General features: G+C 44.3%; 1 protein-coding gene across 2 annotated transcripts; it reads left to right on the top strand.

Annotated features, from left to right (window-relative positions):
- The first annotated feature begins 16,024 nt into the window (after window positions 1-16,024).
- LOC141161911 (probable hydrolase PNKD) lies at window positions 16,025-102,191 on the top strand. Of its 2 annotated transcripts, none has more exons than XM_073647422.1 (9): window positions 16,025-16,212; window positions 43,837-43,952; window positions 56,899-57,011; window positions 71,114-71,172; window positions 82,746-82,838; window positions 86,087-86,250; window positions 91,369-91,455; window positions 95,010-95,125; window positions 97,660-102,191. In XM_073647422.1, the coding sequence occupies exons 1-9, from the start codon at window positions 16,067-16,069 to the stop codon at window positions 97,831-97,833; spliced, it is 1,068 nt and encodes a 355-aa protein (XP_073503523.1). In that variant the 5' UTR covers window positions 16,025-16,066; the 3' UTR covers window positions 97,834-102,191. The 2 variants fall into 2 exon arrangements, with proteins under 2 accessions (XP_073503523.1, XP_073503524.1); XM_073647423.1 differs by lacking the exon at window positions 16,025-16,212 and adding an exon at window positions 22,376-22,527.
- The last annotated feature ends 34,049 nt before the right edge of the window (window positions 102,192-136,240 follow it).

Below are 136,240 nucleotides of genomic sequence, written 5' to 3'. Positions count from 1 at the left end.
AGGACCAGGTCGCCGCCACGGAGACTACAAACCCCAGAGACCCGGCTCCGGGTAACCCACACACGTTGCACACACGGCTCAGGGGGCGCGTCAACTTTGGCGTAGTCGGCAGGATTCAAACCAACCCGCCACAGACGGGTATTGCGTGCCTGAAAGAGACTTTGCACTTGCCTGAGTGAAGTTCCCCGCCATCCGGAGCTGTCTCCCGCCATCCGGAGCCGTTTCCCGCCATCTTCGGTCATCTCCCGCCATCTTCAGTCGTTTCCCGCCATCGGATGCCATCTTCGGGACGCCGCACGGGAACAAGAGGGGCGTGGACGTCAAAAACGCGCGAAGTCCGAAGCCCCGCCCCACGCGCTGACGCCGCTCAAGGTCCTGGAAGGAGCCCAGCGAGCGCTGACGTCAGCAGCGCGCGACGCCAGATCCTCAACGCAGACCATCGTCAGCGGAGCCGCGGCCTACAGAAGAGGATCGCCGGAAGGTTCGCATATAAGACAATAACCATTTAACCCATCCCTTTATGGAGGCACTTTTCTCTTTTAACAAATATTACAAGACTTTCTTCACACATATAAAATATTATAAAACTCTTTTAGCAGCATATAAAACTTTTCAGTATAAAACATTCTTAAGTAAAACATATTCTTGGGTACTGGCCGCGGTGCAACTTGCGACCAGGTGTTCATTCTTCTTAAAGGTGCAACAGTCCAGCAAATTCGTCCTGAGGTAGACGTTGCAGTCTTTTTATAAAACCAGTAGGGGGCGCTTTAGGTAGCGCAACTATTTACAGGATGGCCGCTCTCAGTCCTCGGCCAGGTAGGGAAGGGGATGGCTGTTCTCAGTCCCCAGCCAGATTAGGGAAAAGGGATAGCTGTTCTCAGTCCCCAGCCAGATAAGGGATATAGGGGGTAACTTTCTGTGTCAGTCCCAATGGGGACCACACTTTCAGTGGAAACAGTCCCACAACAGTTCTTTATACCCAGACGGGTAACTATATACAGTCACACTTTACCGTTTACTGGTAACAGTGTCCTCCTGATGCTCCTTGCTCCTCGTAATCTTCAGGCCCGTCCGGGTCCTCTTGGTACTCGGGTTCGGTGTGCTGGCTGTACAGGTCAGTCCCAAGGGGTGGTGGTTTCGGGATCGGGGGCGCACGCGGTTGGGAGGCGCCTGGGAAGTTCAGGCCTTGCGACCGGGCCTGGAGAGGGCCGCTGTTGATGACGCCCGGGATCGGCGGCTCCACCATGGGGCCCGGGAGCAGGCTGACGCTGGCAGCGTCCGGGACAGGGAGACTCCTCTTACCTGCTCCCGCGACCGCTCCTGTGTCACGCGTCTTCTCCTGGCGCTGGTCGGGGCCCGCGACGGCTGGGGCACTGCCGATGCTGGGCAGCTTAGCCTGCTGCCGGTCCGCCATCTTGCTCTCCGTTCCTGATGTCTTCCTCCCCCCTGGTTAACCGTGGCCTACCTTCCGGCGATCCTCTTCTGTAGGCCGCGGCTCCGCTGACGATGGTCTGCGTTGAGGACCTGGCGTCGCGCGCTGCTGACGTCAGCGCTCGCTGGGCTCCTTCCAGGACCTTGAGCGGCGTCAGCGCGTGGGGCGGGGCTTCGGACTTCGCGCGTTTTTGACGTCTACGCCCCTCTTCTTCCCGCACGGCGTCCCGAAGATGGCGTCCGATGGCGGGAAAACGGCTGAAGATGGCGGGAAACGACTGAAGATGGCGGGAGATGACCGAAGATGGCGGGAAACGGCTCCGGATGGCGGGAGACAGCTCCGGATGGCGGGGAACTTCACTCAGGCAAGTGCAAAGTCTCTTTCAGGCACGCAATACCCGTCTGTGGCGGGTTGGTTTGAATCCTGCCGACTACGCCAAAGTTGACGCGCCCCCTGGGCCGTGTGTGCAACGTGTGTGGGTTACCTGGAGCCGGGTCTCTGGGAATTGTAGTCTCCGTGGCGGCGACCTGGTCCTGTGGCTCAGGGTGGTCAAACCAGTGGCAGTCTTGTATAAGTTTTAAGTTAATTGTCCCACTACGCCACCCGTGGATTGCAGTCAGGGTGTACCGCTGCTGCGAGGCAGTCCGCTGAGGCTGGTGTGATGTGCGCAGCAAAGGATGGGATAACTCCCCACGGGAAGAGTATAGCCTCAGGGCAGAGAATGTGGATGATGGGAGTGATGGTGCACGGGCGTCCCAGCACTAGTAGTGCTGTATGCGGTGAGAAAGCACAGAGACAAGGTGTTGCAGTTCAGGTTCTTTACTCACAGTTCTCATCCAGGTCACTTGTGCGCAGGTAGGACCGCCCGAGCCGTGCTGCGTCCACCAGGCAAGGGGCTCGACCAACCCCCAAGTGATTCCAGAGTGTGGCACAGGACTCCCTTCTGTCCTTTCGTCAGCCGTGCCCCACCAGCGACACTACTCCTGTCCAGCTGCCTCGGATCTTCTCCGGGGAGGACTGGGTGCCCACTTCCCTGACCCTATGTGGTGTGCCTTTCTAGTAGGTGTAGTGAGAGGTCGCACCAGTAAATGGTCACAACCGCCGGTTCTTGGTTAAGGATTAGTCACCTCCACCAACTTGGGATCCGGTACCCTGTTCTGCCAACCCGTCACCCGTAATCTCCTGGGTCCTTAGGGTTCCTTCTGCCTTCGTGTCTCTGGGCCTCTCTTGGTGTTCTGTTCCTTTCTGTTTCTGTTCCTTTCTGTTTCTGTTCCTTTCTTCTGGCTCTGGCCTTCACTCTAGGCCTGCCTCGTGGAGCTGGGCCCAAACTGAGCCACAGCTCCCCATCAGCCCTCCTGGCTGAACTCCTTCTTCTCTTCCAGTGCTGGCTGGGCCTCACAGGCTAGGCCTGCCTCCGGAGCAGAGCTCCACAGAGGCCCTGCTCTGTCACTTCCTCTCTCAGACTGAACACTGATCTAAGATGGCGCCCACCTTATATACTCCCTCTCTGTGTATGACTTGCAACCAATGGGCTCCTTCCTATGCCCAGAGACCTTCCCCTTCTGCTCCTACATCACCAGGTTTTCCTCCCCCCTCCCCACTCCAGCCAGGGACATAGTCGGTCGTGCCTGCATTACTGTACTAATGGGAGCACCGTTGAGCTGTCCCCCGGAAATGGGGTGTGTGTGATGCATGCAGCTTACTGAGCCCTGGTCCACACTCTATCCTCACCCGGGAGTGGAATATCACACCTCTGGTTGAGGTGCAATACCCCTGTAGCGGCCGAACCCTCGGGGCGCTACACATGTCCGTGTCCGCGGGTGATCCGCATATGCACAGAGACGCATAGTGGGCATGGGATTTCTTGAAATCCCACCCACTATGCTATAACATCTGTCCAATCCGCAGTGGTTACTGATCGTGTTCACGTACCCTAAAACATTTCCACGTACTGTATACATATTTTGTTGCTATATGGTCCCCTGTTGTGTAAAAATTTGTATTTTATTCATAAGAAATTAGGCTTGTAATTACACTGGTGGACGTATCAGTGCACTTGCAGTCCTTGGCGCCTCTTCACTTGTCTGTGCCGGCACCACTCTCTGCTGCTTGTTTGATGTAACGCTATGCCGGCATCCCTGCATGATCCCCCACCCTTCTCCCAGTAGGGACGCTGACATACATTGGGTACGGAAAGTATTCAGACCCCTTTAAACTTTTCACTCTGTGTTTCATTGCAGCCATTTGGTAAATTCTAAAAAGTTAATTTTTTTGCAAATTTATTAAAAAAGAAAAACTGAAATATCCCATGGTCATAAGTATTCAGACCCTTTGCTCAGTAGTGAGTAGAAGCCCCTTTTGAGCTAGCACAGCCATGAGTCTTCTTGGGAATGATGCAACAAGTTTTTCACACCTGGATTTGGGGATTTTCTGCCATTCTTCCTTGCAGATCCTCTCCAGTTCCGTCAGGTTGGATGGTGAACGTTGGTGGGCTGCCATTTTCAGGTCTCTCCAGTGATGCTCAATTGGGTTTAGGTCAGGGCTCTGGCTGGGCCAGTCACGAATGGTCACAGAGTTGTTTTGAAGCCACTCCTTTGTTATTTTAGCTGTGTGCTTAGGGTCATTGTCTTGTTGGAAGGTGAACCTTCGGCCAAGTCTGAGGTCCAGAGCACTCTGGAAGAGGTTTTCCTCCAGGATATCTCTGTACTTGGCCGCATTCATGTTTCCTTCAATTACAACCAGTCGTCCTGTTCCTGCAGCTGAAAAACACCCCATAGCATGATGCTGCCACCACCATGTTTCACTGTTGGGATTGTATTGGGCAGGGGATGAGCAGTGCCTGGTTTTCTCCACACATGCCACTTAGAATTATCACCAAAAAGTTCTATCTTCATCTCATCAGACCGGAGAATCTCACAGTCTGGGAGTCCTTCATGTGTTTTTGAGCAAACTCTATGCAGGCTTTCATATGTCTTGCACTGAGGAGAGGCTTCCGTCGGGCCACTCTACCATAAAGGCCCAAATGGTGGAGGGCTGCAGTGATAGTTGACTTTGTGGAACTTTCTCCCATCTCCCTACTGCATCTCTGGAGCTCAGCCACAGTGATCTTGGGGTTCTTCTTTACCTTTCTCACCAAGCCTCTTCTCCCACGATTGCTCAGTTTGGCTGGACGGCCAGGTCTAGGAAGACTTCTGGTGGTCCAAAACTTCTTCCATTTAAGGATTATGGAGTCCACTGTGCTCTTAGGAGCCTTGAGTAATGCAGAAATTCTTTTGTAACCTTGGCCAGATCTATGCCTTACCACAATTCTGTCTCTGAGCTCCTTGGGCAGTTCCTTGAGCTCATGATTCTCATTTGGTCTGACATGCACTGTGAGCTGTGAGGTCTTATATAGACAGGTGTGCGCCTTTCCAAATCAAGTCCTATCAGTTTAATTAAACACAGCTGGACTCCAATGAAGGATTAGAGCCATCTCAAGGAGGATCACAAGGAAATGGACAGTATGTGACTTAAATATGAGTGTCTGAGCAAAGGGTCTGAATACTTATGACCATGTGATATTTCAGTTTTTCTTTTTTAATAAATTTGCAAAAATTTCTACATTTATGTTTTTTTTTCAGTCAAGATGGGGTGCAGAGTGGACTTTAATGAGAAAAAAATGAACTTTTTAGAATTTACCAAATGGCTGCAATGAAACAAAGAGTGAAAAATTTAAAGGGGTCTGAATACTTTCTGTACTCACTGTAGCTACGTCCCTCCTAGGTAAGCCAGCCCGGTGGCACAGTAGGTCCACGATCCACATGTCCGTGACATTTGACAGTGAAGAAAGAGTCTTGGCTACATCTTGTCTTCTCTGCTTTCCACTTGCAAACAAGCAGCAGAGGGCGGCAATGGTGGGAGACCAAAGCGGAGCCGAGCATTGCGTGCACTGATGCGCCCACCAGAGCACTTAAGAGCCGAATTTGCTTTAGAATAAAAACAGGGCAAAATAGACATATGTAGAAATGTTTTATACCCTCCTATCCTGCACTGCTTTTGTAAGAGAGATGTTACTGACAGATTTCCTTTAAGAAAGTACTTGGGGAGCATAATTATTTTATAAGGGGTCGCAGGACAACATTACTTGGGAAGAGGAAACTTAGAGGATTATTTATTAAGGAAGCAATGAAGCATTACTTCTTTAAATGGGGCACTACTACGTTATAAGTGGGCACTCCGGGCATTATTACTTTATAAGGATCCCCTCGCAGCATTATTACTTTGAAGGATATCATTTTATTTTCCGGAGTGCCCCTTTATAAGGGAACGCACAGTGGTCTCTATGATTTATTTGCATACAATGTGGCTCACACTATCAGCTGGATGTGACTCTAAGGTAAGAAAGGTTGGTGGACACCAAATTAATAGAATCGGATCCCTGCGCTACAGAGTAATAGCCCAGCAAAAAGTTTAGTGACAACCTCTGAATAAAAAGTTCAGGTCACATTTATATAATTGTTTTTATATTTTGTTTGCATTATTTTATATAAATAAATTGGTTTTATTTCATTTTTTTTCCCAGCAGTTGCAATTAGTCGTCATTCCCTACAGTGTCCACCAGGGTGCGCTCCTGAGACACCATAGTAGCAAACAATCGACTCAGAAGGAGCCACAAAAACTTCTGAGACACCAAGAAAGCAACGAAATAAAGTGTCCAGACGAAACACAAACCGCTCTTGTGACTGCAACATGTTTATTCGCGGAGAGAGCAATGTGGTATAAGAGCAACATAATATGTAATAAATGTCACATTGTATTTCTCATTGTAGAATATTTAACAATCATCAACAAAAAGAAGAATAAACTTTATTGTCTCGTAGGAAAAATTTCATGACTGTGTGCATCCGACTGAAGCTCAGGAGAAGTTTATTAGTAGGATTCCTTAAAGGGAACCTATTAGGACAATTTTACTCCTGATTCTCGCACTCTGGATGTGCAGGTCGCAGAATAGCAATAAAAATGATACCTGTTTTGTAGTAATCTGATGCGCCGGTGCTGAGAAATCAAGCGTTGAAGATGCATGCAAATTAGCCTGGAAGTGCACTGTGGGCGTATAATGTGCCCAGAGTGCACTGACACGCCCCCTGCACTTCCTGCCTAATGTGCATGTGGTTTTACCACTATTTCCCAGTGCTGGCACATTGGATTATTACTAAACTATTATTTTTATTGTTGTACCTTGGCCTGTACAGCCATAGTGCAGGTGTCAGAAGTAATATTGTCCTAGCAGAAAAAGCAGTAGGCAGCCACCATATAGAGCGTCCTCTGGACAAAGTGTAGGGCGGTCTTGAGTCTAATCCCTCCAAGCTTCCATGTGAATACTACTGGCTAGAACCTTGGCACAAGCGCAGTGGAAGCAGCCTGGTCTTAGCTATGGCTCCACATCCATAGCTCCCAACCGTCCCGTCATGGCACAGCTGTGCTCCCGGCTTATACTCATCTCTGACGTTTTCTTTGCTCTGTAGCTCTGCTCCTTCCTTGGGGGCAGGGCTGCTTATATTTTCTCAGTGCAGAAATTAAATTATGCATTCACCTCCTCTCCCATCACCGAGGACTCAAACACACATCACAGTGTACATACCAATCACAGGCTGCAGCTCTAACCGCTGAGCTACTGCCCATAATGAGCCCTAAAGCAGAGTATACATCTCCATAGAAATACATTGCATATAACAATGTTTTTTTTACGTTCCCTTTATCTGAAGTTAAGAGAAATATTTATTTTGTTCCTATAGGGCTAGGGGCCCGCGGTTTGGACGCAGCTCACCAGCGCTGCATCCACAACGCTGCATTCTATACTACAAGCACAGTGGATGGATTTATAGAAATCTCCTGCCCACTGTGCTTCTATTTGACGCTGTGTAAACTCACCGACGGCGCTGCTTTACGAGCCACAGCATGTCAATTACTATTGCGGAGATTACAGAAATTTCCACAATAGAATGTAATTAGATGCGATAAATCCACATTGTTCAGTGAACACAGGTGGATTTACCTGCGTAATTGGACGCAGCGACAATAATCTGAGTCCAAAGCGCTGCTGTTCCTGATCGTGGGAATGTAGCCTAAAAGTAGTAAAAATAATAAGCAATTGCAAAGCTTTTTTTCATGGGTCTATCCAGGTCTTCAACCCACAACCTTCATATTACAGATAGATGGGAGCTTTATTGTGCTGAGCCACAAGCTCTAGTGACATAATAAGGAGAATTTTGAGTACTTGATCTGTACTGCAGGATCTGACTATAGGCTGAATGTACTGATAGAAATACATTGCTTGGTACAATGTATGTATTTTAATCTACAGGAAGAATAAGAGATTTTTTCATCTTATAAAGTTACTAAAAAAAATAATAATGAAAAACACTTCATAATGAAAAAAATGTTGTAATGTTTAATGCATTTATTTTTAAATAATGAACATCTGAAATCAGAAAATAACTCGGACATATTTGGTGTGCCTGTAATCGTAGCAACCCGCACAACACAGGGATCAGATTATTTATGAGGATTGGTAAATGAAAAAAAATGGCGTATTTTATATTTTTCTCTATATAACCCATAAAAAATGTAAAAAAAAACCCCAGCCCTGTAACGCTGAGGCCGTGTTCACACGTATCATAAATGCTGCGTTCTTTCTGCTGCTTTTTTTCTGCAGGTGTCCGCACCACACTTCTCTGATTATTGTGTGTTTGCTGGGTTTCTTTTATGCGTTTTCCCCCTTACTTGATGCGATTTTGGGGTCAGATATGAAGCAGAGTTTTTAACGCTTTTTTAATAGTACAGAAAGGCTTTGATTCTGCACAAACAGTATTTTATATTATTTAGAAGTTAGTATTTATCTATATTCCTGTCTCTCCAGCTGTTTTTACAGGTGTTCTTCCTTTCCCTTTTCTTTCCTTGCCTTTCCCGTTCCTTTTCTTCCCCTCCTACCTCTTAAATGTTTTATATTTAAGATATCTTATATGTGTATCGTAACATCTTTCCTTGCCTAGCCTGTACACACCAATCTTTTTCATGTTCCTTCTATCCCTTTAATTTTTTCTTTTTCTTTTTTTCCTATTTTCCTTAATAAACTATATTTTTCCTTCCCTCTCCTCATCCTTAACCCTTTCCACCGTTTATTTTACCTACATTCTTCATCCCTTTAAATTTCGCTTTTTTTGCATTTATTTTGTTCTTGTTTGCTTCTACAGTACAGACCAAAAGTTTGGACACACCTTCTCATTTAAAGATTTTTCTGTATTTTCATGACTTTGAAAATTGTACATTCACACTGAAGGCATCAAAACTATGAATTACCACATGTGGAATTATATACTCAACAAAAAAGTGTGAAACAACTGAAAATATGTCTTATATTCTAGGTTCTTCAAAGTAGCCACCTTTTGCTTTGATGACTGCTTTGCACACTCTTGGCATTCTCTTGATGAGCTTCAAGAGGTAGTCACCGGAAATGGTCTTCCAACAATCTTGAAGGAGTTCCCAGAGATGCTTAGCACTTGTTGGCCCTTTTGCCTTCACTCTGCGGTCCAACCCCCTTCTTCTATATTACTGTGTATTTATGTCGTCCCCCTTTTTCTATATGGCTATGTATTTATAATATGTCTCCTCCCTTTTTTTCTTTACCCCATTTATGTAAAAAATCCTTAATAAAAACGACTTTAGCAAAAAAGGCGCCCGCTGCGCTCCCAAGGAGGCGGCTGATCTGTGCAGTTTTGGTGCTTTTTTTCTCTCTTATCTTCTCTGACTGTGAATGAAGGAACAATATATAATTCTCAGGTCCAACTAGAGATGAGCAGCACGCACAGATGATGTCGCGCTGCCCCGAGTGATCAAAAGCTGCCAGGGACTCCAGATGGTTAGAGATTCGCGGCCTCCTGTCCAGCCGCCAGGTAGCACTGATCTGGACGCTGGACCAGAGACCCATGAATCCATTGTTTCATCTCTAGTCCCAACTGTCCTGGATACAGCAGACAGTCCCGGATTTGGAAGAGATTAATGCTTTCTTTTCTGGGGAGACTTGTTCTATTGGTGCCACATGGGGGATTGCATGCAAAGCATCGTGACGTGACGCCGCTCATGGGACTACATTCTATGGAAGGAACAGCTGAACATGTGTCCTAGACTACAAAACTCTGAGTTACATACAGGAGTTGAAAAGTGTCCTGATCTAGTGCTGCTCACACAGCTGGAGGTAACAATGTTACAATGTATCAATGAGGTTAGGGCTCTTTCACACGTCCATGTGTCCAGTACAAGTGTGACAGTTTCCACACGTACTGGAAACACTGACACATGTAGACCCATTCGAATGAATGGGTCTGAGCACATGTCAGTGTGTGTCCGTGGGAAAAACACGGTGACACGTCCACTTTTTACCCGCTGCACGGGCCACAAAACGCCCTGCACTGATGATACACGGATGACATCAGTATCACGCGTATCGGCACCTGGGAATCAGCAGAACAATTAGCCCTGTTCCCAAGTGCCGGGTGCTTCAGGCATCTGTCATCATTGTCCCCTGCTAGAGCTGCGATCAGCACCAGCAGGGGACAATGATGAGAGTAGTATTCTGCTTCCGCTGTCTCCAACTGTAAAAATAAGAATAAAATAAAAAAATCCTTATTCTCAGCTGCCCAAAGATGTCCCCCACTGTGATCCATCTGACTGCTCACGCCGAGGAGCTGGGGAGAATGAACGGTGTCCTGTCACTCACTGAGCTCAGCACAGCTCCAGGGCCTGCTCGCTGGAGTGAGTCATTCTCCCCGGCTTCTCGGCGTGAGTAGTCAGATGGATCACAGCGGGGGACATCTTTGGACAGGTGAATGTAAGGATTTTTTAATTTTATTATTATTTTTACACCAGGACACAATGGGAGCAGAATACTACTCTCAACATTGTCCCTTGCTCACGCTGATCGGAGCGCCGGCAGGGGACAATGATGAGGTCAGCACCTGGCACTTGGGAACAGCACTAACTGTACACTGACTCCCAGGTGTCGGTACGTGTGATCCTAGTGCGACACATGAATGCCACATGTTTGCCACACAGGTGCACACGGACACGGATATCTCCAAAACTGGTTTTTCCAGTACTGGAAATATCAGGACGTGGGAAAGAGCCTTTACACCAGGAATATCTCAGTCTTCAGATCTGTTAGGACTTGTTCCCATGGTCAGCTTTTGGTGAATTTTTGATGTTGGAAATTTTCGGTACCATTTCTGCCCCATTAAGTAAAATAGATTACTTTTTTTTCAAAAATATGCAGCGTAAAAAAACTCACTAAAAACTCATAGTGAGCACGCAGCCTTAAAACCAGTCAGAAAGGCAATGGTGAATCTTTAGTATCTGTTATAACTCTGCAATGTATCTGGGAACAGACCGTCAGAGCTGTCATGGCTGCATCAGGAACAGACGCAATGATGATGATGTGAACAGAGTCTTACCACAACTGATACATAGTAACAATATAACGCTGACACTATTTACCTTATGAGGCAAAAAGAGAAGAAATGAGAGACGTTTGGGCACCGATCCATCAAGCAGCGTTCTCCAGTTTTCTTATATAAACTGCCTGAAATGTTGCAAAGTTTTGTGTGAACTCCTGGGCTTGCATAAAGCCGCAGCATTACTGTGTTGTCCCCTGTGTGTGAATGAAGTCTGATAAAGGAACCAACAAATAGGTGAATCACATAGAAAAAACAAACATCCTGCAATGATGACGATGACCAGACGGCCGACATTCCTGGGAACACGATGCTGGAATTCATGGTCGCTTCTCCTTGGAAATCACAATTCCATAAATACTGTGTGTCGTGTCAGTGTGTCAGTCCATGAATCCTGATGTATCACTTTACAGACAGACATGACGGCGCATGAATTTGCAGTAAATCCTGGACTTATCATGCATGCTCATAATGTCATTAAGCTGAGAATTTCATATATACGGTGGGTGACGTAGAAAGGTTTTGAGAAATTATCTGTAAATGGCATTGCTACGAGGCATCAGAGGACACTGGGACTGATAGTAAATTAGCGGGCACAGTGGATGGCACTGCTATAGAGATACAGTGCATGGCATTATATTAGAGGATATTGTGGATGGCACTGCTATGGGGACACTATGTATGGCATTATATTAGAGGATATTGTGGATGGCACTGCTATGGGGACACTATGTATGGCATTATATTAGAGGGTATTGTGGATGGCACTGCTATGGGGACACTATGTATGGCATTATATTAGAGGATATTGTGGATGGTACTGCTATGGGGACACTATGTATAGCATTATATTTGAGGGTATTGTGGATGGCACTGCTATAGAGATACAGTGCATGGCATTATATTAGAGGATATTGTGGATGGCACTATGTATGGCATTATATTAGAGGATATTGTGGATGGCACTGCTATGGGGACACTATGTATAGCATTATATTTGAGGGTATTGTGGATGGCACTGCTATAGAGATACAGTGCATGGCATTATATTAGAGGATATTGTGGATGGCACTGCTATGGGGACACTATGTACGGCATTATATTAGAGGGTATTGTGGATGGCACTGCTATGGGGACACTATGTATGGCATTATATTAGAGGATATTGTGGATGGCACTGCTATGGGGACACTATGTATGGCATTATATTAGAGGGTATTGTGGATGGCACTGCTATGGGGACACTATGTATGACATTATATTAGAGGATATTGTGGATGGCACTGCTATGGGGACACTATGTAAGGCATTGTATTAGAGGATATTGTGGATGGCACTGCTATGGGGACACTACGTATGGCATTATATTAGAGGATATTGTGGATGGCACTGCTATGGGGACACTATGTATGGCATTATATTAGAGGATATTGTGGATGGCACTGCTATGGGGACACTATGTATAGCATTATATTTGAGGGTATTGTGGATGGCACTGCTATAGAGATACAGTGCATGGCATTGTATTAGAGGATATTGTGGATGGCACTATGTATGGCATTATATTAGAGGATATTGTGGATGGCACTGCTATGGGGACACTATGTATAGCATTATATTTGAGGGTATTGTGGATGGCACTGCTATGGGGACACTATGTATAGCATTATATTTGAGGGTATTGTGGATGGCACTGCTATGGGGACACTATGTATAGCATTATATTTGAGGGTATTGTGGATGGCACTGCTATAGAGATACAGTGCATGGCATTATATTAGAGGATATTGTGGATGGCACTGCTATGGGGACACTATGTAAGGCATTATATTAGAGGATATTGTGGATGGCACTGCTATGGGGACACTATGTATGGCATTATATTTGAGGGTATTGTGGATGGCACTGCTATGGGGACACTATGTATAGCATTATATTTGAGGGTATTGTGGATGGCACTGCTATGGGGACACTATGTATGGCATTATATTTGAGGGTATTGTGGATGGCACTGCTATGGGGACACTATGTATGGCATTATATTTGAGGGTATTGTGGATGGCACTGCTATGGGGACACTATGTATGGCATTATATTTGAGGGTATTGTGGATGGCACTGCTATGGGGACACTATGTATGGCATTATATTTGAGGCTATTGTGGATGGCACTGCTATGGGGACACTATGTATGGCATTATATTTGAGGCTATTGTGGATGGCACTGCTATGGGGACACTATGTATGGCATTATATTTGAGGGTATTGTGGATGGTATTGTTATTTGGACCCTTTGGATGACGATATATTAGAAGGTACTATGGACTGAAGAACTCTAGAGAGGGGCAAAAGCGCGCACAATAGGGCAGTAAGTCTCAAAAGAAGAGCACAGAGGGGTTGTTGCGCTCCCCTGGTTGTGTGTGCATGTGAAGGCACAACACCTGTGATAGTGTGAATATCCGCGGCTGCCGCCCGTGTCTGCAGGCGATATCTTCCAGATGTGTATTTACCAGAATGCAGAGGATCACGTTAGGAGGGCTGCGCTGCGGGAAATGAGCCTTGGAGCTTCAGATAACGTTTTTATTAGTACCAACGCATTTCGGCACCTTTCTCAAGATCAGTAATACAGATGACTGTTTTTTTTACTTTGAGAAAGGCACCGAAAGGCGTTAGTACTAACAAAAACTTTATCTGAAGCTCCAAGTCTCCTCGGTTCCCGCAGCGCAGCCCTCCTAACGTGATCCTCTGCATTCTGGTAAAGGCACTATGGATGGCACTGTTACAGGGATGCTGTGGCTGGAACTCTATTAGTGGGTACTGTGGATGGCTATTTTGTGGGGAAACTGTGGATGACACTGTTATATGGACTATGTGGAAGACACTATATTAGAGGACACTGTGGAGGACACTATATTAGAGGATATTCGGGATGGTATTGTTATATGGACCCTTTGGTTGGTGCTGTATTAAAGGGCACTGTGGAGGACACTATATTAGAGTACTCTGTGGAAGACACTATATTAGAGGACACTGTGGAGGACACTATATTAGAGGATATTGGGGATGGTATTGTTATATGGACCCTTTGGATGGTGCTGTATTAAAGGGCACTGTGCATTACATAATATTAGAGGGCACTGTAGATGGTTATGTTATGGGGACCCTATTTATAACCTTTCATTTGTGGGTACTGTGGATACACTGTTATATGGACACTTTGGGTGGTGCTACATTAAAGGGTATTGTAGATGGTGCAGCTGTATAGATGCGTGCCCCACAATAGAAATTATACCTTTTTTTGCAAAGATCTGATGTACAGTACCACTGACAAGTAACCTAGTGCAGAAGCCATATGCAAATCAGTCAGGAAGTACAGTGGGGGCGTGTCAGTGAACTGTGACTACTTCTTTCAAGTGCATTGACACGCCCCCTGTGCACTTCCTGTCTCATTTACATACAGTTTCTGCACTAGATTTCTCGCCACTGGCACAACAGAACTCTGCAAAAAAAAGGTATCATTTTTATTCATAGGAATTCATTAATTGTACCATGCACTAATATTACAGTATTGTAGTTTATGGTACAAACGAAAAATATATATAAATAAATATACATAATATATTTTCCCCAAAACGTAAATATCTGCTGAAGACCCCCGTGCTTGTCATGACGATACTCCAGTGGAAGCCTTGTAGCCTGTAGCTGGCATTCATAGCAGACAGTGATTTTCCCTATACATAGTAGTACTGTAGTATTGCTGTGTATAGTAGAAGCAATCAGGCGATCGCAGCTTCAAGTCCCCTAAAGGGACTAACAAATACAGTTAAAAGTAAAAAACAAATGTTTTTAAAAATATGAAAAAAATAAATAAAAAAATATATATAAAAATTCAACTCTCAAAAAATCCCCAAAAAACAATTACAGAGTTGCGCTTTTTCACTATTTTGCTCCACTTTGAATTTTTTTCCCCACTTTCCACTACATCATATGATAAAATAAATGGTGTCATTCAAAAGTGCAACTTGTCCTGCAAAAAAAATATGCCCTCGTATGACCATGTGGACGGAACATAAAAAAAGAGAATAAGGCAGGAATAATGATTATTCCTTGCAAATGTCTATACAATTCTTGACCACTAGAGGACGCTATTGTCAAGCCATTCACACAGTAGCAGTGTCCTGAGAGACGAGCGTTAGTTGGGTTGCGGTTTTGCTTGTTTATTTTTAGTGCATGTAAAATATTAATATTAGAGATAACAAAAATAATAAAAGTATCAATAATGAAGATATAATAATAATAATAACAATAATAAAATACAATAGTAACCTTAATAGTCACAATAATATTAGTGTATTTCATAATGATAAAAATAATAATAATAATAATAGAAATAATAAATAATAATAATGAATAATAATAACAATACAAAATTAACCTTAATAATAATTAACAATAATATTAGTGTATTTGATGATAATAATAATTGCAATAATAAATAATACAATGAATAATAGCAAAAGTAAATTCTAAATAATAATTACTAATAATAATAACAACAATACAATAGTAACCTTAATAATAATTATTGATAGTATTAGTGTATTTGTTGATGATGATGATCAGAATAAATGATATTTATAATAATAGCAGCATAAATAATAATTATTAATAATAGTTCATTTGATAATGATAATAATAAATAATATAAATAATAATTAATTAATATTAACAATAAGTGATAATAATTACTGCTAATAATAATAATACAATGGTAACCTTAATAATAATGAACAATAATATAAGTGTATTTGATGACGATGATGTTAATAATAACAAATAATAAATAATGAATGATATTACTAATAATAACCTTAATAATATTTGTGTATTTGATGATAATGCTAATAATAATAATAATAAATGATAATAATAACAACAATACAATAGTGACCTTAAGAATAATTAAGAATAATATTAGTGTATTTGATGGTAATAATAATATTATTAATTATTATTATTTTATTAATAACCCCGTCATTACCGCCTTTGTCCTCTGGAGGCCGCTCTCTCCAGCCATCCAGCAGCGGTGAGCCTGGAGCTGAGGGCGTGGCTATGCAGATGAGCGGAGTGGGCGTGCCGCACCTGGTGTGATGCCGGCGCTGCTCCTGGCCGCGGCCGCCGTCTGCTGCTGCTGCTGCTGTTGCTGCGGGCTGGTTCTGCTCCTCCGCCGGCTCCGGGGCCGCTGCTTCCCGCTGTCACTGATGGCCCGCACCGAGAAGCCGTTCTTCAGGATCGCGTGAGTGCGGGGATGCGTTTATCGGTTCGTGTCTTTGGCCCCAATGTCGCCGCCGTCCATCAGGTCGCAGGGACGCTGCTGACAGCGACAAAAACAGCGCGATCCCTTCATCATCAGAATAGGAAAATCTCAGGACCGATCAGCTGCTTCATGTAGAACAATGATTCCGCAAATTGGGGCTCATTCATTATTTTGGGTCATTGTCCTTCTCCAATACCGCGATCATGTGATGGTGCGGTACCGCACACAGGATCCATCGCATGATTACCAATGGGTAGAGATGTGCAGCAAGCCAGCGTTCACACATTACCTATTTTTGCAGTTTTTTTTAATGCATGAAACAGTGCGGTTTTGATGCGTTTTTTATATACTCAATTGAATGGGTGAAAATTTGAAAATATTGAGAGCATTACAGACATTATTATAATTGATTGGCAGCTGTTAGAAAAAAACCTTGCATCGGTGCTCAAAGTGCGTAAGAAAAAAAAATAACCATGTGAATGGGATTTTTAGAAAGCTTATTTATTTTGCTGCTACTGTGAAACGCTACAGTTTTTTTTTTTTTTTTTATAGCGAAATGTAGCAAAAACGCCGCATGTGAACAAGCCCGAACAAGTTGCAGTCGCTGCACGGATTTTTTTTTTGTGTGTTTTTGTTGTCTTGATTATTTTTAGATTCTGATTTTGTAGCAAGAAAATAAATCGGTCAGACGCACGATCATTAGGTGCGAGCTTGCACTGTGACCCCAAGATCTTCATGTCACGTGACCAAAGTGGCCGCAGAATGTCACCGTGTGCCCGCAGGGTCGCGATTATATCGCATCCCGTCATTGTGCGGAGGGATGAGACAGGAGACGCTTCCTTAGGACTTGGATCATGCGTGAAATGTTGGGTAATTGCTTGTTTTCTTGTCGGACTGAGGCACAATGCTCTGCGTGAAGATGGTGAAATGCAAGCAGCAATAAAGAGCAATGCTCTGCAGATTATTTGTAAACCGTCCTGTGATGGGAAGAGTGATGGTCTGCAGAACTAAGTGTAGGCTGGTGCGATGCTCAGCTCATTGCATTCCAGTTATGCTGCACGATATATCACTGTGCGATGCTCTGCAGATTACATTCCAGTAACGCTGCGCCATATATCACAGTGCGATGCTCTGCAGATTACTTTCCAGTAACGCTGCGCCATATATCACGGTGCGATGCTCTGCAGATTACATTCCAGTAACGCTGCGCCATATATCACGGTGCGATGCTCTGCAGATTACATTCCAGTAACGCTGCGCCATATATCACGGTGTGATGCTCTGCAGATTACATTCCAGTAACGCTGCGCCATATATCACGGTGCGATGCTCTGCAGATTACATTCCAGTAATGCTGCGCCATATATCACGGTGCGATGCTCTGCAGATTACATTCCAGTAACGCTGCGCCATATATCACGGTGCGATGCTCTGCAGATTACATTCCAGTAACGCTGCGCCATATATCACGGTGCGATGCTCTGCAGATTACATTCCAGTAATGCTGCGCCATATATCACGGTGCGATGCTCTGCAGATTACATTCCAGTAACGCTGCGCCATGTATCACGGTGCGATGCTCTGCAGATTACTTTCCAGTAACACTGCGCCATGTATCACGGTGCGATGCTCTGCAGATTACATTCCAGTAACACTGCGCCATATATCACGGTGCGATGCTCTGCAGATTACATTCCAGTAATAATGAGCCATATATCACGGTGCGATGCTCTGCAGATTACATTCCAGTAATAATGAGCCATATATCACGGTGCGATGCTCTGCAGATTACATTCCAGTAATGAGCCATATATCACGGTGCGATGCTCTGCAGATTGCATTGCAGTAATGCCGAGCTATAGATCATGGAGCGATGTTCTGCAGATTGCATTCCAATAATGCCGAGCTAGGTACGGTGCTCTACATTTATAGAAAGTAATGTTCTGCAGATACAGTGATGCTTTGCTCTACTTGGAGATGTGAGGAGGTGCAATGTTCTCGAGATTGATAATATGCTGTGCTAAGGTGCACCAAATTGTACTTTGCAATGTTCTGCAGATCCTGAAATATGCTGCCTATTCTCCCTTGGAAATGCTCGTACAAGTACCTATCAATGTGCTATATTATGGTAGCAGCTCTATGCAATGTGCTGCAGAATATCCTGTACCAGCAGTCTGTGGCCGTGCTGCACGATGCCCAGTAGATCTCTGTGGGTGTCTGCTCGGGTTGCAATGTTCTGCAGAACCCTCAGTAATGTGACCCACCAATGTCTTAATGTCTTATCAGATGACTAGGTCTGTTCTCCTCTGCAGGCTTTTGCCTTGGGCAGCAGAGCAAAGAGTTAATGTGAACTGAAAGTGTCTTGTGAGGCTGGAAGGGAGCGATGATCTGCACAGAGCCTGCATTGTGGTGGTCACACAGTCTGGACAGTGGTCACATCGTGACGTGAAACCACAGCAATGTGCAGAGACTGAGCCCCCCACATTGTGTAATTGCAGTGGTGACCACTGGAACTCGCACGTGACCCCACACTGACCACAGGGTATCAAAGGTTCCCCATAGTTCAAATCTCTGTCCTGATTGTTACAGTAAGTCAGTCTGTGCATTCTACAGAGAATTCTAGGCCTGATGGAATTGTAACAACCCCCCAGCTGTGAGAAGGATTGTATAAGTACAAGTTATGACTGAGTGACAGCAAGCGGAGATCTCGTGTCACAGGGCACCTGTACTAAAGCTCTTGATGTTTTGGATCTCCAAATCTAAATTACCACATTTATGTGTTATAATTAGTACAGGATAAGTAATGTATGTAGTGAGTTACATCCTGTATTATACTCCAGAGCTGCACTCACTATTCTGCTGGTGCAGTCACTGTGTACATACATTACATTACTGATCCTGAGTTATATCCTGTATTATACTCCAGAGCTGCACTCACTATTCTGCTGGTGCAGTCACTGTGTACATACATTACATTACTGATCCTGAGTTACATCCTGTATTATACTCCAGAGCTGCAGTCACTATTCTGCTGGTGCAGTCACTGTGTACATACATTACATTACTGATCCTGAGTTACATCCTGTATTATACTCCAGAGCTGCAGTCACTATACTGCTGGTGCAGTCACTGTGTACATACATTACATTACTGATCCTGAGTTACATCCTGTATTATATTCCAGAGCTGCACTCACTATTCTGCTGGTGCAGTCACTGTATACATACATTACTGATCCTGAGTTACATCCTGTATTATACTCCAGAGCTGCACTCACTATTCTGCTGGTGCAGACACTGTGTACATATATTACATTACTGATCCTGTACTGATCCTGAGTTACATCCTGTATTATACTCCAGAGCTGCACTCACTATTCTGCTGGTGCAGTCACTGTGTACATACATTACATTACTGATCCTGAGTTATATCCTGTATTATACTCCAGAGCTGCACTCACTATTCTGCTGGTGCAGTCACTGTGTATATACATTACAGCTGGATGTTATTGATGACAGATGCTTTATTGTGTTTTCTACCCCATAGTAAACTCCAGATAGTTTTATTGTGATAGTTGTTCTTTCCTGTGGCGTAAACCGGGTTAACCAGTGAAGGATCGTGTTACGGCAGATGAACCTGCACAGGACTCCTGAGGCTCCAGTGTTAATGATCAATCAGTGCAGTGATGAGAGGTTTTGTCAGCAGCCACTGCAGAGTTATGTTCTCACCTCTCATGACTTAGCTGTGATGTGAGGCAGGAGCTGATCCCAGAACCTCAGCACGGGTCTCAATGGCATGGCGTTCGTAGGCCAATGAAGCAATATATGCTTTACTGCAGCCCCTCTGTTTCCCCCCAGTATATAACATCTCCCCTCTCGTCCCTTCCCTAGTGTATAACCTCTGTCCCACCCGCCATGCCTCCTTTACTACCATGTGACAGAGCGGCCGGTGGTGCGGAGCTCCCTGATACAGCACGGTCTTGTAATAGGAGCCACCGGGGTAACAAGTCCGTCCATGACCTTTCTTCATCCTGAATCTTCCCCCATCACCTGTGAGTGATATTGAGAAGTGGAGTGAACCGCAGCAACTCAGCCACGAAGTGGAGACCCCGTAACATTACAGAATGGGGGGCCAAGTGCTGAGGAGAGAGGGCAGAAAAAGTCAGCACCGCTCTGCTGACCCCATAACTGCAGAGTCCAAACCTCCTCTGGTATCGGCACAAACACTGCGCCCCCGCTGGGAGGTTCATGGCCGAGCAGCTGCATGCAGCCGTACATCACCAAGCACAATGCCGAGCGTCAGATGGAGTGGTGTAAAGCCGCCAACACTGGACTGGAGGAGACGTGTTCTGTGCAGTGACGGATCGCACTTCTCTATCTGCGGCTGATGGAGGAGTCTGGTGATTCCAGGAGGATGTTACCCCCTGACTGCATTGTGCCGCTGTACAGATGGTGGAATAATATGACTGGTCGCACAGAGCCCAGACCTCACTGCCATTAGACACCTATAATGGAGATTGTGAGCCCGTCGCCCCTACATCAGGGTCTGACCCCACAAATGCTCTTCTGGGTGAAGGGGCAGAAATCCCCACAGACTCCTCCAAAATCTTAGTCTATGTGCCCACGATGCAGAAATGAAGCAGAAAATTTCTGGTTCGTTTCTGTATCTCCTTGCCCGGAAAAACGCGTGTGGAATTTGGCGCGCTTTTTTTGCGCGTTTTGCACATGCGGAATTGCCTTGTGTTTTCTTATGCATTATAGATGGCAATTCCGCATGCGTGAACGCACAAATAATGGACATTAAAAACGCTGCGGAAAAATCCGCAGCATGGGCATTGAAAGTGCGGAATTCCATTGGAGACCATGGGGGAAGGATTACCAAGCGTTTCCCAAGCGTTTACGCAGCAAAAACGCTTGAAAACGCATCGTGGGCACGGCCCCTTATAGATATTCTTCCCAGGAGAGCTGTTATATCTGCAGAGGGGCGACTCCATGTTAATGTCTGTAGATGTAGGATGGGAGGTCAGAAAAGCTCCTGGAGGAGGAAATGCTGGGGGCACATACTTTCCTCTGTATATTAGAAATTGGCAGAAGTTCTAATCTATAATAATCAGGTTTTATTTAGATTTTGCTCTTTCCTGTCATTGGATTGTTAAACTGAGCGCCTCCTGATTCTGAACAGTTTTTTTTTTTATCTGTACCCCTCAGCTCCAAAGTTATGCCCCCCGCTAACAATGGTCCTAATTTTCCTACCACCCAACTGGGTGTAAACTGCAATAATTCAGCCGACAATCCCAGACAGAATGGCGCTGCCTTGTATGCTGCAGTAACTGGATGGACGCTGTGCCCAGCGGATGTGTTGGGGGCGCTCCTGGCGGGGGTCTTAATTGTCCTGAATTCTGCATTTTAATTGTTGGTAATTTGTAAATCTCCACGTAGTTCTTTGCTCGGGGACTGGATTGCAGTTTTATTTCTGATTGAAAGCATAAATGCAATGACCTAGAAGCGCTGAACAAGGGTCTCTGCTCCCGCCGAGGTCTCAGGGACGCGGCTTTGCTTTTGGCTTCTTTCTGCAGCTTGTAAGGACAGGACAAGCTTATATCAGATAAAGGCGTCCAGAGATCTGCAGTCTCTACATAGGACAGTTTGCTTCTGTCTGGTGGTTTACGTCTTTTTTGCTGTATGGAGCAGTGCAGTCAGGATCCAGTAAGACTTGTGTACCCCTCGGTTACTTTCTTACAGCAGAGTCCTGGGTCATGGATGCACTGTAAGGCCTCCATCACAATCTTCCTAACACGTCAGGACTTTTTCACCATTTACTTTTAACGGTAGAAAAAAAAAAAGTTTGTGAACAAAGAGCCTAACCTTTCTGCACGGGAGCTGCGTACTCAAAACGTTAATCAATGGTAATCAAGTCACTTTGCCACGTTGCTTCATGTTACATTGGTTCATGTTCCCTTTGGTACAGGATAGCGAAGATCTGCAACCAGCAAGAGCTAAACCAGATGGTGAGAGATCAGATTGTGAGCTCCTAGGACCAGTGTTCTTGCAGCTTTTTCTTTCTTTTGTTAGGACAGCATCTTTTCTTTATGTGTGTCACACTGTGTCCATTCAGCGATTGCACAGTACAAGGTGCGCTTGTGCAAACAGGAAACTGTCAAGAATAATGTCAGCCGAGGAGGCGGTGTGGTGTCTGGCCGGCTCAGGACAGGAGCCCGGATACCTAGTTTAATGTATTATGACATTTGTGGGCAGTAAGAAGATCATAAAATCTGTAAGAAGGAAGAAAATCCAGGTTGGTAGGAAACTCTTCTTAAAGGAGCAGGTGTGTCGTCTGCTGACCCCTGAGGTTAGGGCACTGACGTCTGACTCTTCGGAGCTCCTACAATGCAACCGATGAAGCTTTGACCTGAATATTCGAGTTGAGCAAAAAACATTTGCAGACCCCTGATCTAGAGGCCACGTCCGTAGTCCATGACTGTCCGACCTGTCACCTGCCGGCATCCCAGGCACCACTTCTGCCTCTCGTAGAGACGTCATTGTTGTGCCACGAAGCACTGAGACATTTTTGCAGGTAGGAGGAGGTTCAGGGCTTTGGTCTGACAACCACAGACTACCTACGTGGCCTTTGGAACAGAGTCCTGTTAATCTTTTTTGCTAAACTGCAAGAGAAGAGCCAAAATCCTGAGGGCTCCACGGTGATTCGATTGGTAATTTTTTTTCTTGTTGAAATTTTTTTTTTTTTTTTTTTAAATATATCAGTAGAATTGAATTAAAACGGAAGATGAGTAAGGACTGAGATTCAGTCTGAAACATGTAGGAAAAGCTCACATTAATTTTTATCTACAATACTGGGAACGTTCTGTTTTAATTAAATTCTGCTAATAATTTTTTGAATTTTTTTTTTTTATCCAGAAAATGGCAGGATATCCTTACCTTTTTCCTATTGGGACCACTGAGCAGGAGTAGCTTTTCACCCAAGGGTTCGCTGGCTACTTCAATGTTTGGGAGAGCTGGATCACTCTCTTAAACATGAGCTGATCACAGCTGCAGCTTGTTACAATGTGTCCTCTGGACTAAGCAACAACTGCAGCACAAATCTCCCTTGTGATTCCTATACTCTGATGCATTGTAGCAAACCTTTCGCTTTGTGAATAGGAGGGGAGATAGTGGGGATTTTCAACTTCTACCTGTTGTCAGTGATTGGTAAAATTCCTGTTTCCAAGCGAAGAGGCAAAGTACATTAGAAAGTTGCACAACTTTAGATTCTGCTTTATGTACAGAACACCAGGAACTTCCTTCTTAAGGAACAGATTTTCTTTGATCAGTTATAAGCTGAATCTTGGGGGGTTTCCGAGATCTGAGTGGATTTAAAAAAACACGTGACTGTGTTTACTGCTACTGAAGCTGATGCAAAGGCTGAAAAAAATAAATCAATTCAGAAATTAACCTAGGGTGCCGGTTTTACGCTGTAGATTTCATCCCTTTGCAGTGCATGGGGTGGAATCTGCAGCAAAAGCCGCCCATGCAGATCTATAATGGGGTCCATCACATTCTGCTGTGGTTTTACATCAACAACAACAGAATATTAAAAGGGGCTCACTTGTCTTCTTAAATGCATAAAATTGCAAAGTGCTTCTGAAAACCAGCAACTTTGCAACTTGCCTCTTATTAAAAATCGTTTCCATTCTCAAGAACAGAGGGATTTTTTAATTCTGTAGATTTTGTTGCCTAGGTTACCGACCACTCCTACAGTCTTATCAGCAGTGGATGGGCTCCTAGGCAAAAAGCACTGCACTTAAAAATTATGCTCTGAAGCTGGCCAGATCACTGGATACAACCATCATCAGCGCTCCTCCAGGGCTGCAGAGACAAAACTATCTCTGCCTGCAGCATGGGGGAGCGCACAGTTTGTATCCGAAGCGCAACTATTTCTATTGTCATAAAATGGCTCCTTTAAGGGGTTCTCAGGATCCTTGATATTGATGGGTCACCAACATCAGCACGATGGGGGTCCGATTCTTGGCATTCCACACTGGTCATCTGAATGAAGGGATCACGGTACAGGGGCTCAGGCCTATTCACGTAAATGGACGTACACCCCTTTCTGGCTAAGCCAATCCACTTCTTGTAAAGCAGTGCCTCCCCCATGGCCAACATTGGTGCAGATTTACTGACGTGATTTTTACACAGTTTAAACTTAGTCTAATAATGAGTGTCTTATGGTGGATGATAACTCTGGCACATCCTGAGACTCTGGTCTGTGTTTACACCACGCTGTAGTTGACTGACTTTGCACCAACATTTTGGTGTGTAATGTTGCATCTCGTCACGCTCCCTTCCCATGAAACTTTGCCCCTTTGTCAGGTAAGATGCAAAGATCCTTCAGGTCAGGATATCCGAGGTAGGGTCGAGCATTGCAGCCTTAACATGGACCGTAAAATACAGGCCCAAAAATTGCCCCCAAAATGCTGATGTCTACACTGCACCGATCCGTGCACCCATGTGAGCTGCACGTGACCAGGGCAGGTTGTCATCCGTTGGAAGTAAAGGGTTAAGCTTCTATTCCCTGATATCAAGCTGAGATCTATAATAGGAGGCAGTGATACTTTTCATTCTTTGTTGATAAATGTCGCTTCTTTTACAGTAGTTCTTGTGCCAGGTTGTGTATGTTGGGAGCTGCAGACGCGGGTGGAGCGCTGGGAGAATTAGGTCAGATGTGTACATGGCAGGTTGAGACATATTGGCGCTAATCATTACACATGGACATGATCTCTATTGTTGCTTCAGTGGAGAGGATATGATGGTGCTCGCGTGCCAAGCTGGCATTATAGAAGAATTCCACCCTCATTAAGTGGCACACAAATGGATCAGTTACCTTTTTAAAGGGAAATTCCCATCTTACGGAGTTACTTCTTGTGCACTGAAGGTGCCGACTGCTGAGTCCGAACAATCCCGAGAAGGAGCTGCAGAACGCCCCACTAGAATGGGGCTACGGCTGCGCACGCGCCACCGCTTCATCCATTGTCCATGGGACTGTCGGAAATGGCTGAGTGCAACGATTGGCTTTCTCTGGTATTCCAGTAAACAAATGGAGTGGTGGTCCCAGTGATCGGACCCCCAGTGACCATATGGTACTGATGAGAATCTGCGCAGAACTTGGCAATCATCGCCGCTGCCGTAGGCAGTGATTGGGGGATGGTGCACAAAGTGGCTGCTCAATTACACTCCTTCTGGCCACGGTCTTGTAGCCAAGGAGATCATAAGTCACCTGTTCTGACGATCAGTGGGATCCACATTGATGCAGCAATTGGCATCAGTCCAATGGAAAATGCATAGTTTTTAAAGCCTTTCATTGCCCCTTTTCCCTCCAATCCAGTTAGGTCTTCTTGTCAAGGATCCATTTGCCCCGAACGGGAGACGTTTTGGTAAAAATGTGCTGTCAACCATTTAGATATACCAGCAGAGAACCAATGGGTGGGTCGTCTGCGCTGCTGATGGAGATCCGAAAGAATGGTCCAGGATACAAAGTAGACTTAATGCAGTATTATCGACGCATTTCAAAGTCTTCAGATTTCTCCATCAAGATTTAACCACATAATAATATTCATTGTAACTAGACTATATCCGATAACTCATCTCTTCAGATCAAAGTTAGAGGCTGCGTTTGCACATAAAGTGCTAATTCTGCTGGAACACGGCCCCAATCTGTGAGCACCGTCTTCATATAGACAGGAGTAGGTGGAGCGCGGCTTGGTGGTGTCGCCTCCTGTGATGCCTCAGCTCAGCCTGCAGTACTACGGTAATTGCTATTGGGCTGAGAACCCCTTTAATGCAGCTGTGCTTGGTTGTGGGGGAGGGAATTATGTCTGACCGGGTTTTGCCGTCTTTTCATATTTCATTAATGAGTAGGAGTTATATATTTTATAGAAAATACGTCCGAGCGATGAGTCAACACATTCTATGGTGACGGATGAAAGGTGAATGTCCAGATTCCTGCGCTGCCGAGCTCGTCACTACATGACTGTAACTGAGCAACGCGAGACCAGGTCCCATCCATCATGGCTGCAATCAAAGTGATTAATAATTACAGGAAAACATGTTCATAACTGCTCACAATTACATCTGCGTGAACTGTTCAGGGACTTGTGAATACTCGACTTTACGTCCCTTGGACTGATTTGGAATTAAGACCTGATATTCAGAAATTGCTATTTCCAAAGGAAATGAGCAAAAATCCAGAATGCTGCTCTGGATGTGACTATGTGACTAGTTTTATTGCCCCCTATGTCCAAAATTAGAACTACCATAATACTGCTCCCTATGTACAAGAATATAACTACTATAATACTGCTCCCTATGTACAAGAATATAACTACTATAATACTGCTCCCTATGTACAAGAATATAACTACTATAATACTGCCCCTATGTACAAGAATATAACTACTATAATACTGCTCCCTATGTACAAGAATATAACTACTATAATACTGCTCCTATGTACAAGAATATGACTACTATAATACTGCTCCTATGTACAAGAATATAACTACTATAATACTGCTCCTATGTACAAGAATATAACTACTATAATACTGCTCCTATGTACAAGAACATAAATACTATAATACTGCCCCTTATGTACAAGAATATAACTACTATAATACTGCTCCTATGTACAAGAATATAACTACTATAATACTGCTTCTATGTACAAGAATATAACTACTATAATACTGCCCCCTATGTACAAGAATATAACTACTATAATACTGCTCCTATGTAGAAGAATATAACTACTATAATACTGCTCCTATGTAAAAGAATATAACTACTATAATACTGCTCCTATATACAAGAATATAACTACTATAATACTGCTCCTATGTACAAGAATATAACTACTATAATACTGCTCCTATGTAGAAGAATATAACTACTATAATACTGCTCCTATGTACAGGAATCTAACTACTATAATACTGCCCCTATGTACAAGAATATAACTACTATAATACTGCCCCTATGTACAAGAATATAACTACTATAATACTGCCCCCTATGTACAAGAATATAACTACTATAATACTGCTCCTTATGTACAAGAATATAACTACTATAATACTGCTCCTTATGTACAAGAATATAACTACTATAATACTGCTCCTTATGTACAAGAATATAACTACTATAACACTGCACCCTATGTACAAGAATATAACTACTATAATACTACTCCTTATGTACAAGAATATAACTACTATAATACTACTCCTTATGTACAAGAATATAACTACTATAATACTGCCCCCTATGTACAAGAATATAGCTACTATAATACTGCTCCTTATGTACAAGAATATAACTACTATAATACTGCCCCCTATGTACAAGAATATAACTGCTATAATACCGCTCATATGTACAAAAATATAACTACTATAATACTGCTCCTTATGTACAAGAATATGACTACTATAATGCTACTCCATGTACAAGAATATAACTACTATAATACTGTCCCCTTTGTACAAGAATATACTATATACTGCCCATATTCTCGTAGATACAGTACAGACCAAAAGTTTGGACACACCTTCTCATTTAAAGATTTTTCTGTATTTTCTTGACTATGAAAATTGTACATTCACACTGAAGGCATCAAAACTATGAATTACCACATGTGGAATTATATACTTAACAAAGAAGTGTGAAACAACTGAAAATATGTCTTATATTCTAGGTTCTTCAAAGTAGCCACCTTTTGCTTTGATGACTGCTTTGCACACTCTTGGCATTCTCTTGATGAGCTTCAAGAGGTAGTCACCGGAAATGGTTTTCACTTCACAGGTATGCCCTGTTAGGTTTAATAAGTGGGATTTCTTGCCTTATAAATGGGGTTGGGACCATCAGTTGTGTTGTGCAGAAGTCTGGTGGATACACAGCTGATAGTCCTACTGAATAGACTGTTAGCTGCTTTTTTCTTGCCATAATACAAATTCTAAGTAAAGAAAAACGAGTGGCCATCATTACTTTAAGAAATGAAGGTCAGTCAGTGCGAAAAATTGGGCAAACTTTGAAAGTGTCCCCAAGTGCAGTTGCAAAAACCATCAAGCGCTACAAAGAAACTGGCTCACATGAGGACCGCCCCAGGAAAGGAAGACCAAGAGTCACCTCTGCTTCTGAGGATAAGTTTATCCGAGTCACCAGCCTCAGAAATCGCAGGTTAACAGCAGCTCAGATTAGAGACCAGGTCAATGCCACACAGAGTTCTAGCAGCAGACACATCTCTACAACAACTGTTAAGAGGAGACTTTGTGCAGCAGGCCTTCATAGTAAAATAGCTGCTAGGAAACCACTGCTAAGGACAGGCAACAAGCAGAAGAGACTTGTTTGGGATAAAGAACACAAGGAATGGACATTAGACCAGTGGAAATCTGTGCTTTGGTCTGATGAGTCCAAATTTGAGATCTTTGGTTCCAACCACCGGGTCTTTGTGCGACGCAGAAAAGGTGAACGGATGGACTCTACATGCCTGGTTCCCACCGTGAAGCATGGAGGAGGAGGTGTGATGGTGTGGGGGTGCTTTGCTGGTGACACTGTTGGGGATTTATTCAAAATTGAAGGCATACTGAACCAGCATGGCTACCACAGCATCTTGCGGCGGCATGCTATTCCATCCGGTTTGCGTTTAGTTGGACCATCATTTATTTTTCAACAGGACAATGACCCCAAACACACCTCCAGGCTGTGTAAGGGCTATTTGACCAAGAAGGAGAGTGATGGGGGGGCTACGCCAGATGACCTGGCCTCCACAGTCACCAGACCTGAACCCAATCGAGATGGTTTGGGGTGAGCTGGACCGCAGAGTGAAGGCAAAAGGGCCAACAAGTGCTAAGCATCTCTGGGAGCTCCTTCAAGATTGTTGGAAAACCATTTCCGGTGACTACCTCTTGAAGCTCATCAAGAGAATGCCAAGAGTGTGCAAAGCAGTCATCAAAGCAAAAGGTGGCTACTTTGAAGAACCTAGAATATAAGACATATTTTCAGTTGTTTCACACTTTTTTGTTAAGTATATAATTCCACATGTGTTAATTCATAGTTTTGATGCCTTCAGTGTGAATGTACAATTTTCATAGTCATGAAAATACAGAAAAATCTTTAAACGAGAAGGTGTGTCCAAACTTTTGGTCTGTACTGTAAGTAAAATATTTTCTTTTCTGACCTCTTTCATCATGAGACATTATGTGGGGCTTTTTTGCACATGATTGAGGTTGTCATCTGGATTTGTCCGATAAAACCCAGTGAATATACGGTGCACGGCTGACATTAGCAAGAACAACAAGCCGTGTATTGGTACTTGATGGAAAAATTATCTGATTGGTACAAAAATGTTTCATATCTCACATGAGGATGGTTCTCCGGCAGCGATTCTGCGCTTATCTATATAGTGAGGAAGGGGGAAGCACAGAGGTCAAGTACAGAGGGACCCCGCTGTGTGGCCGGGAACAATCTGAGGATATGGCCCTTAAAGAGTTCCTGTCGTCTAGATAAGAACACAACAGGTGGATTTTACTTGGGTTTACGTGATCTGAACAAAGCAAGACCGTGTATAAATAAATAAAAGACCAAAGACTATTTGTATGAAACCTTCCTCTTCATCACTGCCGTCGCCACTGCTTGAGTTTGCATGTGACATTTTGCTTTCATCATCTGGAAACTCAGTCCATTAACAGAAGCCTCTCTGTTCAGCACTCAATGCTGCTTGGGTTTGCAAACCCGTTGATCTTCTGTACTCCATTCACATCCAAAGCTGCAAATTCACTGTAATGCCTGCCCTTAAATCAGAGCTGCACTTACTATTCTGCTAATTATTTGAGCACAGCTCTGAAGTATAATACAGGATGTAACTCCGGATCAGTACAGGATCAGTAATGTGATATATGTACACAGTGACTGCACCAGAAGAATAGTGAGTGCAGCTCTAGAGTATAATACAGGATGTAACTCAGGATTAGTAATGTAATGTATGTACACAGTGACTGCACCAGCAGAATAGTGAGTTCAGCTCTAGAGTATAATACAGGATGTAACTCAGGATCAGCAATGTAATGTATGTACACAGTGACTGCACCAGCAGAATAGTGAGTGCAGCTCTGGAGTATAATACAGGATGTAACTCAGGATCAGTAATGTAATGTATGTACACAGTGACTGCACAAGCAGAATAGTGAGTGCAGCTCTGGAGTATAATACAGGATGTAACTCAGGATCAGTACAGGATCAGTAATGTAATGTATGTACACAGTGACTGCAACTGGCAGAATAGTGAGTGCAGCTCTGGAGTATAATACAGGATGTAACTCAGGATCAGTACAGGATTAATGTACAATGTTGCTAATATACATGAATGGAGGACTTTACTCTTAGTAATGGCCATTTTCTGACAGCAGTAATTGGTTATATCTGCCTTATGGACAGATCTTTTGCTTTGTGTGTTCCTGTTTATTTGCATCCTGGTTTTCTTGTATCAGACACATTAGATAAATGTTTAATCTTAGGTTATAAATGTTAATGTAGCACAAATTTGTATTAAGAAATACAGAAATTTAGAATTATTGACTAGTTTTTTTTTCATGGCCATTTCAGTAGTCACAGGCTTGTTTGCTGGACGTCAGTTTTTCTGATTGACCACTGGTCACAAGACGCTTTTGTCTGATTCTTTAGTATCGGCCTCGCTCCGCTTATAATGGCGCCTATGATTCAATTCATCAGCGTTATTTTTTTATCTGCAGAGCGGCATCTCCCTTCCCCCGATCATTAAACGCACCCGCAGAGGTCACGGGCCGGATGAAGCAGCAGATTGATCTGTCATCGGCCTGATCAGATGCTTTTCTGTGCCAAGCGCGGTTTAATTCCAGGCTGGTGGAGCCGGCGCGCTGAGACCTGCTGCATGGCGAACAATGTTTCTTTCTGCTGTTGCCCACGTGTGGATCCTTTGAGCCTGGCAGGTACCTTGTAAAGCTGGGTCACCAGCCGTGTGCCATGCCGCGACCACACTGAACAGGAAGGTCTCCGAGTCTCCTGCGCACGAGGCGGAGAGCACCTGTGTATGCGGACGCCTCCGATACCCGGCCTCTTATTGTTTTGGCCCAGAAGCGATTATATCATTTGTTTTTCCTGCACTGAACAAACCAGCGATTAGCAGAGCGGCCGAGGGCAGAGGTTAATTCCTGCAATACAGTAAAACTCTTCCTCTTACTATTGTGAATGGCTTCTGCCTCCGCCTCGGCAGGTGTGCGCTGGAGCACAGGCAAAAATAGTCATAGAGCGACCAAAATACCCACCGACGCCTTTATATTGAGCTACGGGTTCTTATTAAATGCAGCCCAAAGCCAGGAGTTTGTGTTTTTTAGACGCCGTTCTCACTGCAACTATTTTTTTTCAGATGTCGCAGAGAATGGAAAGTAAGCGGAGGGGTTTGGGGTCGTAAGATGGTTCGGGCAATTCTGATGGCTGTAGCATCAAACAAGTCCACCGCGTGGATTGGACAGTAGAGCCCAGGTCATTGGATACGACTTGTTTGCCATTCATTGACAGCATGCAGAGAAATTGAAAACGGGGAATTAAAACACAAAGGCCCCGCTTTATCAAGACTGCCCATTTTGCACACCAGTCGTGTTCGGTGCGCTGGAGTAAGATGCCCCGGAGGTGTGTGCCTGTGCTTGAATCTTTCACCTCTGTAAGAAATGTTATTCCAGCCAAGGGCAAGAGTTCATGTCTGTCATAATTTACACCACTTTTATAGTGTCAGTTATGGTGGGCTTGCCAGCCGTGCCTCCGCCACGCACCCATGTGACGATGCTCGCCCACTTTCCAAAGACTTTGGCTGGGACTAGAATCAAAAAAGCCAAATGTCACAAAATGCAAATGTGCACAAAAAAAGTTGCAACACTTTTAACAATTCTTCATCTTGTTTTGAGTCGGAACCAAAGTATTAATAGAAAGTTGCAAAATTTTTCAGTATTTAGTCTCTAATCTTTGATTGCATAAATTCAGAAATCCCCTTTAGCTAGGTTGTGTATTTGGGGCCATTTTTATGTTCAGATTTCTGAGCTGAAATCCGCAGCGTTTCTGCATCTGAAATCTAGACTTGTTTTATTCTTGTGGGGTTTTTTTTGCCCGGGCGAATTCTGCACCAAAAAATGCAATAGAAATTTTGGATTCTAAAACATGCAACAACAGCGATTTTCTGCACACAAAAAAAAAACCAAAAACACGTCCGTAAGAAAAAAGTAATACTTTCCATCGGAATCTGTGCCCCTCCTCTGCACGGCTGCTCCATTGGATAAAACGTGATCAAGTCGTGATCACCAGTTACCGTCGCCTGATCCTACAGTCTATAGTGGTCGGGATATCCTCACGTCCTGGCCGGTGTACACTATCGGAGCCAGGCGCAGATTCCAGGGAATTGTTTCTTTCTTTTATAATGATCCTTTCCCTCTTTAATAACAAGTGTCGGGATTCCCGCTGGACACTTGTGCATTTGTTCCATCCTTTTGGTCACCTTTTCGCTGTTCGCTCCCCCCCATCTGCTTATCTTCCTTTCCCATGTTCGCTCTGTTGGTTTTAGCTGAAGTTAATTATGAGCTCATCATTCTCAGGACATGTAGGACAATGAATTCCCGATAAAAACTGCTGCACAGGACCCAAAGAAAATAAAGCTGAGTGTTTTCTGGGACAGGGGAGAAGACCTCTGCAGCTGAGGTTAGATGTGATTCTTCTCCTCCAACCTTCTGGCTCAGGTCATGAGAACGCAAAACATTGCAGATCAGTTTAGTGTAAAATCATGTGACCATTTAAACCCTGCCCCCGCAGTGCCCCAGAAGACCCCAAGCAGCATTATTATGCCGATCCTATGGCACATACACATATCCAGGGCAGCAGCATGTAGAAGTGTTGTAAGGTCGTATGTTGTATACATAGACTCTGAGTAATCATTTGCGTTTTTTCATTCAGCCACTTTATATTGTCTTGTGCTATTTGTTTACTGTTTTTTGCAACAAATTCTTCAGAATGGTGCACGTGGTTCCTGAATATGGTGCAAAGGCAAAAATATTCTGTCTTGTTGTTTTTTTTTTGTTTTTTTTTTTAGAGCAAAAAGTTGCACCTTCCACTAAATATCACAGAAGTTGCTTTAAGATTACAGGCATAAATAAAATCTCTTTAGGGGGAGGGGACGACTGGAGTACATTTTGCTCAAACAATTATGCGACTTTTAAAGAGTCACAATTGATGATTCGGCCTAAAACCTCTAGAAACTCCAAAACCCGTCCACCACTGTTGAACATAAAAAAAAAAAAAAAAAAAACACAGGCAGATGTATATAAAGTAGATGCAAAGTAAAAGAATTAGGAGTGAATCAAAAACCGGTGAAAAACGCCAAAATGGGCCAGATTCATTATTGCACTTGCGCCTCCCCCACCCTCCATCAGCACACACACATATACATAGAGCACTTCCATACAGATATATGTATACACAGAGCACCTACATACAGGCATATGCATGGACTGAGCACCTTCATAGAGACATAGTGTAATGGCCCCCACACAGCCCTTCACTCTGTGTAATTTCTTGCATATAGTATAATGGCTCCCCATAGTTCTCCATATAGTATAATGCACTCCCCATAGACCTCTGTGTAGTATAATGCACTCCCCATAGACCTCTGTGTAGTATAATGCACTCCCCGTAGACCTCCGTGTAGTATAATGCACTCCCCGTAGACCTCTGTGTAGTATAATGCACTCCCCGTAGACCTCTGTGTAGTATAATGCACTCCCCGTAGACCTCCGTGTAGTATAATGCACTCCCCGTAGACCTCCGTGTAGTATAATGCACTCCCCGTAGACCTCCGTGTAGTATAATGCACTCCCCCGTAGGCCTCCGTGTAGTATAATGCACTCCCCCGTAGGCCTCCGTGTAGTATAATGCACTCCCCCGTAGGCCTCCGTGTAGTATAATGCACTCCCCCGTAGGCCTCCGTGTAGTATAATGCACTCCCCCGTAGGCCTCCGTGTAGTATAATGCACTCCCCCGTAGGCCTCCGTGTAGTATAATGCACTCCCCCGTAGGCCTCCGTGTAGTATAATGCACTCCCCCGTAGGCCTCCGTGTAGTATAATGCACTCCCCCGTAGGCCTCCGTGTAGTATAATGCACTCCCCCGTAGGCCTCCGTGTAGTATAATGCACTCCCCCGTAGGCCTCCGTGTAGTATAATGCACTCCCCCGTAGGCCTCCGTGTAGTATAATGCACTCCCCCGTAGGCCTCCGTGTAGTATAATGCACTCCCCCGTAGGCCTCCGTGTAGTATAATGCACTCCCCCGTAGGCCTCCGTGTAGTATAATGCACTCCCCCGTAGGCCTCCGTGTAGTATAATGCACTCCCCCGTAGGCCTCCGTGTAGTATAATGCACTCCCCCGTAGGCCTCCGTGTAGTATAATGCACTCCTCCGTAGGCCTCCGTGTAGTATAATGCACTCCTCCGTGTAGTATAATGCACTCCCTCGTAGGCCTCCGTGTAGTATAATGCACTCCTCTGTGTAGTATAATGCACTCCTCTGTGTAGTATAATGCACTCCTCTGTGTAGTATAATGCACTCCTCTGTGTAGTATAATGCACTCCTCTGTGTAGTATAATGCACTCCTCTGTGTAGTATAATGCACTCCTCTGTGTAGTATAGTGCACTCCTCTGTGTAGTATAATGCACTCCTCTGTGTAGTATAATGCACTCCTCTGTGTAGTATAATGCACTCCTCTGTGTAGTATAATGCACTCCTCCGTGTAGTATAATGCACTCCCCCGTAGGCCTCCGTGTAGTATAATGCACGCCTCCGTGTAGTATAATGCACTCCTCCGTGTAGTATAATGCACTCCCGAGTAGGCCTCCTTGTAGTATAATGCACTCCCCCGTAGGCCTCCGTGTAGTATAATGCACTCCTCCGTGTAGTATAATGCACTCCACCGTGTAGTATAATGCACTCCACCGTGTAGCATAATGCACTCCCCATAGTCCATGGTCACCATCACGTAGTCACCGATTTTAAAAATATTAATACAATTCTCCTCTCTCCCCGTCTGCTCCGGTCTCTGCAGCGCGTCTCCTCTGCAGCGCGTCTCCTCTGCAGCGCGTCTCCTCTGCAGCTCCACTGCCCGGCACAGCGTGACATGATGAAGTGACTTCACTGCGCCCGCTGGCTGAGGCGTCAGACGCCGAGAGAGAGCGATGGGGGAGGAAGCGGATGGCTTCCCTCCTCCATCATTGCTTTGCTGTGTGATGCCAGGAAAAAAAATGTACGCTACTTTGTGAATGAGATTTTAAAAACCTAGTTCATTTTGCTGTGTAAGGCCTCATTCACACACCAGTATTTTTGATCCGTATTTGTACGCCAAATCAGGAGTGTCTCCAAAACACAGAACAGGTATCAATCTTTCAACTATAGTTTAGTTTGTCTCTGTAAGTTCCACTCCTCGTTTTGTGGCATACAAACACTGCTGCAAAATACTGACGTGTGAATGGGGCCTAAAATACAGTTTGTGCCTGAAAAAGTTGCGAGGAAAAAACGAATCAAAAACGCGAATTAACCTCATCACATTTGCATTTTTTCCTTCTATCTCCTATTCCGCTGGCTGATAATGAGATGTAATCTGCGCGGTTATATAACATCTGTTACGGCCGAGCGGTAGGAGGATTTGGCAGTCTCGCGCGCCCCTCCCGCTTCGATTTCTTTCTAATTCCATTTGTGCCAGCAGATTTCGATGCCTATTCGCTCCTGCTGTATTTGTTCCAAAAATGTGTTCCATTTATCTAAATGGGGTTTGTTTCCGTGGGAGGTGGGAATAAAACAAAGGTTCATATTGGATGTAGATTGTAGACGGTGATGGAGATGATGTTGTCCTTGGTCAGGATCTTGAATGATAAAGACTGGTCCCAGTGCACCAGGGCTGCGGATGTCTGTGTGTCCTGGACGCATGGACCCCCTTCTATCCCATGCACTGTTGGAGGATATGTATAGGTGCTCCCTCTGTAGTTGGCGACTCTGCGGAGCGCTGTAGGGGTTAATGGCTGGTGAAAGCAGATTACCGGCATATGTGGTGTGCGGGAATGAATAAGCGCTGGGTCTGTGCGATAAGGCGTTATCTCTCCGCTCCTCTCACTCGCTGATAATGACTTTAAGTTCATTGCAGAAATCGTTTATGGCAGAACGTACCCAAAGCTCCATAAATATATGAAACCGGAGGGCGCCACAGACTGTAAAAACGCCAAACCCCTTGTGACCCCTGCGATTCCTGGGTGAATATGCACGAAATGTCCAAGCAAAAGGTCGAGGACCCCAATGTTGGCCTATGAGCATAAACGGAGCAGAGACTCTTCAAATTCTCCTCTAAATCTCAAAACTCCTGAAATACTTCCAGTTTCTGCTCCGAAAATCAGAAAAAAATACTTTTTTTCTTTTCCAGGCAGAATAAATTAACAGTGCGGTGCTCACGTTCCTCCTTATATCGATTTTATAGACCAGACTTTTGTGCAGCTACCTAGCACGCAATATGTGGACGTGACCGGTCCGATATATTCATCAGCCAGTAGAACTTGCCCTAAATACTGCAAGAATCCTAAAATTTACCTATAGATCTGTGCAGCTCGTATAACAACCCCTATCAAGGTCAGGGGGTCCCAAACACAACATTGCTTGTTGCCCCTTTCCCCTTTTTTGTAGATTGGCAACAGTGATCAATTTTGGACTCTTGACTGCACTGATACATTGTACCAAACCTCAGCTGTGTGAGTTGGGACTGGATCTGCAAGGGTTTTCAGTCCCAAATGTTAGTTCAGTTCATCCACAGCAAACAGAGATGTCAGACACGATGAGGACGGAAGCACAAAGCAGCTTAGAAAGTCGTCCTTTACGTGCTGGACGCTCCCGTATGTGAAGGCTTTTCAGTTGTGACCCCCATCATCCTCTCCTCCCCGGTCACCTGGGATCTGTGCCCACTGCTGCTATTTTCAGAGCTGGCACTGCGACCCTCTTTTGTGATGGCGACTGTTTATTACCAGCTTCTTCCATTGCAATCAGTCCGTCCTGAGATGGAGCGATACGGCTCATTGTGTTCTGCCGCTGGCTCCGCACCCGGCTCATTACTTTGCTTGGTTTATGGAGGTTTAGCTCAACATGCCCAGGTCTGAGCGTCCGGATGTGTGCAGGGCGGTGATAAGTGTGGATGTATACAATGTGCCATCGATTGTCGGAAGGAGACGGATGAAACGCTTCAATCCCCGGCGTGGAATCTTTTCTGACATTAAAGTGGCTCTCTCTCTGCCTATGTGGATTTTAGAAAAATCTAATTTATAGTGCAGGCCAAGTTAGAAAATAGTTATGTGTGAATACTGCCAAAGCTGCGTCACCATCTACAGCTATCCACAAGGTGCCAGTCCACATTTGGAGGGGTTCTGCTATGGCCACCCTGGGGTGGTCATGACTTTGTCTTTATACTCTAGTCACATCACAAGCGCCAGTCTAAATTCTCTTTGTTTGTGTTATGTCTTAAGTCTCGCTTCTCATTGTAGTCCTCTGCAGTTTACACACACATTGTCGTGCTGCGGTGCTTTGTAGATGTGGAGTCCACACCACAAACTGGAATGCACAATGATCTAGAAAAGCTTCTAGACTTGGGCCATGTGCCCACATGCAAGAACGTGGCATTTTTTTCTTCCTCTGCGGGTTTCATGTGTATTTATATATCACACTCACTTTGCATGAAGTGTTTAAACATAAGAGATTTTGCACACACGAAAAAAAAACACCACAGCCGGAAAAATGCAGCTTTTGCTCTGTTTGGAAGCCTAGCCGAGGGGTATGTTCACACATTAGAAAAATGAAGGAAATCTGCAATCGAAAAATCTGCAACACGATACCGTGCTAGGTGAGTTAATGAGATTTCAACAAATGTCATCTACACCGAAATGTCTGAAAATTCTTTGCAAGTAAAATCCACATGTAATAGAGATGGAAAAATCAGCTTATATGTAATCCTAAACGGTGGCTTTGTGCACAATTTTTTTTTTGCAGAGTTTTCATAGCAGAATCTGAACAGAATCTCAATGTTTTTGAGGAGGATCTGAAGCGTTTCCACTCAGTCCACCTTTGTACATCATGGAAATATTGCACCATTGAACCAGCCCAGAAATTTGCTTGTTGGATGGAGATTTTACCTACTGAATTACAGTGGATGAAATTCTTAGGGCTTGTTCACACACTGCTTTTTTTTGCCACTTTCTTTCCATGTTTTTTCTGTGTTTTACAGAACCAGCAAAGTGAATGAGATTCCTCAAATCTCGTGCTCACGCTGCTTATTTTTTCCTTGCAGATTTGATGCAGTTTAATATCTGCAGAATGTCAGGTCTTTCAGCATTTTTCACCCATCTAAATGAATAGGGAAAATGTACCCAAAAATGCAGCAGTTTTCCTGCCAACGCTCCAGCTGACCTTTCTGTGGTAAATACTGAATGTGTGCACGTACACCAAGGAAGCTCAAGATCCGCACCAGATGAAATGAAGGATTTCATTACTGATCTCACTGAAGTCAAGTTTACAAGTGGAGCCATAATTAGGAGGCTCCATAGTCTGCGTCCTTGGTAACATTAAACCTGCCATATGTCTGATTGCAGTATGCTTCTAGTTTTGCATTAACTGTGAAAACCGCTGAATGTGGAAGAATATTTCCAGCTCAGATTGTACTGCTTGTATGGGGGATGGGGGTAGATGCCTCACACCGACATGAAGCTATACAGTGCTGGTCAAAAGTATTGGCACCCTTGCAATTCTGTCAGATAATACTCAGTTTCTTCCTGATTGCAATCACAAATTCTTTGGTATTATTCTCTTCATTTAATTTGTCTTCAATGAAAAAAACACAAAAAGAATTGTCCTAAAGCCAAATTGGATATAATTTCACACCAAACCTAAAAAAGGGGGTGGACAAAAGTATTGGCGCCCTTTGAAAAATCATGTGATGCTTCTCTAATTCGTGTAATTAACAGCACCTGTAACTTACCTGTGGCACCTAACAGGTGTTGGCAATAACTAAATCACACTTGCAGCCAGTTAACATGGATTAAAGTTGACTCAACCTCTGTCCTCTGTCCTTGTGTGTACCACATTGAGCATGGAGAAAAGAAAGAAGACCAAAGAACTGTCTGAGGACTTGAGAAACCAAATTGTGAGGAAGCATGAGCAATCTCAAGGCTACAAGTCCATCTCCAAAGACCTGAATGTTCCTGTGTCTTCCGTGCGCAGTGTCATCAAGAAGTGTAAAGCCCATGGCACTGTGGCTAACCTCCCTAGATGTGGACGGAAAAGAAAAATTGCCGAGAGATTTCAACGCAAGATTGTGCGGATGGTGGATAAAGAACCTCGACTAAAAGCCAAACAAGTTCAAGCTGCCCTGCAGTTCGAGGGTACAACATTGTCAACCCGTACTATCCGTCTGCGTCTGAATGAAAAGGGACTGTATGGTAGGATACCCAGGAAGACCCCACTTCTTACCCCGAGACATAAAAAAGCCTGGCTGGAGTTTGCCAAAACTTGCATGAGAAAGCCTAAAACGTTTTGGAAGAATGTTCTCTAGTCAGATGAGACAAAAGTAGAGCTTTTTGGGAAAAAGCATCAACATAGAGTGTACAGGAAAAAAAAGAGGCATTCAAAGAAAAGAACACGGTCCCTACAGTCAAACATGGCGGAGGTTCCCTGATGTTTTGGGGTTGCTTTGCTGCCTCTGGCACTGGGCTGCTTGACCGTGTGCATGGTTGTATGAAGTCTGAGGACTACCAACAAATTTTGCAGCATAATGTAGGGCCCAGTGTGAGAAAGCTGGGTCTCCCTCAGAGGTCATGGGTCTTCTAGCAGGACAATGACCCAAAACACACTTCCAAAAGCACTATAAAATGGTTTGAGAGAAAGCACTGGAGACTTCTAAGGTGGCCAGCAATGAGTCCAGACCTGAATCCCATAGAACACCTGTGGAGAGATCTCAGAATGGCAGTTTGGAGAAGGCACCCTTCAAATGTCAGGGACCTGGAGCAGTTTGCCAAAGAAGAATGGTCTACAATTCCAGCAGAGCATTGTAAGAAACTCACTGATGGTTACCGGAAGAGGTTGTTCGCAGTTATTTTGGCTAAAGGTTGTGCAACCAAGTATTAGGCTGAGGGTGCCAATACTTTTGTCCGGCCCTTTTTTGGAGTTTTGTGTGAAATGATCAATGATTTGATTTTTGCTTCATTCTCTTTTGTGTTTTTTCCTTGCAAGCAAATTAAATGAAGAGAATAAGACCAAAGAATTTGTGATTGCAATCATTTTCAGGAAGAAACTGAGTATTATCTGACAGAATTGCAGGGGTGCCAATACTTTTGGCCAGCACTGTATGTGCGGAGTTCTCTTGTTTACCGCGTTTCCCCTTTTGTCGTGCCGCGGCGGGCGGCGTTTCCCCTTTTGTCGTGCCGCGGCGGGCGGCGTTTCCCCTTTTGTCGTGCCGCGGCGGGCGGCGTTTCCCCTTTTGTCGTGCCGCGGCGGGCGGCGTTTCTCCTTTGTCGTGCCGCGGCGGGCGGCATTTCTCCTTTGTCGTGCCGCGGCGGGCTGCGTTTCTCCTTTTGTCGTGCCGCGGCGGGCGGCGTTTCCCCTTTTGTCGTGCCGCGGCGGGCGGCGTTTCCCCTTTTGTCGTGCCGCGGCGGGCGGCGTTTCCCCTTTTGTCGTGCCGCGGCGGGCGGCGTTTCCCCTTTTGTCGTGCCGCGGCGGGCGGTGTTTCCCCTTTGTCGTGCCGCGGCGGGCGGCATTTCTCCTTTGTCGTGCCGCGGCGGGCTGCGTTTCTCCTTCGTCGTGCCGCGGCGGGCGGCGTTTCCCCTGCGGCGGGCGGCGTTTCCCCAGGGTTTCCGCTTTTGCTCACTTCTCATCCTGCTGGGACTTTATTTGCAAAATAGTAATTGAAATTTAATGATAATTAAAGCCTGTGGGGGGCGGAGGAGAGTCCCTGAGATGGCGCGCAGCCAGGCGCCTCAACGCTGATTTCTCCCAGACTTATCCTGCTAATTTCAGAACCACACGTGCCATAAGTTAACTGTTTCTTGACAGTGCATTTTTTTCAAACCCTGAAGTTGTTTAACGCAACACTCCGGGGGGCTATACTGATACACTGTGTTATGCGGAGTGCATAAAAAAGGGGGGTCCCTATGTTTCACCCCCAGGACCTGCCTCAGGCAGAGTAACACAATGTTATCAGTTTTGCCAGCGACTATTGCAGTTTCATTGTTTCAATTCCTCACTGTTTTCAGTGAATGGAAATGCATTCCCTATTAATACATTCTCAGACTGAGCGTTCACATAAGGTGCTGCGTGTGCCTATTCCATGTGCGTTACAATGTGCTCAGCCGCAGGTCTGTATGGCTTGGACAGCTTTTCACCCTCTACGATATTTCCATTCAATCACAGCAACTAGAGATCTTTATGTTCTGCCGTTTTCTATCACAATTTGTGTTTCAATTACTCGTTTCTAATCTTCATAGATACCTGGATCTTTTCTGTAATCGATGTAGAGTAAATTTGTATTCAACTTAAAATGTGTATTTCAGTTCCTCGGTTTTCAAGATCTTGGCTTGATGTCAGTGAATGGAACCATCTTAAAACCGAAACTTTTCACCGCTGATAGTTTGATACAATTGGATAAATGTCTGGACAATCCTCTGAGAGCTGATTAAATCGTTAGCACGAATCACTCTACTGTCCATGTGGTTTGTTAGGGCCTGTGTATACCTTGCAGATTTGTCTTAAATTTGATGTGGGTTTTTTTTCTGTGCAGATTTGATGCTAGCAAAGTGATATAAAAAACGTGGCTATTTTACACTGCAAGTTTCCTGCCAAGAGATGCAGAAATGGTGCATAAATGTTTGTACCTAATACTTGCACTATAAGGGTATGTGCACACTTTAAGCATTTGGTGCCGAAATTTCTGCATCTCTTGGCAGGAAAAATACAAAGGCAAAAACGCGCATTTTTGCTGCGTTTTTGTGCATATTTTTAACCACTTATTATGGATGAAATCTGCAGCTAAAAGAAAGAATTGATGCTGTAGATTTAAATCTGCAAGTCACAAATAAGCAACGTGTGCACGAGACTTCAGGATTCTCATTCACTTTGCTGCATCAAGAAACCCTTCAGGTTTTGTGACATCTGCACTGAAAAAACGCACCGTGTGCACACGTCATCGCATCAGCTTGGAGTCCTGACTGTATCGTGACGGTGCAGCTGAAATCTTGGCCTCGTGAGGAGTCAAATATCCGCATGATTTCCCTGGAAAAAAATGCAAAAAATTATCAGTAGCAAATGAGCCGCGAAATTAGGATTACAAAAAAACGCGCCCACAATGGTGAACAGAGGAAAAAAAATCCCAAAGAAGTAGAAAGTAGACTTCAAAATACACTCCACTCCAAAAGGAAGAATTTGGCTAAAAAAAAATATTTTAAACAGGAAAAACTAGATAAAAATAGGCGCTAATGCAATAATGAATGGGGTAAAAGTTGCAGACGTTTTCATCCCTCCGTACGACACGTGGGGTCCTCTGGGAGTCGTGATTGTGCAGAATGTGGCACATTGTGTGGTTGTGTGGGAACGGCCGCCCGCTGCCCTCTTTGCTTTTCTCCTTCATTGAGTAAAACAATTGAACAATCGCTTACATAACGCATCACATCCCCCGTCACAATGTAACATTGTGCAATGACCGGGGATGGTAAACTGCGGAGTCCCCTTCCCCCCCAGCGCCCCTGGAGAATTATAAAATACAAGACGCATTGGACTCTGCTATACTTACATGTGTCACTGGAGGGAGGGGGTGACAGCTGCAGGACTCGTGCCAATGTAACGCTGCCCATAGAAGTGATGATCTTCTTGTGATACCACGAGTGATTCTCATTTTGTTACATTTGTATCATAAATGATCGATTCTGATCGCCCGTGTGCAGAAATAAACCAATCAACCTTAAAGGGGTTATCCCGTGCCACTTCCCTCCGCATGGAGACATCCGAGGCGCTGTTAACCCGTCGTCCATTATTGGCAGGTATGCGATACCGGACGGCCACCGCACCTGGCAATCAGCTGAAAGTCGCCATATTGGCAGAGCCTCGTGAAAAGTGCCGATAACCCCTTTTAATAAATATTAAATAGCTCAGAACAAGACCCAAATCTCTAATATCCAAGGTTTGCTTGACATAAAGGGAGTAGTCAATTAAGGAAGCAACTTTCTAATCACACAGCTGAAGTTTTGTTACATTTTATCAGTGTAGGATCTGTAGTCCAGGACACTTTGAGGATGTTTCTGTGAATACAGTAACACCTGCACTGACACATTGTGACAAACAGCTGAGCGTGCAGGACCAGGATGGGGGGTTTATTTATGGTCAGTAAGCAGAGATCTTGACCATGAAAGTTGCAGAAGTTTCCTTATGATACACAATGTTCAGACGCCATCTTACATGTGAACTTCTGTCCTTTCAGGTATGGCTTATACACCCGCACCAAACTGGGTTACCTCTTCTACAAGAGGCAGATGAAGAAGGCTCGAGAGCGCTACCCGCAGGGGCACTCGTCCACGCAGGCCATAGTGTTCAGTGGTAAGTGATGTCCGCTACATGCGGTGATGAATGTGCTCGTATCTGGGGGGTCTGTTGTAGCTGCGTGTTCAGACTCGGTCAGATTATGGGATCTCCAGTCAGGTCTAGTTGTGGGACTCTGCCCTCTATCACAAGCGATTGGAGAAAAGAAATGCACATTGTTGTGAGAATAAACCATTCTGTTATTACCCTGTGAGTGGTTTTCTTATACCATTCACAGACCAATGTGGTTCCTGTTGGAAGTTCCCATCATCTGCCCTCGTCTCACAAACATCTTATGAGATTTATGTCTTTCTCAGTAAACTCCCCATAACGCACAGTTTTCTCAAAATAGTTGAACATTGTATATGAGAAGAAAATATTGGACAAAATATGAAATTAGTAAAGAATATTAGTTTATACATAATAAGAGACTAATTAATGCTACATACATTATAGAACTTATAAAAATATTAACCCTTCTATATCAGGACACCGGGCTGTAGTTATACCTATAGGGGTATGGATACAAAAGTAAACCCTTCAGTAGCACAAATCTCTCCTGTCCTGAACATTCGTGACAATGTATCTGTCTGGAGCCCATCATATTCGGGCAGTGCTTTGAGTTACCGTATATTCCGGCGTATAAGACGACTTTTGAAGACTGAAAAATCTTCTGTCTAGTCTGGGGTCGTCTTATACGCCGGTAATGCTTTTGAACTTTCAGAAATTGACATGCGGGGATACTCTGGGGGTGTTAATAAGCTGCCGTGGCCGTATCCCTGCCATGTCGGAGTTAATATAAGGTGGAGGGAGTTAAAATACGGCGGCGGTAGGTCCAGACAGTCAGCGCTTCTGTGCTGAAACTGACACATCGCTGCGTATTCCCAGCTCCGGACACAGCGCAGGGCTTCTGTGCCGACAGCTTTCACTTGTCACAGAAGCGCTGCGCTGTGTCCGGAGCAGGGAAGTTCGCATCGCTTCTGTGACAATATATGAAAAGCCGGCAATTCAGCAGCGGCATAAGCCGGCACCCGACAATTTAGAATAGAAAGAATAGAGCATCACACATAGATTAGATAGATAGAAACATGTCAGTCACATATATATGAAGTACAGTGACAGTGTTGCTTACTGTACTTGTCATTTAGTGTAAAAGATTTATTAAAACAAATATTAGTGTTTTCATGCACCGTCTCTTTAAAAAAGCCGGCCGGCAATTCAGCATCTGTACCCGACAATTTATAACAGAAAGATAGAGCATCACACATAGATTAGATAGATAGAAACATGTCAGTCACATATATATGAAGTACAGTGACAGTGCTGGTTACTGTACTTGTCATCTAGTGTTAAAATAACGGATTTATTTAAAAAAAAATTGGCGTGGGGTTCCCCTTAATTTTAGTCTCTAGTGGAGGTTAAGCAGACGGCTGGGGCAGATGTTTGAAGCCTGGGAAGGGGGTAATACCCACGGAGCTTCCCAGGCTACTAATATCAGCCCCCAGCTGAATACATAGCCTTTACTAGCTATTAAAATGGGGGACCCCCCAAAAAAAATGACGTGGGGTCCCCCCTAATTTAATAGCTAGCAAAGGCTAGGCAGACAGCTGGGGGCTGATATTAATAGCCCAGGAAGGGAGCCATGAATATTGGCCCCCTCCCAGGCTAGAAACACCAGCCGTCAGCTGCCCCAGAAATGGCGCATCCATAGGATGCGCCAATTCTGGCACTTAGCCTCGCTCTTCCACGCTGCCCTGGTGCGGTGGCAGGGGGTAATAGGGCTGGGGTTGATGTCCGCTTATAATGCCAGCTGACATCAAGCCCAGGTTAGTAATGGAGAGGCGTCTATAAGACACCCCCATTACTAACCCCATAGTAAAAGTTAAAAAAAACACAAACACCCAGAAAAAAGTCCTTTAATTGAAATAAACACACAATTCTTTATTGTTCTAAATTAAACCATACTTACCATCACGCCCATTCCAGCTGAAGCCAACGATCTCCTGCAATAAAAGTAAAATAATAAAGCAACCTCATCCTTACCTTTCCATGGTTCCCAGGACAGCTTCAGCTCTGCTACATCGAGATGACAGGCTGGACCGCAGCAGAACGCCGCCATCCAGCCTGTCATCCCGCACACACTGAGAAGCGCAGGCATGCTTGCGCTCCTCAGTGTCTCGCTGTGACGGCATAAAGATGAGCCGACAATGAACTCAGCTCACCTCCTGGACGTCCGTCACTGACAGCGTGGGAAACTTCTACTGCGCATGCGGGAAGCAGGAGAATTTTCCCACGCTGTCAGTGACGTGCATGAGGTGAGCCGAGTTCATTGGACATGATCTCGGCTCATCTGGATGCCGTCACAGTCAGACACTGAGGAGCACAAGCATGCCTGCGCTTCTCAGTGTCTGCGGGATGACAGGCTGGATGGCAGCGTTCTGCTGCGGTCCAGCCTGTCATGTGAATGTAGCAGAGCTGGACCGGTCCTGGGAACCATGGAAAGGTAAGGATGAGGTTGCTTTATTATTTTACTTTTATTACAGGAGATCGTTGGCTTCAGCTGGAATGGGCGTGATGGTAAGTATGGTTTAATTTAGAACATTAAAAAATTGTGTCTTTATTTCAATTAAAGGACTTTATTCTGGGTGTTTGTGTTTTTTTTAATTACTTTACTAGAAATTCATGGTGGTCATGTCTAATATTGGCGTGACCCCATGAATTTCGGGCTTAGGGCCAGCTGATAATGCCAAGCTGGCCCTAACCCCTTTATTACCCAGTGAGCCACCGCACCAGGGCCCTGGATGAGTTGGGTACAGCGCCAGAAGATGGCGCTTCTATGAATGCGCCATTTTCCGGGGTGGCTGCGGACTGCAATTTGCAGCGGGGGGGGGCCAGAAAGCTTGGGCCTCCCTGCGCTGCAGATTCCAGCCCCCAGCTGCCTAGTTGTACCTGGCTGGACACAAAAATAGGGCGAAGCCCCACGTCTTTTTTTTTTTAAATTATTTCATGAAATAATTAAAAAAAAAAAGGGCTTCCCTATATTGTTGTGTCCGGCCAGGTACAAATAGGCAGCTGGTGGTTGGGGGCAGGCCGTTCCTGCCTGCTGTACCTGGCTGGACACAAAAATATGGCGAAGCCCACGTCAACATTTTTGGGAAAAATTAATTACAAAATTAATAATAATTTAGGGACTGCATCTTTATTAACCCCTCAATTGTCATTTAGTGTTAAAATAAAGGATTTTTTAAAAAGAAAATTGGCGTGGGATCCACCATCATTATAGTCTCTAGCGGAGGTTAAGCAGACGGCTGGGGCAGATGTTTGAAGTCTGGGAAGGGGGTAATACCCACGGAGCTTCCCAGGCTACTAATATCAGCCCCCAGCTGAATACCTAGCCTTTACTAGCTATTAGAATGGGGGACCCCCCCAAAAAATGACGTGGGGTCCCCCCTATTTTAATATGTTTATGAGTGACAGTTTTCCTGCTATATACCTGCATGTCATAAGAATTTAAATTAAAAAAGGACCATGTTAAATTCAAATCTGTTTTTTTTTAATTTTTACCGGTGTTTGGTATGCGTTGGAAAAGGGGTAGTCTTATACGGTGAATATATCCTAAACTCTATATTTTAACAGGAAAGTAGGGGGGTCGTCTTATACACCAGGTCGTCTTATACGCCGGAATATACGGTACATTGAAAACATTCATATTAAAGTTCTGCCCCCCTCACACCAGCTGCTGGATGTAAACCAGAGGCTTTGCTAAAGGAGTCACAACGGCGACCAGGAGTTAGTATAGAATCTTTTGGGGCCCTTTAATTTTGGGGATACTTTAAACAGTATTACTGACAGGGCACTGGGGAGAAGTATAACTTTGGGCAATCTTGGCCAGTTTGTTTAGGGGGCACTGTAGCACAGTTACCTTTTGGAGACACTGGGTGGGAGCACTATTACTAATGGGGGCACATTAGCACAGTCACTTTTAGGGTGTGTGCACACGTTCAGGAATTGAAGCAGAAATTTCCTGAGCGGTTTTTGCCTCTCCCTGGCAGAAAAAAACGCATGTGTTTTTGACACTTTTTTATATGCGTTTTTTTAAGCGGTTTTGAGCATCAATGAATGATTTTTTGAGCTAAATAAAGTTATTTGGTGGGATATTGCTGAAGCCCTTGGATTATCATCAGAACTGGGGTGAGTATATTGGTTCACTTAAATGATTAAAGAATGGGTCTGTTGTATTTCAAATAAAGTGTTTACTCTGTGTCTGTGTGTTTCTTTACTTTTTTTGGTCATGAAAAAGTCTGACACCTTGACATCACCAAACAAGAGCTGGGTGTCAGCTAGTCCGATTCACCCAATCTTCATTAGCATTTCTATTCATGTAATTTATGCGACTGCTGTGAGCTGTTTTTTTTAGCCTGGGAAGCTGCCATTAGGCAAACATTTCCCTGGCCATTAAATAACAGCTCACAGCTGGTTCGTTAGCCCCTACGTCCCCCGATCAGCACTCAGCAGCACTTTGGACACAACGTATTTATGTTGCGTCCAAAACGCGGAGTTATAATGCCGCACATTTGTTGTCTGTACATGTGAATCCACCGCATATAATGACACTTCAGTCGGTCAAAATCTGCAGCTGAGACTAGCGTGTCCTCTACAGAAGTTGACATGCTGCGGGTGAGTTTGGGTACGTTGCCACGATCAGGAGCTGCAGCGTCCCGATGTTAAAGCATAGTGGATGGGATTCTAGAAATCCCATGTCCTCTATGCGTGCATCAGAGGCTGTGAATCACTCGTGGACACTGACATGTGGCGTGTCTTTCAGGACCGCAGCATGTCAAATTCTCTTGTGGAGTCGCTAGTCTGCGCAACAGGAATTTGACCACTAGAAAGTATTGAATGCGGTAAATCCGCATGGTTCAGTGAACACATGTGGATTTACCTGCGTTCAATAGAATGCAACGTTTTGGATGCAGCAAAAATTTGTGTCCAAAGCGCTGCTACGTCTTAATTATGAGCACATAGCCTAAAATTAAAAAATAAATAAATAAATTAAAAAAATGGCGTGGGCTCCCGCGTCATTTTTATAACCAGCAGAGGGAAAGCCAACCGCTGGGGGCTGATATTGGTAGACGCGGAAGGGACCATTAGCCAACAATGTTCCCTGGCTATTAATATCAGCCCACAGCTGTTTGTTTAGCCTTTACTGGCTAGATTACAGGGGGGCCCCAGAAAAAAATTGACGTGGGGTCCCCATATAAAATCTAACCAGCAAAAGCTAAACTAGACAGCTGCGGGCTGATATTAATAGCCAGGGAAAGGGCCATGAATACTAGCCCCCTCTGTGGCTATTAATATCACCCCTCAGCAGTCCCAGAAATGGCACATCCATAAGATGCGCCAAATCTGGCGCTTAGCCTCCGATCTTCTCACTGCCCTGTAGCGGTGGCAGTGGGGTAATGGGGTTGGGGTTCACGTCAGCCTTGTATTGGCGGCTGATGTGAAGCCCAGGTTAGTAATGGAGGGTGTCTATAAGACGCCCCCATTACTAACCACATGGTAAAATGGACGGCGCTTTTTAAATAAAAGACACGGCCAGAATAAAGTATTTTGATTAAATAAAACACGGTTCTACAAAATTTTTTTATTACCCTCTCTCCGCGAAGCCCTCGATCTCCTGAAAAAAAAAAACCTTAAAAAATCAAACAACAATATTCCTCATCTGTCCGCCATCAACAACGTAGTCCACGTAACGCCAAGTGTCCCACGACGATCTGTCACACTTCTACAGCAGTGACATCAACAATCACTGATGTCACAGCTGTAGAATACAGCACTCTATACTCACAGGGGTGTAAAATCACCCCGTCAGTGTACATGCTGCAGGAGGTCACTGGGGTTCATCAGCTGATGAGCCCCGGTGAGCTAGAGACCGTGGGAACATTCTTGTGAATGTCCCCACGATCCGCATCAGCTGATCGGTTATGAGACCGATCAGTTGATTACCGGCGTCATCAATCAGCTGATGGTCACGTGACCATCAGCTGATTGCTGCCGGCACTGATCACCTGATGGTCAAAGACTTTATGTAGTTCTGATTTGACACAGTTTTTTCATATAAATAGTGGATAAAAATGGAATTTTACCATTGTTTTTTGGGTTTTGTTTGTACAGTGTTCATTGTATGGTAACAATGACCTGATATTATCCAGATGAGTACAATTACAGCGATATCAAACTTGCTTTATTTTTGTTCTTGTCTCTTTATTTTTATATTTTTCTTTTACTTTTTTTTTGGGGGGGGGGGGGGGGGTTAAAAAAAACTAATTTGTTAAAAAAAAAAAAAAAGTTTTGTCACTATTTTCCAAAACCAGTAATGTTTGTTGCTATGTTGATGGAGCTGCATGAGCGCTTGTTTTTTGCATGGCAAACTGATGGTTTTATTCATACCAGTTTGGAGTATGTATGTCATTTTGATCGCTTTTTATTGTATATTAAAAAAAAAAAAAAAAAAAAAAAAAAAAAACGCATCGTGGGCAGCACAAAGCCTTGCAGGAAAAGTAGTGACTGAAAAACCTCAATACTGGTGTTTGGCGACTTTATTTTTCTTTATGGCACATACTGTTCGGGTGAGCTAATTTTATATTTTGACAGACTGCAATTTTACAGATGCAACAATAACTGTATGTGTATGTATATACTAGATGGTGGCCCGATTCTAATGCATCGGGTATTCTAGAATATCTATGCGGCCGACCGGGCGCAAGCAGCAGAGCGGTGTTTACATTTGGCGCCAAAATCGCTGATTGCTCGAGGCCGGCAACCGCGACCAATCAGCAAAGCGGTGTTAAAATTTGGCGCCTATATCGCAGATTGGTCGCGACCGCCGGCCGTGACCAATCAGCAGAGCGGGGTTTAAATTTGGCCCCAATACTGCTGATTGGTCGCGGTTGCCGGCCATGACCAATCAGCAGAGCGGGGTTTAAATTTGGCCCCAATACTGCTGATTGGTCGCGGTTGCCGGCCATGACCAATCAGCAGAGCGGTGTTTAAATTTGGCGCCAATACTGCTGATTGATCTCGGCCGGCAACCGAGACCAATCAGCGGAGCGGGATTTAAATTTGGTGCCAAAATCGCTGATTGGTCGAGGCCGCCGGTCGATCAGCAGAGCGTTGTTTAAATTTGGCGCCAATCTCGCTGATTGGTCGCGGACGCCAGTCGCGACCAATCATCACAGTAGTGTTTAAATGTGGCGGCAAGATCGGTGATTGGTCGCGGCCGTTATTTAAATGTGGCGCCCAAATCGGTGATTGGCCCCAATACTGCTGATTGGTCATGGCCGGCAACCGCGACCGATCAGCAGAGCGGGGATTCAATTTGGCGCCAATAATGTTGATTAGTCGCGGTTGGCAACCGCGACTAATCAGCAGAGTGGGGTTTAAATTTGGCGCCAATACGGCTGATTGGTCGCGGACGGCGACCGAGACCAATTAGCAGAGCGGGGTTTAAATTTGGCGCCAAAATCGCTGATTGGTCGAGGCCGCCGGCCGATCAGCAGGCGTTGTTTAAATTTGGCGCCAGTCTCGCAGATTGGTCGCGGACGCCAGTCGCGACCAATCATCACAGTAGTGTTTAACTTTAGCGCCAAGGTCACTGATTGGTCGCGCTCTCCGCACGCGACCAATCAGCGAATTGTATTGGTGAGGACCGGGGAGCGGAATCGTATTAGTGAGGACCGGGGAGCGCCGCTGCCTGTGAGGACCGGGGAGCGCCGCTGCCTGTGCGGCTACTTCTGCTGCGAGAAGCCGGGAGATGAGCGACTGCTCGCAGCAGAAGTATCCCGACCCGCAGCGCCACTCCCCGGTCCTCCCTTGACACCCTAGCCGCTGATGTCCCCACAGTAGCCGCATGGTGTTACTAAGGTCCGGACATTTGTGTTAAAAATCGCTGATTGGTCGCTGGCGCTGCCCGCGACCAATCACCGATTTGGGCGCCAAATTGAAATATCGGCCGCGACCAATCACCGATCTTGGCTCCACATTTAAACACCGCTGTGCTGATTGGTCGCGCCCAGCGTCGGCGACCAATCAGTACAGCGGTGTTTAAATGTGGAGCCAAGATCGGTGATTGGTCGCAGCCGATATTTCAATTTGGCGCCCAAATCGGTGATTGGTCGCCGGCAGCGTCCCCGACCAATCAGCACAGTCACAGTAGTGTTTAACTTTTGCGGCAAGATCAGTGATTGGTCGCGGGCCAAGACCGCGACCAATCACCGATTGTGCGGCACATTTAAATAGCGGCTGCGACCAATTGGATGTCAGCGGCGCTCCCCGGTCCTCCCTTCACACCCTAGCCGCATGGATGTCAGCGGTGCTGCCTGTGCGGATACTTCCGCTGCGAGAACCCGGGACATGAGCGGGCGCTCGCAGCAGAAGTATCCGGACCTGCAGCGCCGCTCCCCGGTCCTCCCTTCACACCCTAGCCGCATGGATGTCAGCGGCGCTGCCTGTGCCGATACTTCCGCTGCGAGAACCCGGGACATGAGCGGGCGCTCGCAGCAGAAGTATCCGGACCCGCCGTGCCGCTCCCCTGTCCTCCCTTCACACCCTAGCCGCTGATGTCCCCACAGTATCCGCATGGTGTTACAAAGGTCCGGACATTTGTGTTAAAAATCGCTGATTGGTCGCCGACGCTGGGCGCGACCAATCACCGATTTTGGCGCCACATTTAAATAGCGTCGGCGACCAGTCAGCGATTTTTAACACAAATGTCCGGACCTTTGTAACACCATGCGGATACTGTGGGGACATCAGCGGCTAGGGTGTGAAGGGAGGACCGGGGAGCGGCTCTGCGGGTCCGGATACTTCTGCTGCAGAAGTATCCGCACAGGCAGCGCCGCTGACATCCATGCGGCTAGGGTGTGTAGGGAGGACCGGGGAGCGGCGCTGACATCCATGCGGCTAGGGTGTGAAGGGAGGACTGGGGAGCGGCGCTGACATCCATGCAGCTAGGGTGTGAAGGGAGGACCGGGGAGCACCGCTGACATCCATGCGGCTAGGGTGTGAAGGGAGGACCGGGGAGCGGCGCTGACATCCAATTGGTCGCGGCCGCTATTTAAATGTGCCGCACAAATCGGTGATTGGTCGCGGGCCAAGACCGATCAGTGATCTTGCCGCAAAAGTTAAACACTACTGTGCTGATTGGTCGCGGACGCTGCCCGCGACCAATCACCGATTTGGGCGCCAAATTTAAATATCGTCCGCGACCAATCAGCACAGCGGTGTTTAAATGTGGAGCCAAGATTGGTGATTGGTCGCGGCGGATATTTAAATTTGGCACCCAAATCGGTGATTGGTCGCGGGCAGCATCGGCGACCAATCAGCACAGTAGTGTTTAACTTTTGCGGCAAGATCAGTGATTGGTCGCGGTCTTCGGACCCGACCAATCATCGAATCGTCTTGGTGAGGACCGGGGAGCGGCGCTGCCTGTGCGGGTACTTCCGCAGCGAGAACCCGGGACATGAGCGGGCGCTCGCAGCAGAAGTATCCCGACCCGCAGCGCCGGTCCTCCCTTCCGCATGGAGGTCAGCGACGCCGGCGGTCCTTCCGCTGCTACCGGCCGGGAGATGAGCGCCTCGCGGCGCTCATCTCCCGGCTGAATCGCCGCTGAGCTCCGTCCCGCAGATGAGCCGCTAACGGCCGCTATCTTTTTTTCAGAAATCCCGCGGCGCTGATTGGCCGCTGCCGGACCAATGAGCGACGCGAGATTTCCTGGACAGACAGACAGATAGACAGACAGACGGGATAAGACAGTTATATATATAGATAGATACATATGATGTGTGTGTCTGTGTTGGTCTGTTTTTCTTTAAAAAAAAAAAAAGTAAAAAAAACAAATGTGATCCTTTGATCGCATGTTCTATATACTGCAGTATTATTACTGTATATAGTGTAAATCATGGATTATGTGGCTGCCATGGTAACTCATCGGTACCCAGCGATTGCATTGTGAAGTGCCGATCGGAGCCAGTGTGCGCTCCATTTAAATGTCACTGTTAGAGATTGACAGTGGCATTTAATTGGTCAAACAGCAGCAAATGGAGCAAACTCTGCTTGCTGCTGTTAGTCACAAGATATCTGTATTATGCAATCGTCATCTGAGCAGACACAGCTCCTGAAGCCCCTTTTAAACTTGTGGACCCCAGTGTGGAAATAGTTACAAGTATATGTACTAAGGGATTAAAGCGCTGTCTGACATGATAAAAAGCCAACCCTTTACTGTTATCTGTAACAGCCGGCAAGCGGAGACGGGGACTCCAGCGGCCATAATATTTATTTTTTATTTTATTCTTTTTTTACAGGTTCTATGGTACCCGGGTGCGGAGGAGAGTCTCCTCTCCTCCACACCCGGGTACCATCTGCACATTGAAACGCATGGATTCTGCATGTACAGATGCTGTGATGCGGATTACATGCGTTCCAATGCAAGTCAATGGCGGCGAAAGCGCAGCGCTTCCGCAAAATAATTAGTAGTGCTGCTGATTTTTCCGCAATGATAATCCGCAGCGGAAATTTCCGCAGCATGTTCACAGCACAGCGGATTATCATTGGGGGACATGGCAGACCTTCTACCAAGCGTTTTTTAAGCGTTTCTGCAGCAGAATTGCTGAAAAAACGCATAGTGGGCACACTGCCTAAAATTGTAAAGTGCTGCGGAATATGTTGGCGCTATAAAAATAAAAATTATTCTTATTATCTGTGACAGCCCATAGAATGTAGCCATGCTCTCGGACAACCCATTTCTGAGAAGTTTCACATTCACTCTCTAGAATTGTCCTTTTTTATTTATTTTACTCCCTTATATAGCGACATTAATTCTACAGCTATTTACAGACAACATCTTTTAATTAATTGTTACAAGCAGAGCAAGAATTGAAAAATGCAGAGTCACAATAAGTTGCGAAATTAACTGTAAAATGTATCTCCCTGTGGGTGGCGGTGATTTCTGCAGTTCTGTGTCACACACTGCTGACTGTTATTGAGGTTAATGATTAATCATCTGAGCAGCGATCCCTGGACAGTCTGTAGGCGGAGAACCCGTCGTTTCTGAGGTGGCCACATTGCAGACCTAAGCCCCCAAACACAATAGATGGCTGGTGATTGTTCAGCCGCAGCTCTTTCTCCCGCCTCGTCCAGACAATGGCGCGCTCGGGTCAGCCGAGCCTCGTGTGTTTTCTATCAGACAGCCGCTGTCTGATTCCTCCTCTGGCGGCTTATCGCAGACATGCTCGATGCTCCTCTCCCCTAACATAATCTAACAGGGAAAGAAGGGAGGCCCTCAAACACGTTAGACTATAGGCCTATCCGGCCATTATTGGTGGATTCAGTTGACGACAGTCTATATATGGGGCCTTCAGGCATTCACGGTTACGGGGTACTTGACTGTTCTCTCCATATCGGTTATAGGAAGTTTTGCCCCCAGCAGTTTGCCCCCAGGTACATTTCGCCCCTATCTTTTCGCCCCCAGGAAGATTCGCCCCCGCACATTTCGCCTCCGCACTTTTCGCCCCCAGACCGGGGCAAACTGGGGGAGATATGTGCTGGGGTGAAATGTGCGGGGGCAAAACATCCTGGGGGCAAAATGTACCCGGGGGCGAATTGCTGGGGGTGAAACATCCAATTCCCCTCCGTATCAGCCCTCATCAGAGGCGCCGTCCTCCTAAACATTTCATACCAAATATTTAGTGATAAGAAAATATTTAGAGTAGTTACTGGATGGAAACCATGAGGCGAGATGTAGAGCTGGTGCCCATGAGTTATAAGCCCTCAAGGTGCCCAAATCACACTTTACTTTCACTCTTTTTGGGGCACACACAGCTCTTCTCCTTCCCTGAGCATTTTGACATAACAATTTTTAGATTTTTTTTTTGTCTTACATTTTTCATCTGATTATTTTTGTTGCCATTTGTTCTCAAGGGTTTTTCAGAGTACAGGGTCCAAGAGGATATGTGTAAGATCCTTGGGGTCCCATCACTTTGTTTCTATGCCTATCTCCCCTTTCTTACTACGCCAAGCCTAGAATGTATTGCCGAGGCTAACTCCAGGGAGCAAATCCATTCGATTCTGGAAGTTGCTTTGTGCAGCCTTCATGGTTCTGACTTTTTTATGGCAAGTTCCTCAGATCACTGGCGGACACAGACAGAAAAGGCCCCTGTGCAAGAACAGTATATAGGCCCTTTGCAATCCAATACCTCATCATAATGCAAAATACAATCTGTTTTGGAGGTTTAAATGGATCCCCTTACCTCTTGGGCCCCTGTGTGGTTGCACCAATGATATGTCCGCCCCTGCCTCAAATAATTGAACTGCGTCAATTTGGAGACAAATCCTCACCTTGAAATAATTCCTGATTGATCATTATCCTACTGAAGTAGCCGCTGCCTGAAGGAGGTATTAATTTAGATAGATGGTGCATGTCCCAAGGGTTCTCAGCAGAACATTACCTAGATTATCACGCTGCTGCCGTCTTGTCTTTCTCCCATAGTGCCTCCTGGTGTTCTCTTTACTAGATAAGCAATGAAAACGCAGATATTACCCAGGTTTGAGAAGGAGTGACATCTTGTCATTTGTCCCACGAGGGACCCTCTGGCTTGGTGGCCATCTCCTGTTTCAATGTTTTGCACTTAGAAGAAGTTCTTTTCTTGACATTCAATAAAAACAAACTTGTTATGTATTTCATCTAAATATTTGACAGCTTGAGTAAATATTGTGTCAAGAACATCTATTTGCATCTATCTCTGTTATGAACATCTATTTACATTTTGAAAATTGAAGCACCGTTTGTAAATAAGGGCACGTTCACCGTCCCCATGGCCGTTCCTAATCTACAGTCAAAGTATAAATAAAGCAAGCTCAGTTATCTATCTTTTGTGAACAACATTCCTTTACTTTATTTGTCCTTAAGGTGTTAAAGTGGTGCCCATCCCTGTATTGTCGGATAACTACAGCTACCTGGTCATTGACACTACATCTAACCTGGCAGTGGCTGTGGACCCATCAGACCCCATCGCTGTACAGGTAGGTTTGTGATGAAAACTTGTGTATGTGAGAAGTCTGGTTTACATTCCTGTACATTGGGTTGTATAAAGCTATACTGTGTAGTTCGGATCCGGTTTGTTCATTCAAAGGTTAAAATAGAGAGGTATTGTTTTGTTTTAATTAACAGTATATATTAATTGTATCTTAGTACCTGCAGTCCCTTTTCACTGCATTTTCCTTGCCGTTTGATTTTGTACTTGTGGGTACCTAAATGAAAAGCTGCCCCAATAGCAGCATTCAAGATGCAGTACAAGAGTAGAGTTGTCGTTGTCAGAGGCAGAAATTCCACAGTTAAAGGGGTTGTCCATGACTAAGGTATTGATGAACAATCTTTACTTTAGTTAATCATTATAAAATTGGTGGGAATCGGATACCAGGTGACCCACAGCTGTTGGCAGGTCCTGCAGCGCCCGGAATAAACAGAACTGCTCTGTACATTGTGTAGTGGCCATTCTGCAGCTTAAATCCCAATCCCTTGTATAAGTGTTGATCTGCAACATCATTAGTTACAGCTAATCTGTTCGATCACATGTCTGACAACAGTAGCGCTTGCCTGCTGTCTGTTTCCAAGATCGACCAGTAGAATTTTAAAGCCAGCTTTGAATGGAGAAAATTACATAACTAAAGTCCATACAGAACGGGCGACACAAGTTTTGTGACATTATGTATATTTTTCGGATATCACCAACCCTTCAATTCTGTTGAATATATGTGATATGTTTAGATACCAGGGGATTAATATCAATCATGTTCATCTGGCCGACCTGCACTGCTCTCTGCCCGGTCTCTGATCGAGGTGCGGAGGTTACAGGCAGTGTGCGCACCCAGAAGAGGAGTTTGGGTTGGCTCCAGACAGGGATTTCTCACTAATATCAGTTCAATTCCAGTCTTTAGGGGCTTGGAAAACAATGGAGTTCAAAGCTCAGTGCTTGGAAAATCACACGCCGGGTAACAAAAAGGGAAAGTGAGCAGCTTTGTTTTCAGTAGAGGATTGAAAGAATCTGCATTGTTTCAGTAAATTGCTTTAACCCCTTTTTAGTGCAGAAAAAGATTGATTTAATCCATATTGTACAAATGATAGTATGGATTATTATATATGACACTGTATAATCTCTGCAATCACTGTGACAATGACAACATGTGGTAACCTTGTTTAAGTGAAGGTCAAAATGTGTTACTGAATGTTTCCTGTTGTTTTTTTAGTACTTAAAAGGAAGCAGTTTTAGATTAGACAATGTATTCAGATCATATGTAGAATGCAGAATTATCGCAGTTATATTCTTGTACATAGAAGGCAGTATTATAGTAGTTATATTCTTGTACATAGGCGCAGTATTATAGTAGTTATATTCTTGTATATAGGAGCAGTATTATAGTAGTTATATTCTTGTATATAGGGGCAGTATTATAGTAGTTATATTCTTGTATATAGGAGCAGTATTATAGTAGTTATATTCTTGTACATAGGGGCAGTATTATAGTAGTTATATTCTTGTACATAGGGGCAGTATTATAGTAGTTATATTCTTGTACATAGGGACAGTATTATAGTAGTTATATTCTTGTACATAGGGGGCAGTATTATAGTAGTTATATTCTTGTATATAGGAGCAGTATTATAGTAGTCATATTCTTGTATATAGGAGCAGTATTATAGTAGTTATATTCTTGTATATAGGGGCAGTATTATAGTAGTTATATTCTTGTATATAGGAGCAGTATTATAGTAGTTATATTCTTGTACATAGGGGCAGTATTATAGTAGTTATATTCTTGTACATAGGGGCAGTATTATAGTAGTTATATTCTTGTACATAGGGGGCAGTATTATAGTAGTTATATTCTTGTACATAGGGGGCTGTATTATAGTAGTTATATTCTTGTATATAGGGGCAGTATTACAGTAGTTATATTCTTGTATGTAGGGGCAGTATTATAGTAGTTATATTCTTGTACGTAGGGGCAGTATTATAGCAGTTATATTCTTGTACATAGGGGCAGTATTATAGTAGTTATATTCTTGTACATAGGGGGCAGTATTATAGTAGTTATATTCTTGTACATAGGAGCAGTATTATAGTAGTTATATTCTTGTACATAGGGGGCAGTATTATAGTAGTTATATTCTTATACATAGGAGCAGTATTATAGTAGTTATATTCTTGTACATAGGGAGCAGTATTATAGTAGTTATATTCTTGTATATAGGAGCAGTATTATAGTAGTTATATTCTTGTACATAGGGGCAGTATTATAGTAGTTATATTCTTGTACATAGGAGGCAGTATTATAGTAGTTATATTCTTATACATAGGAGGCAGTATTATAGTAGTTATATTCTTGTACATAGGAGCAGTATTATAGTAGTTATATTCTTGTACATAGGGGGCAGTATTATAGTAGTTATATTCTTATACATAGGGGGCAGTATTATAGTAGTTATATTCTTATACATAGGAGCAGTATTATAGTAGTTATATTCTTGTACATAGGGAGCAGTATTATAGTAGTTATATTCTTGTATATAGGAGCAGTATTATAGTAGTTATATTCTTGTACATAGGGGCAGTATTATAGTAGTTATATTCTTGTACATAGGAGGCAGTATTATAGTAGTTATATTCTTATACATAGGAGGCAGTATTATAGTAGTTATATTCTTGTACATAGGAGCAGTATTATAGTAGTTATATTCTTGTACATAGGGGGCAGTATTATAGTAGTTATATTCTTATACATAGGGGCAGTATTATAGTAGTTATATTCTTGTACATAGGGGGCAGTATTATAGTAGTTATATTCTTGTACATAGGGAGCAGTATTATAGTAGTTATATTCTTGTACATAGGGAGCAGTATTATAGTAGTTATATTCTTGTACATAGGAGCAGTATTATAGTAGTTATATTCTTATACATAGGAGCAGTATTATAGTAGTTATATTCTTGTATATAGGAGCAGTATTATAGTAGTTATATTCTTGCACATGGGGCAGTATTATAGTAGTTATATTCTTGTACATAGGGGGCTGTATTATAGTAGTTATATTCTTGTACATAGGAGCAGTATTATAGTAGTTATATTCTTGTACATAGGAGCAGTATTATAGTAGTTATATTCTTGTACATAGGGGGCAGTATTATAGTAGTTATATTCTTATACATAGGAGCAGTATTATAGTAGTTATATTCTTGTACATAGGAGCAGTATTATAGTAGTTATATTCTTGTACATAGGGGGCAGTATTATAGTAGTTATATTCTTGTACATAGGGGGCAGTATTATAGTAGTTATATTCTTATACATAGGGGCAGTATTATAGTAGTTATATTCTTGTACATAGGGTGCAGTATTATAGTAGTTATATTCTTGTACATAGGGAGCAGTATTATAGTAGTTATATTCTTGTACATAGGAGCAGTATTATAGTAGTTATATTCTTATACATAGGAGCAGTATTATAGTAGTTATATTCTTGTATATAGGAGCAGTATTATAGTAGTTATATTCTTGCACATGGGGCAGTATTATAGTAGTTATATTCTTGTACATAGGAGCAGTATTATAGTAGTTATATTCTTGTACATAGGGGGCAGTATTATAGTAGTTATATTCTTATACATAGGAGCAGTATTATAGTAGTTATATTCTTGTACATAGGAGCAGTATTATAGTAGTTATATTCTTGTACATAGGAGCAGTATTATAGTAGTTATATTCTTGTACATAGAAGCAGTATTATAGTAGTTATATTCTTGTACATAGGGGGCTGTATTATAGTAGTTATATTCTTGTACATAGGAGCAGTATTATAGTAGTTATATTCTTGTACACAGGGGGCAGTATTATAGTAGTTATATTCTTATACATAGGAGTAGTATTATAGTAGTTATATTCTTGTACATAGGAGCAGTATTATAGTAGTTATATTCTTGTACATAGGAGCAGTATTATAGTAGTTATATTCTTGTACATAGAAGCAGTATTATAGTAGTTATATTCTTGTACATAGGGGGCAGTATTATAGTAGTTATATTCTTGTACATAGGAGCAGTATTATAGTAGTTATATTCTTGTACATAGGGCCAGTATTATAGTAGTTATATTCTTGTACATAGGGCCAGTATTATAGTAGTTATATTCTTGTACATAGGGGGCAGTATTATAGTAGTTATATTCTTGTACATAGAAGCAGTATTATAGTAGTTATATTCTTGTACATAGGGAGCAGTATTATAGTAGTTATATTCTTGTACATAGGAGCAGTATTATAGTAGTTATATTCTTATACATAGGAGCAGTATTATAGTAGTTATATTCTTGTATATAGGAGCAGTATTATAGTAGTTATATTCTTGTACATAGGAGCAGTATTATAGTAGTTATATTCTTGTACATAGGGGGCAGTATTATAGTAGTTATATTCTTATACATAGGGGCAGTATTATAGTAGTTATATTCTTGTACATAGGAGCAGTATTATAGTAGTTATATTCTTGTACATAGAAGCAGTATTATAGTAGTTATATTCTTGTACATAGGGAGCAGTATTATAGTAGTTATATTCTTGTATATAGGAGCAGTATTATAGTAGTTATATTCTTGTACATAGGGGCAGTATTATAGTAGTTATATTCTTGTACATAGGAGGCAGTATTATAGTAGTTATATTCTTATACATAGGAGGCAGTATTATAGTAGTTATATTCTTGTACATAGGAGCAGTATTATAGTAGTTATATTCTTGTACATAGGGAGCAGTATTATAGTAGTTATATTCTTGTACATAGGAGCAGTATTATAGTAGTTATATTCTTGTACATAGGGAGCAGTATTATAGTAGTTATATTCTTGTACATAGGAGCAGTATTATAGTAGTTATATTCTTGTACATAGGGGCAGTATTATAGTAGTTATATTCTTGTACATAGGGGGCAGTATTATAGTAGTTATATTCTTGTACATAGGGGCAGTATTATAGTAGTTATATTCTTGTACATAGGAGCAGTATTATAGTAGTTATGTTCTTGTACATAGGGGGCAGTATTATAGTAGTTATATTCTTGTACATAGGGGGCAGTATTATAGTAGTTATATTCTTGTACATAGGGGCAGTATTATAGTAGTTATATTCTTGTACATAGGGGCAGTATTATAGTAGTTATATTCTTGTACATAGGGGGCAGTATTATAGTAGTTATATTCTTGTACATAGGGGCAGTATTATAGTAGTTATATTCTTGTACATAGGAGCAGTATTATAGTAGTTATGTTCTTGTATATAAGAGCAGTATTATAGTAGTTATATTCTTGTACATAGGGGGCAGTATTATAGTAGTTATATTCTTGTACATAGGGACAGTATTATAGTAGTTATATTCTTGTACATAGGGGCAGTATTATAGTAGTTATATTCTTGTATATAAGAGCAGTATTATAGTAGTTATATTCTTGTACATAGGGGGCAGTATTATAGTAGTTATATTCTTGTACATAGGGACAGTATTATAGTAGTTATATTCTTGTACATAGGGACAGTATTATAGTAGTTATATTCTTGTACATAGGGACAGTATTATAGTAGTTATATTCTTGTACATAGGGACAGTATTATAGTAGTTATATTCTTGTACATAGGGGCAGTATTATAGTAGTTATATTCTTGTATATAGGAGCAGTATTATAGTAGTTATATTCTTGTACATAGGGGGCAGTATTATAGTAGTTATATTCTTGTACATAGGGGGCAGTATTATAGTAGTTATATTCTTGTACATAGGAGCAGTATTATAGTAGTTATATTCTTGTACACAGGGGGCAGTATTATAGTAGTTATATTCTTGGACAAAGGGACAGGATTATAGTAATATGTACTTGTGTAATTGATGTGTGTGTGTGTGTGTATGTATATATACTACATAATAGAAGAAACGTTAGATTAACTCACTGTATCGTTAATGGCTTTTACCTCCATTTTCTTTCCACCTCATTAATGCTTTGTAGCAGATGTTGAGGTTCGTGCATTTTGGGTTTATTTCTGACTTTATAAAAGGCGCTTGAGAACCTTTCTGGAAGGAAATTGGCAAGAATCTATCTATAATGCAGGAACACAGATTACACTGGATGATACTTGATGCCATTAATAGTCTTTTTTAGCCGTTCTGTAATGATTTCCCAGAATTCTTTGTTTAAATTGCTCAGAATAAGGATTAAGCAATTCTTATCCGCTTTTCTTCAAGATCAAATGACTCATTGTCCTTCCTAATAAGAAGAACCTGTGAGATTCCAGTTTAACATATATATATATATATATATATATCAGTACAGACCAAAAGTTTGGACACACCTTCTCATTTAAAGATTTTTCTGTATTTTCATGACTATGAAAATTGTACATTCACACTGAAGGCATCAAAACTATGAATTAACACATGTGGAATTATATACTTAACAAAAAAGTGTGAAAGAGCTGAAAATATGTCTTATATTCTAGGTTCTTCAAAGTAGCCCCCTTTTGCTTTGATGACTGCTTTGCACACTCTTGGCATTCTCTTGATGAGCTTCAAGAGGTAGTCACCGGAAATGGTCTTCCAACAATCTTGAAGGAGTTCCCAGAGATGCTTAGCACTTGTTGGCCCTTTTGCTTTCACTCTGCGGTCCAGCTCACCCCAAACCATCTCGATTGGGTTCAGGTCTGGTGACTGTGGAGGCCAGGTCATCTGGCGTAGCCCCCCATCACTCTCCTTCTTGGTTAAATAGCCCTTACACAGCCTGGAGGAGTGATTGGGGTCATTGTCCTGTTGAAAAATAAATGATGGTCCAACTAAGCGCAAACTGGATGGAATAGCATGCCGCTGCAAGATGCTGTGGTAGCCATGCTGGTTCAGTATGCCTTCAATTTTGAATAAATCCCCAACAGTGTCACCAGCAAAGCACCCCCCACACCATCACACCTCCTCCTCCATGCTTCACGGTGGGAACCAGGCATGTAGAGTCCATCCGCTCACCTTTTCTGCGTCGCACAAAGACACGGTGGTTGGAACCAAAGATCTCAAATTTGAACTCATCAGACCAAAGCACAGATTTCCACTGGTCTATTGTCCATTCCTTGTGTTCTTTAGCCCAAACAAGTCTCTTCTGCTTGTTGCCTGTCCTTAGCAGTGGTTTCCTAGCAGCTATTTTACCATGAAGGTCTTCTGCACAAAGTCTCCTCTTAACAATTGTTGTAGAGATGTGACTACTGCTAGAACTCTGTGTGGTATTGACCTGGTCTCTAATCTGAGCTGCTGTTAACCTGCGATTTCTGAGGCTGGTGACTCAGATAAACTTATCCTCAGAAGCAGAGGTGACTCTTGGTCTTCCTTTCCTGGGGCGGTCCTCATGTGAGCCAGTTTCTTTGTAGCGCTTGATGGTTTTTACAGCTGCACTTGGGGACACTTTCAAAGTTTGCCCAATTTTTCGGACTGACTGACCTTCATTACTTAAAGTAATGATGGCCACTCGTTTTTCTTTACTTGGCTTCTTTTTTCTTGCCATAATACAAATTCTAACAGTCTATTCAGTAGGACTATCAGCTGTGTATCCACCTGACTTCTGCACAACACAACTGATGGTCCCAACCCCATTTATAAGGCAAGAAATCCCACTCATTAAACCTGACAGGGCACACCTGTGAAGTGAAAACCATTTCCGGTGACTACCTCTTGAAGCTCATCAAGAGAATGCCAAGAGTGTGCAAAGCAGTCATCAAAGCAAAAGGTGGCTACTTTGAAGAACCTAGAATATAAGACATATTTTCAGTTGTTTCACACTTTTTTGTTAAGTATATAATTCCACATGTGTTAATTCATAGTTTTGATGCCTTCAGTGTGAATGTACAATTTTCATAGGCATGAAAATACCGAAAAATATTTAAATGAGAAGGTGTGTCCAAACTTTTGATCTGTACTATATATATATATATATATATATATATGTATATGTATGTTAAATTGCAATCTCACACTTTTCTTCTTATTAGGAAGAACAGTGAATCATTTGATCTTGAAGAAAAGCGGATAAGATTTACTTTTATTTATTTATACATTTATTTAGAATAGTTGATGTTTTCATGCAGTTAGATAAGTGGCTGCCGATGCTGATTTATCTTTCGGAAACTTAGATTCACAGAGGTTACATTTTGTCCATTCGACATTTGAGACCTAAGGATTAAGCAGAATGGTGGAAGGGGTCTCTAAATGTGCAGGGTGCAGTAATTTAGTACTTGACTAATTAAACATTTACGGAGGGGGAAGAGCCGAAGCTCAAAATAGATGATCCATCGCAAATGGTGTAATAAATAATATAAATTTTATTAACAAAGATACAAATGGGGGCGAAGATACATACATAGAGAACACACAATATTTAAAATGGCGCGCACGATGAAGAAGAAGCCTCCAAAGCAGACATAGTGGGCATAATATTTATGACCACGTAAAATAACATAACATTAGTATGACGAATATCTAATATATGAATGTTACTTCTGGAGGCCTAGTAATACGTGTGAATCAACCATAATCAATCACAAGAGGAGAATAGCCCCTATATCAGAGTTACCTGAGATGCTGTACACGTACGCGTCAACCCCGATGCGCGTTTCGGCAATCAGCCTTTGTCAAAGGCTGATTGCCGAAACGCGCGTCGGGGTTGGCGCATATGTGTACAGCATCTCAGGTAACTCTGATATAGGGGCTATTCTCCTCTTGTGATTGATTATGGTTGATTCACACGTATTACTAGGCCTCCAGAAGTAACATTCATATATTAGATATTCGTCATACTAATGTTATGTTATTTTACGTGGTCATAAATATTATGCCCACTATGTCTGCTTTGGAGGCTTCTTCTTCATCGTGCGCGCCATTTTAAATATTGTGTGTTCTCTATGTATGGATCTTCACCCCCATTTGTATCTTTGTTAATAAAATTTATATTATTTATTACGCCATTATTACGCCATTTGCGATGGATCATCTATTTTGAGCTTCGGCTCTTCCCCCTCCGTATATCTTTATATGATGATCCCTTCATCCAGCAGTTCTTAGGTGGGCAGCTTTTCTGTGATGGAATATAATGTGTACAATAAGGTGATTATACTCACATTGACCAATTCTATCAGGTTTCTCTCTTTAATTAAACATTTGTAGGAAATGGCATCTAGGTTGCAATTACACTTCCAACATTCACAATTCAAGTAGGGACTTCGATGAACGGAGCAGCCGCGGATCTCCTGACCCGAACTCGACAGTCTCATATATGCCTTTAAAGATGTTGGGTCAGCGATCTGTGGCCCCTCCGTCTGCTGCGACACACGGAATATGTCAATGAACCGATTTTTTTTCTACAGTCTCATGTTTTAACCTACAGTCCTTCATATAAGATACGAAACCGATATCGCCTTAAGATACGGTAATTCTTCAATTGCCAGGTAATAGTTCGCTCTGCTACATAGTTAAAAATAGCAATAATAGATTATGTTTAGGAATTCTTTGAACCTTTTATAAAAGTGTTGGTTACTATTGTCTTGCGGATTTACTTTGGAACCATCTGCCGCGGTTCGGAACCCCATAAAGACGCAGTAATAATCATGTGCCGCATCTGTCACCACGCAATGTATTATTGCGGCTCGTGATAATAGGAGTCGATGAAATGTATCATCCTGGATACAATTATCTGGGTATTGTCTCCTGCCGGGAAGAAGGAAGTTGTGATTTTTCTTTTTTCATTTTATTGGAAGTAACCTGTTCCTGTGCTGTGATCTCGGAGCAGTTGAGTGACACCCCGGCTCTGCTGTTATTCTTGGACGGGGAGACGCGGCCTCCTCTCCCAGAATCTTAATCAGTATAAACACAAAGCCTCGGACATCTCCTGCAGGAAGAGGCCCGCCACCGAGCAGCACATAAAAGGCTGCCGAGATGAATGGAGCACCAGACAGGAGGCAGCGATGAAAGAAACACCAGGGCCATAGATGTGCTCCTCCACACTGGATGTCTGAGGAATCGGGGTGGGGACATTATTAAAGGGCTGTGTTCAATCTGTCAATCAAATTGAGCAAGTATGGTTTATGTTCAAGGTCATCTTGAAAAATGAGGCCAAAATATGATGACGTCCTTAAGGAGCCCTCTTCTGTTATTCCTTCTGCCTATTCACCCGATTCTGCTTACAGTGCGGAAAATAAGTATATTTTGCGTATTATAAGACACACTTTTTTTTTTACCCCAAATTTGGGAAGAAAAAGGGGGGTGCGTCTTATAATGCGAACTTACGGTATTTTACCTGGGGGGGTGGCGTCTAATCGGGATCCCAGATACGCAAGGTTGGTGGCAGCTGCGGCAGTAGCGGGGCGATGCTGCGGGCCCCGTCCTCAGTCTTGGCTCACCGCCGACTTCTATGTTCCCTATCCTGTACATGGCATTGCGCTGTGCTTCGGGAAAATGGCCGTCGGAGCATGCGCAGATTGAGATCACGGGAGACGCAACATTGCTGCTGCCGCCACCACCGCCTTGAATCAGCGTCACTTCTTCTGAGGACGGGGCCACAGCATCGCCCGACTCCTGCCTCCGCCACCAATCTCCGGTATGTGTGGCCCCCGCTCCACCACCGCTGCCCCCCAGGTAAAGGGGATTATAAGGTGCACCATTTTATTTAACAAAAAAAACAAAAACGTATTTTCCTATTTTGCACCTCAAAATTTGGGGTGCATCTTATAATCCGCAAAATATGGTATTTGATACACTGCCGATTTTGCACGTTTTCCCACCTACAAAGAATAGAGAGGTCTGTAATTTTTATCGTAGGTCACTTCACCTGTGAGAGACAAAATCTAAAAATAAAATCCAGAAAATCACATTGTATGATTTTTACATAATTATTTCATGCAGTAAAATGCTAATTAATTATTTGATACAATACAAAAACAGAACTTAATATTTGGTGCAGAAACCTTTGTTACAATTACAGAGGTCAGACATTTCCTGTAGTTCTTGACCCGGTTTGCACACACTGCAGCAGGGATTTTGGCCCCCTCCTCCATACAGATCTTCTCCAGATCTTTCAGGTTTCGGGGCTCTCACTGGGCAACATTGAGTTTCAACTTCCTCCAAAGATTTTCTATTGGGTTCAGGTCTGGAGACAGGCTAGGCCACTCCAGGACCTTGAGATGCTTCTTATAGAGCCACTCGTTAGTTGCCCTGGCTGTGTGTTTCAGGTCATTGTCTTGCTGGAAGTCCCAGCCACAACCCATCTTCAATGCTCTTACTGAGGGAAGGAGGTTGTTGGCCAAAATCTTGCGATACATGACTCCATCCATCCACCCTTCAATACGGTGCAGTTTTAAGGGTGTGTATGCTCTTCATCCCTTCCTAACAAAACATTAAGTATATTATGTGAGTATTGACCGAACTTTAATAATGATGTTTTTTATGTACTGTACTTTTAAATTATAAAAATGTGTTTTCCATCTTAAATAGAGAAAGAATAGGAATAAAATAAGGTTAGTTGGGGATTAAGAAATGCAGTAGGGGCACTGCAGTGTAAGAAGTAAGGTAAGTAATGTGTAGTTATTAGGTCCAGGGATTTTCCCAGTTGGGAGGGGGGGGGGTGAAATGATAAATAGGAGGAGTACTTCCTGGTAAAGTTAGTTGGAGATGGGGTTCAGTAGTGATAGTTGCAACATTTAAGTGAGTGCTGGAGAGGAGAGATCTGAGGAGAAGCAGATTGGACCAGGAGCCTGAGAAGTACGAGAAGCACACTGAAGGAGAGGACATAAAGCATGCAGACGGCTGCCACTTTGTTCACTGGTAAATCCCAGCAAATCCAGGGCCTATGGCCAGAATCTGGCATGGAATCGGATGGCTTTTTCACCTCCCTAAGGGAGCCGGACAGGAGGCATGAAAGATGTATCGAAAGGCATTGTAGAGTCTGAGATGACAGAATGCAGGGAGAGCTCAGGATGAACAACAGAACATGTGCTGTACTGATCTGCTATTAAGACTGTGCAAGTGTTAAGTAAACTTGGACTGTTACAAATGAAAATAGTCTGTCCTTGACTGTGTGGTGACGTCCAAATTCGGGACCGTGGAGCCAGCAGAAGCTACAAAAGTGAGTGTGATGCACTACACCCAGACCACACGACAGATGGGACACTATATTCTCTTTGTGGGGAGTCAGGGTGTGGGAGCACAGCAGCAGACCCTCGCCACAACTACCACCTTGTACCCCTCAAACAGTCGTCCTTTCCCCTTTGCAAAAAAGCATCTCCAAAGTATGATGTTTCCCCCATCATGCTTCACGGTTGGGACAGTGTTCTTGGGGTTGTACTCATCCTTCTTCTTCCTCCAAACATGGTGCGTGGAGTTGACACCAAAAAGTTCTATTTTGGTCTCATCTGACCACATGACCTTTTCCCGTGCCGCCTCTGGATCATCCAGATGGTCATTGGTGAACTTCAAACGGGCCTGGACATGTGCTGGCGTGAGCAGGGGGACCTTGCATTCCTTGCTGGATTTTAATCCATGATAGCGTAGCGTGTTACTAACGGTAATGTTCGAGACTGTGGTCTCGGCTCTCTTCAGGTCATTGAGTAGGTCCTTTCTTGTAGTTCTGGGCTGATTCCTGACCTTTCTCAGAATCATCCTTACCCCATTAAGGCGAGATCTTGCATGGAGCCCCAGACCTCCATTTTCTAATAATTGTGCCAACAGTTCTTGCCTATTCACCAAGCTGCTTGCCTATTGTCCTGTAGGCCATCCCAGCCTTGTGCAGGTCTACAATTTTGTCCCTGATGTCCTAAGACAGCTCTTTGGTCTTGGCCATGGTGGAGAGGTTGGAGTGTGATTGAGTGTGTGGACAGGTGTCTTTTTATACAGGTAATTAGTTCAAACAGATGCAATTAATACAGGTAATGAGTGCAGAGTAGGAGGGCTTCTTAAAAAAAAAAACTAACAGGTCTGTGAGAGCCTTAATTCTTGTTGGTTGGTCGGTGGTGATCAGATACTTATTTCATGCAGTAAAATGCAATTTAATTATTTAAAAATCATACAATGTGATTTTTCGGGATTTTTTAGACTTTCTCACAGGTGAAGTGTATACGATAAAAATTACAGACTTCTCCATTCTTTGTAGGTGGGAAAACTTGCAAAATCTGCAATGTATCAAATACTTATTTTTCCCCTTTGCATATTGGTTTCTTGAGTATTTAGGTGATGGGTGTCACCCAACCCTCCTAAATGGCAAATCTTCTCATTAACAGTGTTATCTTCCCCCTTTCTCTTTTTAAAGCTCCAAAATCAACCAAGACCTTGTAACTGTCATTTTAGCTTTCCTGTATGTATACATGAGGAATAAAATGATCTGTGGCCATTTGTATGATTTGTATCTGGCATTTTCACTAGTTTTCCCCTCTGCAGGCTCTATCTCTACTTTTCAGTTGTCTCTGAGCTAGTGAATGGAGACAAGGTGCTATGAGGTCTCCCATATACTGAGACAGAGAAGCAGGAATCCCTCATGTCTGTGTTATGTAATACATAGAGGACAAATTACTGCAGTAATAAGCAGTGTAGCCATGAATCCAGCAAAGTTGCACGATAAAGCAGCCGTATGATCTGTCAGTCTTTCTGCCTCGCTCTTACTCTACTCCTTTATCCTCACTTCTCCCTAAACTAAAGTAGGCAGCTGTAATCTGATCGCTCAGTGAATTTGGCAATCTTTTTCTTTTACAGGATAGATTTTACCTAATTTTAAGAATGAATGATGAGTTGAGAAGGCAGGGAAAAAACAGCTCATAAGTGGAGAAAGAAGCCGATTTATCAGAGATTTATTGCATATTTACTTGTACTATTGATTTATGCTAAGTTTTGTTGACTCGTTTCATATTGATTAGTTACATTTTTAGTTTTTTAGAGGGGCAGGTTTTAGTAGTTTTGTATATTTTCTAGCATGAACATGACATGGCCGCTTTAGTGCCAAACTTAGGGTAGTAATGTACTACTTTCATTAATAATGTAGAAGTCCTGATCATCATTTTGTTTTTTTTTACAGAACTACTTGGACCGAGAGGGCGCGATACTGGAGGCCATCTTGTGTACGCATAAACACTGGTACGAATCATGCAAATCCTGTAAACCTGCAAAGTTGTTATACAATTCTCAGGGTTTTAAGTGTTCTGGAGCTACTTTAGATGCAATGTGAATTTCAACTTAGGAAATCCTTTTTTTTTTTTTTTTTTTTCAATTTTGACGGGGCAGTCATTTCTTGTGCATTACTTCATTTCTTGTGCACCCTCCTCCATTACTTTGAAGTTCCTGGACCCCAATGTGGATTTTCATTTATAATACTCGTGTCATCTTACGTGGCAGGGGGAATTGGGGCCTCCTTGACACTTTGGCCTCGGTACAATAGAGAATATGAATACTCAGCTAAATACAGGTGCCACTAGGGGGAGCTGGTCCTATTAGTAACTGTATGCAGTGAGCTCCCCCTAGAGGTGATTAGCAGCAGCCATGATGTTGCATAAGGGTTTTTTCACATGCCAGTGTTTCCAGTACAAGTGGTGTCAGTTTCCACACGTACCGGAAACACTGACACTCATAGACCTATTCAAATCTGCGCACATGTCAGTGTGTTTCCACGGACCGTGTGTCCATGTGCTCCACATGCTGATATGTCCGTTTTTTTTACACAATGTACGGTCCGCAAAAGTGTCTCACACTGAACACACACAGATGACATCCGTGTGTCATCAGTGTGGCACGTACCGGCTCCTGGGAATCAGTGGTACAGTTCACGCTGTTCCCAAGCGCCGGGTGCTGAACACTGCCCTCATGGTTCTCTGTCGGCGATCAGCACCTGCAGGGACAATGATGAGGGTAGTAGTGTCTGCTCCTGCAGTGTCCACGTGTAAAAATTAGAATAAAATAATAAAATCCTTATACTCACCTGTCCGGAGAGGTCCCTCTCTGTAATCTTCTGACCGCTGACGCCGAGGAGCCGGGGAGAATGACCTACTCGAGCGGGCCCCGGAGCTACGCTCAGTGAGTGACAGCACACTGCTCCTGAGCTCAGCTCCGGGGCCCGCTCGCTGGAGCTGCTCATTCTTCCCGGCTCCTCTGCTGATCGGTCGCATGGATTACAGCTGGGGACAATTAGGACAGTTGAGTATATGGATTTTATTATTTTATTCTTATTTTTACACAGGGACATGGCGGGAGCAGACACTTCTACCCTCATCATTGTCCCTGCTGGTTCTAATCGCAGCGCCAGCAGGGAACCATGATGAGGGCAACGTTCAGCACCCAGTGCTTGGGAACAGCGCTGACTCCCAAGCGCCGGTACGTGTGATCCTGATGCGGCATGCGGTTGCCACACGTGTAACATACACGGGACACGGATATCTCCGGTACCAGAAATATACGGACATGTGAAACCGGCCTAAGGCAGCACTAGGGCACCCTTCATAGGCAGACCGCGGCAGTATTGATTATGGAGGGGGGAGCATTATAGTTATTAGCGGTTTGGTGGTTTTCCTACTTTGCGTTAATATCTGACAAGGAGAGGATAACTGTTCCTTTTTACACCCAGTAGGTCTTGCGTCAGGTGTGGAGATGTGGAGCAGGCTTAAGAGTTGAGCCTGTTCCATGCACAGTGAGTGTCTCCTGCGTTATCCAGCCAACACCTGCCTCTACCAGCAGCGAGCGGAGCTTGATCTGACCACTGCTGTTTAATCACTTTTGACAGCGGCGTTAAAATGGTATTGATTGCTGTGCAAGCTCAGATGCAATCAGTATCATGTCAGCCGTGGGAGTACTTGAGTCCCCCATCGCCGTCATCTTTGTACTCCCATGAACCCCAGCCACCTCATTTGTACTATATGCTGCAATTTTGGAGTATTGCATTATATGATACAATCGATCAAATGATTGTAGGTTCATGTCCATTAGGGGGCTAAAAACAATTTAAAAAAATAAATAAATAAAATAACCTTGTTTTTAAAATAAAAATAAATGAAGTATGAAACTTTGAATTGTCCTCTTATTCCCCATCAGAAAATTAAAGAATTTAAGAAATAAAAAATAAGCATATTGGTATAACCCACATCTGAGATAGTATCCATTAAAATATAAAATAAAAAAATGGGTACAGTAAACACTGTAAAAGGAAAAAAATGAAGATGTTTCAATTGGTGTTCTCTTGTCATCTCACATCCATAAAATGGAATAAAAAACAATCAAATTGTCACGTTTACTATACAAAAAAAAAATTCTACCTTTAAAAAAAAAACTACAGCCCTGCATGCAAAAAACATTCACACAGCTCCATTAATGCGATAATGAAAAAAACAGGGGTCTCAGAAAATTACGACACAAACCATATATTTTTTTCTTTTTTTTACAAAATTCTGAAATTTTTTCCAATACTAAAATCTAAACAAAAAAAATTTAAACAAAAAGACACTGTACAAGTTTGGTATTGCCGTAATTGTGCTGAGATGGAGAATCCTATCGCCAGATCATTTATACCCTCCAGTGATCGCTATAAAAACTAAAACCAAACAAAAAATGGCAGAATTGCAATTTTTTTTTTCCTCTATTTGCAATTTCTGTTTATTTCAGTTCATTATGTGGTAAAGTTAATTGGTTCATTAAAAACGACAACTCGTCCCTCAAAAAATGAGCCCTCATATGGGAATGATTGTGGAAAAATAACAGAGTATGGCTCTTAGAAGAAGGGGAGGAAAAAACAAATGGGAATATTTGCTTGGTAATAAAGGGGTTAATGCATGATCTTGCATTGCTATGGGCTGGCACTGTGCCCAGGAGGCACCACACAGCTGGGAATGGTATTCCTATATGCGCCATATAGTACATTATCCCATGCGTAGTGAATATTTGAGCCACGTGGTGACGCGCAGAAGGATCTGTGCTCCCAGCGATTATTCTGAACCTCGTCCTTGTGCCTCCTCCTACTGACCTCGAATCCTTGAAGGAATTCTGTAGTGATGAACCATGAATCATGTATCCGTGAGCAGCGAGCGCACAGGATATCTTCGTTACAATAAATCTCACTTATTTTGGCGCTTTATGATTCTTCCCGTTCGTGATGTTTTGCTTGTGACGATTTCTGGAACCGGAAAGACCTGTCGATCCGCTTCATTTGCTGCCTCTGATACCATAAATGTAGGGGAAATCCAGTAATTATTTCCCGGCGCATGTAACACTTTACACTGGAATTACGTAGGTTTCCAAAAATGAAGCGTTTACACAACATGAGATTAAAATTGGCCAGATTTAAAGGGCCAGGCAACATAGTATCAGCACTCTGTAATCATACAGCAGCGTTATGATACCATAGGGATCAATGGGGAGAAGGAAACTATTAGATTTTTATTACTCATCTCCTTGAGAAATGCAACTTGATAACGGGGAACAATAGCTGATCCTCCGAATATTGAAATGTCGCCTTTAAGGAATACGTATTCTTCTTTCTACTAAATTGTGATGAACCTGTAGCCGCCATCTTGGTAATGATAAATCATATCCAGGGATGGCCACACTTCAGCAGCCCCCACCCTTGGGACCTTCTGTTAAAACGTCAACTAGATAGTTTCCCCCCATCCAGGCTCCTGTAAGATAAGAAGCCTACTTAACACTTGAATGCTAGGAGCTTCAAAGACTTCGAGAGGAAACACAGCCAGCAGGGGGGGGTGCTTCGTCTATCTGTACCTGACCATTTGTCCCATAGGACTAGTTTCTTTGTCTGTCACAAGCATGGAGGCATAAGATATAGAAACATGAATAGTACACGCATGTTGCGTGGGATGGGCCAATAAAAAAATATCACGGCGTCCCGGAGCCATTGCGCACACAAGCCTCCGCGGTAGACGTTTGTACGTGCTCTGGAAGCCAAGATATAGCGCGGAGCCATTCCTGAGGACCGTATGGTATCATAATTGATATCAAAAGGTCGGTTACGGCGGCCCGAATCCATGGGAACCCCTGGGGGTATCATGAGACCATCCCAGAAGAAGTTATTGGGTTCCATAGAATTTGGGCTTCTGATCGAAGTTAGACCTGAGGGTGGAGACTGAGCCAGCTGACCTCACCAGCAGTGGGCGGGACGGGGCAGGTAAGATAGCAGGACAGACAAGAGACAAGTCAGTTTTTGACCCAAGAGTGGTGTGCTGAACATCTGAGCACCAGCTGAGGCCACCAAGGGGAGGAGCAGTTTGACCATGCGGGGGTAGGCCTCAGCCTGTAACAAAGAACCGTGCCTGCGACCGCAGAATCCTCTCCCTGCGTCACAAGAAAATCAAGAAACCGGTAACTGATATGCTGTGGTGATTCTGTGTGTTGTATTCCATTGTTGTATAGTTTAGCCTGACCTTATACCTGTGTATATTTAGTTGTATATCGTGTATCTAGTGTATTATTATAATCAATTACCTCAAGTAATTGTGGGCCTGCCTTTTATTCTGCATAACGAACGCACGTCCGTGTGAGCTCGGCTCAAGCCAAAAACGCTACCCAGGGTTGGTTCCTGACCCGATATAGGCCCATTCACGGACTGGGCGTATATCTAAAATAGGGACTGGTGGCAGCATACCAACTGGGGATTGGGGAAGGCTGGTAGTGACGGTCGGAGGTTCAGATATATATATTCCTGGCGCGGCCAAGGAAGATATATATACCGCCCTCACTACAGAGGGCCCCGATACCCAGTAGGTTACAGGACAGTCTCCCTGGCGACCGCTTATCCTAGGTGCAGTTCCTTGACTGACCTGAGGCTAAGAGGGCGCTAGCGAGTTGTGCTGTGTAGTGACGTTACGGTTTAGTGACGTTGAAGGGATAACACACTACCGTGTTCCCTGCGCTGGTTGCAGCTTCCTGGCACTACTTTCTCTAGGTGCAGTACCTTGACTGACCTGAGAGGTAAGGGGGCGCCAGAGAGCTGCACCCACCGGCCGGCTTTCATCACATTGGTGGCAGAGCGGTGGGATTGCAGAATAATAGTGTTGTGGGACCCCTACTCCCAGGCACTAAAGACTGCCAGTGGTAACTTCCACTGCTGGAGTCTTAAGGTCAGCCCAACGTTAGACGGTCAGGCTAAAAGTATAACAAGGTGTGTGCAAACTCAGGGTTGCAGCGGTGTCGGTTACCAAGATGGCAGACGGCACCAGGAGCAAGACCCTGCAGGAGTCTAATGCTACGGTCCGTGTGGCAGGAGGGGAGGACATTGTTACTCATGGCGAGGAGGAGTCCAGCCCGGGCACCTCAGGGAGCCAGTCCCCAGTATACGGTCCCGCAGTGGGCTGCCCACCACCTACCCAGCCCAGCCTGTCCAGATCACAAGCCCTTTTACAAGCGGCTATGGCAAGTCTCCAGTCTCATGGCGATGCCGTCTACAAAACCCTCCTGGCAGCATCAGAGAAGGCAGCGGAGGAGGAGCGCGAAGCTGCAGAGCGCCGGGAGGCTGCGGAGCGTGAAGCTGCAGAGCGCCGGGAGGCTGCGGAGCGTGCAGAGCGAGCTGCGGAGCGCCAGCACCAACTGGACCTGGCCCAGCGGGGGCTTCCGCTAGAGCAACCAACCCATCAGGAGACCAAGTCGTCCAAAGTCCGAGCTGAGGACTTCCCTCTACTGGAGAAGGATGGGGACCTGGACTCCTTTCTGGTGGCATTTGAACGGACCTGTCTTCAGCACCATCTGGCCCGGGATCAGTGGGCCAGATACCTGACCCCCCGTTTGAGGGGTAAGTCCCTGGATGCCTTGGGGGACTTACCTGCCGGGGAGGTACAGAACTACGACTGCATCAAGCGGGCCCTGATCCGGCAGTACAACCTCACTCCCGAGTCGTACCGCCAGAAGTTCCGGAGCCTGCTGCGTGGCCCCAAGGACACCTGGACCGATCATATGCGGGCGCTGTTGAGAGCCGCAGAGCACTGGACCTCGGGTCTAGCGCTTACTACCCGCCAGGAGGTCCAGGAACTGTTCGTCACGGAGCAGTTTTTGTGGAACTGCCCAGAGGACCTCCGACAGTTCCTCCGTGACCGAAAACCAACAGGGGCTTCTGCTACAGCCGCCCTGGCAGACGAGTATGCCAATAACAGGGCGCCTGAGCTGAAGAAGTCTGCCAGCAGCACCTGGAGAGGGGGTAAGCCCAGTCATGCCCCTGTTTCCCCGGCCCCTAGAACACAAGGGGTGTATCCCCCTGTTGCCCTCTCCAGGCAAGGACCAGACGTAAGACGTTGTCATCTATGCAACAAACCAGGACACTTTAGGGCTGAGTGTCCCCAGCGCCAAAAGACCCCATCCCAGTCCCAGAGAGCGCCCAATGTTTTGTGTGTGGGAGGGGGTGGTGGTAGGTCCCTGGACAACATCCAACCCGTCACCATAGGCCGTTCTGCGGTCATGGGACTGCGGGACACGGGCGCTGAACGAACACTGGTACGGCCTGAGGTGGTGTCCCCCCAGGACTTGGTACCAGGAAAGACTCTTTCCGTCTCCGGGGTTGGAGGCGTGGAGCCGGCACTTCCCGTTGCCATGGTGTATTTGGACTGGGGTGCCGGAAGGGGGATGCGGGAGGTGGGAGTAACGCCAAATATTCCCGCAAATGTTTTATTAGGGACCGACTTGGGGCGTCTAGTATCGCAGTATGTACCCTCTGAACCCCCAAGTTCGGCCCCCCAAGAGTGTATTGATTTGTCTGCTGCTAATGCCAACCATGTTGTATGTAGTGTGTGTCCTGCTGAGGAGGAGGGAGTGAAACCTGAGGGTAACACCTGCACAGACACAACACAAACAGGGTTAGTGAAAGCAGGTGGGGAGTGTGGGGATGCCCGCAGAGGTGCTCAGCCGGCGTGCCGTGACCTCTTGTCCTCCGGTGAGGGAGGGGGCGGGCAGGATTCTGTAGAGGGAAGCTCAGGGATGGAGAGGGGGGCAGCTACCGGCAGTGTAGGGCTCCCAGGGGTATCCAGGCTGCTGAGTATAGGCCCACTGCAGGGGGAGGAACAGGCCATGGGAGGTGGGGGTGTCCCAAGAGAGGAGCCGCCAGGTAAGACCCCAGGGCAGGAGTTCCCCACATCCGAGATGTCCAAAGGCCTAGGAAGCCTGCCTGATCGGGCGGCTTGGTCAGAAACAGAGGGGAAGCAGGCACTACCCACGGTCACAGCGGTCATAGCCGCTGTCACCAGGAGTGGGAGCGCCGGAGCCCAAGGAGCCTTGCAGAGGTCCGACGGCTTCCCCACTTCTGACCAAGTGTCTGCCGGGTCAGACAGCGGCCAGGTGACATGCCCGGAGGGGCTGACAGAGGATGTGGCAGTTTCGTCGATTCTGGCCACATCAAGTCAGGAATTTCAGGCTGCATTGGAAGCAGACGACAGCCTGAAAGCTCTCAAGGAACAGGCGGCACAGCCTCCCATGGAGTCAGACTGCGAGCGTGTGGTCTGGGACCAGGGACGGCTGTACCGGGTAACGGTCCAGCAGGGTTCACCGGAGGCGTGGCCCAGGGACCGACAGTTAGTGGTACCCTATCCGTTCAGGGCGGAATTGTTGCGGATCGCACACGAGATTCCGATGGCCGGACACCTAGGGATCGCTAAAACCAAGGCCAGGATAGCTCAGCATTTCTACTGGCCTGGGATGGGAGCCGCGGTGGGTGCCTACTGCCGTTCGTGTGACACCTGTCAGAGGGTGGGGAAGGCGGGGCCGCGCCCCAAAGCCCCACTGGTAACTCTGCCAATCATCGAAGAGTCTTTCTCGAGGGTCGCTGTGGATCTTATTGGACCTCTGTCCACTCCCAGCCACTCCGGGAAATGCTTCATACTCACGGTAGTGGACTATGCCACCCGGTACCCGGAAGCGGTAGCTTTGTCGTCCATTCGGGCCGACAAGGTGGCTGCCGCCTTACTGGAGATCTTCTCCAGAGTGGGTTTCCCCCAAGAAATGCTCACCGACCGAGGGACCCAGTTCATGTCGCGGCTGATGGAGTCCCTCTGTAAGCAAATGCAGGTGCAACATCTGGTGGCCAGCCCGTATCACCCACAGACTAATGGCCTGTGTGAGCGGTTCAATGGCACCTTAAAGCAGATGCTTAAGATGTTGGTCGACTCCCACGGGAGAGACTGGGAGCGTTACCTCCCACACCTCCTATTTGCTTACCGGGAGGTTCCGCAGGCCTCAACGGGGTTCTCCCCCTTTGAGCTCCTGTACGGGCGACGGGTACGGGGCCCCCTGGCTCTGGTGAAGGAAGCATGGGAAGGGGATTTGGCCACCCCCGAGGTGTCGGTCATCGAGTATGTCGTGCGCCACCGGGACAGGATGATGGCCTTGGCAAAGCTGGTGCAGGACAATATGGCCCAGGCCCAGGCCGACCAGAAGCGGTGGTACGACCAGAATGCTTGTGAGAGGACCTACCAGGTGGGTCAAAAGGTGTGGGTACTGGTCCCCGTACCACAGAACAAGCTTCAGGCAGCCTGGGAAGGTCCCTACTTCGTGCACCAGAAACTCAATGCCGTCACCTATCTGGTCACCCTGGATCACGCCCGTGGAAGGAGGAAGGCCTTCCACGTGAACATGATGAAGGCTCATCATGAGCGGGAAGCGACTGCCCACCCAGTGTGCAACCTTCCCGAGGAAGGAGAGGTAGAAACCCTCCTGGATCTGCTCACCCAAGCCAAGGCGGGTGGGTCCATCGAGGATGTGGGGGTTGGCCACCAGCTCACGGAGGACCAACGGTCCCAGCTGGGGACCGCCCTGCACCCCTTCCGGGGGCTGTTCAGCAGCCTGCCCGGAAGGACTGAGATGGCTGTCCATGATGTGGACACTGGCGATCACCCGCCGATCCGGCGTTCAGCATATCGGGTCTCTTTCGAGGTGCAGGGAAACATGCGCCAAGAGATAGACGAGATGCTGAAGCTGGGGGTGATCCAGGCATCCAGCAGCGCGTGGGCCTCGCCTGTAGTCCTCGTACCAAAGAAGGACCGAACTACACGGTTCTGCGTGGACTACCGGGGGCTCAACGCTGTAACGGCCACCGATGCGTTCCCCATACCACGCATCGATGACCTGCTCGATCGGATGGCCGGGGCTAAGTACCTGACCATCATGGATCTGAGCCGGGGGTACTGGCAGATTCCTCTGACCCCCGCGGCAAGGGAACGCTCTGCCTTTATCACCCCTTTTGGACTGTACGAGTCCACAGTGATGCCATTCGGCATGAAGAATGCCCCTGCCACTTTTCAGCGGATGGTCAATACGCTGCTTGAGGGACTTGAAGGGTACGCGGCTGCGTACTTGGACGATATTGCAGTCTTCAGTCCCACTTGGGAGGATCACCTAGAGCACCTGCGGCAGGTGCTCGGTCGGATCCACCGGGCAGGCTTGACCATCAAGCCGGAAAAGTGCCAGCTGGGCATGAGTGAGGTCCTCTACCTGGGTCACCGGGTAGGCGGGGGGGTTCTGAAGCCAGAACCTGGGAAAGTGGATGCCATCGCATCCTGGCCCACTCCTAGGACCAAAAAGCAGGTGATGTCCTTCTTGGGGACCGCCGGGTACTATAGGAGGTTCGTCCCTCACTATAGCACCCTGGCCAAGCCCCTGACGGACCTCACCAAGAAGAAGCTGCCCGTCGCAGTCGACTGGACAGTCGCCTGCGAGACAGCTTTCGGGGCACTCAAAGCTGCCCTAAGTAGCTCCCCTGTACTGCAAGCTGCTGACTTCGACCGGCCGTTTGTGGTACAGACCGACGCCAGTGACTTTGGCCTCGGTGCTGTGCTAAGTCAGGTCAACACGACAGGCCAGGAACATCCTGTCTTGTACCTGAGCAGGAAGCTACTGCCCCGGGAGGTGGCTTACTCCACGGTGGAAAAAGAATGCCTGGCAATTGTATGGGCCCTGCAGCGTCTGCAGCCCTACTTGTACGGGAGCCATTTCACCGTGGAGACGGACCACAACCCAATCAGCTGGTTACACACGGTCTCTGGGTCGAATGGCAGGTTGCTACGCTGGAGCCTCGCTCTCCAGCAGTACCACTTCTCCATTCGCCACAGAAGAGGCCGTGACCACGGTAACGCTGACGGGTTATCCCGGCAAGGGGAGGGTGCAGAAGGACGCACGGGGGAACACAGGAATGTGCTACCCCCTCGCGCCCTCGTATAGGGGGAGGTGTGATGAACCTGTAGCCGCCATCTTGGTAATGATAAATCATATCCAGGGATGGCCACACTTCAGCAGCCCCCACCCTTGGGACCTTCTGTTAAAACGTCAACTAGATAGTTTCCCCCCATCCAGGCTCCTGTAAGATAAGAAGCCTACTTAACACTTGAATGCTAGGAGCTTCAAAGACTTCGAGAGGAAACACAGCCAGCAGGGGGGGGTGCTTCGTCTATCTGTACCTGACCATTTGTCCCATAGGACTAGTTTCTTTGTCTGTCACAAGCATGGAGGCATAAGATATAGAAACATGAATAGTACACGCATGTTGCGTGGGATGGGCCAATAAAAAAATATCACGGCGTCCCGGAGCCATTGCGCACACAAGCCTCCGCGGTAGACGTTTGTACGTGCTCTGGAAGCCAAGATATAGCGCGGAGCCATTCCTGAGGACCGTATGGTATCATAATTGATATCAAAAGGTCGGTTACGGCGGCCCGAATCCATGGGAACCCCTGGGGGTATCATGAGACCATCCCAGAAGAAGTTATTGGGTTCCATAGAATTTGGGCTTCTGATCGAAGTTAGACCTGAGGGTGGAGACTGAGCCAGCTGACCTCACCAGCAGTGGGCGGGACGGGGCAGGTAAGATAGCAGGACAGACAAGAGACAAGTCAGTTTTTGACCCAAGAGTGGTGTGCTGAACATCTGAGCACCAGCTGAGGCCACCAAGGGGAGGAGCAGTTTGACCATGCGGGGGTAGGCCTCAGCCTGTAACAAAGAACCGTGCCTGCGACCGCAGAATCCTCTCCCTGCGTCACAAGAAAATCAAGAAACCGGTAACTGATATGCTGTGGTGATTCTGTGTGTTGTATTCCATTGTTGTATAGTTTAGCCTGACCTTATACCTGTGTATATTTAGTTGTATATCGTGTATCTAGTGTATTATTATAATCAATTACCTCAAGTAATTGTGGGCCTGCCTTTTATTCTGCATAACGAACGCACGTCCGTGTGAGCTCGGCTCAAGCCAAAAACGCTACCCAGGGTTGGTTCCTGACCCGATATAGGCCCATTCACGGACTGGGCGTATATCTAAAATAGGGACTGGTGGCAGCATACCAACTGGGGATTGGGGAAGGCTGGTAGTGACGGTCGGAGGTTCAGATATATATATTCCTGGCGCGGCCAAGGAAGATATATATACCGCCCTCACTACAGAGGGCCCCGATACCCAGTAGGTTACAGGACAGTCTCCCTGGCGACCGCTTATCCTAGGTGCAGTTCCTTGACTGACCTGAGGCTAAGAGGGCGCTAGCGAGTTGTGCTGTGTAGTGACGTTACGGTTTAGTGACGTTGAAGGGATAACACACTACCGTGTTCCCTGCGCTGGTTGCAGCTTCCTGGCACTACTTTCTCTAGGTGCAGTACCTTGACTGACCTGAGAGGTAAGGGGGCGCCAGAGAGCTGCACCCACCGGCCGGCTTTCATCACATAAATAATTTGCTCTTTCTTACTTTTTATTTTAGGGATCACAGCGGGGGCAATAAAGCCCTGAAGAAGCTGTACAAGTCCTGCCGAGTGTACGGGAATTCCTGCGATGACATTCCAGAACTAACACAGTACGGATTGTTTTTTTGGAGCTTTTTATGGATATGATAGAATTAGTCAGATCTTTAAAAAAATAAGAGACAATGGATATTAAAGGGATTTTAAAAGGGGTATTCCTATCGTATATAAGGTAGAATTTGCCCTGACTCCATAATGAGTTGGGTTTTCACCTCTGGGACTCCCACCCATCTTGAGATGGGGCCACACTGTACTGCGGCATTATCGGGGTGCCGGAAAGGTAACTGCAGCATAGGTCTGTTCTTCACAGCCATGTGGCCGGGGAGCCAGACAAACAATGAAGCGGCCACACTGTTGCATCAGAGGTCAGACCAACCATCAGAAAGTGGGTTGGGAATAATGATGCTTGCATTCTTCATTTTTTGCGCTCCCGATTTTTTTCTTCCAAGAGTCATAACCTTTTTAATGTTCCCATACATAGCCTTATTAGGGCTTATTTTTTGCAGGGCGAGTTGTAGTTTTGGATGACCCCATTCTTTTTGCCATACAGTGGAGTGAAAAAAGGAAAAAAATGTCAATTATGGGGAAATAATTAAAGAGAAAAAAAAAGCAATTTCACAATTTTTTTTTCCCTTCCCTTACGGCTTTAAGTGTGCAGTAAAAATAACCTGAAAACACAATTCTCCAGGACAGTGCAGTTTTGGCAATACCAAAGGGTTTTTTTTCACTGTTTTACTCAGTTTTTATTACATTTATTTAAGAAAGTGCCGCAACTGAAAACACTAAAATTCTACTATTTTAATTTCTTTATGGTGTGTACGGTAGGGTTAGTTTAATTTTATATTTTGTTGGATTGTTCTTTTATGGATGTGGCGATACCAAATATTCTGCTTCCTTTTTTTATCATTATTACTTTTTTGTTTGGGAAATGCCAGGTGATTATAATCTTATAATAAAAAAAAATCGTAAAAAATATATCCCTGCTTTTTTTACTTAACAGTCTCTGCAGCTAGAGGCGAGTGTTGGCTTTATAACACAGCAGGGGCTTCCATGTATGGCGTGGGATCAGCGCGCGAGATTTTCCATACATTCGCACCCACTTCTGACATTTACATAACACATTGTTAAGGGATTAAAGTGGTGTTCCTGACTTAGGCATCTATCCATAATACATTTAAAAAATACCCGTCAAGAATACACAGCCGGGGGTGGAGGGCTTCACGCAGATCCCACCACTGTCACCACTTTATCAAGGGAACGCAACTCTGCAGCCTCCACTCGTCAGGGCAATTACACAATTGAGTAATGAGTGATGGACGAGGCCACGGCTGCTTCCACTACTAGGCCGGTTATTGGGAAACTCACAGTGAGCATATGGTAAATACACCTCCGATTCCAACACATAATATAAATATATATATATATATATATATATATATATATATATATATATATATATATATATATATATATATATATATATATATATATATAATATGGTATTTATACCCCAGTACGGTCCTTGCCAAATCCACAATAACAAAAGAACTACTAGCTGCCATCACCAATCATTTATTCAGGCCGATTGGACATCGGGTACAGGTTACCTGGCTTCAAGGGTGCGGTTCACAGAGCAAAAAGAACAGATCTATTAAATTGTATATATTTAATCCAGAAAGATAGGCAGTATCTATGAAAAAGATGCAAAATGGGAGCAAAACAATATAGTATATACAATTACGTGGGATAAAAAGGAATAATGAAAGAAAATTACTAAACCTGATGTCACGGAAATGGCTCAGAGCTTAGTTGATGGAAGCACTCCGATTGGAAGATGCAGCTTTCTGTGGTTTTGTCAGTTTTCCAAATACTGACCAATGACCCAAACCCAAATTCTGCTTTTTATTACCTCAAGGCTACGCCCACACACTTCCACTTGATGCGCTCATGTGTGGACTGATTGTGGGATGTGGTGCAGCCCTTCAGAATTTTGAGATCCCCCAACTTACAAGATATCTTCGCCCCTGGACGTTCCAGGCAGTAGATATTGTCGTCATATATTTTTTATTGTGATTTTACCTTGTACATATAGATCAAACATGAGCTGGATGGCATCATCTATCGGACCGTTATTGAGTTAGAGGCATTAGAATGGCCCCACAGTGATGTGAGTGAATGTATAATGTTCGCCCCTTCTCCACAACACCGAAAATACATCTCCCATAAATATCGGATCGATGCAAACCCCAATATTCCTATCTGGACCCCGGAGATGGGCAATTTTTCAGTTTTCCTTTTGAAGAGAAAAAAGGTTACATCTGAAGGAGTTCACTTTTCCTCCTCTCTGCAACTGTCATTTTCCCTAGCAGATATCCCGTTTTAATCACCTGTACACAACAGGAGGTCCCAGCTGCAAAGGGGATGGGGTGTTGGCTCTCTAGCTATAATTAGTCCTACTTCAAGGGAGGTTGGAGTGTCAGCTCTTCTTCAGTTATAAGTAATTTTCGCTTCCTCCCATATGTTCCATGTGAGGGGGACATGTCCCCTCGCTGGAGATGTTATGGATTTTTTAAATTTTTCACTATAACAATACCCCTTTAAATCGTTGTACATCAGAGATATACAGGTTTTTTTTTAAAGGGGGGGTATACAGTAATTAGTCTGTAATCTGCATGATTGAGTGTTGGGGACCATAGTTTCAAATTTGTACATTTACTTGTTACTATAGAACAAGATGGCGTCCATCTTGTTTGCCATTCATCTTTCTCAGTAACAGAAAATCCATCAGAGGCTTAGCTCAGTGTGGTTGCCCATAGTAACCAATCACAGTGCAGGTTTTATATTTCCACAGCAGTTAAAGGCATGTTAGCTGTGCTCTGATTGGTTGCTATGAGGCAACTTTGATAAATCCACTCCACTCTCAATTTTGTATGAAAATGGTTAAAAAAAAAAAAATAAGTGCACCTGAACAGTGTTGGTGTAAAAAATGAACAATTTACCTCGGCAGATTTTAAAAAAAGTGTCTAAAAAGAACTGTCTTTATTGTTCATAGCAACCAATCACAGCGCAGCTTTCATTCTACCAGATCAGAATAAAAAATGAAAGCTGCGCTCTGACTGGTTGCTATGGACAACAGAGACAGGACCCTGACGATAAATGAGGCCTACTGTGTTTTGTAGTAATAAATTTGGGAGGTTGGCGCCAATCTTTGAATCCATGCATCGTGTTCTGTGATTTCTCAGATTGTATTTCCCTTGTGGACGCCGACACATTGTGACTTTTCCCCTATTTTTCCTCCCAGTCCTCTATCTGACAGGGACCAGCTGGCGGTCGGGCGACTGCAGTTTCAGGCGTTCTTCACGCCGGGTCACACCGTGGGTCACATGATTTACGTGCTGGATGGGAAATCTGGAGACGGACCGGACTGTCTGTTCTCTGGGGACCTCCTCTTCCTCGCCGGCTGTGGTAAGCTCAGGCCATAGCATTGTTGTTGCAAAGAGGTTCTGCAGTAGCAGCGGTAGAGTGGTATGAACCTAGCGTGGATGTGGAATGATTTAGTCATAAGAGTAGAACGGAGAGGAGACATGCAGGATGATGACCGCGCTCCTTATTAATGGCGGTTATTGCACATACACAGTCAGCCCTTGATAATGCGGCTCTGGTTTCCTGTACACGGAAGCTTGGCCGCTCTCCAGCGCTTTTCTTCTTCTGCCGTCTTCACCACCATCCATGCCAGCGTAATCTGATTACTGGGTTCGGAGATGCAGAGGAGCGGTAATCCCTCCGTGGCTTTATAATCCAGATTTAGTGTTCTGATTCCAAGTTACATCTTATGCTCTAGTCACTTCCAAAGCTGCAATAAAAAAAAAAAATAAAGGAACTCGGAACTAGTAAAAACATGGCTACTTTTTTTTTTTTTATGTCCGTAGGATGTGTCTCTCCATTGTAGTAAACACAAGCGACATGCATTACCGCAAGCAACCTGAGAACCAGAGTGGTGCTATTTTTGAAGAAAGGCATCCATGTTTTTCTAATTCTAGAAAATGCCTATAACTGGTTAATGATCTATGACATACATTTTTTTATTACTCGTTGCTAAGGAAATATGAAGTCGGCTCAGGAGCTGCGCCTGCACCACAGCAGGCAGATGCCGGATGTGGCACACAGCCGGCATCTGCCCCGTAACTGCAGCAACTGGAGCGCACTCCAATTACTTCATTTTAATAATTCCCTGATATCAGCATTCATATGACGTCTGTGTCGGTACGTGTGCATCAGCTAACGTTGGCTCCCCAGGACACGATCGCAGGGAGCGGATATGTTTTATATAAAAGTTTATATCGCCCCCTTTTTCCCCTTCAAATATAATGTAAATTAATTATTTTTGGTATCATGTCCAAAAAAAGTCATAATGTAAAGTTATTTAAACCTACAATAAACACTGAAAATAAAATTCTGAACCCCAGAATTGCCATTTTTCAATTTCTGCGTACTCCCTCCCATCTAAAAATTCAATCAAAATCCCCAAAATTATATCAATAAAAACATCATCTCAAGGCTCAAAAAATTGGCGCCCACACGGCTCTATTGATGGAAAAATAGAAAAGTTTTGCGTCTGAGAAAATGCTAATTTTTTTTGTTACAAATTTTTTTATTTTTTTTATTTTGATTGACTGGATAGAGATTATTTTCTGTCTTGTATATCACTTTCTTTTATATAAAGCAGTTGTTCAGGGCCCTTCCCTTAGTTTATCCACAATAGGTTCCTGATTATTCATTTTTGGTTGATTCTTTGTAGTTTATCACTGTTCTGTCTGCTGGAATGATAATTGTGCCTCCGTGCGCTGACTTCCTGCTGAGCTTTGGGCAGCAGCCAAATAATCGGAATCTGCATAGCTGCAGTGTAAATCATGGAGGAGAGACCAAACAGCAGCCTGAGTTTCTGATTGATTTTAGACCATGAATATTACCTGGAGAAATGCTTTCCTGCTATTTTTTTATAGTCCGGGATGCGGGGGGCGTTCCTTTGTGAAGTTTCAGCTCGTTCTGATTTATACTAGGCATAAATCCTAATCCCTTCCTTCCCTGGGGCTGAGATTGACGAGGGCTTTAATTCCTCTTGACACTGGCGCAGCTGCTGCTCTCTGGTTATAAAGAAGCCTCTTCTCAACATCGGTTCTTCAGCCATCACTCTGCACTTATAAAGCTAGCCCATCTTAAAGGGGCAGTACCCTTTAAAGTCGCCAGCTACTAATAGAACAGCTGCATTATTAGAGGAGCATTCACACGTGCGGTTCTTGATGCAGTTTTTTGAGCCAAAGTCAGAAGTGGATCATAGTGACTATCTGTAATTACTGCCCCCCCCTTCCCCCGCCCCTCCAAAAAACAACAACAACCTGGATTAATGCATTAACGTGAAGCTATGGGTGGCTGGTACCTGACCTCGGGCTCTTAGAGACACCATGGAGGTCATTTTCTATGTGACGCGTTGCTTTCCTGGAATAACTATAATTCCCAGTGTAATGGTGTCGTCTGCAGTCAGACACCGCGGGCAGCCATTATGCACAGCAGCCCCCCGAAGCGCTGACTGTTCTGTTCCCCGTCATGCACCTGAGTTTTTTTGATCATTTTCATGAAGAGATAATTGGCTGTAGATTTAGTGAAAAAACATGGAATCCACGGCACCATCGATTCATCAGCCTGATGAGACCCGGGGAAGGTCAGGTGGTGGGGGATCAATAAAACCTTCGCTGTAGGATACGAGAACAAAACCCTGACAAATCCGCCATTTCCCGCCGTTGCCATGGAGCTGACCGATCCGTCCTGCTGAGCGCTGACCCAGCTATTGTCAGACCGGAGGGAACGTCTGCCTTCATGATATTATTGCAGAAAATGAAGAAAAGAGCTTCCCTCTATAATAAAAAATAAATAAAATCCCCAGAAGGATCCAGCATAGAGATCAGAAAAATGCAAGTGGGGTGAAATGGTAAAAGACAAAAATGCAAATCTGCCATTTTTAGAGGTTTTTTTTTGTGGAGCTGATTCAGTAAAAATTATCTGACAACATGATCCTCCAGGTCAGAACGATTCCAGCAACACCAAACTTGTATTGTCTTATTTTGGGGTTAAACAAAATTCAGAAATTTATAAGAAAATCTATATATATTTGCGTCGCCATGTTTCGAGAGCCATCATGTTTTATGTTTCCATCAATGGCACTGTGTGGTTGATTTTTGCATGGTGAGCTGTTGTTTTTATTGGTGTCATTTTTGGGTGAAATACGATCTTCTAAACGCGTCTTATTGCATTTTTTGCAAGAGGTGCTAGGACTGAAAAATAGGCAATTCTCGTGTGTGTTTTTTTTTTTGTTTTTACCCTATAGGTTAAATTCCTTTGTTTTCCTAGATCAGACTTTTGCAAAGGTGTGAGATGCCAAATATTTTTATTTTTTCCATTTTTGTTTAACTGTGGAAAAGAGGGGATGATTTAAATATATACAGTCATGGCCCAAAATGTTGGCACCCTTGAAATTGTTCCAGAAAATGAACTATTTCTCCCAGAAAATTATTGCAATGACACATGTTTTGTTATACACATGTTTATTTCCTTTTGTGTGTATTGGAACAACACAAGAAAACAGGAAAAAAGGCAAATTGGACATAATTTCACACACAAAAAACAAAAAATGGGTCGGACAAAATTGTTGGCACTTTTCCAAAATTGTGGGTAAACAATTTTGTTTCAAGCATGTGATGCTCGTTCAAACTCACCTGTGGCAGGTAACAGGTGTGGGCAATATGAAAATCATACCTGAAGCCAGATAAAAATGGGAGAAGTTTACTCAATCTTTGCATTGTGTGTCTAAGCATGGAGAACAGAAAGAGGAGAACTGTCTGAGGACTTGAGAACCAAAATTGTTGAAAAAATATCAACAATCTCAAGGTTACAAGTCCATCTCCAGAGATCTTGATGTTACTTTGTCCACGGTGTACAAAATAATCAAGAAGTTTACAACCCATGGCACTGCAGCTAATCTCCCTGGACGTGGACGACAGAGAAAAATTGATGAAGGGTTGCAACGCAGGATAGTCTGGATGGTGGATAAGCGGCCCCAATCAAGTTCCAAAGAAATTCTAGCTGTCCTGCAGGCTCAGGGGGCATCAGTGTCAGCGAGAACTATCCGTCCACATATGAATAAAATGAAACGCTATGGCAGAAGACCCAGGAGGATTCACTACTGTCACAGAGACTTAAAAAAGCTAGACTGCAGTTTGCCAAAATGTAGGTGAGTAATCCAAAATCCTTCTGGGAAAGCATCTTGTGAACAGATGAGACCAAGATAGAGGTTTTTGGTAAAGCACATCATTCTACTGTTAACCGAAAACAGAATAAGGCCTACAAAGAAAAGAACACAGCACCTAAAGTCAAATATGGTGGAGGTTCTAAGATGTTTTGGGGTGGTTTTGCTGCTTCTGGCACTGGGTGCCTTGACTGTGTGCAAGGCGTCATGAAATCTGAAGATTACCGAAGGATGTTGGGTCGCAATGTAGTGCCCAGTGTTAGAAAGCTGGATTTGGGGTTATTATTGTCCTGCTGGAAGACCCATGACCTAGGATGCTAACATACTTCAAGAAGCCCCCAGAAATGGATGGAAATAAAGCGCTGCAGAGTTCTGAAATGGCAGCAATGAGTCCGGATCTAAATCCCATTGATCACCTGTGGAGAGATCTTAAAATTGCTGTTGGGAGAAGACGTCTTCACATATGAAAGACCTGGAGCAGATTGTAAGAAGAGTCCAAGATTCCAGCTGAGAGGAGGAAGAAGCTGATGGTTATAGGAAGCGATTGATTGCAGTTATTTATTCCAATGGGCGCAACCAAATATTAAGTCGAGGGGGGCAACAATTTTATCGTATTGTAGTATAGAGTAAAAGTCATGGTCTCCCATGAAGCTCAACCTATGTACCAAGATTTCGGCAGCAGGGGGCATTTCAGTGGTTAAAAGGTAGCAATCGGAGCTTGCGACGGTCATTGCTGTTAGGGGCATAACACACCTGTTCTGTGAGAGGCTCCTTTCATACAGTCGCATCTGTCTCCGGACGTTCTATTGTCGGGAAGGGGTTAAAGCACTGGTAAAATTTAAAGCTGCGCTCTGGTTGATGATCTTTTTATACAGTTTTGCTGACAGCCGTAGAACTTCTGGGAAAGTTATGTGGTTACATATATGCCCCAGTTATGTTTATGGAAAGCTGGGTGACGACCCCCTGTGAGCAGCCCACCTCCACATGGCGGGAAGGAGATTTCACCACTGCCAAAATGAATTTTAGCATTTAAAGGGGATGTCCATTATGAAAAAAACTATTGGTTGGTGGAGCTGTAATAAAATAGTGGCTTAGTATTGAGATCGGAAACCTTTCCTTTTAAAATGAAAACGTCTGACATGTCAAAGTATAGTAAAATTCTATTTGACTCTTACTGTTTCTGCCTGACAGCCCCCTTACTTTAATGCATTGGCAGTCTACCAGGTATAATACTGGATATGTTTGTGTGGGTTCAGCCACCTTTTTGTTTTTTGTCTGTTAAGGGAGAATGTTCGAGGGCTCTGCGGGCACCATGCTGGCATCGCTGGACACTGTGGCCTCTCTGAATGACAACACGTTGCTCTGGCCCGGTAGGTTCATCACAGGGTGCCGGAAGAATCTGGATAAACTGCTAGAAAAGCCAAAAACATAACATTGTGCTTTGGCGACATCTAGTGGCCAAAGAATAACATCTCACCTGTTTAAAGAAATATATAACCATCACACCATGAATGAAAATGACAGGGGGAAGTATATTTCATCATAATCCTGAGATACATCCTACTGATCCTGGGGTACATAATTTAATATACTCCAAAGTCGCGCTCACTATTTTTCTGGTGCAGTCACTGTGTACATACATTACATTACTGATCCTGAGTTACATCCTGTATTATACTCCAGAGCTACACTCACTATTCTGCTGGTGCAGTCACTGTGTACATACATTACATTACTGATCCTGAGGTACATCCTGTATTATACTCCAGAGCTGCACTCTCTATTCTGCTGGTGCAGTCACGGTGTACATACATTACATTACTGATCCTGAGTTACATCCTGTATTATTCTCCAGAGCTGCACTCTCTATTCTGCTGCTGCAGTCACTGTGTACATACATTACATTACTGATCCTGTACTGATCCTGAGTTACATCCTGTATTATACTCCAGAGCTGCACTCACTATTCTGCTGGTGCAGTCACTGGGTACATACATTACATTACTGATCATGAGTTACATCCTGTATTATACTCCAGAGCTGTACTCCCTATTCTGCTGGTGCAGTCACTGTGTACATACATTACTGATCCTGTACTGATCCTGAGTTACATCCTGTATTATACTCCAGAGCTGCACTCACTATTCTGCTGGTGCAGTCACTGTGTACATACATTACATTACTGATCCTGAGTTACATCCTGTATTATACTACAGAGCTGCACTCACTATTCTGCTGGTGCAGTCACTGTGTACATGCATTACATTACTGATCCTGAGTTACATCCTGTATTATACTCCAGAGCTGCACTCTCTATTCTGCTGGTGCAGTCACGGTGTACATACATTACATTACTGATCCTGAGTTACATCCTGTATTATTCTCCAGAGCTGCACTCTCTATTCTGCTGGTGCAGTCACTGTGTACATACAGTCATATGAAAAAGTTTGGGCACCCCTATTAATCTTAAGCTTAATGTTTTATAAAAATTGGTGTTTTTGCAACAGCTATTTCAGTTTGATATATGTAATAACTGTTGGACACAGTAATGTTTCTGCCTTGAAATGAGGTTTATTGTGCTAACAGAAAATGTGCAATCTGCATTCAAACAAAATTTGACCGGTGCATAAGTATGGGCACCCTTATCATTTTCTTGTTTAAAATACTCCTGCCTACTTTTTACTGACTTACTAAAGCACTTTTTTTGGTTTTGTAACCTCATTGAGCTTTGAACTTTATAGCCAGGTGTATGCAATCATGAGAAAAGCTACTTAAAGTGGCCACTTGCAAGTTGTTCTCCTGTTTGAATCTCCTCTGAAGAGTGGCATCATGGGCTCCTCAAAACAACTGTCAAATGATCTGAAAACAAAGATTATTCAACATAGTTGTTCAGGGGAAGGATACAAAAAGCTGTCTCAGAGATTTAACCTGTCAGTTTCCACTGTGAGGAACATAGTAAGGAAATGGAAGAACATAGGGACAGTTCTTGTTAAGGCCAGAAGTGTCAGGACAAGAAAAACATCAGAAAGGCAGAGAAGAAGAATGGTGAGATCAGTCAAGGACAATCCTCAGACCACCTCCAGAGAGCTGCAGCATCAACTTGCTGCAGATGGTGTCACTGTGCATCGGTCAACTATACAACGCACTTTGCACAAGGAGAAGCTGTATGGGAGAGTGATGCGAAAGAAGCCGTTTCTGCAAGTACGCACAAACAGTCGGCTGAGGTATGCAAAAGCACATTTGAAGAAGCCAATTTCTTTTTGGAAGAAGGTCCTGTGGACTGATGAAACCAAGATTGAGTTGTTTGGTCATACAAAAAGGCGTTATGCATGGTGGCAAAAAAACACAGCATTCCAAGAAAAACACTTGCTACCCACAGTAAAATTTGGTGGAGGTTCCATCATGCTTTGGGGCTGTGTGGCCAATGCCGGCACCGGGAATCTTGTTAAAGTTGAGGGACGCATGGATTCCACTCAGTATCAGTAGATTCTTGACAATAATGTTCAAGAATCAGTGATAAAGTTGAAGTTACGCAGGGGATGGATCTTTCAGCAAGACAATGATCCAAAACACCGCTCCAAATCTACTCAGGCATTCATGCAGAGGAACAATTACAATGTTCTGGAATGGCCATCCCAGTCCCCAGACCTGAATATCATTGAACATCTGTGGGATCATTTGAAGAGGGCTGTCCATGCTCGGCGACCATCAAACTTAACTGAACTGGAATTGTTTTGTAAAGAGGAATGGTCAAAAATCCCTTCATCCAGGATCCAGGAACTCATTAAAAGCTACAGGAAGCGACTAGAGGCTGTTATTTTTGCAAAAGGAGGATCTACTAAATATTAATGTCACTTTTCTGGTGAGGTGCCCATACTTATGCACCTGTCAAATTTTGTTTGAATGCAGATTGCACATTTTTTGTTAGTACAATAAACCTCATTTCAAGGCAGAAACATTACTGTGTCCAACAGTTATTACATATATCAAACTGAAATAGCTGTTGCAAAAACACCAATTTTTATAAAACATTAAGCTTAAGATTAATAGGGGTGCCCAAACTTTTTCATATGACTGTACATTACATTACTGATCCTGTACTGATCCTGAGTTACTTCCTGTATTATACTCCAGAGCTGCACTCACTATTCTGCTGGTGCAGTCACTGTGTACCTACATTACATTACTGATCCTGAGTTACATCCTGTATTATACTCCAGAGCTGCACTCACTATTCTGCTGGTGCAGTCACTGTGTACATACATTACATTACTGATCCTGTACTGATCCTGAGTTACATCCTGTATTATACTCCAGAGCTGCACTCGCTATTCTGCTGGTGCAGTCACTGTGTACATACATTACTGATCCTGATTACCTCCTGTATTGTACTCCAGAGCTGCACTCACTATTCTGCTGGTGCAGTCACTGTGTACATACATTACATTACTGATCCTGAGTTACATCCTGTATTATACCCCAGAGCTGCACTCACTATTCTGCTGGTGCAGTCTGTGTAAATACATTACATTACTGATCCTGAGTTACATCCTGTATTATACTCCAGAGCTGCACTCACTATTCTGCTGGTGCAGTCACTGTGTACATACATTACATTACTGATAAGTGTTTCCCTGACTTAGTGTAACGGTCCTGAAGCATCTCCTGTGTATCTCGTCCCAGATTAGACGTCTGTGCCTTAGTTGTGTTTTGGATGTCTACAGCTGAGGTTTTGTTACTGTGTGTCCGGTGTAGGCAATCATCCTTGAGCTGGACACATCAGCAGCACAAATCTGTTTCTCTTTTCCATTCAGTGACAGCCAGCTGACATTTATAAAATGGTGAAGCACTAAAAAAACACGAATCTTAACATTTTCTAATCAGAAAAGACAAGTTAAGGATCCTAATGTTTGTCTGCCCGCAGGCCATGAGTACTCAGCGGATAACCTGATGTTTGCGGCAGTGGTGGAGCCTGATAACACCGTGCGGGACAAGAAGTTTCAGTGGGTCGTTCAGCAGCGGCTGGAGAAGAGATGCACGGTGGGTAACAAGGCGTCTAAGTGACAGGCTGACACATAGGGTGATGTTATAGGGACAGTGTATATGTCCTATAGGATGGATGGCTGTATATAGCTCTATACAAGCTGGAGGACTGGAGATTATAGATGGAGTATCATGGCTGCTGGTAGCTTCAGATAAGGGAGGTGCCGAATGATCATGAGCCAACAGTCCCCACTATAGGAAGCTTCCATGTTTTTAGGATCCGAGCAGTTTTGTTTCAGTTCTTCTGAATTCAATCACATTATGTTCTAATCACATCCAGAGCTGCAATCACAATTCTGTCAGCTGCTAACATATAGGACATTTGCCAAAATGTATGGGCAAACTGCAACATTTCTTTTTGTCGCAAATGTTTAAACCAAATATATCAGTGGTTTACGCCATTTAGCACCTCCACCAAAAACTTTAAATTTTCAAGAAAGGGGGACATGGTTAACCTTTTTGGCATGAAGTACAACTTATTTAGAATTGCCTTTCTACAGTAAAGACACCATAAATAGTTGCATGTTCCTGACAGGTCATAGGCGTCTTTGAAAAAGCGTGGACAACATTGTCACCATTTGTAACATGCATAAAAAGTCTAAATGTATTGACATTCCACACATTATTCTGTCTTTATCCAGTATTTGGGACGTGTACCGTCATGTTTCAAAAGTTTCACTGATGCAGCTAACTCCATATTTAACAAATGTTTCACTTTAATGATAAATTTGGAATGTAGTGAATGCAAATAAAAGTTTGGTAAAAGTTACACTATTGATAAATACAGTGGTGTGAAAGTGTGTTTGCTCCTTCCTGACTTCTTATTCTTTTGCATGTTTGTTACTTAAATGTTTTAGATCACAAAACAAATGTAAATATTAGACAAAGATAAAACAAGTAACCACAAAATGCATCTTTTAAATAAAGGTCTTATTATTAAGGGGAAAATAAATCCAAACCTATAGGGCCCTGTGTGAAAAAGTGATTGCCCCCCCTCCATTAAAACCTAAATTAACTGTGGTTTATCACATCTTTGGGAAGCTGAGTTCACTTTCCCTAGCCACACACAGGCCTGATATTTGCCACACCTGTTCTTATTCAAGAAATCACTTAAATAGGACCTGCCTGACAAAGTGAAGTAGACCAAAAGATCCTCAAAAGCTAGACATCATGCTGTGATCCAAAGAAATTCAGGAACAAATGAGAAACAAAGTAATTGAGATCTATCAGTCTGGAAAAGGTGATAAAGACATTTCTAAAGCTTTGGGACTCCAGCGAACCACAGTGAGAGCCATTATCCACAAATGGCGAAAACATGGAACAGTGGTAAACCTTCCCCGGAGTGGCCGGCCAACCAAAATTACCCCAAGAGCGCAGCGACAACTCAGCCAAGAGGTCACAAAAGACCACTCAACCACATCCAAAGAACTGCAGGCCTCACTTGCCTCAGTTAAGGTCAGTGTTCATGACTCCAGCATAAGAAAGAGACTGGGAAAAAATGGCAGAGTTCCAAGACGAAAACCACTGCTGAGCAAAAAGAACATAAAGGCTCATATCAGTTTTGCCAGAAAACATCTTGATGATCACCAAGACTTTTGGGAGTAAGCTCTGTGGACTGACGAGACAAAAGTTGAACTTTTTGGAAGGTGTATGTCCTATTACATCTGACGTAAAAGTAACACAGCATTTCACCATACCAACAGTAAAATATGGTGGCGGTAGTGTGATGGTTTGGGGCTGTTTTGCTGCTTCAGGACCTGGAAGACTTGCTGTGGTAAATGGAACCATGAATTCTGCAGTCTACCAAAAAATCCTGAAGGAGAATGTCCGGACATCTGTTCGTGACCTGAAGCTGAAGCATACATGGGTTATGCAGCAGGACAGGGATCCAAAACACACCAGTAAGTCCACCTCTGAATGGCTTAAGAAAAACAAAATTAAGACTTTGGAGTGGCCTAGTCACAGTCCTGACCTTAATCCGATGAGATGCTGTGGCATGACCTTAAAGGCGGTTCATGCTTGGAAACCCTCCAATGTGGCTGAATTACAACAATTTTGCAAAGATGAGTGTCCAAAATTTCTCCAGAGCGTTGTAAAAGACTCATTGCCAGTCATCGCAAAAGATTGCAGTTGCTGCTAAGGGCCCAACCAGTTATTAGGTTTAATACTTTTTCACACAGGGCCCTGTAGGTTTGGATTTCTTTTTCCCTTAGTAATAAAGACCTTCATTTAAAAATTGCATTTTGTGATTACTTGTGTTATCTTTGTCTAATATTTACATTTGTTTTGTGATCTGAAAAGTGACAAACATGTAAAAGAATAAAAAATCAGGAAGGGGCAAACACTTTTTCACACCACTGTATGTGTAATAATGTCCACAAAGCAATAGGATCTGTGCAGTCTCTGATGCCGTGTGGGATAAAAGCTAGAAGCAGGATAGTTTTTTTAATTCTGCTCTTGACATGAGTGGGAGTAACGAGCTCGGCCCTATCGAGTAAACATTAAATGGTTGGGTTTTTTTTGGCCTCCAGTGTCCGTCCACCCTGGGAGAAGAGAAGGAATACAATCCATTCCTGCGCACTCACTGCAGGGACTTGCACATGGCGCTCGACCTCCAGCGAGGAGTGGACGAGGAGTGGAGTCATTTCCGTTCTCGGGTGCTAGAAGAAGTGCGAAGAAGAAAAGATCTGTTTAAAGGCAGATAGTCGTGTGACCTCTCCGGGAATATGGACCATGTGCTGGAGAATCTGCTGCTGGAGAATCGCCCTCCGGGGCTCAGGTTTTCTGCTGTAGTCCCATCTGTCTGTTCAGCTGGAACCTTTCCTGAGGATTCAGACGAGAGATTTACAGTCACTCATTTACGTGCAAGAAACAAACAAAAAAAAAAAACGCAGAACTTGGAGACTTTTCACTTTTAATGACCCCATAAGTATTATTTTGTTTTTTGGGGGGGTAAACACTAACACTTGGGGGCGTCTCTTCGCTGCGCTTGCATATCTTTAGGGGACTAGGAGTGCACTTATGACAATAAGATGGTTGTGCGCATGGCCCTTTAATTGGCACCGCTGTGCCAGATCAATGCACGGCAGTGCTCACATACCCTCCCAAGTGAGACCGAAGCCACTTCAGGACAGTAATGGAATAATGGAAGCTGTTCCCTTTTATATTGGCTCGATCACAGACACTGGAGTAGCGCCCCCTGGTGGTCACCCCATGAAGTACTGGACTGTATATAGTAAAATTATAGGTACCCCCACATGCCCATTTTTCCTAAATTGACGCTATTCCTAATGAATATCTCCTGTTTGCATTGAATACAATCGATTTCTTTCTGTTATCAGCCATTTCATATCCCCTCTCCATTTGCCGTGTTGTTAAATGCAATGTATTGTCCCCTGTTATCAGCCATTTCATATCCCCTCTCCATTTGCCGTGTTGTTAAATGCAATCTATTGTCCCCTGTTATCAGCCATTGCATACTGGGGAGAGGTCCTGCCAACTCCTACCCCCTGCAATCACTACTTTTATACTACTGATCTCAGCCGCTCCTCCTCACAACGTTTTTGTGTTTTTTACCGTACAAAAGGATACGTCAAATAAACCTCGTATTTATACAGATAAGTTTGCTTTTGCATCGAATATAATGGGAATAACGTATCACAGGACATCAGCCTGACGTACATTTGTGCACATATCGCATGGCGTCAGCCTGACGTACATTTGTGCACATATCGCATGGCGTCAGCCTGACGTACATTTGTGCACATATCGCATGGCGTCAGCCTGACGTACATTTGTGCACATATCACTATGGCATCAGCCTGACGTACATTTGTGCACATGTTCGTGTAGTTTTTACCAGATGCAAAAGACGGTCTGTTGCGTTTTTTTCATGCTTAAAAATTAAATAAATAAATAATGTTTATTTGTTTTCTATAGCATTTTAACCTATGGAACACTGGTTTACATCTAGTTTTTATTTATTTATTTTTAGAAAACAAGATGCATGATCTCCTGACACTCCCCCCTATCCCAAACCAGCGGATTAAAATGCATCAGTTTTGGATCAGTGTTTTATTTTTTTTGCAATATAAAAAATGAGGCTGTTAAAAATTACAAAAATGTGGTGAGAGACTGGCCTTAGAGCGCTGCCATAACTGGGTGACGTCCGGGGCTGCCTGTCAGCCATTACCTTACACTTTTAGTTAAGGAATCCCATAAATGTGAATTGTGAAAGACCCTCAGTATCGGTCACTATCATGTGGACTGTGTTTTAGGTTGTACGATCCCAAGAATGTGCCTCCGTCCTAATGCAAATTAAAGTGTTCAGCAATCGAAAAAAAAAAAAAAAAATGCAATGCTGTTCTGCAGAAGGCTTCTGCCAGTCGCCATTAGGGGGAGCTAGTTGCTTATGTGTTTATATTGCTTCCATTGGGGCAGATTTGCTATGGTGTTTGGGCCAGACTGATGGCACAGATTTATACTGAAACATTTTCATACCAGTCATGGAACTGCCAAATGTATTAATGACTTGTGTCGCTAGAGAAAAGTTTCCAACATGTGAAATAACATGGGCAAAATCTATTGCACAATCTGCAACACTCTGATGACTTTCACGCATCTTTTGCTTGTCACACAATGATACACAGCTGACACCCTGCTGCAATGGCCAGGACCAGACACATCTGATACCAGCTGCTAAACACACTGTCAGATGTCACAGCTCACTATGTAGAGAGCGTCGCTTAGTGGTAGCTGTATAATCTGTGCGTAATGAGCTCCCCCTAGTGGCAACTGTATAAATCTATATGCAGTGTGCTCCCCCCTAGTGGAGACTGTATAAATCGGTGTGCAAAGAGCTCTCTCTAGTGGTGGCTGTATAAATCTGTATGTAGTGAGCTCCCCCCTAGTGGTGGCTGTATAAATCTGTATGTAGTGAGCTCCCCCCTAGTGGTGGCTGTATAAATCTGTATGCAGTGAACTCCCTCTAGTGGTGACTGAATAAATCTGTAGTGAGCTCCCTCTAGTGGTGGCTCTATAAATCTGTATGTAGTGAGCTCCCGCTAGTGGTGACTGTATAAATCTGTATGTAGTGAGCTCCCTCTAGTGGTGGCTGTATAAATCTGTATGTAGTGAGCTCCCGCTAGTGGTGACTGTATAAATCTGTATGTAGTGAGCTCCCCCTAATGGTGGCTGTATAAATCTGTATGCAGTAAGCTCCTCCTAGTGGTGGCTGTATAAATCTGTATGTAGTGAGCTCCCTCTAGTGGTGGCTGTATAAATCTGTATGTAGTGAGCTCCCTCTAGTGGTGACTGTATAAATCTGTATGTAGTGAGCTCCCTCTAGTGGTGACTGTATAAATCTGTATGTAGTGAGCTCCTCCTAGTGGTGGCTGTATAAATCTGTATGTAGTGAGCTCCCTCTAGTAGTGGCTGTATAAATCTGTATGTAGTGAGCTCCCTCTAGTGGTGGCTGTATAAACCTGTATGTAGTGAGCTCCTCCTAGTGGTGGCTGTATAAATCTGTATGTAGTGAGCTCCCTCTAGTGGTGGCTGTATAAACCTGTATGTAGTGAGCTCCTCCTAGTGGTGGCAGTATAAATCTGTATGTAGTGAGCTCCCCCTAGTGGTCGATGTATAAATCTGTATGTAGTGAGCTCCCCCTAGTGGTCGATGTATAAATCTATATGCAGTGAGCTCCCCCTAGTGGTCGATGTATAAATCTATATGCAGTGAGCTCCCCACTGGCTGAATAAATGAGTGCAGGGAGCTCTCTCTCCCCAGTTGTTATTGCAGACAGACAGAATTTTAGAATTGAATTTTATTGAATGTTTTATAGGGAGCGTTCTCCTTCTCTTGTTTATTGGGCCGCTGTGCTGGATCTGGAGACACATTAATGGTCTGATCTTATGGGCCGGGTTTACATATTCTCTAGTGCTCTGATCACACAACACATCAGAAGTCTCCTTCAAATATGATTCTTAAAAGTAGGCATGTATGTAATGAAAAATGGCAGCTCAGACCCCCGAATATGTGCTTCTTCTTGTATATTATTCTTGTAGAGTTGTAGCTTATATACGGTACTGAATCAAATAATTGTATTCCTAGTAAAAGACATTCCCAAAAAGTAACACTAAAATTTCTGATCATCCAGAAACTGTGGACCCTGATAGGAGCCGGATTATCAGATGATCTGGATTTGTTGATTGTTTTGTCATTATATAATAGTTGCAATTTTCTATTCTTCTTCAATATTTTTAAGATCTTCGCTTGCTGTAAGTGAATAGAACTATTATGGTGTAGACTTAACCTAAAGGAGCTTTCAGTCTATGTGCACATGGTCAGGAGCCGCTGCGGGTTGATTGCTGTGTGTTTATGCAGCGTCAAACCCGCAGCATCCAGATGTTACAGCAGTGTGGATGGATTTGTAGAAATCCCATGTCTACTATGTGTCTGCGGATCACCTGCGGAAACTGACATGCGGCGCATCTTTCCAGACCGCAGCATGTCAACTTCTCTTGCGAAGACGCTAGTTTCCACAAGAGAAATTAGATCACTACAATGTATTGAATCCGCATGGTTTAATATCACCTGCTGCGATCAAAGCGCTGCCTGTACGGATTGTGTGCACATACCCTTATAAGACCAGATATCTCTCGTAGCTGAGACTGTTGTTTCGTATTAAGTTTAGACAAATTCAGACTGAATACAACTGTAGCAAACCCTCAGCTGTGGAAAGGATTGAATCAGGACAGGTTTTGTTGCAATACTGTTTTTCATTCACTGACCACAATCAAGGATCTTGATAATGGTGGATTGCACTCAGTCATTACAAAGTTGCAGAACTTTTGGTGTTATGATCATTCATGTTAATTTACATAAAACTGGAGAATCTTTTGTTTTTTTTTCAGGGGATTTTTCTGGTTCTGATGTTTTGATATTTCAGCTCTGAATTGTTGAATTTTCTGGATTATCTTAATGTCACATTTAGCTGATGTGAATTATCATGTGTTTCCCTGTGTGTAAGGTGCTGACCTGAGACTTGTGTGAATAAACAAATTATTGAAATTACTGGTGTTTAATGTGTTGAGTCCTGTCCCCCCCCCCCCCATGTGCATAAGACAAAAGTCTAAATACTAGTGATGTCACAGTGAGAAGAAAAAACACTTTTTTTATGTTTTTATTTAAGCGTCTACTTACTAAAACCACAAGAGGCCGTCTGATTGGATCCAGATAGGTGACGGAACCAGTCAAGTGATCACTCAATGATTGGAAAAGTGCAGGATTATAATTTCTCAGGTAAATGATGAATACTAACAAAAATAATCTCACTGGTATAGTTCACCAAACAACCGTGTCCTCTTTAGCTATTTCCCATCCATAATTCAGCCAAATAAGATAAGGTATTGATGTAAATGCAATACACAGCGTATGGGAAAGGTATATGCTAGTAAGTATATAAAGCAACTCAGCCAACCATATAGAACAACAACAACAATTATTATATAATCATAAGTTGAAAAAATTTCCTCTATCTGATCCTCCATTAATGATGGGTTTGCAGTCTCAACGCAGGCAAGGAGCTGCACTCACTATTCTGCTGGTGCAGTCACTGTGTACATACATTACATTACTGATCCTGAGATACCTCCTGTATTATACTCCAGAGCTGCACTCGCTATTCTGCTGGTGCAGTCACTGTGTACATACATTACATTACTGATCCTGAGTTATATCCTGCATTATACTCCAGAGCTGCACTCGCTATTCTGCTGGTGCAGTCACTGTGTACATACATTACATTACTGATCCTAGTTATATCCTGTATTATGCTCCAGAGCTGCACTCACTATTCTACTGGTGCAGTCACTGTGTACATACATTACATTACTGATCCTGAGTTATATCCTGCATTATACTCCAGAGCTGCACTCAGTATTCTGCTGGTGCAGTCACTGTGTACATACATTACATTACTGATCCTGAGTTACATCCTGTATTATACCCCAGAGCTGCACTCACTATTCTGCTGGTGCAGTCACTGTGTACATACATTACATTACTGATCCTGAGTTACATCCTGTATTATACTCCAGAGCTGCACTCACTATTCTGCTGGTGCAGTCACTGTGTACATACATTACGTTACTGATCCTGAGTTACATCCTGTATTATTCTACGGAGCTGCACTCACTATTCTGCTGGTGCAGTCACTGTGTACATACATTACTGATCCTGAGTTACATCCTGTATTATACTCCAGAGCTGCACTCACTATTCTGCTGGTGCAGTCACTGTGTACATACATTACATTACTGATCCTGAGTTACATCCTGTATTATACTCCAGAGCTGCACTCACTATTCTGCTGGTGCAGTCACTGTGTACATACATTACATTACTGATCCTGAGTTATATCCTGTATTATAAGTCCAGAAAAAGAAAAACTCATGGAAATTGACACAGCCATTAAACATAATGCCTATATTTGACCATATATAATAAAGTAACATATATCCAAGAAAAATAGGGGTGATACACCAATAGATTAAAAATATAGTTTTTATTAATTGAGAATAAAATATATAAGATAGAATATAGGGAAAGGAAAAATATAAACAGTGATACCTCACCCAGTAAAATAACAACTAGCCACAGACAACTTCATGCATGGTACAGAAAACAGAATTAGTCTTACCGTTTATTCCGTTTCTAGGAACCATCCACGACAGCACCATAGGAGGATACTCCCCATACCCTAATAGGGACAGGAAACACGTGAAGAGGTTAAATAGCCCCCCCCCCCCTTACTTCCTGTCTCCAGTGTTTTATAAAGGACAACACCGGCAGGACTGCGTCAATGTTTTTATTTACAAGGAAGAATAATACAACGAACATCAGGGTGGGATTACCCATGCTGTCGTGGATGGGTTCCTAGAAACCGAATTAACGGTAAGGCTAATTCTATGTTCTCTAGTCACCCTCCACGATAGCACCATAGGAAGAATGCCAAAGAATCATTCCTAGGGGGGGGGGAAATGGCCTGGAGCACTTTTCTTCCAAAGGCCAAATCAGTATTGGACATCAAATTTAAGTCTGTAATGTTTCTGAAACGTATGAACTGAGGACCATGGGGCAGCTCTGCAGATCTGCAGTATTGAAGCGTTGGCCCTTTCAGCCCATGAGACCGACACTGCTCTCTAGTGGAATGTGCCTTAAGTTTTTCTGGAGGAACCATGTTTTGGTTTTCATAAGTTCCGACAATCGCCTTTTTGATCCAGTTTGCAATTGTGTTTTTTGCTGCCTTTTTTTCCCCTTGTTCTGACCATAGTATTGTATAAACAAATTCTGGTGACTTCTCCAAGGACTTGTTCTTTGAAGATACTGAACATCCAGAGTATGGAATTCTTTTTCTTTATCATTGGATGGATGAAGGTAATATTATGTCTTGTGACATGTGAAACTCAGAGGCTACTTTGGGTAAAAAAGGTTGGATCAAGGCAAAATATGTCAGTCATCTAAAGTTCTCAGGTAGGGTTCTCTAATTGAGAGGGCTTGAAGCTCACGCATCCTCCTAGCTGTTGTAATGGCCACCAGGAAGGCCATTTTCCAGGATAGCTTATCAATGTCTATATTTTCTATAGGCTCGAAGGGAGGTAATGTGAGACCTTTGAGAACTGTATTCAGATCCCAGGCTGGGACCAAGTTAAGGACCCTGGGTTGAAGGCGAGAGGCTGCGACTATAAATCTTTTCACCCAGCGGTGGTCTGCTAGGTTTTCATCGAAATATGAACTAAGTGCCGCTACCTGGACCTTCAAAGTACTGGTCTTCAGGCCTTTTTCTAGTCCGCTCTGTAACAAATCAAGGATTTGCACTATATTTGGATGCCAAGGATCTGGCGGGTTAGAGCCACACCATGACATGAAGACTTTCCAAATTTTGTTATAGATGGAGCTGGTTACTGGTTTTCTGCTCCATTGCAGTGTTTTAATCATTTTATCTGAAAGACCTTTTGATTTTAGGATACTGGATTCAGAAGCCACGCCGCCAGTTGTAAAGTCTGAGGATCTGGGTGAAATATTGGACCTTGATGTAGAAGGTTGTTGGTCGGTGGAAGAGTTAGAGGACCATCTACTTTTAGATTGCTCAGGGCCCCGAACAAGCTTCTTCTGGGCCAGTGTGGAGCTATCAGTATTGTTTTTGGTTTGTCCCTTTTGATCGTCTGCAAGGTTTTTGGTAAGAGAGAAATCGAGGGAAAGTTGTACGCCAATTTGAAATCTCACTGGCATGAAAATGCATCCACCACCAGTCCAGGGTCGTTTGGGTTTACAGAAAATGTTTTTTTTCCACTTTTGTGTTTTGATGAGTGGCGAGTAGGTCTACCTCCGGTAGACCCCATCTTTTTATTAGAAGGAGGAATGTTTCGTTGTATAAGCTCCATTCCCCTGGATGTAATGTTTCCCTGCTGAGGAAATCTGCTTTGATATTGCAGGATCCCTTCAGATGGAATGCTGACAGGGAAAGAACGTGTGGCTCTGCCCATGCAAAGATTCTGCTTGAGATCGTTTTTAGACTCTCCTACCTCGTTCTCCCTTGGTTTAGAAGATGAGCCACCGTGGTTATGTTGTCTGAGTATGCCTTTATGTGGGTACCCTTTAATAGGTCCATTGCTGCTTTTAGAGCCTCGTCCACCGTCTTTAGCTCCCTGAAATTGGAAGAGTGACTGACTATGTCTTGGGACCATGTACCCTGGAATTTGGTGTGGAAAATTACGGCCCCCCATCCTTTTTTGCTGGTGTTTGTTGTGACTGACGATGGGGGAGTCTGATCGTAGGCTGTCCCTCTGGTAGATTTTTTTGGGGTGAGCCACCAGGAGAGAGAGGCTTTTACCTGTCCTGATAAGCGAATGGTTTTGTTTAGGGATCCCGGAGCACCGTCCTAATACATTAGAATGTGGGATTGCAGAGTTCTTGTGTGGGCCTGAGCCTAGGCTACCGCTGGGATGCAAGAAGTCATCAACCCCAACACCGACCTGGCAAATCGTAAAGATATTTTTCTCTGATCTCTCAGGGTTGTTACTTTGGATCTTATGAGTTTCCTGTTTGTCTTTTGGCAATAGAGACATCTGTTGTTGTGAGTCCAAAATTATTCCCAGGAAGATTCTTTCTCGGGAAGGGTTCAGGTTGGATTTTTTGTGTTCTATCAGCCACCCCAAGGATGTAAGAAGATCCAGGACTTCCTGTATTTGTTTTTTGAGGATTAATTCTGTTTGGCCTAGCAGTAATAGGTCGTCGAGGTAAGGCACTATACAAATGTTTTTGCGTCTGATGGATGCTACTACCTCCGCCATTACCTTGGTAAAAATCCGGGGAGCGAAGAGATGCCGAAAGGTAGGGCGTTGAATTGATAATGCAGAACTCGACTTCCCTGGGTTACTGCAAACCTTGGATACCTTTGATGCGTTGAATGGATAGGAATATGGTAGTAGGCATCCTGAAGGTCTATGGTTGCCATCATGAAGTTCTTACCTATCGGTGGAATGGTCGTCTTTATTGACTCCATTTTGAATCTCTTGTATTTTATGTGCATATTGAGGGGTTTTAGATTTATTTATCATCCAGTGTGTTCCATTGGGTTTCTTTATAAGGAACGCCCGGGAATAGTGTCCCGTTCCCCACTCTGTTTTTGGAACTGCGGACACTACACCTGCAGCGAGAAGATTCTGGAGATTTGACGATAAGACGTTTCTTAACTCTTGAGATGGTAGAGTAGTGGCCCTCAGGATCTGTGGAGGTCTGGAGGAGAACTCGATCTTCACCCTGGACAGATTGCAGCACCCATTGATTTTTTTGTAATATTCTGCCACTGGGAGAGGAATCTGGAAATTCAACCTCCTACTGACCTGGCGTCATTGTTTCCCTTGGCGTTGCCCTTGGGAGAGGAAGATGTTCCTGCCTCTGCCTCCTTTAGGATAACTCCAGCATCCAGTTTTCCCTCTTCACCTATATGAAGGGGCTTGATCTTGTGGGGGACAAAAGGACCGCTTTTTGGTTGTTTTTGGTTCTGGCAATGATTTTTTCTTGTCTGTTGCCATTTCAAACATCTCGTCCAGAGCTGGACCAAACATATATTCCTCTTTGAAGGGGATAGAGCAGAGCTTGATCTTAGAAGCAATATCTCCACTCCACAATTTTAGCCATAGTGCATGTCTTGCTGAGTTTGACAGTACGGAAGATCTGGCTGCCATTCTCATCGATTCTGCGGAAGAATTGGCTAGGAATCCAGTAGCACTGTGCAAAAGAGGTATGGATTCCAGTATCTGTTCCCTTGCCGTACCTGCACTAATATGTTCCTCCAGCTGCTGAAGCCACTTGAACATTCATATTGCTACGCAGGTAGACACCACATTTGCGTTTAATTAAGCCGCTAAGGTTTCCAAGGATTTTTTCAGTAGGCTCTCTGTTTTGCGATCCATGGGATCTCGCAACTAGGAAGAGTCCTTTGAAAGCTAAGGTAGTCTTTTTAGGCACCTTTGCTACCTGGATATCCACTTTGGGCACCTCCGTCCAGCACTTGGATATTTTTTCCTCCAGAGGGAATCTCTCCTTCAACTCCGCTGGTGTGGATAGGCGGTTTTCCAGGAGCTCCCACTCGTCGAGTATTGGCTTCTGTATGTTTTGATGGACTGGGAATACTAATTTTCTTTGTGATCTAAGACTGCCGAACAGTTCATCCTGAACAGTGCTCTGAGCTGTCTCCTCATCTTCTACATCCATGGTGGTTCTTACCGCTGCAAGAAGCCCCCTGGAAGAAGAAAGTGCGAAACGCGCATCGGGGCTTCCGCTTACCCAATTGCCATGACTAACTCAGGTACTACCTCCATACATACCCACATGCATGGCCGCCTGTATATACCTCCGTGCAATAGGACCTTCTGATAATTCCGCTGGGAATAATGCACATATGTCACTTTAGATCCTTAATTTTGGATGAACTAATAGCAATTTACTATATATCCTGGTAATTACCTATGTTGACTTCTATATTTTGCATTTTTACACTGGTGGAATCTCTTATATGTTGTATATTCACATTGGTGGAATATAGTGCCTTACTATTTGTCCATACACTGTGGCTATATCTATCTATATATATATATATATATATATATATATATATATATATATATATATATATATATATATATATATATATATATATATATATTACAGTACAGACCAAAAGTTTGGACACACCTTCTGGGAACTCCTTCAAGATTGTTGGAAGACCATTTCCGGTGACTACCTCTTGAAGCTCATCAAGAGAATGCCAAGAGTGTGCAAAGCAGTCATCAAAGCAAAAGGTGGCTACTTTGAAGAACCTAGAATATAAGACATATTTTCAGTTGTTTCACACTTTTTTGTTAAGTATATAATTCCACATGTGGTAATTCATAGTTTTGATGCCTTCAGAGTGAATGTACAATTTTCATAATCATGAAAATACAGAAAAATCTTTAGAGAAGGTGTGTCCAAACTTTTGGTCTGTACTATATGTATGTATGTATGTATATATATATATTTATTGCTCAAAAAATAAAGGGAACACTTAAGCAACAGAATATAACTCCAAGTAAATCAAACTTCTGTGAAATCAAACTGTCCACTTTGATTGTCAATCAGTGTTGCTTCCTATTTCACATGCTGTAGTGCAAATGGAATAGACAATAGATGGAAATTATTGGCAATTATCAAGACACCCTCAATAAAGGAGTGGTTCTGCAGGTGGGGACCACAGACCACATCTCAGTACCAATGCTTTCTGGCTGATGTTTTGGTCACTTTTGAATGTAGGTTGTGCTTTCACACTCGTGGTAGCATGAGACAGACTCTACAACCCACAGAAGTTGCTCAGGTAGTGCAGCTCATGCAGGATGGCACATCAATGCAAGCTGTGGCAAGAAGGTTTGCTGTGTCTGTCAGCGTAGTGTCCAGAGGATGGAGGCGCTACCAGGAGACAGGCCAGTACACCAGGAGACGTGGAGGGGGCCGTAGGAGGGCAACAACCCAGCAGCAGGACCGCTACCTCTGCCTTTGTGCAAGGAGTAACAGGAGGAGCACTGCCAGAGCCCTGCAAAATGACCTCCAGCAGGCCACAAATGTGCATGTGTCTGCACAAACGGTTAGAAACCGACTCAATGAGGGTGGTATGAGGGCCCGACGTCCACAGATGGGGGTTGTGCTCACAGCCCAACACCGTGCAGGACGCTTGGCATTTGCCACAGAACACCAGGATTGGCAAAGTCGCCACTGGCGCCCTGTGCTCTTCACAGATGAAAGCAGGTTCACACTGAGCACATGTGACAGACGTGACAGAGTCTGGAGACGCCGTGGAGAGCGATCTGCTGCCTGCAACATCCTTCAGCATGACCGGTTTGGCAGTGGGTCAGTAATGGTGTGGGGTGGCATTTCTTTGGAGGGCCGCACAGCCCTCCATGTGCTCGCCAGAGGTAGCCTGACTGCCATTAGGTACCGAGATGAGATCCTCAGACCCCTTATGAGACCATATGCTGGTGCGGTTGGCCCTGGGTTCCTCCTAATGCAGGACAATGCCAGATCTGTTTATGCAGAGGCAGGTAATTACACTTCCCAGGCCAAATCTTCCTCTCTTCAAAGAACAACTGGACAATGGCAGTAGATTTTGTCTCTAATGGTTATATGAATATTGGGGTTTGCATCGATCCAATATTTATTGGAGATAGATTTTCGGCTTCGTAGCAAAGGGACAAACAGGCCGCATTCACTCACATCACTGTACGGCCATTAGAACCCCTCGAACTTAACAGTCCAAGGGACGGTACTATACATGTCGTGTTTCATACCTATAAAAAGATAATCATGACGTCAATATCTACTGCCTGGATCCTTCAGGGGCAAAGACATCCAATGAGTTGGGGATCTCAAAATTTTAACAGACCTAGCACATCCCACAAACCCCCAGATGAGCTCAACAAGGGGAGGTATGTGGGCTTAACCCTGAGCTAATAAAAAAAAAAGCAGTATATTCTTTTTTTAATTAATAATATAAACTATGTCAATTTAAAGGCGAATCCCTATCTTGGTATGCCTTTTTCTATAACCTTAGCTTAGTTTGGGTTGATCCCTTACACATTATTTGGTGGTGCCCTCTCTATGCTTTTTTGGGTTAAGTTTTTCAAGTGTCACACAGTACTATCAATCCAGACTACACTGGAATGAAATGCACCAAGTCACTACTGAATAATCAGCAGGTTACAGGCACAAACATTGCTTTCGCAATAAAGTGTGGACCCTGATGCTGCATGCAGTTATGGGGCATAATGGCAGACCCCTATAAATGACGCTCTGAGTACTTTGGTCAAGGATACAGTACAGACCAAAAGTTTGGACACACCTTCTCATTTAAAGATTTTTTCTGTATTTTCATGACTATGAAAATTGTACATTCACACTGAAGGCATCAAAACTATGAATTACCACATGTGGAATTATATACTTAACAAAAAAGTGTGAAACAACTGAAAATATGTCTTATATTCTAGGTTCTTCAAAGTAGCCACCTTTTGCTTTGATGACTGCTTTGCACACTCTTGGCATTCTCTTGATGAGCTTCAAGAGGTAGTCACCGGAAATGGTCTTCCAACAATCTTGAAGGAGTTCCCAGAGATGCTTAGCACTTGTTGGCCCTTTTGCCTTCACTCTGCGGTCCAGCTCACCCCAAACCATCTCGATTGGGTTCAGGTCTGGTGACTGTGGAGGCCAGGTCATCTGGCGTAGCACCCCATCACTCTCCTTCTTGGTCATATAGCCCTTACACAGCCTGGAGGTGTTTGGGGTCATTGTCCTGTTGAAAAATAAATGATGGTCCAACTAAACGCAAACCGGATGGAATAGCATGCCGCTGCAAGATGCTGTGGTAGCCATGCTGGTTCAGTATGCCTTCAATTTTGAATAAATCTCCAACAGTGTCACCAGCAAAGCACCCCCACACCATCATATCTCCTCCTCCATGCTTCACGGTGGGAACCAGGCATGTAGAGTCCATCCGTTCACCTTTTCTGTGTTGCACAAAGACCCGGTGGTTGGAACCAATGATCTCAAATTTGGACTCATCAGACCAAAGCACAGATTTCCACTGGTCTAATGTCCATTCCTTGTGTTCTTTAGCCCAAATGACGTGCCCCCTGGGCCGTGGGGTACTCGGCAGCCGGGCCTCTGGATGCCGGTGGGGGATATCACGGTGGCTGGCCCGGTCTGTGGCCCAGGGCGGTCAACAAAAAGGGGGATATTTATAGGGGATTTATAATAAGTTCGTGACGCCACCTGTGGAATGCGGCTAACGGGAGCCGCCGCTGCGGAGCAGTCTTCTGGAGCTGGTGTTACGGCAGCAGGGATGGTGTGGCTCTCCACAGGTAGAGCTAGCTCCAGGGCAGTGTAGGGGTAGATGGTGGATGCTGGTGAGAGACGGCAGGACGGTCCTGGAGGAAGACAGACACACGGGGGTAAGCTTCAGTACCTTTACTGGTGGTGATGCAGGCACGGTCCAGGGTACTCCGGGCGACGGGTGCACTTTTGGACTCTCCCCAGTGAGCGGGTGTAGGGCCTCCTGATCCATTGCTTCCTCTGGCTAAGCTTCTGACCTGCCTGGAGCTAGGCCTAGCTTGATTACTGTCTCTCTCTTGCACCTGCTGACCTGGTGGTAGGGCCTTCCCTTGGAGATCACTCTCCCTGGACGCTGGGGCCTCCGTGACTCCTAGCCCTGGTACTGTAGTCAGCGTTTGGTAAACCTGGGACCTGTAGTCCTCCAGGTGTCCGGTGGTCCCTACTGGGTATAAAGGGACCCCGTAGGCGCGGACCCGGTGTCCGGTATATATGTCAGGGGTGAGCCTGGTATGCTCCTCTGCCCCCTCGCTACTTCTTCCTTCTCCTCTCACCTTTGGCCACACTCAGGGCCCTCACTAGGCTTCACCTCGTGCTGTAGGCCTTGGCTCGCCTAAGCACAGCAGCCAGCGTGCTGCCTCTTCACTGCTCTCTGAGCGTCAGCACGCTCTCTCTCTGACTGAGAGACTAAACTCCAAACTAACTGAACTGCCTGGCTCCACCCTCCCTATATATATCCCTAACGGGCTCCATCTGCTGGTCTGAGGTGGTAGGGTGGAGGTGTGTGAATGTGTGAGGGAAGTGTGGAGAAGTCCATCCATGCACCCTTCTGGGTTCTGTGGCGCCAGTGCGGAGCAGGGTGCCACACAAACAAGTCTCTTCTGCTTGTTGCCTGTCCTTAGCAGAGGTTTCCTAGCAGCTATTTTACCATGAAGGCCTGCTGCACAAAGTCTCCTCTTAACAGTTGTTGAAGAGATGGGTCTGCTGCTAGAACTCTGTGTGGCATTGACCTGGTCTCTAATCTGAGCTGCTGTTAACCTGCGATTTCTGAGGCTGGTGACTAAGATAAACTTATCCTCAGAAGCAGAGGTGACTCTTGGTCTTCCTTTCCTGGGGCGGTCCTCATGTGAGCCAGTTTCTTTGTAGCGCTTGATGGTTTTTGCAACTGCACTTGGGGACACTTTCAAAGTTTTCCCAATTTTTCACACTGACTGACCTTCATTTCTTAAAGTAATGATGGCCACTCGTTTTTCTTTACTTAGCTGCTTTTTTCTTGCCATAATACAAATTCTAACAGTCTATTCAGTAGGACTATCAGCTGTGCATCCACCAGACTTCTGCACAACACAACTGATGGTCCCAACCCCATTTATAAGGCAAGAAATCCCACTTATTAAACCTAACAGGGCACACCTGTGAAGTGAAAACCATTTCCGGTGACTACCTCTTGAAGCTCATCAAGAGAATACCAAGAGTGTGCAAAGCAGTCATCAAAGCGAAAGGTGGCTACTTTGAAGAACCTAGAATATAAGACACATTTTCAGTTGTTTCACACTTTTTTGTTAAGTATATAATTCCACATGTGTTAATTCATAGTTTTGATGCCTTCAGTGTGAATGTACAATTTTCATAGTCATGAAAATACAGAAAAATCTTTAAATGAGAAGGTGTGTCCAAACTTTTGGTATGTACTGTACATATGCAGAATACAGTGCACATCAGAGCTGGAGTCATCAGACAGTCCATGGGTGGGATGGGACCTCACACATTGCCCAGCAGATTACCACTGCCACCATCCACCGCAGCTACTCACCAGCCCACAGCTTCCTCTTACACACCCCAGAGAGCCCATCATAAGGGCTTTATAGCCACAGATTACCGGTGATGGCCCATTCACTGAGTGACTCACGAGGCTCAGCTGCGTCAGGTCTTAATGAATTCATTGACTTATCCCCAAATTATGGCCCATCTGCAGGACAGCACACTATTAACCCATGCAGCAGAGCAATGGTTCTTGTGGAGAAGATTGCAATGTACGTCCAGTTTACGGCCCAGCAGAGCGCATGAAATAGCTGACAGCTCCTGGACCTGTCTGATGTCGGCGACTACATGGAGACTCTTATGTGGCTCAACAACCACCACATTGTGGATGGGTTCCTGGCATTTATATTGCATGCATCATTCTGGTCCACATACAATGGTTATAATGGGTTTGTGCACTGTCCGTGTGCGGGCCGTGGTGCACATGAACCAAATAAATGCTCGTCTGAATGAGCCATTATGGAAAGATTGCAAGATCTGCATGTTCTACGGCTGCGGCCAAACGGGGACGCATGTGGCTTCTGCTACCTAGCAACCTGAGACGGGGGCTACATGGCGATTTTTGGCCACATCACATGTTGTGTAGCCAAAAATTACTCTTTTCTGCTGCTACATCACAGCGCGCAAGATATTGAGATGAAGCAATGGCAAATATTTTCTTGCAGCTTCCTTGTGGGTTCGTAGCACTTGTAGGTCCCAGTGCGACCTCATTCACCAGCATTACACTGCAATGTAGCAGTGGTTTAGATGTTTAGAGCCATTTTTGCCTGCAACCTGTGTCACTGCCAAAATGGCCACGTCGTTCCAGCTTTAGGGTGTGTGCACGTGGAGTTTTTTTTAGAAGCTTTTACAACATAATCCTGTTTTCTCGTAGACAAAAAGAAAAATTCCCAAGCTTTTCATACCTTTTAAACAGTAAAAAAACAAACAGCGCTCAGATTACACATGGATGGCATTCATGTGCTGTCCATTTTTTCACAAATCCATTGAACGGTCGAGATTGATCTGTGTGACTCAGATCAAAAACAGATAGGTCTCCATTTTTTTTTTTAATTGCACAAAAAGACACGGACATGTTGTTTAATATTAATTACAGATACTCATTTTATTCTGAATTCTGTACCATACATTGCATAAGATTGCTTCAGCCATCATGCTAGGGTTTCTAGATGACATGCGCTATTTGTGTATTTTTAGTTCAGTGCCATAAATAGAAGAACAGCTGGTATGATCAGCCTATATAACCCCATGTTAGAGACAGGGGGCGCTCTTGCCATTTCACAGGACACTGGACGAGGATCTATGTGTGAAGGAAACAGCTGCTGATGTAGGCCCAAGCAGACACGTCCTTTACCCGGACACATGGTGTCATCCTGACACATGTGCTGGACACAGACAGATGCAATCTACCATTCAGGATCCCTGGAAAAGATGGGTGAATCTCAACAATGAACCCCTTTCTGCCCAGGGTGTACTAATACGTATCTGTACCCTGGGCCTTATGGGCCAGATACGTATTAGTATGCCCTGGCGATTTTGCCCGCACACAAGCAATGCGGGCGAGATCGCCACCGGGTGTCAGCTGATTGTTACAGCTGTCACCCGGTGCTATGTGCAGGGAGTGGTCCCGCACAGCTCCCTGCACATTAACCCTCGAAATGCTGTGATCGAAATCGATCGCAGCATTCTAGTGGCAAGAGGAGGTAAGCACGATACTTACCTTTTCTGCCGATCCCGGATGTTGCCATGGTGACCCGATGTCATCATGACAACATCCGGATCACCAGGAGGCAGTAAGTTGCTTTGGTCATGCGCAGTGCATGACCAAAGTAACTTCTCCCTGTGCAGCGCTGACAGGCTGCATAGCATAGGGATGGTTCTGCATTCCTGTGCTATACAGCCGATCAGGCTGCAAAAAGTGAAAGTCCCATAGTGGGACAAAGTGTAAAAGTAATAAAAATGTCAGAGATTGAAAAAAAAAAAAATGAAAAAAAATTGAAAAATATTAAAAAAAAGTGAAAAAAATAATAAAAATATATTGTACAAATAAATAAATAATTTTATGGAAAAAAAATAAACCAATAAAAGTACACATATTTGGTATCGCCGCATCTGGAACGACCTGACCTATAAAACTGTCCCACTAGTTAACCCCTTTAATGAACACGGTAAAAAAAAAAAAAAAAAGTAAATAAAAATGGTACCGCTGAAAACGTCATCTTGTCCCGCAAAAAACAAGCCGCCATACAGCTCCAACAACCGAAAAATAAAAAAGTTATAGCTCTCAGAATAAAGCGATGCAAAAACAATTCTTTTTTCTATAAAATAGTTTTTATTGTGTAAAAGCGCCAAAATATAAAAAAAATATAAATGTGGTACCGCTGTAAACGTAATGACCCGAAGAATATCAAATCAATTTTACCACACGCAGAACGGAATAAAAAAAAAAAAAAAAAAAATTCCTGAATTGTTGGTTTTTGTTTATTCTGCCTTCTAAAAGTCAGAATAGAAAGCGATCAAAAAATGTCACATGCCTGAAAATGGCACCAATAAAAACGTCAACTTGTCCCTCAAAAAACAAGTCATAACATGACTGTCGGCCGAAATATGGAAAAATTATAGCTCTCAAAATATGGGGATGCAAAAACTAGTCTTTGCAAAAAATTGCGTCTTTTGGTGTGTGTCAGCTGTCAATCATAAAAACCCGATATGATTCTGGTATCGCTGTAAACAAACCGACCCGAAGAATAAAGTCGTCTAATCACTTATACCGCACGAGGAACGGCGTAAAAAAAACTTTAGGGTTAGAGTTGTGCTAGGGTTAGGGTTGGGCTAGGGTTAGGGTTGTGCTAAGGTTGTGCTAGGGTTAGGCTTAGGCTAGGGTTAGGCTAAGGTTAGGGTTGGGCTAGGGTTAGGGTTGGGCAAAGGTTAGGGTTGGGGTTGGGATTTTTTCAGAAGTAAAGAAAAAAAAATGACGACGATATGGCGACTAATGTTGAGTGCAAGTGCTCGCTACTTGAGTTTGCATCGGGTGCTCGGGTATGCACTGAGTATAGCGGTGCATACTGGAGTTTCCGCCCCAAATGTTTTGCAGCTGTTATACAGCCAAAAAAAACTTTTGGGGATTGCCTTCCATGCACGAGCGATCCCCGCATGTTTTTTTTTGAGTGTCTAATAACTGTGAAACATGCGGGACGGGGACTCGAGCATACACGATACATGGTGCATAACCGAGTACCCGATGCAATCTCAAGTAGCGAGCACTTGCACTCAAGACTAATGACAACTTATTCAATATGATGACTAGTGTTGAGCCACCCCCGTAGTGTTCGAGTTCGGTTCGGTTCGTCGAACACCCGTATGTTCGCCGAACTGTTCGTCGAACACCTTCGAACACCGTTAAAACCAATGGCAGGCAAACAAAAACACATAGACACACAAAGAAAACACCTTCAAAGGTGTCCAAAAGCTGACAAACTGCTCAGAAGACACAACTAACACATGGAAAAGTGACAAGTACATATAGTCATGCGAAAAGAAAAGAGGTGGAGGAGTAAAAGGAGGGGGAGACACAGATATAGGCATGTCATGCCCTTCTAAAACCAAAAAAGTGCGAAGCCGACATGGCCAGTCCGTTCTCCCAATACTGGTGCCTGTCCGCTGGTGGGTTGAGTTCCCCCGCGGTGGGGGGGGGGAGTAACATCTGCAGAAGAAAGACCATCTTCCAGCCAAACTAAGATGTCTACTTCTTTTCGTGGACAATATGATACGATCCCTTTCTTACGGACACGCCCATCGCTACAAATTTACAGATGAGGCACAAAAACAGCAGGTGCTTCAACGGATATCAAGTGCTCCTTCAAGTGGGCTCTCCTCCACCTCAACTTCAACATCACAAATACTCCAGTCCTCAGTGGTGTCACCCCAATCGCTCTTGCTTCCTCCCAGCTCCCAAGTCTCCAGCTGCCCGTCTGAGTATGGGGTAACACAGATGGTTGAGTCTGCACAGCTGTTTACTCATACTATAGCCTGGGAAACGGAGGTCTGCTCCAGAGCTTCTGTTAATCCAGACGAGGAAATGATCTGCACTGATGCCCAGAATCTTTATAAGTCGGATCCAGGACCAGATGAAGAAGGTTCTGAGCATAATGTAGACCCTCGTTCCCAAACTGTAACTCCTGTTGGTGGAGACAATGATGAAGACGATGATGAGACTCAAATACCTGATTGGAGCGACAACTTGACTTTTCGGTCAGGGCAGGAAGAGGTTGGCTCTGAGGACGACGGGTGTGAGAACACACAGGGTGATGATGACGAGGTTGGAGATCCCACTTACTGTCAACCCACAGTCAGCCAGTCGATGAAGTCAGCAGAGGAGGTGGAGGAGGATGTGACTAGCCCAGGGGATGGGGATGACTCGGTACCCGGGCCTTTGCCTGGCCTTGGGGATGTTGCGGTGGTCGGCTCCCTGGCCCGTACCTTGGGGTCACTCTTTAAAAGGGTGGATAATTGTTAATTTTATAAGAGTTCGTGACGCCACCTGTGGTATCTGGTGAGAAGCACCAGCGCTGCAGCAGTCCACTGAGGTCGGTGATAAGGCAGCTCGATGGTATAGCTCCCCACAGGTGGAGCTAGGCCTCAGGGCAGCGTATGCAGGGGGAATGCAGGACAGGCGAGACCCAGCTGGGTCAGAGCAAGAACGGGAACGGACACGGTAGTCACTTCAGTACCTTTCACTGGTGAAAATTCAGGCACATCTTAGATTCCCGGTACAAAAGTAAATTTGCCGAAATAATTCCTACCATAAAAAGGGATTCATGCATGCAGGAGTATCTGCAGACGCTGTTGCAGAATTTACATGTGCTTTTCCACAAAACACCAGTGGTGCACGTAGTGAATCTCACAGTTCTAACTTGCCAACCGTGGGACTGTCGAGTCTTCATCACTCAAACAGTAACAGTAACACAGTATCTGCTGGTAACAGCAATTTTGTGGAATCGTTTCACCACTTTTTTAGACCATCCTTTGCAAGGCCACAGGAGACAAGAAGTCTAACACATAGTCAACGCCTAGAGACGATGGTACAGGAGTATCTCCAAGTGAACATCGAAGCCATGACTGTGTCACTGGACCCTTGCTCATTTTGGGATTCCAATCTGGAAAAATGTCCGGAGCTCGCCACTCACGCCTTGGAGATCTTGTCATGCCCTGCAGCCAGCGTTCTCTCTGAACGTGTGTTCAGCACTGCTGGTGGTGTGCTGACAGATAAGCGCACGCGGCTGTCCACTGAGAATGTAGACCGACTCACGTTCATAAAGATGAACAAGTCATGGATTCGCAAGGACTTTTCTACCCCTGTGTCATCCTGGGGAGACTAAAAGCTTGAGGATTTGGTAAAATCACCTCACCAACCGTTTTAAGCAACTGTGGGGCAACTGATGCCACTTAACCCTAGAACGCATGACCATAAAAATCTACACTTTCATACACCTGGGGCCTTTTAGGCCCGTGTGCAAATAACATGGAATAACTCAAACTCAAATGACAAACAACTATATACATGAAGAATACCTAGAGTTTCAAAATTCTAACTAAAGTAATGTTGCAGAAAATAGAAAACAATTAACAGGGCGGGCCTGCGAGGCCCCAGGTATGCGTTCTAGGGTTAAGTGGTGTCTGTGCCACAATTTTGGGAAAAAATGGAGACTCTTTTTGGAGTCCCCTTGCTGTGTCTTACTTCACGTTGGCATCGTCAATTCCAGGTGGGTTGGATCGCTCCACCCCCCCTTTTAACTGTAAGAAACTACATACACTATGGCTTGGGGTAACACAGATGGTTGAGTCTGAAGAGCTGTTTACTCAGAGGTCTGCTCCAAAGCTTCAGTGTCTGCTAGTCAGCGTAGAATTTTTAACTGCATCTAGCCTAGGCAATACTTTGGGTGTAGTAGCCCAGCTGTGAAGCAAGCTGCACCGCCTGTGTATCTAATAAGAATTTTTAAATGCATCTAGCCTAGGCAGACTGTGGGGACCCCCAACCAAACCCAGACGCTCAGCCCCCCTACCGCCACCCTTTCCTTGACAATACAATAATGTAACTCTTACAACTGGATGGGTGAGGATCGGTCACAGCTTTATTAACTCTTTATACTCATTCCATTAGAAAGGCATTTTATTTCTAAAATAATTCAGCTTGTTGCAGCATGCCCTGGGTCTCCACTCCGGCAAGTTGGCCAACAAGTGTAACTCTCCAACATGTCCTTTCTATTTCCAGGCCACGGAGGATCCTGCGTACTCGTATGCAGGACTCTGACCCCCACCCATCACTCTTAACGCTTGTTCCACTCCGTCCTGGAGTCCTGACAGGAATATGTCCAGTCCAATATCCATTAAGTGAACACCGTTGGGCCGTATGAGGCCTGCTTTATCTCCTTCCAGTTGTCGGTGTCATATCACTACACCGCCTCTGTCTCTTCTAAATTTTGCCATCCGAATATTTATTACCCGCCTTGTCCGTTCGATGGCCGTGATGTCTCGCGCACCTTGCCATACCGCTATCGGCACAATCTCTGACCATACTATAGTTAGTTTTGTGAAAAATTCTCTGAAGCGCTCAGTGTCTAGTTTCATTATTGCCATTAGTTATGCGCTCTTGTGATGACCTAGGTTGTTTCCCCCGGCCTGTATAACTAAGATGACCAGACCTCTTGCCTCTCTCCCTACCTTGATTACCTCCATTAGTACCTGTGGCAATAGCAGGCCTCTAATACCTCTCCAGTTCAAATATGTGTTATGAAACTCTAATTTCCTCCCGCCTGGGCGGACTTTCGCCCTTTTTTCTGCCCAATATATATACGAGTGACCTATCACCCACACTGTTGGCTTAGCGTCACCTGTAAAAGAAACAAACCACGTTAGGATAACAAGTCCGGTCTTATGTATCTCGCCAAACACGTGGATCGCCATCTCCCTATCCTCTGAACTTCCGTTTCTAACAGTCCTGCTCTTGCTGCTTCCGTGGCCGCGCCTATGCGGAATGAGTGTGTCCCGTAATCTTTGGGGTGGTTCCCTGCCGATGTTATGCATTTATTAAATATAACTTGGAACTGGTATCTTGATAATGGCGTTCCATCAATGTGTGATAGGAAGAAATTACTTTGTGATCTGATGGTTATATATGTTTTTACTATTGTTACCCGACTCAGTGTACCGTTTGTGGGTTGTAGAAGTACCCAAGTGCCCCTGCCCGCTGGAACAGTTTTCGATTGGCGTATGCGTAGTTTACGTCCTGGTGTAATAAGCCTCCACTGGTGGTAATTTTGGATTGAGGGACTAATTCGCTTATGCATAGCGCCCCGAAGAAGGCGATCACAAATGCAGTAGACAGTAGTGTTGCTTCAAATTGTGAGTGTCATGTTAATGGTGTTAGGGATATGATGTGAGAAATCAGTTTTAGTGACACGGGACGGGACGTCTACACTCCTGACTTGGCTGACCCCTTTTCCATCCTTTTATGGATTGTCTGATGATGAATCTTTGTCACATCTCCCCAATTCAGTAGTTGGAAGTGAAATGCTACTCCGGTCAGACACCGCTGCGCTGATGCCCCTGATATGCCCCTCATCATTAGCTGGTGGAGAAATTCTATGGTGACTTGTGATCTGGCTTGTTCACATTGGTCAACCCGTCTGCCTGCTACTAGTCGTGTCCACTCTTCCCATGTCTTACCGTATGCTTGCCACGTCGACGGGGCAACTGACGCTCTAATTAATGGCATCAACTATTCGCCACTAGATCCCATAGAGAGGTTGGGCAACTGTTGCCCGATGGGTGGGCGTTGGGGAAGAGCTCTGTGAAAATCTGCCAATTGAATTGTTATAAAGCGTTAGCAGCAGCTTTAGACCCCTCAGCATCGTGGCTAGCGCGGACCCATACATTGTGTTTTAGGCACAGGAATGCTAGCCGGCATAGTAGGCCTAGCACTGGGAAAGACGATGATGCCATCTTATTAATGCAATGCGCTAGGCTGGTGTTTTTTGTTATGAAGCGTATATTTTTGTTAGCCAGGCGCCCCATATTTCTATTGCTACCACTATTGGGAAGAAAAATTATTTTCAGGGCTAGATGCAGCTAAAAATTATTATTAATTTCAAAGCTGGTGGAGCTTGGTATAGATGGCCTAATACAATGAGTACCACACACTGCTACAAGCCCAAATATTTTTTCAGAGCTAGATGCAGATAAAAATTATTTTTAATTTGCAACCTGGTGGAGGTTAGTATAGATGGACTAATAAAACAAGTCCCACACACTGCTACAAGCCGAAATATTTTTTCAGAGCTAGATGCAGATAAAAATTATATTGAATTTGCAACCTGGTGGAGGTTAGTATAGGTGGACTAATAGAACAAGTCCCACACACTGCTACAAGCCGAAATATTTTTTCAGAGCTAGATGCAGATAAAAATTATATTGAATTTGCAACCTGGTGGAGGTCAGTATAGATGGACTAATAGAATGATGCTATGCCCAAAAGGTTTTACTTCACTAGGTGCAGAAAAAAAATTTGTATTCTATACACAGGTGGTGTAGCTTGCAACACAGATAGGCTTCGCCACTGACTAACACACACTGCAAGAGGACAAAAAGGATTTGCTTTGCTAGATTTAGCCAAATGCTGTGAAAAAAACTTGCACAGCACTGGCACAGACCTGCCTGGCAAAAAGTGATAGGAACTGATGTAACTTAGCCCTGAAAAGGACTGCAATTACAATTAGTCTTTACTCCCAACCTATCTATTTAAGAGCACAGACCTGCCTGATAAAAGTCGTAGAAAATGATGTAACCTAGTCCTTAAAAGGACTGCAATCACAACTATTCCCTACTCCCAAGCTATCTGTAGATTTGTGCGAAAATTGTCTTGAAATGAACAAAGTATAGTGCACACAGCAACAGCGGTGCCGTCTAACACGCAGCTGCAGCAGTGAGAAAATGGTGGCGACGGGGAAAATGGCTGGGTCTTATAGGGCAAGGACATGTGACATACACTGCCAATGACACGTGCCTTTGCTTGTGTGAAAAAAAGCAGTTCGCTCCGTGTGTGCGCTGCTGATAGGCTGGCAGATTGCACCTCCCCACTGTAAATGCGGGAAAGAGAAAAAAAAAATGGAGATCTTCATTATTCCTGCAGAGATCCATCCCCTGCCCCTCCCCCCGCCCCGCTGTACACTCAAACTGCGTATTAACATTAATTTTCAGCATTAGTGAGAAAAAATCCAGTTATGATTTTGGTGCACGAACAGTTATTGAACATAACCTCGAACAGCCAAATTTTTTTCAAATTGTTCGTGTTCGCCGAACGGCTCGAACACCGCCCAAAACAGCTCGAATTTGATATTGGCGAACAGTTCGAGTCGAACACCGCTCATCTCTAATGATGACCTAATGTTATCAAATTCTGTGTCGTACCTCTGAGTTCAAAATGTTCACTATACCCCTTGATAAAATCCTGGAGGGGTGTAGTTTCCAAAATGGAGTCACTGGAGGGAGGGGGGGGGGTGGTTTCCACTGTTTAGGCACATCAGGGACTCCCTAAACGCAATATGGCGTCCGCTAATTATTCAAGCAAATTTTACATTCAAAAAGTCAAATGGCGCTCCTTCCCTTCTGAACCCTGCCGTGCACCCAAACAGTGGTTTTCCCACACATATGGAGTATCGACGTACTCAGGAGAAATTGCACAAGAAACTGCATGGTGCAATTTCTCCTGTTACCCTTATGAAAATGCAAAATTGGGGGCTGAAAAACATTTTTGTTGGAAAAATGTGAAAATGTTATTTTTACGGCTCAATATTATAAACTTCTGTGAAGCACCTTGGGGTTCAAGGTGCTCACCACACATCTAGATAAGTTCCCTGGGGGGTCTAGTTTCCAAAATGGTGTCACTTGTGGGGGTTTCCCATTGTTTAGGCACATCAGAGGCTCCCCAAACATAACATGGTGTCCGCTAATTATTCAAGCAAATTTTACATTCAAAAAGTCAAATGGCGCTCCTTCCCTTCCGAGCCCTGCCGTGCGCCCAAACAGTGTTTTTTCCTCACATATGGGATATCTGCGTGCTCAGGGGAAATTGCACAACAAATTTTGGGGTCTATTTTTTCCTGTTACTCCTGCAAAAATAAAAAAAATTGGGTCTAAAGTAACATTTTTGTGAAAAAAGTTAAATGTTCATTTTTTTCTTCCACATTCCAAAAATTCCTGTGAAGCACCTGAAGGGTTAATAAATTTCTTGAATGTGGTTTTGAGCACCTTCAGGGGTGCAGTTTTTAGAATGGTGTCACTTTTGGGTATTTTCTGTCATAAAGGCCCCTCAAAGTCACGTCAAATGTGATGTGCTCTCTAAAAAAATGGTTTTGTAAATTTGGTTGTAAAAATGAGAAATCGCTGGTCAACTTTTAACCCTAATAGCTCCCTACTAAAAAAAAAAATTTTGGTTACAAAATTGTGCTGATGTAAAGTAGACATGTGGGAAATGTTATTTATTAACTATTTTGTGTAACATATCTCTCTGATTTAAAGGCATAAAAATTAAAATGTTGAAAATTGCGAAAATTTTCTCAATTTTTGCCAAATTTCAGATTTTTTCACAAATAAATGCAAGTGATATCGAAGAAATTTTACCACTATCATGAAGTTCAATATGTCACGAAAAAACAATCTCAGAATCAGCGGGATCCGTTGAAGCGTTCCAGAGTAATTACCTCATAAAGTGACAGTGGTCAGAATTGTAAAAATTGGCCTGGTCATTAACATGCAAATCACCCTCGGGGGTAAAGGGGTCAAGCTAATTATGGACAAATTAGCTTTAATTATTTTATGGAACTAATGCAATCATTCTTTTTAATGGACAATCCAAGAATAAATCAATCGCATCTGATAAGAAGTCCTTGATAGAAAAAAATATACGGAAATAAGTATTTTTTTACATTGGCGAGCCTCAGCCAGTCCTGATTTTTCGTGTTTTCAAGTGAATTTCCTTTTTGAACAAAGGGGGGAGAGAAGAGATGAGACAAGCTGAACAGCTGTTGTTCAAGTGTCAGGAAATCCACTAACTTTGTCACAAGAATCAGAAAGAACCTACAGATTGAGGACTGATATATTCTCCAGATGGATTGACAGGCACCAGATGTATTACAAAGATCAGACGAGCTGAAGACAATACGTGCTGATCACCAAAAGCTAAGAAATCTTAAGGTAAGCAAAATATGGATATAATTTCTTCTTTTGCTAAGCAAAGTAAATTGAAATTCAAAGTTACTGATGAAAGAGACTTAGATGTTTTGTGGCTTAGTTTATATAGAGAATGTGAATTGGAGAATTTACAGTTAGATTCTAAATTGGTATCTTTTCATAGAGACAAAGAAAAATTGAGAAATATTCTACAGTTGGTACATGTATTTCATAGTCTTGTGTTAGAGAAGTCTAAGCAGGACAATTGTGTAGAAATAGTGTCAAAGGGTGATACTGATTCTGACTGTAATGTGAAAATTGAGCAAGAAGTAAGACACGTGTCTGTAACTGAAGGTGACCTTGGGTCTGACGAAGAGACGGACATACAAAAACCTGACATGGGAGGAGACATGATTGACATGCGAGAAACTGACATATTAGGTGATTTGGGAGGAGACATGAGTGACGTAGGGGGAGCGGACATACAAAGACCATTAAAAAAGCAGAGACCTTGGTAGCTACCGAGGCCCAACTTCAAATTAAAGTGAAGAAACATTTGCTAAAATTATACAAAATCATGCCAAAATATGGTCAAAATCCATGTCTGTAGAAATTCAGAGATATTTGAGAGCTTTGCTGATAAGTTTGATTTATCCAATGAGGAGATGAATCAACTATTTAAAATGTGGAATCCTGTGACATTTGCCAGACGTTTAATTTTAATGCCCTGTGAAAATGACTCTCCTAATGAATGGAAAAATGATTCGGACAGATTAAAATATTTGATTTATTGTGCCACAAAGGATTTCCCTGACATAGATGATCTGCAAAATTTAAGAATTGGTAGGAAAGAATGTACGTATACATTCATGTCCATATTTGAACGGTTGTACAAAGCTCTCATCAAAAATGAAAAATTACAACAAATGATAACAACTTTTGTACAAAAATTCAAATTCTGAAATCCAGTATCTCTAGTTATTGCATCACAAAAAGTACCTTTATTTGAATGTGCGCAGTTGCTTGATTTTGTTAGAAAACATGAAAATCATGAAAAGAAAATAAATCCAGCTAAATTTGTAAAACCAGAAAAGGAAAAATATCAAAAGCCAATGAGTCATCCTCGAAATGAAATCTAAGAAATACGTAGAAGATTTCATATATGTTATAAGCCATATAAGATGGTTCAAAAGTCAATTTCTTCACAGAAAGAGTTAAAACTCCGTCAGAACTGTGACTTCTCCCTAAAAAGGAAAATGGCCGAAATTGACAGGCAGAGACAGGTGAGACGACCAGCTGTCACTGACATCATGGAATGTAGACTGAAGAACAGGAAGTTATCTGAGTTTTTGAAGGATAGGAAAATGTCTTTTCTAAACAGAGCTTTTCTGGAGATTTTTGACAGAAACAGAATAGTGATGAGCGAGTATGCTCGCTACTGCTCGGTGCTCACCCGAGCATCTCACTACTCGTGATGCTTGACGCTCGACGAGTATTTCTGGGGTTGCTCGGCGGCAACTCGGGTCCCCTCCCTGCATGTTTGGCACTCTTTAGTTTCCAATCAACATGTAGGGATTGCCTGCCACTCACTTTAATGCCGTAGCCATGTTGGTTGTGGCATTACAGTGATTGGCTGGCCGCACAGCGTCATCGGGTCTATATCAGACCTGGCACCGCCATGCTCGTCACAGTCACTCCGGATCAGACAGTGTAGGGAGAGCTGCTGCTGTGTCAGGGAGAGATTTGATCGTGTATTAGGTAGTGTAGGGAGAAAAACCGTACATTACACATATCCATCTTAACAAACAGTTCTTTTGAGGACTAATCCATCTGCAGAGATATCAGGCAGGCAGTGTATATAGGCAGGCAGGGTATATAGCAGACTGCAGTGCATATAGCACAAGAAGCTCCATTCCAATTCTGCTTTCTGCTGCTGTTAGATATTTCTATACAAAGGCCCAGGTCTCAGGGGTCAGGAATGCTTTTTTTTGGATCTCAATCCTCATTATTTTCTTAAAAAGCAATCCAGAGAACACGTTTTTTCTGTGCCATTTGCTTGTTGGCACTGCAGAATACAGCCAGGTCCTTTCCATATTACACCGCGTGCAGAATTATTAGGCAAATGCGTATTTTGATCACTTTGATATTTTTTATACATGTTGTCCTACTCCAAGCTGCATAGGCTTGAGAGCCAACTACCAATTAAGTAAATCTGGTGATGTGCATCTCTGTAATGAGGAGGGGTGTTGTCTAATGACATCAACACCCTATATAAGGTGTGCTTAATTATTAGGCAACTTCCTTTCCTTTGGCAAAATGGGTCAGAAGAGAGATTTGACAGGCTCTGAAAAGTCCAAAACTGTGAGATGTCTTGCAGAGGGATGCAGCAGTCTTGAAATTTCCAAACTTTTGAAGCGTGATCACTGAACAATCAAGCGTTTCATGGCAAATAGCCAACAGGGTCGCAAGAAGCGTGTTGGCCAAAAAAGGCGCAAAATAACTGCCCATGAATTGTCGAAAATCAAGCGTGAAGCTGCCAAGATGCCATTCGCCACCAGTTTTGCCATATTTCAGAGCTGCAACGTTACTGGAGTATCAAAAAGCACAAGGTGTGGGATACTCAGGGACATGGCCAAGGTAAGGAAGGCTGAAAAACGACCACCTTTGAACAAGAACCATAAAATAAAACGTCAAGAATGGGCCAAGAAGTATTTAAAGACTGATTTTTCAAAGGTTTTATGGACTGATGAAATGAGAGTGACTCTTGATGGGCCAGATGGATGGGCCAGAGGCTGGATCAATAAAGGGCAGAGAGCTCCACTCCGACTCAGACGCCAGCAAGGTGGAGGTGGGGTACTGGTATGGGCTGGTATCATCAAAGATGAACTTGTGTGACCTTTTCAGGTTGAGGATGGAGTGAAGCTCAACTCCCACACCTACTGCCAGTTTCTGGAAGACAACTTCTTCAAGCAGTGGTACAGGAAGAAGTCGGTATCGTTCAAGAAAAACATGATTTTCATGCAGGGCAATGCTCCATCACATGCATCCAACTACTCCACAGCGTGGCTGGCCAGTAAAGGTCTAAAAGAAGAAAAAATAATGACATGGCCCCCTTGTTCACCTGATCTGAACCCATAGAGAACCTGTGGTCCATCATAAAATGTGAGATCTACAGGGAGGGAAAACAGTACACCTCTCGGAGCAGTGTCTGGGAGGCTGTGGTGGCTGCTGCATGCAATGTTGATCGAAAACAGATAAAGCAACTAACAGAATCTATGGATGGAGGCTGCTGAGTGTCATCGTAAAGAAAGGTGGCTTTATTGATCATTAATTCTTTTGGTTTTGGTTTTTGCATGTCAGAAATGTTTATTTCTAAATTTTGTGCACTGATATTGGTTTACCTGGTGAAAATAAACAAGTGAGATGGGATTATATTTGGTTTTTATTAAGTTGCCTAATAATTCTGTACAGTAATAGTTACCTGCACAAACAGATATCCTCCTAAGATGGCCAAATCTAAAAAAAAAAAAACACTCCAACTTCCAAAAATATTAAGCTTGGATATTTATGAGTCTTTTGGATTGATTGAGAACATAGTTGTTGCTCAATAATAAAAATAATCCTCTAAAATACAACTTGCCTAATAATTCTGCATACAGAGTACAGCGCTAGAAATCCAGCTATTTAAAACTGTGTTTTCTCCGTCATATGGATCACATATACGTTGTCAGAAAATACTGCCATTTCTGGCCTCCATTAAAAATTTCCTTTAGTGTGTCATTGAAGCAATTCACAGCAGTTTGCTGTTCAAACTACTTACCTACAGGCCAGGTATTTAAATCTCTGTTTTCTCCGTCACATGGATCACATACACATTGTCAGAAAATACTGCCATTTCTGGTCTCCATTAAAAATTTCTTTCAGTGTGTCAGTGAAGCAATTCACACCAGTTTGCTGTTTAAACTACTTACCTACAGGCCAGGTATTTAAAACTCTGTTTTCTCCGTCACACGGATCACATATAAGTTCGCTCCAAACTCATTTGTAGTGAGCGTGGAAGATACTGTCCTCCATTTAAAATGGGCAAGGCACATGGCAAGGGAAGGGGAACTGGACGTGATGGTAACGGTGCATGCAGAGGCCGAGGACAAGGCTGTGGGCAAGCCGAAATTGTGCCACAACAAACACCCACATCTTCTCGCCTGACCTTCCTGTCCCAATTTCTAGGGGACCGCAGCACACCACTATTGAGCCCAGAGCAGTGTCAAAAGGTTATTGGTTGGATAGCGGATAATGCTTCCAGTCACTTAGCCACCACCACCCTGTTTTCCACACGGTCAAGTCTCAGTAGCCGTGAGTCTGGATCGCATATTCCTCACCCTGATCCTCCTTCCTCCCACCATGCCGAGTGCCCGGAGACAACTGATCCCACACTTGGACACTCTGAAGAGCTGTTCACTTTACCATTTATAGATTTGGGCCTCTCGCCCGGTCCAATTGAAGCGGGGCAAGAGGAGATCGCGTGTAGCAATGCCCAAATATTTGAGCAGCCACAGTCACACGAAGGCGACGGTGGGAAAGTGTCACAAGAGGTGGATGATGATGAGACACAATTGCCAGAAAGTCAGGAGGACGACCAGGGTGCGGAAGTGGAAGACGAGGTGGTGGATGATTTAGTAACTGACCCAACCTGGCAGGAGGACATGCAGAGCGAGGACAGCAGCACACAGGGGGAGGGAGGCAGAGCACCCCAACAGGCAGGAAGAAGCACCGTGGAGGCCGCAGACAGAAGGCAGGCAACCGTTCCCCGTAACACCAACATGAAGGAAGTTGCCAGTACAACTGTTAGGTCTTCCCGAGTCTGGTTGTTTTTTAAAGACTCTGCCGATAACCCCAAAAAGGCAATTTGCACCACCGGCCAGGCCAGCATCAGCAGGGGTGGCAAAACGACCAGCCTGACCACCACCAGCATGATCAGGCACATGGCAGCAAAGCACCCGACTTTGTGGGCCGAGCCCCAGGGTCCAGGAGCAGTGTCTGTGGGTGGCACCATTGCTTCTTCCACTGTTGTGCATGCAAGCCAATCCCCTGTCCATTGTGCATGCGAAGATGCCTCCTGCCCTGCACCTGTCATTGCGCACTCTCAAGTAGCAGCATCAGGAAGCACGTCCATGTCCTTGTCCCAGCGCAGCATTCAGTTGTTCATACCCCAGTCCTTGGAACGCAAGCGCAAATATGCAGCCAACGACCCACAGGCCACACTACTAAATTCTCACATTTCATGACTGCTTGCGCTTGAAATGTTGCCTTTTAGGCTCGTGGAGACGGAAGCGTTCTGCAACCTGATGGCGGCGGCCGTCCCTCGGTACTCGGTCCCCAGCCGCCACTATTTCTACCGGTGTGCCGTCCCCACAGTAAACAAGCACATGTCCCAAAACATTAGCCGTGCCCTCAACAACGTAGTTACTGGGAAAGTCCACCTAACCACGGACACGTGGACAAGTGCTTGTGGGCAGGGACGGTACATCTCGCTGATGGCACACTGGGTTAACATAGTGGAAGCCGAGACCCAGTCGGACCTTGGGACGGAACATGTCCTCCCGACGCAAAGGATTGCAGGCCCTAGGTCAATCAGGGTTGCCCCCACGGTCTACAGCTCCTGCACCTCATCCTCCTCAGCCTCCTCCTCCTCTTCAGCCTCCATCTCCGAAATGACCACATCAGTCACAAGCTGCAACCACTGCAGCACTCCCTCGGCCAAGAGGCAACAGGCTGTGCTGAAGCTAATATGCTTAGGTGACAAACTGCACAATGCTGAAGAGTTGTGGACAGCTCTGAAAGAGCAGGCAGATCTGTGGCTGAGACCGCTGAACCTACAGCCAGGCATGTGGGTGACAATGGCCGCAACCTGGTGGCGGTTCTCCATGTGCTCTCCAGAGGTAGCCTGACTGCTATTAGGTACTGAGATGAGATCCTCAGACCCCTTGTGAGACCATATGCTGGTGCGGTTGGCCCTGAGTTCCTTCTAATGGTGGACAATGCCAGACCTCATGTGGCTGGAGTGTGTCAGCAGTTCCTGCAAGATGAAGGCATTGAAGCTATGGACTGGCCCGCCCGTTCCCCAGACCTGAATCCGATTGAGCACATCTGGGACATCATGTCTCGCTCCATCCACCAACGTCATTTCGCACCACAAACTGTCCAGGAGTTGGCGGATGCTTTAGTCCAGGTCTGGGAGGAGATCTCACAGGAGACCATCCGCACCCTCATCAGGAGCATGCCCAGGCATTGTAGGGAGGTCATACAGGCACATGGAGGCCACACACAATACTGAGCCTCATTTTGACTTGTTTTAAGGACATTTCATCAAAGTTGGATCAGCCTGTAGTGTGTTTTTCCACTTTAATTTTGGGGGTGACTCCAAATCCAGGCCTCCATTGGTTAATAAATTTGATTTCCATTGATGATTTTTGTGTGATTTTGTTGTCAGCACATTCAACTTTGCACAGAACAAAGTATTCAATGAGACCATTTAATTCATTCAGATCTAGGATGTGTTATTTGAGTGTTCCCTTTATTTTTTTGAGCAGTATATATATATATATATATATATATATATATATATATATATATATACAGTGCCTACAAGTAGTATTCAACCCCCTGCAGATTTAGCTGGTTGACACATGCGGAATTAACTTGGCATTGTGACATTTGTACTGTAGATCAGCCTGGAAGTAGGAAATGCACTGCAGCAAATTTTGTTTTGTTTTTTTTTTGTTTGCTTTTTTTAAAAACGTTAAAAGTTAATTCAGAGTGTCATTTATTATTCAACCCCTCAAACCACAAGAATTCTGTTTGGTCCCCCAAAAGTATTAAGAAGTAGTTCAGGCACCAAGAATAATGAGCTTCACATGTGTGGATTAAAGATCTCTTTTGCCAGCCTTTTCTGACTATTTAAGACCCTCCCCAAACTTGTGAACAGCACTCAGACATGGTTAACATGGGAAAGACAAAGGAGCATTCCAAGGCCATCAGAGACAAGATCGTGGAGGGTCACAAGGCTGGCAAGGGGTACAAAACCCTTTCCAAGGAGTTGGGCCTACCTGTCTCCACTGTTGGGAGCATCGTCCATAAGTGGAAGGCTTATGGAACTACTGTTAGCCTTCCACGGCCAGGACAGCCTTTGAAAGTGTCCTTCCGTGCCGAGGCCAGGCTTGTCCGAAGAGTCAAGGCTAACCCAAGGACAACAAGGAAGGAGCTCCGGGAAGATCTCATGGCAGTGGGGACATTGGTTTCAGTCAATACCATAAGTAACGTACTCCACCGCAATGGTCTCCGTTCCAGACGAGCCCGTAAGGTACCTTTACTTTCAAAGCGTCATGTCAAGGCTCGTCTACAGTTTGCTCATGATCACTTGGAGGACTCTGAGACAGACTGGTTCAAGGTTCTATGGTCTGATGAGACCAAGATCGAGATCTTTGGTGCCAACCACACACGTGACGTTTGGAGACTGGATGGCACTGCATACGACCCCAAGAATACCATCCCTACAGTCAAGCATGGTGATGGCAGCATCATGCTGTGGGGCTGTTTCTCTGCCAAGGGGCTTGGCCATCTGGTCCGCATCCATGGGAAGATGGATAGCACGGCCTACCTGGAGATTTTGGCCAAGAACCTCCGCTCCTCCATCAAGGATCTTAAGATGGGTCGTAATTTCATCTTCCAACAAGACAACGACCCAAAGCACACAGCCAATAAAACCAAGGCCTGGTTCAAGAGGGCAAAAGTCAAGGTGTTGGAGTGGCCTAGTCAGTCTCCTGACCTTAACCCAATTGAAAACTTGTGGAAGGAGCTCAAGAATAAAGTCCACATGAGACACCCAAAGAACCTAGATAACTTGGAGAAGATCTGCATGGAGGAGTGGGCCAAGATAACTCCACAGACCTGTGCCGGCCTGATCAGGTCTTATAAAAGACGATTATTAGCTGTAATTGCAAACAAGGGTTATTCCACAAAATATTAAACATAGGGGTTGTATAATAATTGACCCACACTTTTATGTTTAAAATTTAATAAAATTCAACTGAGCAACATAACTTTTTGGTTTGTAAGATTTATGCTTCTGTTCATAAAACCTACTCTCGTTTGCAGTTTGAAGGCTCTAACTTATTTGCATCTTATCAAACCAGCTAAATCTGCAGGGGGTTGAATATTACTTGTAGGCACTGTATATATATATATATATATATATATATATATATATATGTTTATAGTCATATAATTAAAGTATTAATTAATAAATTAGACCCTCATATATAAATTAAAGTAGCAATATTTTGAATTACATTAGAACAAATATATGTATAAGATATTAAAATAATTCTGTTTCTGTATGAATTTGATATTTAATCTTATTTTTTATGTTTCCTTAGAGTTTTAATTCCAAAGCAGGATTTGATCAAACAACTCTAAAATGGATTTATTTCTGTATTCACACAGAAAGTTGGAAAAAATTGCATGATTTTATGTGCATAACATTTTAAAATAATAACAATATAACTAGTTGAACTATATTATGTGTAACACTTATTAATTATATATTTTGTGCTTTATAACTAAAGTAACTTTACTGCATGACGTGTGACAGCTGCAGCCTTTGAACTTTAAGCAAATAATATGGCTTTCCATTCATCCTATCTTTAGTTGGTGTAATTTAAACCTGTTAGCCAGTAAAAAAAGAATCTAAGACATTTCTATTTTTGCAAGTCAAGAGCATTTTTTTTCCAAGCGTCCTAAATTTCAGAAAACCTTATATTATATTATAAGTACTTGGGGAATATTCAAAGAAATATTAAGATATTAAATTTAATAGTTTACAATGTGCATTGATAATTAGGATGCAAAAATTTTGGGTTAACTATATATATCTATAACTTCATATGTGGAATGTTTGAGCTGAGCGATTCTGTGAATGTCAGAGTGAAATGACAGATGAAGTAAATTCATCTGCTAAGTGTGATTTGTGTGACAGAGGCCTCGTGTATGTTTGAAAAAAAACAAAATGTTTCTTTATGTGAAGGTCCAAAAATACATTTAATTCTGAGAAAATGATGATACATAATTAAGTATTATCAACATAATATATATATATATATATATATATATATACTGTATATATCTCTTTAGTAATTATTATTTCTTGATTTAGCTAATAGTTGATAAGGGCAACCACACATCAAAATGGTTTATAAAGCAAATTTACATTTAGAATAATTTTTCCACATGATAATTTTATAGTATTCAAGGATATTATTTTTTTTAATGGTTAACTAAATAGGTACTGTAACGGGTCTGGGAGGCGGAACCTCAGAGCTACTATACAAGGGGGCGGTCCTTGTAAGGGAGCGGGTGGCGACCAGGGAAGACGGGCAGGCAGTCACGGCAAGTGACCGGGGCAGTCTCTGGATGAACGGGCTGGAGGTCACGGCAAGTGACCGGGGCAGTCTCTGGGTAAAGGGTAGGTACGACCTGTGATGGCTGAACCTCCAGGTAGGCTAGCAGGCAGATGGAAGATGTATGCTCCCAGGTGAGCAAGCGAGAGTCTCTGGATGAACGGGTGGTCACAGCATGTGACGGCGGATCTTCCAGGTAGGCAAACAGGCAGGTAGCGGAGGAGCGCTCCCAGGTGAGCGGGCAAGAGTCTCTGGAATAGCAGGTGGTCACAGCACGTGACGGCGGAGCCTCCAGGTAGGCAAGCAGGCAGGTAGCGGAGGAGCGCTCCCAGGTGAGCGGGCAGGAGTCTCTGGAATAGCAGGTGGTCACAGCACGTGACGGCGGAGCCTCCAGGTAGGCTAGCAGGCAGGTAGCAGATGTGCGCTCCCAGGTGAGCGGCCAAGCTGGTCCATAGACAGACTGACAGGAGTAGGAAGGCAGACCGTCGGACCTCAGGCTAGCAAGCAGGTAGCAGGAATATCAGGCAGGAAACAGACAGCAAACTGGCAGGACTCTGGCAGGAATCAGGCAGGTAACTGACAGGTAACTGGCAACGGGACCTGAGGGCTGAAGCAGAGTAGTGAACAGTGCAACAACATTGCTCGGGCACCTCCATTTTGGAGGAGGTGCCTTATATATGGTGAAGTCCTCCGGCCATTGGCCGGGGACTCCTTAGGACGGCGCGCGCAGCCCCTTTAAGAGGGAGGGAGCGCGCACGCCCTAAGCACAGTGGCCGGGAAGGAGCGCGCGCTGCCAGCAGAGCGGGAGGAGGACGCCGGGCTCGGAGCAGAGAGGTGAGGGGAACAGCGTCCCTGCCTAGCAGAGGGCAGGGACGCAGACGCTACAGTACCCCCCCTTTAGGCCCCCCTTTTTTAGGCCAGACAGAAATTTAGCAAGGATGAGAGGGGCATGGATGTTCTCCCGGGGCTCCCACGTTCTCTCTTCAGGACCAAACCCCTTCCAATCTACTAGAAAAAAGGTCTTCCCTCTTACCCTTTTGGTGGCCAGAATGTTCTCTACCTCAAATTCGTTTTCAGCGGAAACCGGAGCAGGAGGCGTGCCTGTAGACTTGGAAAAAGAGTTAAGTACCACAGGTTTGAGGAGAGATACATGGAAGGAGTTAGGGATCCGCAAGTTGGCCGGGAGTTTCAATTTATAGGCCACCGGGTTGATCTGACTGATGACCTCCAGAGGACCGATGAACCGAGGCCCTAACTTATAGGAAGGAATCTTGAGCCGGACATACTTGGACGAGAGCCAGACCTTATCCCCTGGACGGAATTGAGGAGGATCCAGACGTTTTTTGTCAGCATGTCTTTTCATACGCTCGGATGACAGAAGGAGTGCGGACCGGGTACTCTCCCATATGGAGGAAAATTTGTTAACAAGAGATTCCGCAGCCGGATTGTCCACCGAGGTGGAGACGGGAAACGGGATCCGAGGATGCTGACCGAAGACTACAAAAAACGGGGATTTGGAGGAAGATTCGCTCTCGTGATTGTTGTACGAGAATTCGGCCCATGGCAGGAGATCCACCCAGTCAGAATGGTGGGCATTAACGAAGTGCCGGAGGTAACTGGTCAGGATCTGATTGATCCGCTCCACTTGACCATTAGACTGTGGGTGGTAAGCGGAGGAGAAGTCCAGGGTGACGTCTAGCAATTTACAAGTGGCTCTCCAGAAACGAGAAGTGAACTGTACCCCACGATCCGACACGATGTGACGGGGCAGGCCATGAAGACGGAAGATGTGGCGGATAAAGTCTTTAGCCAGCTCGGGTGCAGACGGGAGGCCTGGCAGGGGAATGAAGTGAACCATCTTGGAAAAGCGGTCAGCGACCACCCAAATGACCATACAACCGGCAGAGACGGGAAGATCAGTTATGAAGTCCATCGCTATATGCTGCCAGGGGGCAGCAGGTACTGGCAGAGGAAGGAGGCGACCGGCTGGCAGGTGTCTCGGAACTTTGTTGCGGGCGCAGGACACACAGGCAGAAACAAAGTCTATTACATCCTTGTGCAGGTTAGGCCACCAGTAGTGCCGGGTAATAAGCTGGAGGGTCTTTTTCTGACCGGCGTGGCCAGCTAGTTTAGACGAATGACCCCAGTGTAGGATCTTTTCCCGATCAGGTACCGATACGAACGTCTTACC

The sequence above is a fragment of the Phyllobates terribilis genome, unplaced genomic scaffold (genome assembly GCF_046119375.1).
Source record: "Phyllobates terribilis strain yellow unplaced genomic scaffold, ASM4611937v1 Scaffold_9__5_contigs__length_417890890, whole genome shotgun sequence".
In the NCBI taxonomy this organism is placed as follows: domain Eukaryota; kingdom Metazoa; phylum Chordata; class Amphibia; order Anura; family Dendrobatidae; genus Phyllobates; species Phyllobates terribilis.
This window is presented reverse-complemented; position numbering and strand designations above follow the sequence as displayed.

What these genes read in the sequence shown, in the direction of transcription:
- LOC141161911 (XM_073647422.1), top strand. Translation starts at nt 16,067, where the DNA reads ATGCCGGCGCTGCTCCTGGCCGCGGCCGCCGTCTGCTGCTGCTGCTGC. An exon ending in CAGACCCCATCGCTGTACAG is followed by an intron (nt 57,012 to 71,113) that starts GTAGGTTTGTGA and finishes TTTTTTTTACAG; the next exon opens with AACTACTTGGACCGAGAGGG. An exon ending in GGCTGGAGAAGAGATGCACG is followed by an intron (nt 95,126 to 97,659) that starts GTGGGTAACAAG and finishes TTTGGCCTCCAG; the next exon opens with TGTCCGTCCACCCTGGGAGA.